The following is a 144,179-nucleotide window of genomic DNA, read 5'->3' on the forward strand; positions in this document are numbered from 1 at the left end:
ACTGCTATCTGTATAAACATGGAAATATCTACACCGCCACCTGTACGAACATGGAAATATCTACAATGCCATCCGTACGAACATGGAAATATCTACACCGCCATCTGTATGAACATGTAAATATCTACACCGCCCTCTGTATGAACATGGAAATATCTACACCGCTAACTGTATGAACATGGAAATATCTACACCGCTATCTGTATGAACATGGAAATATCTACACCGCCCTCTGTATGAACGTGGAAATATCTACACTGCTATCTGTATGAACATGCAAATATCTACACAGCTATCTGTATATCAATGGAAATATCTACACTGCTATCTCTATAAACATGGAAATATCTACACCGCCATCCCTATGAACATGGCAATATCTACAACGCCATCTATATGAGCATGGATATATTTACACCGGCATCTGGATGAACATGGAAATATCTACAGAGCTATCAGCATGAACATGGAAATATCTACACAGCTATCTGCATATACCTGGAAATATCTACACAGATTTCTCTATAAATATGGAAATAACTACAGCGCTATCTCTATAAACTTCGAAATATCTACACTGCCATCTGTATGAACATGGAAATATCTACACCGCCATCTGTACGAACATGGACATATCTACACCGCCATCTGTATTAAGATGGAAATATCTACACCGCTATCTGTGTAAACATGGAAATACCTGCCCAACTATCTGTATAAACATGGAAATATCCGCACCGCTATCTGTATAAACATGGAAATATCTACACCGCTATCTGCATAAACATGGAAATATCCACACCGCTATCTGTGTAAACATGGAAATGTCTACACCGCTATCTGTGTAAACATGGAAATACCTACACCGCCATCTGTGTAAACATGGAAATATCTACACCTCCATCTCTGTAAACATGGAAATATCTACACCGCCATCTCTATGAACATGGAAATATCTACACCGCCATCTCTATGAACATGGAAATATCTACACCGCCATCTCTAAACATGGAAATATCTACACCGCCATCTCTATGAACATGGAAATATCTACACCGACATCTGTATGAACATGGATATATCTACACCGGCATCTGGATGAACATGGAACTAGCTACACCGCTATCTGCATGAACATGGAAATATCTACACAGCTGTCTGCATATGCATGGAAATATCTACACAGATTTCTCTATAAATATGGAAATAACTACAGCGCTGTCTCTATAAACATCGAAACATCTACACCGCCATCTGTATGAACATGTAAATATCTACACTGCCATCTGTATGAACATGGAAATATCTACACCGCAACCTGTAAGAACATGGAAATATCTACACCGCTATCTGTATGAACATGGAAATATCTACACCGCTATCTGTATGAACATGGAAATATCTACACCGCTATCTGTATGAACATGGAAATATCTACACCGCCCTCTGTATGAACGTGGAAATATCTACACTGCTATCTGTATGAACATGCAAATATCTACACAGCTATCTGTATATCAATGGAAATATCTACACTGCTATCTCTATAAACATGGAAATATCTACACTGCTATCTGTGTAAACATGGAAATATCTACACCGCCATCCCTATGAACATGGCAATATCTACAACGCCATCTATATGAGCATGGATATATCTACACCGGCATCTGGATGAACATGGAAATATCTACAGAGCTATCAGCATGAACATGGAAATATCTACACAGCTATCTGCATATACCTGGAAATATCTACACAGATTTCTCTATAAATATGGAAATAACTACAGCGCTATCTCTATAAACTTCGAAATATCTACACCGCCATCTGTATGAACATGGAAATATCTACACCGCCATCTGTACGAACATGGACATATCTACACCGCCATCTGTATTAAGATGGAAATATCTACTCCGCTATCTGTGTAAACATGGAAATACCTGCCCAACTATCTGTATAAACATGGAAATATCCGCACCACTATCTGTATAAACATGGAAATATCTACACCGCTATCTGCATAAACATGGAAATATCCACACCGCTATCTGTGTAAACATGGAAATGTCTACACCGCTATCTGTGTAAACATGGAAATACCTACACCGCCATCAGTGTAAACATGGAAATATCTACTCCTCCATCTCTATAAACATGGAAATATCTACAGCGCCGTCTGTATGAACATGGAAATATCTACACCACCATCTCTATAAACGTGGAAATATCTACACCGCTATCTGTATGAACTTGGAAATATCTACACTGCTATCTGTATAAAATTGAAATTATCTACACCACTATCACTATAAACATGGAAATATCTACACTGTTATCAGTATAAACATGAAAATGTCTACACCGCTATCTGTATAAACATGGAAATATCTTCACCGCCATCTGCATGAACATGGAAATATCTACAACGCTGTCTCTATAAACTTGGAAATAACTACACCACTATCTCTATCAACATGGAAATATCTAGACCGCCATCTCTATAAACATGGAAATATCTACACCACCATCTCTATAAACATGGAAATATCTATACCGCTATCTGCATATACATGGAAATATCTACACCGCCATCTCTATGAACATGGAAATATCTACACCGCCATCTGTACGAACATGGAAATATCTACACCGCCATCTGCATGAACATGTAAATATGTACACCGCCATCTGTAAGAACATGGAAATATCTACAACGCTAACTGTATGAACATGGAAATATCTACACCGCTATATGTATGAATATGGAAATATCTACACCGTTATCTGTATGAACATGGAAATATCTACACCGCTATCTGTATGAACATGCAAATATCTACACCGCTATCTGTACGAACATGGAAATATCTACACCGCTATCTGTATGAACATGCAAATATCTACACAGCTATCTATATATCAATGGAAATATCAACACTGCTATCTCTACAAACATGGAAATAACTACACTGCTATCTGTATAAACATGGAAATATCTACACTGCCACCTGTACGAACATGGAAATAACTACACTGCCATCCGTACGAACATGGAAATATCTACACCGCCATCTGTATGAACATGTAAATATCTACACCGCCATCTGTATGGACATGGAAATATCTACAACGCTAACTGTATGGACTTGGAAATATCTACACCGCTATTGGTATGAACATGGAAATATCTACACCGCTATCTGCATGAACATGGAAATCTCTACACCGCTATCTGTATGAACATGGAAATATCTACATCGCTATCTGTATGAACATGGAAATATCTACACCGCTATCTGTATGAACATGCAAATATCTACACAGCTATCTGTATAAAATTAAAATTATCTACACCACTATCTCCATAAACATGGAAATAACTACACTGCTATCTGTATAAACATGGAAATATCTACACCGCCACCTGTATGAACATGGAAATATCTACCCTGCAATCCCTAGGAACAAGGAAATATCAACAACGCCATCTGAATGAACATGTAAATATCTACACCGCCATCTGTATGAACATGGAAATATCTACACCACTATCTCTATGAACATGGAAATATCTACACCGCTATCTGTATGAAAAAGGAAATATCTACACCGCTATCTGTATGAACATGGAAATATCTACACCGCTATCTGTATGAACATGGAAAAATCTACACAGCTATCTGTATGAACATGGAAATATCTACACCGCTATCTGTATGAACATGCAAATATCTACAAAGCTATCTGTATATCAATGGAAATATCTACACCGCCATCTCTATGAACATGGAAATATCTACACCGCCATTTGTATGAACATGGAAATATCTACACCGCCATCTGTATGAACATGGAAATATCTTCACCGCCATCTGTATGAACATGGATATATGTACACCGGCATCTGGATGAACATGGAAATAACTACACCGCTATCTGCATGAACATGGAAATATCTACACAGCTATCTGAATATACATGGAAAGATCTACACAGATTTCTCTATAAATATGGAAATAACTACAGCGCTATCTCTATAAACTTCGAAATATCTACACAGCCATCTGTATGAACATGGACATATCTACACCGCCATCTGTATTAAGATGGAAATATCTACACCGCTATATGTATAAACATGGAAATATCTTCCCATCTATCTGTATAAACATGGAAATATCCGCACCGCTATCTGTATAAGCATGGAAATATCTACACTGCTATCTGCATAAACATGGAAAAATACACACTGCTATCTGTGTAAACATGGATATGTCTACACCGCTATCTGTGTAAACATGGAAATATCTACACCGCCATCTGTGTAAACATGGAAATATCTACACCGCCATCTCTATAAACATGGAAATATCTACACCGCCGTCTGTATGAACATGGAAATATCTATACCGCCATCTCTATAAACGTGGAAATATCTACACCGCTATCTGTATGAACTTGGAAATATCTACACCTCTATCTGTATAAAATTGAAATTATCTACACCACTATCTGTATAAACATGGAAATATCTACACTGTTATCTGTATAAACATGAAAATATCTACACCGCTATCTGCATAAACATGGAAATAACTTCACCGCTATCTGTATAAACATGGAAATATCTTCAACGCTGTCTCTATAAACTTGGAAATAACTACACCACTATCTCAATAAACATGGAAATATCTAGACCGCCATCTCTATAAACATCGAAATATCTACACAACCATCTATATAAACATGTAAATATCTATACCGCTATCTGCATAAACATGGAAATATGTACACCGCCATCTCTATGAACATGGAAATATCTACACGGCCATCTGTACGAACATGGAAATATCTACACGGCCATCTGTATGAACATGTAAATATCTACACCGCCATCTGTATGAACATGGAAATATCTACACCGCTAACTGTATGAACACGGAAATATCTACACCGCTATCTGTATGAACATGGAAATATCTACACAGCTATCTGTATATCAATGGAAATATCTACACTGCTATCTCTATAAACATGGAAATAACTACACTGCTATCTGTATAAACATGGAAATATCTACACCGCCATCTCTATGAACATGGAAATATCTACACCGCCATCTCTATGAACATGGAAATATCTACACCGCCATCTCTATGAACATGGAAATATCTACACCGCCATCTCTTTGAACATAGAAATATCCACACTGCCATTTGTATGAACAGGGAAATATCTACACCGCCATCTGTATGAAGATGGAAATATCTTCACCGCCATCTGTATGAGCATTGATATATCTACACCGGCATCTGGATGAACATGGAAATATCTTCACCGCTATCTGCATGAACATGGAAATATCTACACAGCTATCTGCATATACATGGAAATATCTACACAGATTTCTCTATAAATATGGAAATAACTACAGCGCTATCACTATAAACTTCGAAATATCTACACCGCCATCTGTATGAACAGGGAAATATCTACACCGCCATCTGTACGAACATGGACATATCTACACCGCCATCTGTACAAACATGGACTTATCTACAAAGCCATCTGTATTAAGATGGAAATATCTACACCGCTATCTGTATAAACATGGAAATACCTGCCCAACTATCTGTATAAACATGGAAATATCCGCACCGCTATCTGTGTAAACATGGAAATGTCTACACCGCTATCTGTGTAAACATGGAAATATCTACACCGCCATCTGTGTAAACATGGAAATATCTACACCGCCATCTCTATAAAAATGGAAATATCTACACCGCCATATGTATGAACATGGAAATATCTACACCGCCATTTGTATGAACATGGAAATATCTACACCGCCATCTGTATGAACATGGAAATATCTTCACCGCCATCTGTATGAACATGGATATATGTACACCGGCATCTGGATGAACATGGAAATAACTACACCGCTATCTGCATGAACATGGAAATATCTACACAGCTATCTGAATATACATGGAAAGATCTACACAGATTTCTCTATAAATATGGAAATAACTACAGCGCTATCTCTATAAACTTCGAAATATCTACACAGCCATCTGTATGAACATGGACATATCTACACCGCCATCTGTATTAAGATGGAAATATCTACACCGCTATATGTATAAACATGGAAATATCTTCCCATCTATCTGTATAAACATGGAAATATCCGCACCGCTATCTGTATAAGCATGGAAATATCTACACTGCTATCTGCATAAACATGGAAAAATACACACTGCTATCTGTGTAAACATGGATATGTCTACACCGCTATCTGTGTAAACATGGAAATATCTACACCGCCATCTGTGTAAACATGGAAATATCTACACCGCCATCTCTATAAACATGGAAATATCTACACCGCCGTCTGTATGAACATGGAAATATCTATACCGCCATCTCTATAAACGTGGAAATATCTACACCGCTATCTGTATGAACTTGGAAATATCTACACCTCTATCTGTATAAAATTGAAATTATCTACACCACTATCTGTATAAACATGGAAATATCTACACTGTTATCTGTATAAACATGAAAATATCTACACCGCTATCTGCATAAACATGGAAATAACTTCACCGCTATCTGTATAAACATGGAAATATCTTCAACGCTGTCTCTATAAACTTGGAAATAACTACACCACTATCTCAATAAACATGGAAATATCTAGACCGCCATCTCTATAAACATCGAAATATCTACACAACCATCTATATAAACATGTAAATATCTATACCGCTATCTGCATAAACATGGAAATATGTACACCGCCATCTCTATGAACATGGAAATATCTACACGGCCATCTGTACGAACATGGAAATATCTACACGGCCATCTGTATGAACATGTAAATATCTACACCGCCATCTGTATGAACATGGAAATATCTACACCGCTAACTGTATGAACACGGAAATATCTACACCGCTATCTGTATGAACATGGAAATATCTACACAGCTATCTGTATATCAATGGAAATATCTACACTGCTATCTCTATAAACATGGAAATAACTACACTGCTATCTGTATAAACATGGAAATATCTACACCGCCATCTCTATGAACATGGAAATATCTACACCGCCATCTCTATGAACATGGAAATATCTACACCGCCATCTCTATGAACATGGAAATATCTACACCGCCATCTCTTTGAACATAGAAATATCCACACTGCCATTTGTATGAACAGGGAAATATCTACACCGCCATCTGTATGAAGATGGAAATATCTTCACCGCCATCTGTATGAGCATTGATATATCTACACCGGCATCTGGATGAACATGGAAATATCTTCACCGCTATCTGCATGAACATGGAAATATCTACACAGCTATCTGCATATACATGGAAATATCTACACAGATTTCTCTATAAATATGGAAATAACTACAGCGCTATCACTATAAACTTCGAAATATCTACACCGCCATCTGTATGAACAGGGAAATATCTACACCGCCATCTGTACGAACATGGACATATCTACACCGCCATCTGTACAAACATGGACTTATCTACAAAGCCATCTGTATTAAGATGGAAATATCTACACCGCTATCTGTATAAACATGGAAATATCTGCCCAACTATCTGTATAAACATGGAAATATCCGCACCGCTATCTGTGTAAACATGGAAATGTCTACACCGCTATCTGTGTAAACATGGAAATATCTACACCGCCATCTGTGTAAACATGGAAATATCTACACCGCCATCTCTATAAAAATGGAAATATCTACACCGCCATATGTATGAACATGGAAATATCTACTCTGCCATCTCTATAAACGTGGAAATATCTACACAGCTATCTGTATGAACTTGGAAATATCTACACCGCTATCTGTATAAAATTGAAATTATTTACACCACTATCTCTATTAACATGGAAATATCTACACTGTTATCTGTATAAACATGGAAATATCTACACTGCTATCTGTATAAACATGGAAATACCTTCACCGCTATCTGTATAAACATGGAAATATCTACAACGCTGTCTCTATAAACTTGGAAATAAGTACACCAATATCTCTATAAACATGGAAATATCTAGACCGCCATCTCTATAAACATGGAAATATCTACACCACCATCTGTATAAACATGGAAATATCTATACCGCTATCTGCATAAACATGGAAATATCTACACCGCCATCTCTATGAACATGGAAATATCTACACCGCCATCTGTACGAACATGGAAATATCTACACCGCCATCTGTATGAACATGTAAATATCTACACCACCATCTGTATGAACATGGAAATATCTACACTGCTAACTGTAAGAACATGGAAATATCTACAACGCTATCTGTATGAACACGGAAATATCTACACCGCTATCTGCACGAACATGGAAATATCTACACCGTTATCTGTATGCACATGCAAATATCTACACAGCTATCTGTATATCAATGGAAATATCTACACTATCTCTATAAAAATGGAAATAACTACACTGCTATCTGTATAAACATGGAAATATCTACACTGCCACCTGCATGAACATGGAAATATCTACACTGCCATTCGTATGAACATGGAAATATCTACACTGCAATCTGTATGAACATGTAAATATCTACACTGCCATCTGTATGAACATGGAAATATCTACACCGCTAACTGTATGAACATGGAAATATCTACACAGCTATCTGTATGAACATGGAAATATCTACACCGCTATCTGTTTGAACATGGAAATAACTACACCGCTATCTGTATGAACATGGAAATATCTACACCGCTATCTGTATGAACATGGAAATACCTACACCGCTATCTGTCTGAAGATGCAAATATCTACAGAGCTATCTGTATATCAATGGAAATACCTACACCGCTATCTCTATAACCATGGAAAAACTACATTGCTATCTGTATAAACATGGAAATATCTACACCCCCATCTCTACGAACATGGAAATATCTACACCGCCATTTGTATGAACACGGAAATAACGACACCGCCATCTCTATGAAGAGGGAAATACCTACACCACCATTCGTATGAACATGGAAATATCTACACCGCCATCTGTATGAACATGGAAATATCTACACCGCTATCTGTACGAACATGGAAATATCTACACCGCTATCTGTATGAACATGCAAATATCTACACAGCTATCTGTATATCAATGGAAATATCTACACAGCTATCTCTATAAACATGGAAATAACTACACTGCTATCTGTATAAACATGGAAATATCTACACCGCCACCTGTACGAACATGGAAATATCTACAATGCCATCCGTACGAACATGGAAATATCTACACAGCCATCTGTATGAACATGTAAATATCTACACCGCCCTCTGTATGAACATGGAAATATCTACACCGCTAACTGTACGAACATGGAAATATCCACACCGCTATTGGTATGAACTTGGAAATAACTACACCGTTATCTGTAAGAACATGGAAATATCTACACCGCTATCTGTATGAACATGGAAATATCTACACCGCTATCTGTATGAAGATGGAAATATCTACACAGCTATGTGTATGAACATGCAAATATCTACCCAGCTATCTGTATATAATTGAAATTATCTACACCGCTATCTCTATAAACGTGGAAATATCTACACCGCCACCTGTATGAACATGGAAATATCTACACTGCCATCCGTACGAACATGGAAATATCTATACCGCCATCTGTATGAACATGTAAATATCTACACCGCCATCTTTATGGACATGGAAATATCTACAACACTAACTGTATGGACATGGAAATATCTACACCGCTATTGGTATGAACATGGAAATATCTACACCGCTAACTGTATGAACATGGAAATATCTACACCGCTAACTGTATGAACATGGAAATATCTACACCGCTATCTGTATGAACATGGAAATACCTACACCGTTATCTGTATGAACATGGAAATATCTACACCGCTATCTGTATGAACATGGAAACACCTAAACCGCTATCTGTATGAACACGCAAATATCTACACCGCTATCTGTATAAACATGGAAATATCTGCCCAACTATCTGTATAAACATGGAAATATCCGCACTGCTATCTGTATAAACATGGAAATATCTACACCGCTATCTGCATAAACATGGAAATATCCACACCGCTATCTGTGTAAAGTTGGAAATGTCTACAACGCTATCTGTGTAAACATGGAAATATCTACAACGCCATCTGTGTAAACATGAAAATATCTACAATGCCATCTCTACAAACATGGAAATATCTACACCACCATCAGTATGAACCTGGAAATATCTACACCGCCATCTCTATAAACGTGGAAATATCTACACCGCTATCTGTATGAACTTGGAAATATCTACACTGCTCTCGGTATAAAATTGAAATTATCTACACCACTATCTCTATAAACATGGAAATATCTACACTGCTATCTGTATAAACATTGAAATATCTACACCGCTATGTGTATAAACATGGAAATATCTTCACCGCTATCTGTATAAACATGGAAATATCTTCACCGCTATCTGTATAAACATGGAAATATCTACAACGCTGTCTCTATAAACTTGGAAATACCTACACCACTATCTCTATAAACATGGAAATATCTACACCACTAACTGTATGAACATGGAAATATCTACACCGCTATCTGTATGAAGATGGAAATATCTACACCGCTATCTGTATGAACATGGAAATATCTACACCGCTATATGTATGAACATGGAAATATCTACACCGCTATCTGTATCAACATGCAAATATCTACACAGCTATCTGTATTTCAATGGAAATATCTACAATGCTATCTCTATAAACATGGAAATAACTACACTGCTATCTGTATAAACATGGAAATATCTACACCGCCATCTCTATAAACATGGAAATATCTACACCGCCATCAGTATGAACATGGAAATATCTACACCGCCATCTCTATAAACGTGGAAATATCTACACCGCCATCTGTATGAACTAGGAAATATCTACACTGCTATCTGTATAAAATTGAAATTATCTACACCACTATCTCTATAAACATGGAAATATCTACACTGTTATCTGTATAAACATGGAAATATCTACACCGCTATCTGTATTAACATGGAAATATCTTCACCGCTATGTGAATAAACATGGAAATATCTACAACGCTGTCTCTATAAACTTGAAAATAACTACACCACTATCTCTATAAACATGGAAATATCTAGACCGCCATCTCTATAAACATGGAAATATCTACACCACCGTCTGTATAAACATGGAAATATCTATACCGCTATCTGCATAAACATGGAAATATCTACACCGCCATCTCTATGAACATAGAAATATCTACACCGCCATCTGTACGAACATGGAATTATCTACACCGCCATCTGTATGAACATGTAAATATCTACACCGCCATCTGTATGAACATGGAAATATCTACACCGCTAACTGTATGAACATGGAAATATCTACACCGCTATCTGTATGAACATGGAAATATCTACACCGCTATCTGTACGAACATGGAAACACCTAAACCGCTATCTGTATGAACATGCAAATATCTACACAGCTATCAGTATATCAATGGAAATATCTACACTGCTATCTCTATAAACATGGAAATAACTACACTGCTATTTGTATAAGCATGGAAATAACTACACCGCCACCTGTATGAACATTGAAATTTCTACACTGCCATTCGTACGAACATGGAAATATCTACACGGCCATCTGTATGAACATGTACATATCTACACCGCCACCTGTATGAACATGGAAATATCTACACCGCTAACTGTATGAACATGGAAATATCTACACCGCTATCTGTATGAACATGGAAATATCTACACCGCCATCTCTATAAACGTGAAAATATCTACACCGCTATCGGTATGAACTTGGAAATATCTACAATGCTATCTGTATAAAATTGAAATTATCTACACCACTATCTCTATAAACATGGAAATATCTACACTGTTATCTGTATAAACATGGAAATATCTACACCGCTATCTGTATAAACATGGAAATATCTTCACCGCTATCAGTATAAACATGGAAAGATCTACAACGCTGTCTCTATAAACTTGGAAATAACTACACCACTATCTCTATGAACATGGAAATATCTACACCGCTCACTGTATGAACATGGAAATATCTACACCGCTATCTGTATGAACATGGAAATATCTACACCGTTATCTGTATGAACATGGAAATATCTACACCGCTATCTGTATGAACATGGAAATATCTACACCGCTATCTGTATGAACATGGAAGTATCTACACCGCTATCTGTATGAACATGGAAATATCTACACCGCTATCTGTATGAACATGGAAATATCTACACCGCCATCTCTATAAACGTGAAAATATCTACACCGCTATTGGTATGAACTTGGAAATATCTACACTGCTATCTGTATAAAATTGAAATTATCTACACCACTATCTTTATAAACCTGGAAATATCTACACTGTTATCTGTATAAACATGGAAATATCTACCCCGCTATCTGTATAAACATGGAAATATTTTCACCGCTATCTGTATAAACATGGAAATATCTACAACGCTGTCTCTATAAACTTGGAAATAACTACACCACTATCTCTATAAACATGGAAATATCTACACCGCTATCTGTATGAACATGGAAATATCTACACCGCTATCTGTATGAAGATGCAAATATCTACAGAGCTATCTGTATATCAACGGAAATATCTACACCGCTATCTCTATAAACATGGAAATAACTACACTGCTATCTGTATAAACATGGAAATATCTACACCCCCATCTCTATGAACATGGAAATATCTACACCGCCATCTGTATGAACTTGGAAATATCTACCACGAAATCTGTATGAACATGGAAATATCTACACCACCATCTGTATGATCATGGAAATATGTACACATACATCTGTATGAACATGCAAATATCTTCACCGCCATCTGTATGAACATGGAAATACCTACACCGCCGTCTGTAGGAACATGGAAATATCTACACCGCCATCTCTATAAACATGGAAATATCTACACTGCCATCTGTATAAACATGGAAATATCTACACCGCTATCTGTATATACATGGAAATACCTGCACCGCTATCTGTTTAAACATGGAAATATCTATACCGCTATCTCTATAAACATGGAAATATCTACACCACTATCTGTATAAACATGGAAATGTCCACACCGCTATCTGTATAGACATGGAAATATCTACACCGCTAACTGTATAAACATTGAAATAGCTACACCGCTATCGGTATTAACATCTGTATTTGCTCTTAATTTATACCCAAGGCTGGGATGTTTCATATGAAAAAAGACCAAGTACATAATTAGTCTATATTTGGTCTGGCAATTGATCTCTGCAATAATGAAACCTCAAAGACAATCAAGTCTGGAATCTAAGCTACATATTAAATAGCTTGGTTTTTAGGTAGCACGTTGCTGTGTATGCTGGCTTCATAGAACATGCAAGTAGCAATGGCCATTTTTTAATATTCATTAGCCATGAAGTTCTCCTAATTTTGAATCACATAGAAATAGAAATCTAATCTCACTAGATTTTTTTTTTTTTGAAACAGTGTCTGGCTTCGTTGCCCAGGCTGAAGAGCAGGGCATGATCTTGGCTCACACCTCTGCCTCTCGGACTCAAGCCATCCACCCACCTCAGACTTGGGGTAGCTGGGACCACAGGCATGTGCCACCATATCCAGCTAATATTTTTATTTTTGTACAAATGTGGTTTGTCATCTTTCCCAGGCAGGCCTCAAACTCCAAGACTCAAGAAATCCACCTGCCTTGAATTCCCAAAGTACTGGGTTTGCAGGTGACAGCCATTACGCCCAGCAACTAAACTTCTAAAAATCAATTTTACATAAAATTATCTAAGCGTGCAAGGAAAGATAAGAAGCCTAAGGAACCAGTGAGTTGAAGAATAAATGCAGTTTAAATCATACATGTAAACAACATGATGTGATGTGGTAGGAATCATCTAAAATGCTTTAAAGCATGAGTAAAAAGTCTTTTCTTAGAAAACTGGATCTTAGTTTAGGATATCTTTAGATAAGAGTATGAAAAGTCATATCACATTGATAAGTGAAGTGCTTCCTTTGGCTAATTTTAGGGATAGGACATTTACTTTCATATAATTCATAGGAATCTTAGACTTAAAAATAAAATTTCCCTTCTCAAATCCTTACTTTCATACATTTTTTGCATTTCTTTCACTTTTGTGTTAATGGCCTATGTCTCAACATATTCTATTAAGCCTTCTGGAAACACATACTTTGTTTCCAGCCTCTTCAGAGAACCATCACTCCACTTCCTAGGCTTCTGAAGAAGCAGACCCAAGCTTATAGTTATTACATATTTCTAAATCTAGGTGACCAAGAAAAATTGATACTTTTCCCATCATACCTTTAAGTTAATAATCAGGTGTATGCTGAGAGGTAAAGACCCAAGAGTGTTGGTTGTCTAATTGTGCAGCTGTATAAACAAATCTTAATGCTTGAAAATATTCAAATGTTATTCTCACGTTGATTGTTCGTAATTATGTGTAACAACATGAAAAGAAAAAAAATCAAAGAATTACGTCTGAGGATAATACACAATCTCTAAGGGTAAGAAGAGCAACAAAAATTCTGCTTCAATTACCACTGAAATAATATATTTATCCTGTAAAATCTATGGTGGCTGGTTGTAAAAATTAGGCATTAGCAAACTGATAAAGACTTTTTAATGAAAACATTATGAAACATAGTTTTTAAAAAGTTAAATACACCCACACCAGTTTTTCACATTCTTTGGCCTGCTTTAATGCTGGCATTAAATAATTGATTTAGTTGTGACATAGATCCTATGTTCCATTGAGTCTACCATTCATAAAGGTGCAATGTAAGGTAACAAAAGTATAAATTGTGTGTGTGAGGGGGAGAAGTCAAGAGTATTTTTATGTGACAGATGTTAAGTTGTTATCAGTGTAAAATAGTCTGTTACAAATACAGGACTCTGTATGTTAGTTTCACTTACCAGACAGAAATAAATTACAGCAGATACACACACACACACCAAAAAAGGGAAAAGAAACAAAGCTTAGCACCACAGAAAACCACCAAACTAGAGAGATGAACAATAAGAAAGGAAGAAGTGAACAAGTAATCTAAAAAACAACTAATGAAATGGTAGAAGGAAGTCCTAATTTATCAATAATAAACTTCAATAGAAGTGGATTAAACTCTACTTAAAAGATATAAAGTGGATGAATGGATTCAGATAGCAAAACCCACCTATGTGCTGCCTACATGATACTTACCTCACTATTAAAGACAAATAGACTGAAAGTGAAGAGATGGAAAAATATATTTTATGCAAACAAATGAAAAGCAAGCAGGAGTAGCCACAGTCATGTCATATTTTAAAAGGCTTTAAATAAAAAAACTATATAAAAAAAGAATGTCACTGTATAATGAAATGATAAAAGGTCCAATTCAATAAGAGGACGTAACATATATGTTACTTAGGTGTAACTATATATGTACCCAACACCAGAACAACCAGATAGGTAAAGCAAATATTAGATTTAAAGGTAGAGATAGACTGCAATACAATATTAGTAGGAAATTTCAACACTCCACTTTAAAAATGGACAGATTATATGAAGAGAAAATCAACCAAAAAATGACAGACTCAAACTATACCATAGACCAAATGGACCTAGCAGGTAAAGAAGATCTCACCTGATATGGTTTGGCTGTATATCCCCACCGAAATCTCATCTTGATTATAGCTCCCATAATTCATACATGTTGTGGGAGGGAACCAGTGGGAGATAATTGAATCATGGGGGCGGTTTCCCCCATACTGTTCTTGTGGTAGTGAATACGTCTAACAAGATCTGATGGTTTTATAAGGGGGAACCCTTTCACTTGGTTCTCAATTCTATTTTGTTTGCTACCATGTAAGATGTGCCTTTCGCCTTCCATCATGATTGGGAGACCTCCCCAGCCACGTGGAACTATGAGTCCACTAAACCTCTTTTTCTCTGTAAATTACCCAGTCTCGGGTATGTCTTTATCAGCAGTATGAAAACAGACTAATACATCATCCAGCAGCTGCAGAATACAAATTATTCTCAACTGTACACCAAACATTCTCTAGGACCAATCATACATTATGACACATAATAAGTCTTAACAAACTTAAGAAGACAGATATCATATGAAGTATCTTTTCTGATTACAGTGATATAAAGCCAGAAATCAACAACAGGAAAGCCCTTGGAAATTTTATAAAAACATGGAAATTAAATAGCATGCACCCAAGAAATCAATAGGTCTCATTAAGACATTAATAGGAAAATTTCAAAAGTCGCTGAGACAAGTAAGAATGAAAATCCAACATACCCAAACCTATGGAACGTAGCAAAAGCAGTTCTAAGAGGGAAATTTATAGCAATAAAAGCCTACACCAAAAATGAAGAAAGATTTTCAAATCACAAAGCAAAATTATACACTTCAAGTAACTAGAACATCAAAAACAAACTAAACCCAAAATTGGTAGAAGGAAGGAAATAATAAAGCTCACAGCAGATATAAAGGAAACAGACACTAAAAAATATTTCAAAAGATAAATAAGACAAAGTGTAAAGGTAAAACTGACAAACCTTTAGCTAAACTAAGACAAAAGGAGAGAAAATTCAAATAAATAAAAGATGAAAAAGGAGACATTACAACTGATACACCACAGAAATATAAGGGATTGTAAGACATTACTCATAACTATATGCCAACAAATTTGATAATGTAGAATAAAATGAATAAATTTCTGCACACATACAACTACCAAGATTAAATTGTGAGGAAATATAACATCTGAACACATCAATAATGAGTTTGGAAATTGAATCAATAATAAAACATCTTCCATCAAAACAACAACAACAACAACCAACACCCAGGACCTGATGTCTTCACTGCTGAATTCTACCAAACAGTTAAAGAATGACTACCAATTCTCCACAAACTTTTCCACAAAAGTAATGAGGAAGGAATACTTCCATACTCATCTTATGAGGCTCGCAATATCCTGATTCTAAAACCAGACAAAGACACGCACAAAATGAAAATAACAGGCCAATATTCCTGAAGAACATAGATACAAAAATTCTCAACAAGATACAAGTGAACTGACTTCGACAGCACACTAAAAAGACTATTCACTATAATCAAGTGGGATTCATCCCAGGGATGAAAGGATGGCTTAACATGCACAAATCAGTAAATATGATACACCACCACAATAGAAAGAAAAACAAAAACCATGTGATCATTTCAACAGATGCAAAAAGAACACTTGACAAAAGTCAACATTCCTTTATGATAAAAACTGTCAAGAAAGTAGGTATAGGAGTGTACCTCAACGCAGTAAAGGCCATATGTGACAAACCCACAGCTAACATCTTATTTATGGTGAATAGTTAAATGCTTTTCCTCTATGATATGGAGGAAGACAAGGATGTCAACTTCTACCACTTCTATTTAGCATAGTACTGGAGGTCAGAGCCAGAGCAATTAGACAAAAGAAATAAATAAGAGGGATCCAAACTGGAAAGAAGGAAGTCAGATTGTTTCTGTTTGTAGAAAATGTGATCTCACATACATATGTATACATCTATATATATGATCATATAGATATATATGATCTCTCTCTCTTTAGGGTTCTTTCTATATATACTTATATAGAGTGAGAACCCTAAAGACTTGACCAAAAACTACTAGAAATCATAAATAAATTCAGTAAAGTTGTAGTATACAAAATCAACACAGAAAATTCAGTGGTGTTTCTATACACTAATAGTGAACTATCTGAAAAAGTCATCAAGAAAGGAATTCCATTTACAATAGCTACCAAGAAATCTGCAGATAAATTTAATCAAGGTCGTGAAAGATCTCTTCAATGAAAACTATAACACACTGATGGAAAAATTTACGATACACAAAAAATGGACACTATATACTCATGGAATGGAAGAATTGATACTATTGAAATGACCATACTAACAAAATGTCCTACAGATTCAATGCAATCCCTATCAAAATAACAATGAAATTCTTCACAGAAATAGAAAAAAATACCCTAAAATTTGTATGAAAAAAGAAAAGACCCCAAATAACCAAAGCAATCCTGTGCAAAAATAACAAAGCTGGAGGCACCACACTACCTGACTTCAAAATATACTACAAAGCCATAGTAAGCAAAACAGCATGGCACTGCCATAAAGCAAACACATAGACCAATGGAAGAGAATATACAGCTCAGAAATAAATTCTCATACCTAAAGTCAACTGATTTTCAAAAAAGGAGTCAAGAGCACACACAGGGGTAAAGACAGTGTCTTCATTAAATGGTACTGAGAAGATTGGATATCTATATGTGGGATAATGAAATCAGACCCCTATCTTTTACCTTATACAAAAATCAACTCAAATGCGATTAAAGACCTAAAGGTAAGATTGAAAACTATGAAAAACTACTAGAAGATAACATGTGGGAAATTCTCTATAACTTTGGGTTGTACAAGGATTTTTTAAATGAGACGTCAAAAGCACAGGCAACAAAAGCAAAAATAGATAAATGGGGTTTCATCAAACTAAAATGCTTTTGCACAGCAAAGGAAACTTAACAGAGTGAAAAAACAACTTACAGAATGGGATACAATATTTGCAAACTATACATCTGCTAAGGAGTTAATGCCCAGATTATATAAGAAACTTAAACAACTCAACAGCAAAAACATAAATAACTTATTTAAAAATGGGCAAAACTGGGAGGCTGAGGCAGGTGGATTGCCTGAGGTCAGGAGTTTGAGACCAGCCTGACCAATATGGTGAAATCATTTCTCTACTAAAAATACAAAAATTTAGCCAAACATGATGGCGTGTGCCTGTAACCCCGGCTACTCAGCAGGCTGAGGCAGGGGAATTGCTTGAACCAGGGAGATGGAGGTTGCCGTGAGCCCCGATTGCACCACTGTACTCCAGCTTGGGCAACAGAGCAAGACTCCTTATCAAAAAAAAAAAAAAAAGGACAAAATAAACTAAAAGACATGCCACAAGAGAAAATATAGAAATGGTCAAGACGAATATATAATAAAATCATGTTCAACATCACTAACCATCAGGGAAATGCAAATCAAAACCACAATGAGATACCAGTTCACCCATTAGAATGGCTATTACCAAAAAGGTAAAAGATAACAAGAGTTGGCAAGGAAGTGGAGAAAAGGGAACACTTACACACTGTTGATGGGGTTGTAAACTAGTACAACCATTAAGCAAAACTTTATGGAAATTCGCTAAAAAATAAAAAAAAACAAAAAAACAATCATTCGATCACATAACACAGCAATCCCACTACTGGGTATACATCCATAGGAAATGAAATCATTGTGTTTGAAAAATATCTGCACTCTTATGTTTACTGTAGCACTATTTCTAATAATAAGATATGGAATCAATCCATGTGTCTAAAAACAAACAAGTGAATTATATATATACAATATATATTATGTATATTATATACAATATATATTATGTATATTATATACAATATATATTATGTATATTATATATAATATATATTATGTATATTATATATAGAATATATATTATGTATATTATATATAGAATATATATGTACATAATATATATTATATATATTATATACATAATATATATTCTATATATAATATATACTATGTATATTATATATAATATATATTATGTATATTATATAATATATATGATGTATATTATATATAATATATATTATGTATATTATATATAATATATATTATGTATATTATATATAATATATATTATGTATATTATATATAATATATATTATGTATACTATACATAATATGTTATGTATATTATATACATAATATATATTATGTATATAATATACATTATATATTACGTATATTATATATAATATATAACGTATAATATATATACATACATATATAATACATATATACATATATATTATACATAACGTATATTATGTATAATATACATAACGTATATTATGTATATTATATATATTACGTATAATATATATTATTATATGTATAATTACATATAATTATAATTATAATTTTATGTGTAATTATAATTATACATAAAATTAATTATATATATATATGTATATCGACACACACACAATGAACTACTATTCAGCCATAAAAAAAGAATGAAATTCTGCCAGTTGCAACAACATGGATGACCCTGCAGGATACAATGTTAACTGAAATAAGCCAGACACAGAAAGCAAATACCGCATGATCTCTCTCATATGTGAAATCTTAAAAAAAAAAGTTAATAGAGAAGTAGAGTAGAATAGTGGTTACCAAACAGCGAGGAAGAAGTGGGGAGGGCAAAATGGAGATAGATTGGTTAACAGTTATGAAATCACAATTATATAGGAAGAATACGTTGAAGTGTTCTTTGCAAAGCAGGGTGACTATAGTTAAAAGTAAAATATTGTATATTACAAAGTATCTAGAAGAAAGGATTTTGAAATTTCTTATTAAAAAGAAATGATGAATGCATGAGGTAATTAATACACTAAGTATCCTTATTGGATCATTAGACAACATACATATTCATTGAAACATCAAATTGTATCCTATAAATCTATATAATTACAATGTGAAAATTTTTTAAAAATAAATTAATGAATTAAATAACAATTTTAAAATGTTCTCAATCACCCACGCAAAGTTTAGGAGCTTTGTTCTTGACTCAGCCTTAAGACTGAAAACTAATGTGTTAGAAATATTTGTAGATCCTCTCAATTTTGAAAGAATCCTAGCTAAACTACTGAAATATAAAATATATTCTATGTAATATGCTCTTAGGTATATTCTTAGGTGAACTCTGCTTTTAGATGAAGCTTATAAAAAGGAAAAACGTTTCTGAAATAAAATTTTAAAGTATTTGGAAAATTACAGCTTAATCTATTAAAGACAAATTTTCTATACAGTAAGCTTTTTATGTGCTTTTGAAATGGGATATACAATTATTTTCCCTGATGTGAAACAAAATATAGAAAGTTGGCATTTTATCTAAGAAGTTAACTTAGGAAGAAAGAGTGAGAGGCAGAGGAATGAGGGAAGAAAGGAAGGCTGATGATGGGATACCTTATCAAGTTGCCTAATGCTGTATTGGAACCTAATAGGCCTTCTAAGGAGTTTTATTACATAATGCAAGACTCCTCAATCTGGGAGGAGGAAAGGGCTTTATTTTTGAGTGGTCACAGGTTGCCCCATGGGCATAAACTCTACCAAGCTTCTAGGTTACACCTACATGAGCATCCCACCTGCTTAAGTGAGAGCAGCCACAAACTGTGGGCCATTCCAGGTAAGTGTCATATCACACCTGCACCAACTAGTCAAAGCCTGGGTCAAAGCCTGTGCAGAACTGATTGCTACAGCAGAGGCTAAAATAAGAAATGGGGCTAAGAGAATGAAAAGCAGTGCCCATATGTATCCAAAAACAGGTTGAAGATATCTTTAGGAAGGAACAGATAATTTTTTTTATTCATACAATAACAGATGCATATGAACTCCTCGAGTAGTCACCCATTCCTGTCAGCCCTTGGGCTTCATAACTAAATCACTCTTCCTTTGTAATCCAGTCCCACATTTTCAGCTATCTCTCTATGTTTGTTATCTTAAATATTTCTTTGCTCTATACTCTTCCCCTAGTCTTCAACCAATTTCTTTCTTTATTGTCCCAACCCACAGACTGTTATTTCCACTTCGATGTCCCATAGAAGCTTCAAGGGTTTGAAATACCTAAAAAACAACTCATCTTTCTCCCTAAAACTGCCTCTCCTTCTCCCACTTCAAAATTTCAACTAATGGCTCCCCCTGTTATCCCTACCAGAATCCTGAATGATCCCTGTTTCTCCTCATTCACTCCATACATGTAAATCTCATTAACGTTACTTTCTAGATATTTCATGAATCCTTTCCATTCATTCTGTACTAGAAAGTGTTCCCAGTTTAGACCCTGGTGGTTGGTGGCCTCTTACCTAGGCGCTCTCTCTCTCTCTCTCTCTCTGTGGGTGTGGGTGTGGGTGTGTGTGTCCTGAGAATTTATTTACTTCTGGATTTTGTTTGTTTTTTAGTATCCAGAATCTACAGGGAACTTAAATCAATTAGAAAAAAAATAACCCAATTAAAAAATGGGCAAAGGACATGAACAAACTCATCTCAAAAGAGCACATACAAATGGCCAACAAATACAAAAAAAAAATGATTAGAATCACTAATCATCAGAAAATTGCAAATCAAAACACAATGAGATACCATTTCATACCGGTTGGAATGGCTATTATTAAAAAGTCAAAATACAACAGATGCCAGCAGGGCTGTAGAAAAGAGGAAGTGTCTGTATATTTTTAGCTATAGCCCTACTTCAAACGTGTCCCCCTTACAGCCAAAAGAGCGGCCTATCTAAAGGACTGTTCTGATCAGCTCACTTACCTGACTGAAACCTTCAGTGACTCCCATGGCCTGCAGGTCAATGCACTAATTCATGACTATAACATCTGAGATATCCTTGATCTGGCTACTGGTCTAGCCCTCTCTGACTCACGCCTTATAAACCATGCATTCTGGAACTTTTTAGTTGTTTCCCACATCAGCATGCTACTTCCCATCCATGTAGATTTGCAGAGACCTCCTCATCTTTTTAATTCCCAGTTCCCACTCTCAACATGGGCCATCTCCTACCCACACTTCAAAACCTAAGCAAAACAACACCTTCCGTGACACCTCCATGCTGAGTCAGATGCCATCCCCTTTGTATTGTAGTTCTTTGCTTGTGTGCCTTTGTCTCACTTTGTTCTCTTTAAAATAAACTCCATGAGGACAATGATCACCTGCTATTTGTGTTAATATCTGCACCAAGTGGCATAGTGTCTGGAGTATAGTAGGATCTATTTTCAAGGAACAAAAGATTATATCTATACCAATAGACATGAATTAGCGCTTTTTTTTTTAAAGATAAGCTCCCTTTGAACTAAGTCAATGTTTACAAGAAGAGTTATACTAAAAGGTTCACTTTTGCTGCTTACGTTTCATTTATTTCAGGCAATTAATTCATTGTTATTGGTAAATCGATACTTTTTATTGATACTGAAAAGAGAGAAATAAACTAATGACTATCTCTGTTAGAGTAGATTTGTTCATATCTATCAGTAAAATGTTAATTATCTGAAAGTCAATAATAAAACATAAACTGTGATCTTAAATATTTTTTAGGGGCTCAAAAATAATTAGAATTCATGTCAGCATATACAAAAAGATCAGAGTATTTTTAAGATAGGGTAAAATTTTATTTTAGTTTCTTAATAGGGATTTTTGTGACCTTACAGAGTTCAACTAATTACAATTTTAAAAATAGGATTGATAGAGTTTTAGAATTAGAAACAATTTATAGATTATTTTATTTTTCTTTTGAGGAATCAGGTCATCAGAAGATCAAGGAACACCTATAATGTCACTAGATCCTAATTTAATTTAAATTTTAGAATCCAGGTATTCTATCTCTTGTCTTGATACTATTTCTACTTTATTATGTTGCTTCCCAGGGCTTTAAAAAATAAAAGCTGGGAAATTACATTTGCTTTGCACATACAGCACCAATTATCAAATTCAGCATAAAAGCATAACATGTATACATCAAAAAGAAAACATAAAAACTTCATATTAAAAGCATCTCAAAACAATTGAATATAATAGGGAAACCTTATACAAATGCAACACTCCCCCATTAATAAAAAGAAACCAATTGGAGAAAAAAGAAATTCAATATAAACATGTTGGAATATAACCTAATTCATTTTAATCCAATGCTTCAAATTGAAAAAAATTAGCACTAGTGTTATTTTCCTTTATCATTACAATCTTGCTTTTCATTACATTATGCTATGTTTTGTATTAAACATAAAATCAATTTTTCACCTTAACACATGCTAGAAATACAGAGTCACCATGCTGGAAATCAGTAGAAAGTGTCTTTGTTTCTACTTTTTTTTTTCTTTGAAAAAGCTTTGGGAAAAAAAATCATTTACAATGTTTAATTTTAATAACTTAAAGAATGTAATTGATTTTTGTTTGTTTTTGACATGGAGTTTCACTCTTGTCACTCAGGCTGGAGTACAATGGCATGATCTCGGCTCACTGTAACCTCCACCTCCCAGGTTCAAATGATTCTCCTGTCTCAGCCTCCCGAGTAGCTGGGATGACAGGCACTCGCCACCACACCTGGCTAATTTTTGTATTTTTGTATGTTGGCCATGTTGACCAGGCTGGTCTCAAACTCCTGACCTCAGGCAATCCGCCCACCTCGGCCTCCCAAAGAGCTGGGACTACAGGCGTGAGCCACCGCGCCCAGCCAATTGAATAGTTTTTAACTCAGAGGATAAATGCTTGAGGGGATGGAAAGCCCATTCCTCATGATGTGATTATTTCACACTGCATGCCTGTATTAAAACATCTCATGTACCCCACAAATATATAAACCTCCTTTGTACCCACAAACATTTTATAAAATAATGAAAATATTTTAAAACTAAAAAAATTGTTTTTTAATTAAGCAACCTTATTTAAATAAAATCATTCTTCCTCATCCTCAGTCCTGGGATCTACCAGAAAGAATTAGCAACATCTTAAAGATGACAAAGTGTTAAAGATAAGCTGCTATTAAGTAAAAGTGTGAAGTGTGGAGGGGACAAGCTGGATGCCTGAACCATTTTGTTCTATCTTTAGGACAGTGAAAGAGCAAGATGCAGGATTGGGGTGGGGGACACTTATTCTGTTGAGCATTGTCACCACTATATTCACTGAAATTCATCTGCATGCTTGTATGTATACTGTTGATTCACCTGATACACTGAAAATTATATGAAATTGTTCTCTATTGTTTAGATAATTATAATCTAAGTGCTAATATGAAGCTTAGAATTTATATGAAATAATTATGCCCACAACAAGACATTTCAGCTAATTCCTAGATAATAATCTCACTTCACCCTGCACAAAACAGGCACATGATCATGTCACTCTGACCTGGTTTGAGTCCAAGGAGACTTTTGTTTTTAAAATAATTTAGGTTAGTAGTTAAAATATGAACTTTGGGCCAGGAGTGGGGGCTCATGCCTATAATCCCAGCACTTCGGGAGGCTGAGGCGGGCGGATGACTTGAAGTCAGGAGTTGGAGACTGGCCTGGCCAACATGCTGAAACCCCATCTCTACTAAAAAAAAAAATACAAAAATTAGCCGGGTGTGGTGGCAGGCACCTATAATCCCAGCTACTTGGGAGACTGAGGCAGGAGAATTGCTTGAGCCTGGGAAGTGGAGGTTGCAGTGAGCAGAGATCTTACCACTACACTCCAAAACAAACAACAAACAAAAAAATTCTAGAGTCACACTGAAAATCTTAACAACCTGCTTCTACTTCTCATTTTTTTTTATTTTGACCTGATTTTAGACTGATGGTAAAATGCACAAATAACACAAAGTGCCCCCTATGTCCCTCACCCTGCTTCCCCTACTACTAACATTTTCAGAGCCATCCTTATTTTCTCTATAAAAAAGCAGAATTCTCCTTTTAGAGATTTGGAAAGATTATTAAAAGATAAGTTACAAAATACAGTACCTGACACGTATAAAATATTAAATAAATATTAGCCATGCTTAATTATTTTGTTTTGAGTCTTTATGAGTCAAGTTTTAGTAGAAATATGGGCTAGAAAAAAAAAAAGAAACAGAAAGCGGGACTCTGTGATCCGACTTGGGCTTATAGAACAGACTGTACTAGTTTGTTCTCATGCTGCTAATAAAGTCCTACCCAAGACCGGGTAATTTATAAAGGAAAGAGGTTTAATGAACTCACAATTCCACATGGCTGGGGAGGCCTCACAGTCACGGCAGAAGGCAAAAAAGAAGCAAAGGCACATCTTAAATGGTAGCAGAGAAGAAAGCTTGTGTAGGGAAACTCCCATTTGAAAACCATCAGATCTCGTGAGACTTATTCGCTACCAGGAGAACAGTAGGGGGAACCCGCCCCTATGATTCAATTATCTCCACCTGACTCCATCCTTGACATGCCGGGATAATTACAATCAAGGTGAGATTCGGGCAGAGACACAGCCGAATCATATCAATGACTAATGAGATTTATGTCCAGAACCTAATGAAAACCTGTCTGAGGCCACATTCCCTGTAAAGCAGATTTGAGATAGAGATTTGTGTAGAGAACATTTAACTGGGTAAAATCCTAGGAACCAACAACTGTGGCGAAAAAGCTGAATTGGATAAAGGGTTTTGAGATGTGAGGCAGTCACAACAAATACCTCAGCTAATCTCAAGGGGGAGCTGAGAAGCTGGGGTGACCCTTCAGAGTTGCCCTAAATTGAGGCAGGAGTATGGAGTTTTAATACCTTTCACTGGCCATTCTTCAGATACGAGTTGTCCCCAAGGATGGACATCAGCTTGACAAGTTATTAATTAGATCTCCTGAGAATAAATTCTAGAGAGAATCAGCTGAGAGGCATGAATTGCCAACACTCCCAATAGCTGGGCAAACTTCAGTTTTGAGGGAGGATTTGGGTCACACACAAAAGTCTCCACAAATAATTATTCATGGGAAATTCTATGTAGGCAGAGCTATTTCATGGCCAGTTAATCAAAACTACATAATCTATTTGGTTAAGCAAAAGAAATTAAAAAGATAAAATAAAATCTATACATTAACACTCAAAAGTTTTTAATGCATTTGCCTTGCATTTCGTATGTTTTGCCTTGCATTTCATATGTTTTGCCTTGCATTTGTTTATTTGCTTTTAAGAACATTTAGAGAACAATAATTACTAATATAATATGCAGTAGCACAGCATAAACGAGGGAAGCTAACTCTCTCCCTTTTCCCAGGACCTGGAACAGCTAAAGATCCTAAGCATTGTCAGCTTTGGTATCTGACATAGTTTGGATGTTTGTCCCCTTCAAATCTCACGTTAAAATGTGATCCCCAATGTTGGAGACAGATGCCTCCTGAATGGCTTGGTGCTGTCCTCTTGGTAATGAATGAGTTCTTACCCTGTGAGTTCATGCAATATCTGGTTGTTTAAAAGAGACTGACACCTCCTCCCTGTCTCTCTCGCTTCCTCTCTCACCATGTGATATGCTGGTTTCCCTTCACCTTCCACCATGCTTGGAAGGTTCCTGAGGCCCTCCCTGGAAGCTGGTGCCAGTACTATGCTACACGTACAGCCTTCAGAACAAGGAGCCAAATAAACCTCATTTCTTTATAAACCACCCAGCCTCAGGTATTTCTTTATAACAGTGCAAATGGGATAACAGAGAATCATTCATGGAAAGTGAGTGTATAGGTCAATTTTCATGCTGCTGATAAAGACATACCCAAGACTGGGTAATTTATAAAGAAGAAGAGGTTTAATGAATTCACATATCTGCACCGCTACCTGTATAAATATGGAAATGTCTTCACCGCTACCTGTACAAACATGGAAATATCTACACCGCCATCTCTATAAAAATGGAAATATCTACACCGCCATCTGTATAAACATGGAAATATCTATACCGCCATCTCTATAAACATGGAAATATCTAAACCGCCATCTGAAGGAACATGGGAATATCTACACCGCTATCTCTATAAAGGTTGAAATATCAACACCGCCATCTGTATAAACATGGAAATATCTACACAGCTATCTGTATAAAGATGGAAATATCTACACCACCATCTCTATAAACGTGGAAATATCTACACCGCCATCCGTATGAACATGGAAATATCTACACCGCCATCTGTATGAACATGGAAATATCTACACCGCCATATCTAGGAACATGGAAATATCTACACCGCCATCTGTATGAACATGGAAATATCTACACTACTATCTGTATGAACATGGAAATATCTACACCGCTATCTGTATAAACATGGAAATATCTACACCGCTATCACTATAAACATGGAAATATCTACACCGCTATCTGTATCAACACGGAAATATCTACACCGCCATCTCTATAAACATGGAAATATCAACATTGCAATCTGCATAAACATGGAAGTATCTACACCGCTATCTGTATATACATGGAAATATCTACACCGCCATCCATATAAACATGGAAATATCTACACCGTTATCTGTATAAATGTGGAAATAACTACACCGCTCTGTCTACAAACACGGAAATATCTACACCGCTATCTGCATAAACATGGAAATATCTACACCGCCATCTCTATGAACATGGAAATACCTACACAGCCATCTGTACGAACATGGGAATATCTACACCGCAATCTGTATGAACATGAAAATATCTACACCGCCATCTGTATGAACATGGAAATATCTACCCCGCTATCTGTATGAACATGGAAATATCTACACCGCTATCTGTATAAACATGGAAATATCTTCACCGCAATCTATATAAACATGGAAATATCTACAATGCTGTCTCTATAAACTTGGAAATAACTACACCACTATCTCTATAAACATGGAAATATCTAGACCGCCATCTCTATAAACATGGAAATATCTACACCACCATCTGTATAAACATGGAAATATCTATACCGCTATCTGCATAAACATGGAAATATCTACACCGCCATCTGTATGAACATGGAAATATCTACACCGCCATCTCTACGAACATGGAAATATCTACACCGCCATCTCTATGAACATGGAAATATCAACACCGCCATTTGTATGAACATGGAAATATCTACACCACCATCTGTATGAACATGGAAATACCTTCACCGCCATCAGTATGAACATGGATATATGTACACCGGCATCTGGATGAACATGGAAATATCTGCACCGCTATCTGCATGAACATGGAAATATCTACACAGCTATCTGAATATACACGGAAATATCTACACAGATTTCTCTATAAATATGGAAATAACTACAGCGCGATCTCTATAAACTTCGAAATATCTACACCGCCATCTGTATGAACATGGAAATATCTACACCGCCATCTGTACAAACATGGACATATCTACACCACCATCTGTATTAAGATGGAAATATCTACACCGCTATCTGTATAAACATGGAAATATCGGCCCAACTATCTGTATAAACATGGAAATATCCGCACCGCTATCTGTATAAACATGGAAATATCTACACTGCTATCTGCATAAACATGGAAATATCCACACCGCTATCTGTGTAAACATGGAAATGTCTACACCGCTATCTGTGTAAACATGGAAATATCTACACCGCCATCTGTGTAAACATGAAAATATCTACACCGCCATCCCTATAAACATGGAAATATTTACACCGCCATCTGTATGAACATGGAAATATCTACACCGCCATCTCCATAAACATGGAAATATCTACACCACCATCTGTATAAACATGGAAATATCTATACCGCTATCTGCATAAACATGGAAATATCTACACTACCATCTCTATGAACATGGAAATATCTACAACGCCATCTGTACGAACATGGAAATATCTATACCGCCATCTGTATGAACATGAAATTATCTACACTGCCATCTGTATGAACATGGAAATATCTACACCGCTAACTGTATGAACATGGAAACATCTACACCGCTATCTGTATGAACATGGAAATATCTACACAGTTATCTGTATGAACATGGAAATATCTACAATGCTATCTGTATGAACATGGAAATATCTACACCGCTATCTGTACGAACATGGAAATATCTACACCGCTATCTGTATGACCATGCAAATATCTACACAGCTATCTGTATATCAATGGAAATATCTACACTGCTATCTCTATAAACATGGAAATAACTACACTGCTATCTGTATAAATATGGAAATATCTACACCGCCATCTCTATGAACATGGAAATATCTACACCGCCATCTGTATGAACATGGAAATATCTACACCGCTAACTGTATAAACATGGAAATATCTACACCGATATCTGTATGAACATGGAAATTTCTTCGCCATCTGTATGAACATGGAAATATCTACACCGCTAAATACATGAACATGGAAATGTCTACACCGCTATTGGTATGAACATGGAAGTATCTACACCGCTATCTGTATGAACATGGAAATATCTACACCGCTATCTGTATGAACATGGAAATATCTACACCGCTATCTGTATGAACATGGAAATAACTACACCGCCATCTGTATGAACATGTAAATATCTACACCGCCATCTGTATGAACATGGAAATATCTAAACCGCTAACTGTATGAACATGGAAATATCTACACCGCTATCTGTATGACCATGCAAATATCTACACAGCTATCTGTATATCAATGGAAATATCTACACTGCTATGTCTATAAACATGGAAATAACTACACTGCTATCTGTATAAATATTGAAATATCTACACCGCCATCTCTATGAACATGGAAATATCTACACCGCCATCTGTATGAACATGGAAATATCTACACCGCTAACTGTATGAACATGGAAATATCTACACCGCTATGTGTATGAACATGGAAATATCTTCGCCATCTGTATGAACATTGAAATATCTACACCGCTAAATACATGAACATGGAAATGTCTACACCGCTATTGGTATGAACATGGAAATATCTACCCCGCTATCTATATGAACATGGAAATATCTACACCACTATCTGTATGAACATGGAAATATCTACAACACTGTCTCTATAAACTTGGAAATAACTACACCACTATCTCTGTAAACATGGAAATATCTAGACCACCATCTCTATAAACATGGAAATATCTATACCACCATCTGTATAAACATGGAAATATCTATACCGCTATGTGCATAAACATGGAAATATCTACACCGCCATCTCTATGAACATGCAAATATCTACACCGCCATCTGTGCGAACATGCAAATATCTATACTGCCATCTGTATCAACATGTAAATATCTACACCGCCATCTGTATGAACATGGAAATATCTACACCGCCATCTGTACAAACATGGACATATCTACACCGCCATCTGTATTAAGATGGAAATATCTACACCGCTATCTGTATAAACATGGAAATATCGGCCCAACTATCTGTATAAACATGGAAATATCCGCACCGCTATCTGTATAAACATGGAAATATCTACACTGCTATCTGCATAAACATGGAAATATCCACACCGCTATCTGTGTAAACATGGAAATGTCTACACCGCTATCTGTGTAAACATGGAAATATCTACACCGCCATCTGTGTAAACATGAAAATATCTACACCGCCATCCCTATAAACATGGAAATATTTACACCGCCATCTGTATGAACATGGAAATATCTACACCGCCATCTCCATAAACATGGAAATATCTACACCACCATCTGTATAAACATGGAAATATCTATACCGCTATCTGCATAAACATGGAAATATCTACACTACCATCTCTATGAACATGGAAATATCTACAACGCCATCTGTACGAACATGGAAATATCTATACCGCCATCTGTATGAACATGAAATTATCTACACTGCCATCTGTATGAACATGGAAATATCTACACCGCTAACTGTATGAACATGGAAACATCTACACCGCTATCTGTATGAACATGGAAATATCTACACAGTTATCTGTATGAACATGGAAATATCTGCACCGCCATCTGTATGAACATATAAATATCTACACCGCCATTTGTATGAACATGGAAATATCTACACTGCCATCTCTATGAACATGGAAATATCTACACCGCCATTTGTATGAACATGGAAATATCTACACCACCATCTGTATGAACATGGAAATACCTTCACCGCCATCTGTATGAACATGGATATATGTACACCGGCATCTGGATGAACATGGAAATATCTACACCGCTATCTGCATGAACATGGAAATATCTACACAGCTATCTGAATATACACGGAAATATCTACACAGATTTCTCTATAAATATGGAAATAACTACAGCGCGATCTCTATAAACTTCGAAATATCTACACCGCCATCTGTATGAACATGGAAATATCTACACCGCCATCTGTACAAACATGGACATATCTACACCGCCATCTGTATTAAGATGGAAATTTCTACACCGCTATCTGTATAAACATGGAAATATCTGCCCAACTATCTGTATAAACATGGAAATATCCGCACCGCTATCTGTATAAACATGGAAATATCTACACTGCTATCTGCATAAACATGGAAATATCCACACCGCTATCTGTGTAAACATGGAAATGTCTACACCGCTATCTGTGTAAACATGGAAATATCTACACCGCCATCTGTGTAAACATGAAAATATCTACACAGCCATCCCTATAAACATGGAAATATTTACACCGCCATCTGTATGAATATGGAAATATCTACACCGCCATCTCCATAAACATGGAAATATCTACACCACAATCTGCATAAACATCGAAATATCTATACCGCTATCTGCTTAAACATGGAAATATCTACACTACCATCTCTATGAACATGGAAATATCTACAACGCCATCTGTACGAACATGGAAATATCTATACCGCCATCTGTATGAACATGAAATTATCTACACCGCCATCTGTATGAACATGGAAATATCTACACCGCTAACTGTATGAACATGGAAACATCTACACCGCTATCTGTATGAACATGGAAATATCTACACCGTTATCTGTATGAACATAGAAATATCTACAACGCTATCTGTATGAACATGGAAATACCTACACCGCTATCTGTACGAACATGGAAGTATCTACACCGTTTTCTGTATGACCATGCAAATATCTACACAGCTATCTGTATATCAACGGAAATATCTACACTGCTATCTCTATAAACATGGAAATAACTACACTGCTATCTGTATAAATATGGAAATATCTACACCGCCATCTCTATGAACATGGAAATATCTAAACCGCCATCTGTATGAACATGGAAATATCTACACCGCTAACTGTATGAACATGGAAATATCTACACCGCTATCTGTATGAACATGGAAATTTCTTCGCCATCTGTATGAACATGGAAATATCTACACCGCTAAATACATGAACATGGAAATGTCTACACCGCTATTGGTATGAACATGGAAATATCTACACCGCTATCTGTATGAACATGGAAATATCTACACCGCCATCTGTATGAACATGGAAATATCTACACCGCTATCTGTATGAACATGGAAATAACTACACCGCCATCTGTATGAACATGTAAATATCTACACCGCCATCTGTATGAACATGGAAATATCTACACCGCTAACTGTATGAACATGGAAATATCTACACCGCTATCTGTATGAACATGGAAATCTCTACACCGCTATCTGTATGAACATGGAAATATCTACACCGCTATCTGTATGAACATGGAAATATCTACACCGCTATCTGTATGAACATGGAAATATCTACACTGATATCTCTATGAACATGCAAATATCTACACAGCTATCTGTATATCAATGGAAATATCTACACTACTATCTCCATAAACCTGGAAATAACTACACTGCTATCTCTATAAATATGGAAACATCAACACCACCATCTCTATGAACATGGAAATATATTCACCGCCATTTTTATGAACATGGAAATATCTACACCGCCAACTCTATGAACATGGAAATATCTACACCGCCATTTGTATGAACATGGAAATATCTACATGACCATCTGTATGAACATGGAAATATCTTCACCGCCATCTGTATGAACATGGATATATGTACACCGGCTTCTGGATGAACATGGAAATATCTACACCGCTATCTGCATGAACCTGGATCTATCTACACAGCTATCTGAATATACATGGAAATATCTCCACAGATTTCTCCATAAATATGGAAATAACTACAGCGCTATCTCTATAAACTTCGAAATATCTACACCGCCATCTGTATGAACATGGAAATATCTACACCGCCATCTGTACAAACATGGACATATCTACACCGACATCTGTATTAAGATGGAAATATCTACACCGCTATCTGTATAAACATGGAAATATCTGCCCAACTATCTGTGTAAACATGGAAATATCCGCACCACTATCCGAATAAACATGGAAATATCTGCACCGCTATCTGTATAAACATGGAAATATCTACACTGCTATCTGCATAAACATGGAAATATCCACACCGCTATCTGTGTAAACATGGAAATGTCTACACCGCTATCTGTGTAAACAAGGAAATATCTACACCGCCATCTGTGTAAACATGAAAATATCTACACCGCCATCCCAATAAACATGGAAATATCTACACCGTCCTCTGTATGAACATGGAAATATCTGCACCGCCATCTCTATAAACGTGGAAATATCTACACCGCTATCTGTATGAACGTGGAAATATCTACACTGCTCTCTGTATAAAATTGAAATTATCTACACCACTATATCTATAAACATGGAAATATCTACACTGCTATCTGTATAAACATGGAAATATCTACACCGCTATCTGTATAAACATGGAAATATCTTCACCGCTATCTCTATAAACATGGAAACATCTTCAACGCTGTCTCTATAAACTTGGAAATAACTACGCCACTATCTCTGTAAACATGGAAATATCTAGACCATCATCTCTACAAACATGGAAATATCTACACCACCATCTGTATGAACATGTAAATATCTACACCGCCATCTGTATGAACATGGAAATATCTACACCGCTAACTGTATGAACTTGGAAATATCTACACTGCTATCTGTATGAACATGGAAATATCTACACCGTTATCTGTATGAACATGGAAATATCTACACCGCTATCTGTATCAACATGGAAATATCTACACCGCTATCTGTACGAACATGGAAATATCTACACCGCTATCTGTATGACCATGCAAATACCTACACAGCTATCTGTATATCAATGGAAATATCTACACTGCTATCTGTATAAACATGGAAATATCTACACCGCCATCTGTACGAACATGGAAATATCTATACCGCCATCTGTATGAACATGGAAATATCTACACCGTCATCTGTATTAACATGGAAATATCTACACCGCTAACTGTATGAACATGGATATATGTACACCGGCATCTGGATGAACATCGAAATATCTACACCGCTATCTGTATGAACATGGATATATGTACACCGGCATCTGGATGAACATCAAAATATCTACCCCGCTATCTGCATGAACATGGAAATATCTACACAGCTATCAGCATATACATGGAAATATCTACACAGATTTCTCTATAAATATGGAAATAACTACAGCGCTATCTCTATAAACTTCGAAGTATCTACACCGCCATCTGTATGAACATGGAAACATCTACACCGCCATCTGTATGAACATGGACATATCTACACCTCCATCTGTTTTAAGAAGGAAATATCTACACCGATATCTGTATAAACATGGAAATATCTGCACGACTATCTGTATAAACATGGAAATAACCGCACCGCTATCTGTATAAACATGGAAATATCTACACCGCTATCTGCATAAACATGGAAATATCCACACCGCTATCTGTGTAAACATGGAAATGTCTACACCGCTATCTGTGTAAACATGGAAATATCTACACCGCCATCTGTGTAAACATGAAAATATCTACACAGCCATCCCTATAAACATGGAAATATTTACACCGCCATCTGTATGAATATGGAAATATCTACACCGCCATCTCCATAAACATGGAAATACCTACACCACAATCTGTATAAACATGGAAATATCTATACCGCTATCTGCTTAAACATGGAAATATCTACACTACCATCTCTATGAACATGGAAATATCTACAACGCCATCTGTACGAACATGGAAATATCTATACCGCCATCTGTATGAACATGAAATTATCTACACCGCCATCTGTATGAACATGGAAATATCTACACCGCTAACTGTATGAACATGGAAACATCTACACCGCTATCTGTATGAACATGGAAATATCTACACCGTTATCTGTATGAACATAGAAATATCTACAACGCTATCTGTATGAACATGGAAATACCTACACCGCTATCTGTACGAACATGGAAGTATCTACACCGCTTTCTGTTTGACCATGCAAATATCTACACAGCTATCTGTATATCAACGAAAATATCTACACTGCTATCTCTATAAACATGGAAATAACTACACTGCTATCTGTATAAATATGGAAATATCTACACCGCCATCTCTATGAACATGGAAATATCTAAACCGCCATCTGTATGAACATGGAAATATCTACACCGCTAACTGTATGAACATGGAAATATCTACACCGCTATCTGTATGAACATGGAAATTTCTTCGCCATCTGTATGAACATGGAAATATCTACACCGCTAAATACATGAACATGGAAATGTCTACACCGCTATTGGTATGAACATGGAAATATCTACACCGCTATCTGTATGAACATGGAAATATCTACACCGCTATCTGTATGAACATGGAAATATCTACACCGCTATCTGTATGAACATGGAAATAACTACACCGCCATCTGTATGAACATGTAAATATCTACACCGCCATCTGTATGAACATGGAAATATCTACACCGCTAACTGTATGAACATGGAAATATCTACACCGCTATCTGTATGAACATGGAAATATCTACACCGCTATCTGTATGAACATGGAAATATCTACACCGCTATCTGTATGAACATGGAAATATCTACACCGCTATCTGTATGAACATGGAAATATCTACACTGATATCTCTATGAACATGCAAATATCTACACAGCTATCTGTATATCAATGGAAATATCTACACTACTATCTCCATAAACCTGGAAATAACTACACTGCTATCTCTATAAATATGGAAACATCAACACCGCCATCTCTATGAACATGGAAATATCTTCACCGCCATTTTTATGAACATGGAAATATCTACACTGCCAACTCTATGAACATGGAAATATCTACACCGCCATTTGTATGAACATGGAAATGTCTACACGACCATCTTTATGAACATGGAAATATCTTCACCGCCATCTGTATGAACATGGATATATGTACACCGGCTTCTGGATGAACATGGAAATATCTACACCGCTATCTGCATGAACCTGGATCTATCTACACAGCTATCTGAATATACATGGAAATATCTCCACAGATTTCTCCATAAATATGGAAATAACTACAGCGCTATCTCTATAAACTTCGAAATATCTACACCGCCATCTGTATGAACATGGAAATATCTACACCGCCATCTGTACAAACATGGACATATCTACACCGACATCTGTATTAAGATGGAAATATCTACACCGCTATCTGTATAAACATGGAAATATCTGCCCAACTATCTGTATAAACATGGAAATATCCGCACCGCTATCCGAATAAACATGGAAATATCTGCACCGCTATCTGTATAAACATGGAAATATCTACACTGCTATCTGCATAAACATGGAAATATCCACACCGCTATCTGTGTAAACATGGAAATGTCTACACCGCTATCTGTGTAAACAAGGAAATATCTACACCGCCATCTGTGTAAACATGAAAATATCTACACCGCCATCCCAATAAACATGGAAATATCTACACCGTCCTCTGTATGAACATGGAAATATCTGCACCGCCATCTCTATAAACGTGGAAATATCTACACCGCTATCTGTATGAACGTGGAAATATCTACACTGCTCTCTGTATAAAATTGAAATTATCTACACCACTATATCTATAAACATGGAAATATCTACACTGCTATCTGTATAAACATGGAAATATCTACACCGCTATCTGTATATACATGGAAATATCTTCACCGCTATCTCTATAAACATGGAAACATCTTCAACGCTGTCTCTATAAACTTGGAAATAACTACGCCACTATCTCTGTAAACATGGAAATATCTAGACCGTCATCTCTACAAACATGGAAATATCTACACCACCATCTGTATGAACATGTAAATATCTACACCGCCATCTGTATGAACATGGAAATATCTACACCGCTAACTGTATGAACATGGAAATATCTACTCTGCTATCTGTATGAACATGGAAATATCTACACCGTTATCTGTATGAACATGGAAATATCTACACCGCTATCTGTATCAACATGGAAATATCTACACCGCTATCTGTACGAACATGGAAATATCTACACCGCTATCTGTATGACCATGCAAATACCTACACAGCTATCTGTATATCAATGGAAATATCTACACTGCTATCTCTATAAACATGGAAATATCTACACTGCTATCTGTATAAACATGGAAATATCTACACCGCCATCTTTACGAACATGGAAATATCTATACCGCCATCTGTATGAACATGGAAATATCTACACCGTCATCTGTATTAACATGGAAATATCTACACCGCTAACTGTATGAACACGGATATATGTACACCGGCATCTGGATGAACATCGAAATATCTACACCGCTATCTGTATGAACATGGATATATGTACACCGGCATCTGGATGAACATCAAAATATCTACCCCGCTATCTGCATGAACATGGAAATATCTACACAGCTATCAGCATATACATGGAAATATCTACACAGATTTCTCTATAAATATGGAAATAACTACAGCGCTATCTCTATAAACTTCGAAATATCTACACCGCCATCTGTATGAACATGGAAACATCTACACCGCCATCTGTATGAACATGGACATATCTACACCTCCATCTGTTTTAAGAAGGAAATATCTACACCGATATCTGTATAAACATGGAAATATCTGCACGACTATCTGTATAAACATGGAAATAACCGCACCGCTATCTGTATAAACATGGAAATATCTACACCGCTATCTGCATAAACATGGAAATATCCACACCGCTATCTGTGTAAACATAGAAATGCCTACACCGCTATCTGTGTAAACATGGAAATATCTACAATGCCGTCTGTGTAAGCATGAAAATATCTACACCACCATCTCTATAAACATGGAAATATCTACACCGCCATCTGTATGAACATGGAAATATCTACACCGCCATCTCTATAAACATGGAAATATCTACACCCCTAACTGAATGAACATGGAAATATCTACACCGCTATCTGTATGAACATGAAAATATCTACACCGTTATCTGTATGAACATGGAAATATATACACCGCTATCTGTATGAACATGGAAATATCTACACAGCTATCTGTATAAATATGGAAATATATACACCGCCACCTGTATGAACATGGAAATATCTACACTGCCATCCGTACGAACATGGAAATATTTACACCGCCATCTTTATGAACATGGAAATATCTACACCGCCATCTCTATAAACATGGAAATATCTACACCACCGTCTGTATAAACATGGAAATATCTATACCGCTATCTGCATAAACATGGAAATATCTACACCGCCATCTCTATGAACATGGAAATATCTACACTGCCATCCGTTCAAACATGGAAATATCTACACCGCCATCTGTATGAACATGTAAATATCTTCACCGCCATCTGTATGAACTTGGAAATATCTACACGGCTAAATGTATGAGCATGGAAATATCTACACCGCTATCTGTATGAACTTGCAAATATCTACACAGCTATCTGTATATCAATGGAAATATCCACACTGGTATCTCTATAAACCTGGAAATAACTACACTGCTATCTGTATAAACATGGAAATATCTACACCGCCATCTCTATGAACATGGAAATATCTACACCACCATTTGTATGAACCTGGAAATATCAACACCGCCATCTCTATGAACATGGAAATATATACAACGCCATTTGTATGAACATGGAAATACCTACACTGCCATCTCTATGAACATGGAAATATCTTCACCGCCATCTGTATGAACATGGATATATGTACACCGGCATCTGGATGAACATGGAAATATCTACACCGCTATCTGCATGAACATGGAAATATCTACACAGCTATCTGAATATACATGGAAATATCTACAGAGATTTCTCTATAAATATGGAAATAACTACAGCGCTATCTCTATAAACTTTGAAATATCTAAACCGCCATCTGTATGAACATGAAAATATCTACACCGCCATCTGTACGAACAAGAACATATCTACACCGCCATCTGTATTAAGATGGAAATATCTACACCGCTATCTGTATAAACATGGAAATATCTGCCCAACTATCTGTATAAACATGGAAATACCTACACTGCTATCTGCATAAACATGGAAATATCCACACCGCTATCTGTGTAAACATGGAAATGTCTCCACCGCTATCTGTGTAAACATGGAACTATCTACACCGCCATCTGTGTAAACATGAAAATATCTACAACTCCATCCCTATAAACATGGAAATATCTACACCGTCCTCTGTATGAACATGGAAATATCTACACCGCCATCTCTATAAACGTGGAAATATCTACACCACTATCTGTATGAACTTGGAAATATCTACACTGCTCTCTGTACAAAATTGAAATTATCTACACCACTATCTCTATAAACATGGAAATATCTACACTGCTATCTGTATAAACATGGAAATATCTACACCGCTTTCTGTATAAACATGGAAATATCTTCACCGCTATCTGTATAAACATGGAAATATCTACAACGCTGTCTCTATAAACTTGGAAATAACTACAACACTATCTCTGTAAACATGGAAATATCTAGACCACCATCTCTATAAACATGGAAATATCTACACCACCATCTGTATAAACATGCAAATATCTATACCGCTATCTGCATAAACATGGAAATAACTACACCGCCATATCTATGAACATGGAAATATCTACACCGCCATCTGTACGAACATGGAAATATCTATGCCGCCATCTCTATGAACATGTAAATATCTACACCGCCATCTGTATGAACATGGAAATATCTACACCGCTAACTCTATGAACATGGAAATATCTACACCGCTATTTGTATGACCATGCAAATATCTACACAGCTATGTGTATATCAATGGAAATATCTACACTGCTATCTCTATAAACATGGAAATAACTACACTGCTATCTGTATAATATGGAAATATCTACACCGCCGTCTGTATGAACATGGAAATAGCTACACCGCTAACTGTATGAACATGGAAATATCTACACCGCTATGTGTATGAACATGGAAATATCTTCGCCATCTGTATGAACATGGAAGTATCTATACCGCTAAATACATGAACATGGAAATGTCTACACCGCTATTGGTATGCACATGGAAATATCTACACCGCTATCTGTATGAACATGGAAATATCTACTCCGCCATCTGTATGAACATGGAAATATCTACACCGCTTTCTGTATGAACATAGAAATATCTACACCGCCATCTGTATGAACATGTAAATATCTACACCGCCATCTGTATGAACATGGAAATATCTACACCGCTAACTGTATGAACATGGAAATATCTACACAACTATCGGTAAGAACATTCAAATATCTACACCGCTATCTGTATGAAGATGGAAATATCTACACCGCTTTCTGTATGAACATGGAAATATCTACACCGCCATCTGTATGAACATGGATATATCTACACCGCCATCTGTATGAACATGTAAATATCTACACCGCCATCTGTATGAACATGGAAATAACTACACCACTAACTGTATGAACATGGAAATATCTACACCGCTATCTGTATGAACATGGAAATATCTACACCGCTATCTGTATGAACATGGAAATATCTACACCGCTATCAGTATGAACATGGAAATATCTACACCGCTATCTGTATGAACATGGAAATATCTACACCGCTATCTGTATGAACATGCAAATATCTACACAGCTATCTGTATATCAATGGAAATATCTACACAACTATCTCTATTAACATGGAAATAACTACACTGCTATCTGTATAAACATGGAAATATCTACACCGCCACCTGTATGAACATGGAAATATCTACACTGCCATCCGTACGAACATGGAAATATCTACACCGCCATCTGTATGAACATATGAATATCTTCACCGCCATCTGTATGAACATGGAAATATCTACACCGATAAATGTATGAACATGGAAATGTCTACACCGCTATTGGTATGGACATGGAAATATCTATGGCGCTATCTGAACATGGAAATATCTACACCGCTATCTGTATGACCATGGAAATATCTACACCGCTATCTGTATGAACATGGAAATATCTACACCGCCATCTATATGAACATGAAAATATCTACACCGCCATCTGTATGAACATGGAAATATCTATACCGCTAACTGTATGAACAAGGAAATATCTACACCGCTATCTGTATGAACATGCAAATATCTACACTGCTATCTGTATGAACATGGAAATATCTTCACCGCTACCTTTATGAACATGGAAATATCTACACCGCTATCTCTATGAACATGCAAATATCTACACAGCTATCTGTATATCAATGGAAATATCTACACTGCTGTCTCTATAAACATGGAAATATCTACACTGCTATCTCTGTAAATATGGAAATATCTATCCCGCCATCTCTATTAACATGGAAATATCTACAACGCCATTTGTATGAACATGGAAATATCTACACCGCCATCTGTATGAACATGGAACTATCTACACCGCCATTTGTATGAACATGGAAAGATCTACACCACCATCTGTATGAACATGGAAATATATACACCACCATCTGTATGAACATGGAAATATCTTCACCGCCATCTGTATGAACATGGATATATGTACACTAGCATCTGGAGGAACATGGAAATATCTACACTGCTATCTGCATGAACATAGAAATATCTACACAGCTATCTGAATATACATGGAAATACCTACACAGATTTCTCCATAAATATGGAAATAACTACAGCGCTATCTCTATAAACTTCGAAATATCTACACCGCCATCTGTATGAACATGGAAATATCTACACCACCATCTGTATGAACATGGACATATCTACACCGCCATCTGTATTAAGATGGAAATATCTACACCGCTATCTGCATAAACATGGAAATATCTGCCCAACTATCTGTATAAACATGGAAATATCCGCACCGCTATTTGAATAAACATGGAAATATCCGCACCGCTATCTGTATAAACATGGAAATATCTACACTGCTATCTGCATAAACATGGAAATATCCACACCGCTATCTGTGTAAACATGGAAATGTCTACACCGCTATCTGCGTAAACATGGAAATATCTACGCCACCATCAGTGTAAACATGAAAATATCTACACCGCCATCCCTATAAACATGGAAATATCTACACCGTGCTCTGTATGAACATGGAAATATCTACACAGCCATCTCTATAAACGGGGAAATATCTACACCGCTATCTGTATGAACTTGGAAATATCTACACTGCTCTCTGTATGAAATTGAAATTATCTACACCACTATCTCTATAAACATGGAAATATCTACACTGCTATCTGTATAAACTTGGAAATATCTACACCGCTATCTGTATAAACATGGAAATATCTTTACCGCTATCTGTATAAACATGGAAATATCTACAACGCTGTCTCTATAAACTTGGAAATAACTACACCACTATCTCTGTAAACATGGAAATATCTAGACCGCCATCTCTATAAACATGGAAATATCTACACCACCATCTGTATAAACATGGAAATATCTATACCGTTATCGGCATAAACATGGAAGTATCTACACCGCCATCTCTATGAACATGGAAATATCTACACCGCCATCTGTACGAACGTGGAAATATCTATACCGCCATCTGTATGAACATGTAAATATCCACACCGCCATCTGTATGAACATGGAAATATCTACACCGCTAACTGTATGAACATGGAAATATCTACACCGCTATCTGTATGAACATGGAAATATCTACACCGTTATCTGTATGAACATGGAAATATCTACACCGCTATCTGTATGAACATGGAAATATCTACACCGCTATCAGTACGAACATGGAAATATCTACACCGCTAACTGTATGAACTTGGAAATATCTACACCGCTAACTGTATGAACACGCAAATATCTACACAGCTATCTGTATATCAATGGAAATATCTACACAGCTGTCTTTATAAACATGGAAATAACTACACTGCTATCTGTATAAAAATGGAAATAGCTACACCGCCACCTGTATGAACATGGAAATATCTACAGCGCTATCTGTATGAACATGGAAATATCTACACTGCTATCTGTAAAAAGATGGAAATATCTACACCGTTACCTGTATGAACATAGAAATATCTACACCGCTATCTGTATGAACATGCAAATATCTACACAGCTATCTGTATATCAATGGAAATATCTACACTGCTATCTTTATAAACATGGAAATATCTACACTGCTATCTGTATAAATACGGAAATATCTACACCGCCATCTCTATGAAGAAGGAAATATCTGCACCGCGATTTGTATGAACATGGAAATATCTGCCCCGCCATCTCTATGAACATGGAAATATCTACACCGCCATTTGTATGAACATGGAAATATCTACACCACAATCTGTATGAACATGGAAATATCTTCACCACCATCTGTATGAACATGGATATATGTACACCGGCATCTAGATGAACATGGAAATATCTACACCGCTATCTGCATGAACATGGAAATATCTACACAGCTATCTGAATATACGTGGAAACATCTACATAGATTTCTCTAGAAATATGGAAATAACTACAGCGCTATCTCTATAAACTTCGAAATATCTACACCGCCATCTGTATGAACATGGAAATATCTACACCGCCATCTGTACAAATATGGACATATCTACTCCGACATCTGTATTAAGATGGAAATATCTACACCACTATCTGTATAAAAATGGAAATATCTGCCCAACTATCTGTATAAACATGGAAATATCCGCACCGCTATCTGTATAAACATGGAAATATCTACACTGCTATCTGCATAAACATGGAAATATCCACACCGCTATCTGTGTAAACATGGAAATGTCTACACTGCTATATGTGTAAACATGGAAATATCTACACCGCCATCTGTGTAAACATGAAAATATCTACACCGCCATCCCTATAAACATGGAAATATTTACACCGCCATCTATATGAACATGGAAATATTTACACTGACATCTCTATAAACATGGAAATATCTACACCACCATCTGTATAAACATAGAAATATCTATACCGCTATCTGCATAAACATGGAAATATCTACACCACCATCTCTATGAACATGGAAATATCTACAACGCCATCTGTACGAACATGGAAATATCTATACCGCCACCTGTATGAACATGAAAATATCCACACCGCCATCTGTATGAACATGGAAATATCTACACCGCTAACTGTATGATCATGGAAATATCTACACCGCTATTTGTATGACCATGCAAATATCTACACAGCTATGTGTATATCAATGGAAATATCTACACTGCTATCTCTATAAACATGGAAATAACTACACCGCTATCTGTATAATATGGAAATATCTACACTGCCATCTGTATGAACATGGAAATAGCTACACCGCTAACTGTATGAACATGGAAATATCTACACTGCTATGTGTATGAACATGGAAATATCTTCGCCATCTGTATGAACATGGAAATATCTACACCGCTAAATACATGAACATGGAAATGTCTACACCGCTATTGGTATGAACATGGAAATATCTACACCGCTATCTGTATGAACATGGAAATATCTACACCGCTATCTGTATGAACACGGAAATATCTACAACGCTGTCTCTATAAACTTGGAAATAACTACACCACTATCTCTGTAAACATGGAAATATCTAGACCACCATCTCTATAAACATGGAAATATCTACACCACCATCTGTATAAACATGGAAATATCTATACCGCTATGTGCATAAACATGGAAATACCTACACCGCCATCTCTATGAACATGCAAATATCTACACCGCCATCTCTGCGAACATGCAAATATCTATACTGCCATCTGTATGAATATGTAAATATCTACACCGCCATCTGTATGAACATGGAAATATCTACACCGCTAACTGTATGAACATGGAAATATCTTCACTGCTATCTGTATGAACATGGAAATATCTACACCGTTATCTGTATGAACATGGAAATATCTACACCGCTATCTGTATGAACATGGAAATATCTACACCGCTATCTGTATGAACATGGAAATATCTACACCGCTATCTGTATGAACATGGAAATATCTACACAGCTATCTGTATATCAATGGAAATATCTACACAGCTCTCTCTATAAACATGGAAATAACTACACTGCTATTTGTATAAACATGGAAATATCTACACCGCCACCTGTATGAACATGGAAATATCTACACCGCCATCTGTATAAACATGGAAATATCTATACCGCTATGTGTATAAACATGGAAATATCTACACCGCCATCTCTATGAACATGCAAATATCTACACCGCCATCTCTGCGAACATGAAAATATCGATACTGCCATCTGTATGAACAGGTAAATATCTACACTGCCATCTGTATGAACATGGATATATGTACACCGGCATCTGGATGAACATGGAAATATCTACACCGCTATCTGCATGAACATGGAAATATCTACACAGCTATCTGAATATACACGGAAATATCTACACAGATTTCTCTATAAATATGGAAATAACTACAGCGCTATCTCTATAAACTTCGAAATATCTACACCGCCATCTGTATGAACCTGGAAATATCTACACCGCCATCTGTACAAACATGGACATATCTACACCGCCATCTGTATTAAGATGGAAATATCTACACCGCTATCTGTATAAACATGGAAATATCTGCCCAACTATCTGTATAAACATGGAAATATCCGCACCGCTATCTGTATAAACATGGAAATATCTACACCGCTATCTGCATAAACATGGAAATATCCACACCGCTATCTGTGTAAACATGGAAATGTCTACACCGCTATCTGTGTAAACATGGAAATATCTACACCACCATCTGTGTAAACATGAAAATATCTACTCCGCCATCCCTATAAACATGGAAATATTTACACCGCCATCTCCATGAACATGGAAATATCTACACCGCCATCTCCATAAACATGGAAATATCTACACCACCATCTGTATAAACATGGAAATATCTATACCGTTATCTGCATAAACATGGAAATATTTATACCACCATCTCTATGAACATGGAAATATCTACAACGCCATCTGTACGAACATGGAAATATCTATACCGCCATCTGTATGAACATGAAAATATCTACACCGCCATCTGTATGAACACGGAAATATCTACACCGCTAACTGTATGAACATGGAAACATCTACACCGCTATCTGTATGAACATGGAAATATCTACACCGTTATCTGTATGAACATGGAAATATCTACAATGCTATCTGTATGAACATGGAAATATCTACACCGCTATCTGTACGAACTTGGAAATATCTACAGCGCTATCTGTATGACCATGCAAATATCTACACAGCTATCTCTATATCAATGGAAATATCTACACTGCTATCTCTATAAACATGGAAATAACTACACTGCTATCTGTATAAACATGGAAATATCTACACCGCCATCTCTATGAACATGGAAATATCTACACTGCCATCCGTACGAACATGGAAATATCTACACCGCTATCTGTATGAACATGGAAATATCTACACCGCCATCTGTATGAACATGTAAATATCTACACCGCCTTCTGTATGAACATATAAATATCTACACCGCTAACTGAATGAACATGGAAATATCTACACCGCTATCTGTATGAACATGGAAATATCTATACCGCTATCTGTATGAACATGGAAATATCTACACCGCTATCTGTATGAACATGGAAATATCTACACTGCTACCTGTATGAACATGGATATATGTACACCGGCATCTCGATGAATATCGAAATATCTACACCGCTATCTGCATGAACATGGAAATATCTACACAGCTATCTGCATATACATGGAAATATCTACACAGAATTCTCTATAAATATGGAAATAACTACAGCGCTATCTCTATAAACTTCGAAATATCTACACCGCCATCTGTATGAACATGGAAATATCTACACCGCCATCTGTACGAACATGGACATATCTACACCTCCATCTGATTTAAGAAGGAAATATCTACACCGATATCTGTATAAACATGGAAATATCTGCACGACTATCTGTATAAACATGGAAATAACCGCACCGCTATCTGTATAAACATGGAAATATCTACACCGCTATCTGCATAAACATGGAAATATCCACACCGCTATCTGTGTAAACATAGAAATGCCTTCACCGCTATCTGTGTAAACATGGAAATATCTACAATGCCATCTGTGTAAGCATGAAAATATCTACACCGCCATCTATATAAACATGGAAATATCTACACCGCCATCTGTATGAACATGGAAATATCTACACCGCCATCTCTAAAAACGTGGAAATATCTACACTGCTATCAGTATGAACTTGGAAATATCTACACTGCTATCTGTATAAAATTGGAATTATCTACCCCAGTATGTCTATAAACATGGAAATATCTACCCCGCTATCTGTATAAACATGGAAATATCTACACCGCTATCTGTATAAACATGGAAATAACTTCACCGCTATCTGTGTAAACATGGAAATATCTACAATGCTATCTCTATAAGCTCTGAAATAACTACACCACTATCTCTATAAACATGGAAATATCCAGACCGCCATCTGTAGAAACATGGAAATATCTACACCACCATCTGTATAAACATGGAAATATCTATACCGCTATCTGCATAAACATGGAAATATCTACGCCGCCATCTCTATGAACATGGAAATTTCTACAACGCCTTCTGTACGAACATGGAAATATCTACACCGACATCTGAATGAACATGTAAATATCTACACTGCCATCTGTATGCACATGGAAATATCTACACCGCTTACTGTATGAACATGGAAATATCTGTACCGCTATCTGTATTTCAATGGAAATATCTACACCACTATCTCTATAAACATGGAAATATCTACACTGCTATCTGTATAAACATGGAAATATCTAAACCGCTATCTGTATAAACATGGAAATATCTTCATCGCTATCTGTATAAACATGGAAATATCTACAACGCTGTCTCTATAAACTTGGAAATAACTACGCCACTATCTCTGTAAACATGGAAATATCTAGACCGTCATCTCTATAAACATGGAAATATCTACACCACCATCTGTATGAACATGTAAATATCAACACCGCCATCTGTATGAACATGGAAATATCTACACCGCTAACTGTATGAACATGGAAATATCTACACCATTATCTGTATGAACATGGAAATATCTACACCGCTATCTGTATCAACATGGAAATATCTACACCGCTATCTGTACGAACATGGAAATATCTACACCGCTATCTGTATGACCATGCAAATATCTACAGAGCTATCTGTATATCAATGGAAATATCTACACTGCTATCTCTATAAACATGGAAACAACTACACTGCTATCTGTATAAACATGGAAATATCTACACCGCCATCTGTACGAACATGGAAATATCTATACCGCCATCTGTATGAACATGTAAATATCTACACCACCATCTGTATAAACATGGAAATATCTACACCGTCATCTGTATGAACATGGAAATATCAACGCCGCTAACTGTATGAACATGGAAATGTCTACACCGCTATTGGAATGAACCTGGAAATATCTAGACCGCTATCTGTATGAACATGGAAATATCTACATCGCTATCTGTATGAACATGGAAATCTCTACACCGCCATCTGTATGAACATGGAAATATCTACACCGCCATCTGTATGAACATGTGAATATCTACACCGCCCTCTGTATGAACATGGAAATATCTACACCGCTAACTGTACGAACATGGAAATATCTATACCGCTATCTGTATGAACATTGAAATACCTACACCGCTCTGTATGAACATGGAAATATCTACACCGCTTTCTGTATGAACATGGAAATATCAACACCGCTATCTGTGTGAACATGGAAATATCTACAACGCCATCTGTACGAATATGGAAATATCTACACTGCCATCTGTATGAACATGGAAATATCTGTACCGCTCTCTGTACGAACATGGAAATATCTACACCGCTATCTGTATGAACATTGAAATATCTACACCGCTATGTGTAGGAACATGGAAATATCTACACCGCCATCTGTATGAACATGGAAATACCTACACCGCCATCTGTATGAACATGTAAATATCTACACCGCCATCTGTATGAACATGGAAATATCTAAACCGCTAACTGTATGAACATGGAAATATGTACACCGCTATCTGTATGAACATGGAAATATCTACACCGCTATCTGTATGAACTTGGAAATATCTACACCGCTATCTGTATGAACATGGAAATATCTACACCGCTATCTGTATGAACATGGAATTATCTACACCACTATCTCTATGAACATGCAAATATCTACACAGCTATTTGTAAATAAATGGAAATATCTACACTACCATCTCTATAAACATGGATATAACTACACTGCTATCTCTATAAATATGGAAATATCAACACCGCCATCTCTATGAACTTGGAAATATCTACACAGCCATTTGTATGAACATGGTAATATCTACAGCGCCATCTCTATGAACATGGAAATATCTACACCGCCATTAGTATGAACATGGAAATATCTACACCACCATCAGTTTGAACATGGAAATATCTTCACCGCCATCTATATGAACATCGATATATGTACACCGGCATCTGGATGAACATGGAAATATCTACACCGCTATCTGCATGAACATGGATCTATCTACACAGCTATCTGAATATACATGGAAATATCTACACAGATTTCTCTATAAATATGGAAATAACTACAGCGCTATCTCTATAAACTTCGAAATATCTACACCGCCATCTGTATGAAGATGGAAATATCTACACCGCCATCTGTACAAACATGGACATATCTTCACCGCCATCTGTATTAAGATGGAAATATCTACACCGCTATCTGTGTAAACATGGAAATATCTACACCGCCATGTGTGTAAACATGAAAATATCTACACCGCCATCCCAATAAACATGGAAATATCTACACCGTCCTCTGTATGAACATGGAAATATCTGCACCGCCATCTCTATAAACGTGGAAATATCTACACCGCTATCTGTATGAACTTGGAAATACCTACACTGCTCTCTGTAGTAAATTGAAATTATCTACACCACTATCTCTATAAACATGTAAATATCTACACTGCTATCTGTATAAGCATGGAAATATCTACACCGCAATCTGTATAAACATGGAAATATCTACACCGCTATCTGTATAAACATTTAAATATCTACAACACTGTCTCTATAAACTTGGAAACAACTTCGAAACTATCTCTGTAAACATGGAAATATCTAGACCGTCATCTCTACAAACATGGAAATATCTACACCACCATCAGTATAAACATGGAAATATCTATACCGCTATCTGCATAAACATGGAAATATCTACACCGCCATCTCTATGAACATGGAAATATCTACACCGCCATCTGTATGAACATGGAAATATCTATACCGCCATCTGTATGAACATGTAAATATCTACACCGCCATCTGTATGAACATGTAAATATCTACACCGCTAACTGTATGAACATGGAAATATCTACACCGCTATCTGTATGAACACGGAAATATCTACACCGTTATCTGTATGAACATGGAAATATCTTCACCGCTATCAGTATCAACATGGAAATATCAACACCGCTATCTGTACGAACATGGAAATATCTACACCGCTATCTGTATGACCATGCAAATATCTACACAGCTATCTGTATATCAATGGAAATATCTACACTGCTATCTCTATAAACATGGAAATAACTACACTGCTATCTGTATAAACATGGAAATATCTACACCGCCATCTGCACGAACATGGAAATATGTATACCGCCATCTGTATGAACATGTAAATATCTACACCGCTAACTGTATGAACATGGAAATATCTACACCGCTATCTGTATGAACACGGAAATATCTACACCGTTATCTGTATGAACATGGAAATATCTTCACCGCTATCAGTATCAACATGGAAATATCAACACCGCTATCTGTACGAACATGGAAATATCTACACCGCTATCTGTATGACCATGCAAATATCTACACAGCTATCTGTATATCAATGGAAATATCTACACTGCTATCTCTATAAACATGGAAATAACTACACTGCTATCTGTATAAACATGGAAATATCTACACCGCCATCTGCACGAACATGGAAATATGTATACCGCCATCTGTATGAACATGTAAATATCTACACCGCCATCTGTATGAACATGGAAATATCTACACCGCTAACTGTATGAACATGGAAATGTCTACACCGCTATTGGTATGAACCTGGAAATAACTAGACCGCTATCTGTATCAACATGGAAATATCTACACTGCTATATGTATGAACATGGAAATCTCTACACCGCTATCTGTATGAACATGTAAATATCTACACCGCCATCTCTGTGGACATGGAAATATCAACACCGCTAACTGTGTGAACATGGAAATATCTACACCGCTATCTGTATGAACATGGAAATATCTACACCGCTATCTGTATGAACATGGAAATATCTAGACCGCTATCTGTATGAACATGGAAATATCTACACCGCTATCTGTATGAACATTTAAATATCTAAACCGCTATCTGTATGAACATGTAAATATCTACACAGCTATCTGTATATCCATGGAAATATCCACACTGGTATCTCTATAAACATGGAAGTAACTACACTGCTATCTGTATAAACATGGAAATATCTACACGGCCATCTCTGTGAACATGGAAATATCTACACCGCCATTTGTATGAATCTGGAAATATCTACACCGCCATCTCTATGAACATGGAAATATCTACACCGCCATTTGTATGAACATGGAAATAGCTACACCACCATCTGTATGAACATGGAAATATCTACACCACCATCTGTAAGAACTTGGAAATATTTACACCGCCATCTGTATGAACATGTAAATATCTAAACCGCCACCTGTATGAACATGGAAATATGTACACCGCTAACTGTATGAACATGGAAATACCTACACTGCTATCTGTATGAACATGGAAATATCTACACCGCTGTCTGTATGAACATGGAAATATCTACACCGTTCTCTGTATGAACATGGAAATATCTGCACCGCTATCTGTATGAACATGGAAATATCTACACTGCTATCTGTATGAACATGCAAATATCTACACAGCTATCTGTATATCAATGGAAATATCTATACTGCTATCTCTGTAAACATGGAAATAACTAAACTGCTATCTGTATAAACATGGAAATATCTACACCGCCACCTGTATGAACATGGAAATATCTACACTGCCATCCGTACGAACATGGAAATATCTACCCCGCCATCTGTATGAACATGTAAATATCTACACCGCCATCTGTATGAACATGGAAATATCTACACCGCTAACTGTATGAACATGGAAATATCTACACCGCTATCTGTATGAAAATGGAAATATCTACACAGCTATCTGAATGAACATGGAAATATCTACACAGCTATCTGTATGAACATGGAAATATCTACACCGCTCTCTGTATGAACATGGAAGTATCTACACCGCTATCTGAATGAACATGGAAATATCTACACCGCTATCTGTATATCAATGGAAATATCTACACTGCTATCTCTATAAACATGGAAATAACTACACTGCTATCTGTATCAACATGGAAATATCTACACCGCCATAACAATGAACATGGAAATATCTAAACAGCTATCTGTATGAACATGGAAATATCTTCACCGCCATCTCTATGAACATGGATGTATCTAAACCGGCATCTGGATGAACATGGAAATAACTACACCGCAATCTGCATGAACATGGAAATATCTACACAGCTATCTGCATATACATGAAAATATCTACTCAGATTTCTATAAAAATATAGAAATAACTACAGCGCTATCTCTATAAACTTCGAAATATCTACACCGCCATCTGTATGAACATGGAAATATCTACACCACCATCTGTATAAACATGGTAATATCTATACCGCCATCTGCATAAACATGGAAATATCTACACCACCATCTGTATAAACATGGAAATACCTATACCGCTAACTGTATGAACATGGAAATATCTACACCGCTATTGGTATGAACATGGAAATATCTACACCGCTATCTGTATGAACATGGAAATATCAACACCGCTATCTGCATAAACATGAAAATATCCACACCGCTATCTGTGTAAACATGGAAATGTCTACACCGCTATCTGTGTAAACATGGAAATATCTACACTGCCATCTGTTTAAACCTGAAAATATCTACACCGTCATCTCTATAAACATGGAAATATCTACACCGCCATCTGTATGAACATGGAAATATCTACACAGCCATCTCTATAAACGTGGAAATATCTACACTGCTATCTGTATGAACTTGGAAACATCTACTCTGCTATCTGTATAAAATTGAAATTATCTACAGCACTATCTCTATAAACATGGAAATACCTACACCGCTATCTGTATAAACATGGAAATAACTTCACCGCTATCTGTATAAACATGGAAATAACTACAATGCTGTCTCTATAAACTTGGAAATAACTACACCACTATCTCTATAAACATGGAACTATCTAGACCGCCATCTCTATAAACATGGAAATATCTACACCACAATCTGTATAAACATGGAAATATCTATACCGCTATCTGCATTATCATGGAAATATCTACAACGCCATCTCCATGAACATGGAAATATCAACACCGCTATCTATATGAACATCGATATATGTACACCGGCATCTGGAGGAACATGGAAATATCTACACCGCTATCTGCATGAACATGGATCTATCTACACAGCTATCTGAATATACATGGAAATATCTACACAGATTTCTCTATAAATATGGAAATAACTACAGCGCTATCTCTATAAACTTCGAAATATCTACACCGCCATCTGTATGAACATGGAAATATCTACACCGCCATCTGTACAAACATGGACATATCTTCACCGTCATCTGTATTAATATGGAAATATCTACACCGCTATCTGTATAAACATGGAAATATCTGCCCAAATATCTGTATAAACATGGAAATATCCGCACCGCTATCTGAATAAACAATGAAATATTCGCACCGCTATCTGTATAAACATGGAAATATCTACACTGATATCTTCATAAACATGGAAATATCCACACCGCTATCTGTGTAAACATGGAAATGTCTACCCCGCTATCTGTGTAAACATGGAAATATCTACACCGCTATCTGTTTAAACATGGAAATATCTACACCGCCATCTGTGTAAACATGAAAATATCTACACCGCCATCCCAATAAACATGGAAATATCTACACCGTCCTCTGTATGAACATGGAAATATCTGCACCGCCATCTCTATAAACGTGGAAATATCTACACCGCTATCTGTATGAACTTGGAAATACCTACACTGCTCTCTGTATTAAATTGAAATTATCTACACCACTATCTCTATAAACATGGAAATATCTACACTGCTATCTGTATAAACATGGAAATATCTAGACCGCAATCTGTATAAACATGGAAATATCTTCACCGCTATCTGTATAAACATGGAAATATCTACAACGCTGTCTCTATAAACTTGGAAATAACTACGCCACTATCTCTGTAAACATGGAAATATCTAGACCGTCATCTATATAAACATGGAAATATCTACACCACCATCTGTATAAACATGGAAATATCTATACCGCTATCTGCATAAACATGGAAATATCTACACCGCCATCTCTAAAACATGGAAATATCTACACCGCCATCTGTACGAACATGGAAATATCTATACCGCCATCTGTATGAACATGTAAATATCTACACCGCCACCTGTATGAACATGTAAATATCTACACCGCTAACTGTATGAACATGGAAATGTCTACACCGCTATCTTTATGAACACGGAAATATCTACACCGTTATCTGTATGAACATGGAAATATCTACACCGCTATCTGTATCAACATGGAAATATCTACACCGCTATGTGTACGAACATGGAAATATCTACACCGCTACCTGTATGAGCATGCAAATATCTACACAGCTATCTGTATATCAATGGAAATATCTACACTGCTATCTCTATAAACATGGAAATATCTACACTGCTATCTGTATAAACATGGAAATATCTACACCGCCATTTGTATGAACATGGAAATATCTAGACCCCTAACTGTATGAACATGGAAATATCTACACCGCTATCTGTATGAACATGGAAATATCTACACCGTTATCTGTATGAACATGGAAATATCTACACCGCTATCTGTATGAACATGGAAATATCTACACAGCTATCTGTATAAACATGGAAATATAAACACCACCACCTGTATGAACATGGAAATATCTACACTGCCATCCGTACGAACATGGAAATATTTACACCGCCATCTTTATGAACATGGAAATATCTACGCCGCCATCTCTATAAACATGGAAATATCTACACCACCGTCTGTATAAACATGGAAATATCCATACCGCTATCTGCATAAACATGGAAATATCTACACCGCCATCTCTATGAACATGGAAATATCTACACCGCTAACTGTATGAACATGGAAATATCTACACCGCTATCTGTATGAACATGGAAATATCTACACCGTTATCTGTATGAACATGGAAATATCTACACCGCTATCTGTATGACCATGCAAATATCTACACAGCTATCTGTATATCAATGGCAATGTCTACACTGCTATCTCTATTAACATGGAAATAACTACACTGCTATCTGTATAAATATGGAAATATCTACACCGCCATCTCTATGAACATGGAATTATCTACACCGCCATCTGTATGAACAGGGAAATATCTACACCGCTAAATATATGAACATGGAAATGTCTACACCGTTATTGGTATGAACATGGAAATATCTACACCGCTATCTGTATGAACATGGAAATATCTACACCGCCATCTGTATGAACATGGAAATATCTACACCGCTATCTGTATGAACATGGAAATACATACACCGCCATCTGTATGAACATGTAAATATCTACACCGTCATCTTTATGAACATGGAAATATCTAAACCGCTAACTGTATGAACATGGAAATATGTACACCGGTATCTGTATGAACATGGAAATAACTACACCGCCATCTGTATGAACATGTAAATATCTACACCGCCATCTTTATGAACATGCTAATATCTAAACCGCTAACTGTATGAACATGGAAATATGTACACCGCTATCTGTATGAACATGGAAATATCTACACCACTATCAGTATGAACATGGAAATATCTACACCGCTATCTGTATGAACATGGAAATATCTACACCGCTATCTGTATGAACATGGAAATATCTACACCGGTATCTCTATGAACATGCAAATATCTACACAGCTATCTGTAAATATCTACACTACTATCTCTATAAACATGGAAATAACTACACTGCTATCTCTATAAATATGGAAATATCAACACCGCCATCTCTATGAACTTGGAAATATCTACACCGCCATTTGTATTAACATGGTAATATCTACAGCGCCATCTCTATGAACATGGAAATATCTACACCGCCATTAGTTTGAACATGGAAATATCTACACCACCATCTGTATGAACATGGAAATATCTTCACCGCCATCTATATGAACATGGATATATGTACACCGGCATCTGGATGAACATGGAAATATCTACACCGCTATCTGCATGAACATGGATCTATCTACACAGCTATCTGAATATACATGGAAATATCTACACAGATTTCTCTATAAATATGGAAATAACTACAGCGCTATCTCTATAAACTTCGAAATATCTACACAGCCATCTGTATGAACATGGAAATATCTACACCGCCATCTGTACAAACATGGACATATCTTCACCGCCATCTATATTAAGATGGAAATATCTACACTGCTATCTGTATAAACATGGAAATATCTGCCCAAATATCTGTATAAACATGGAAATATCCGCACCGCTATCTGTATAAACATGGAAATATCTACACTGCTATCTGCATAAACATGGAAATATCTGCACCGTCATCTCTATAAACATGGAAATATCTACACCGCCATCTGTATGAACATGGAAATATCTACACAGCCATCTCTATAAACGTGGAAATATCTACACGGCTATCTGTATAAACATGGAAATAACTTCACCGCTATCTGTATAAACATGGAAATATCTACAATGCTGTCTCTATAAACTTGGAAATAACTACACCACTATCTCTATAAACATGGAAATATCTAGACCGCCATCTCTATAAACATGGAAATATCTACACCACCATCTGTATAAACATGGAATTATCTATACCGCTGTCTGCATTATCATGGAAATATCTACAACGCCATCTCCATGAAAATGGAAATATCTACACCGCCATCTGTAAGAACTTGGAAATATTTACACCGCCATCTGTATGAACATGTAAATATCTAGACCGCCATCTGTATGAACATGGAAATATCTACACCACTAACTGTATGAACATGGAAATACCTACACCGCTATCTGTAGGAAAATGGAAATACCTACTCCGCTATCTGTATGAACATGGAAATATCTACACCACTCTCTGTATGAACATGGAAATCTCTACACCGCTATCTGTATGAACATGGAAATGTCTACACCGCTATCTGTATGAACATGCAAATATCTACACAGCTATCTGTATAGCAATGGAAATATCTTCACTGCTATCTCTGTAAACATTTAAATAACTACACTGCTATCTGTATAAACATGGAAATATCTACACCGCCACTTGTATGAACATGGAAATATCTACACTGCCATCCGTACGAACATGGAAATATCTACACCGCCATCTGTATGAACATGTAAATATCTACACCGACATCTGTATGAACATGGGAATATCTACACCGCTAACTGTGTGAACATGGAAATAACTACACCGCTATCTGTACGAAAATGGAAATATCTACACTGCTATCTGTATGAACATGGAAATATCTACACCGCTATCTGTATGAACATGGAAATATCTACACCGCTATCTGTATATCAATGGAAATATCTACACTGCTATCTTTATAAACATGGAAATAACTACACTGCTATCTGTATCAACATGGAAATATCTACACCGCCATCTCTATGAACATGGAAATATCTACACAGCCATCTGTATGAACATGGAAATATCTTCACCGCCATCTGTATGAACATGGATGAATCTACACCGGCATCTGGATGAACATGGAAATAACTACATCGCTATCTGCATGAACATGGAAATATCTACACCGCTATCTGTGGGAACATGGAAATATCTACACCCCTATCTGTATCAACATGGAAATATCTACACCGCTATCTGTACGAACATGGAAATATCTACAACGCTATCTGTATGAACATGGATGAATCTACACCGCCATCTGTATTAAGATGGAAATATCTACACCGCTATCTGTATAAACATGGAAATATCTGCACCACTATCTGTATTAACATGGAAATATCCGCACCGCTTTCTGTATAAACAAGGAAATAACTACACCGCTATCTGCATAAACATGGAAATAGCCACACCGCTATCTGTGTAAACATGGGAATGTCTTCACCGCCATCCCAATAAACATGGAAATATCTACACCGTCCTCTGTATGAACATGGACATATCTGCACCGCCATCTCTATAAACGTGGAAATATCTACACCGCTATCTGTATAAACATGGAAATATCTTTACCACTATCTGTATAAACATGGAAATATCTACAACGCTGTCTCTATAAACTTGGAAATAACTACGCCACTATCTCTGTAAACTTGGAAATATCTAGACCGTCATCTCTATAAACATGGAAATATCTACACCACCATCTGTATAAACATGGAAATATCTATACCGCTATCTGCATAAACATGGAAATATCTACACCGCCATCTCTATGAACATGGAAATATCTACACCGCCATCAGTACGAACATGGAAATATCTTTCCCGCATCTGTATGAACATGTTAATATCTACACCGCTAACTGTATGAACATGGAAATATCTACACCGCTATCTATATGAACATGGAAATATCTACACCGTTATCTGTAGGAACATGGAAATATCTACACCGCTATCTGTATCAACGTGGAAATATCTACACCGCTATCTGTACGAACATGGAAATATCTACACCGCTATCTGTATGACCATGCAAATATCTACGCAGCTATCTGTATATCAATGGAAATATCTACACTGCTATCTCTATAAACAGGGAAATAACTACACTGCTATCTGTATAAACATGGAAATATCTACACCGCCATCTCTATGAACATGGAAATATCTACACTGCCATCCGTACGAACATGGAAATATCTACACCGCTATATGTATGAACATGGAAATATCTACACCGCCATCTGTATGAACATGTAAATATCTACACCGCCCTCTGTATGAACATGGAAATATCTACACCGCCATCTCTATAAACGCGGAAATATCTACATCGCTATCTGTATGAACTTGGAAATATCCACACTGCTCTCGCTATAAAATTGAAATTATCTACACCACTATATCTATAAACATGGAAATATCTACACTGCTATCTATATAAACATGAAAATATATACACCTCTATCTATATAAACATGGAAATATCTTCACCGCTATCTGTATAAACATGGAAATATCTAGACCGCCATCTCTATAAACATAGAAATATCTACACCACCATCTGTATAAACATGGAAATATCTACACGGCCATCTGTATGAACATATAAATATCTACACCGCCATCTCTATGAACATGGAAATATCTACACCGCCATCTGTATGAACATGGAAATATCTACACGGCCATCTGTATGAACATGTAAATATCTACACCGCCATCTGTATGAACATGGAAATATCTACACCGCTAACTGTATGAACATGGAAATATCTACACCGCTATCTGTATGAACATGGAAATATCTACACCGTTATCTGTATGAACATGGAAATATCTACAAAGCAATCTGTATGAACATGGAAATATCTACACCGCTATCTGTACGAACATGGAAATATCTACACCGCTATCTGTATGAACATGCAAATATCTACACAGCTATCTGTATATCAATGGAAATATCTACACTGCTATCTGTATAAACATGGAAATAACTACACTGCTATCTGTATAAACATGGAAATATCTACGCCGCCACCAGTATGAAAATGGAAATAACTACACTGCCATCCGTACGAACATGGAAATATATACACCGCCATCTGTATGAACATGTAAGTATCTACACCGCCATCTGTATGAACATGGAAATATCTACAACGCTAACTGTATGGACTCGGAAATATCTACACCGCTATTGGTATGAACATGGAAATATCTACACCGCATTCTGCATGAACATGGAAATATCTACACTGCTCTCTGTATGAATACGGAAATACCTACAACGCTATCTGAATGAACATGGAAATATCTACACCGCTATCTGTATGAACATGCAAATATCTAAACAGCTATCTGTATAAAATTGAAATTATCTACACCACTATCTCTATAAACATGAAAATAACTACACTGCTATCTGTATAAACATGGAAATATCTAAACCGCCATCTCTATGAACATGGAAATAACTACACCGCCATTTGTATTAACATGGAAATAACTACACCGCCGTCTCTATGAACATGGAAATATCTACACCGCCATTTGTATGAACCTGGAAATATCTACACCGCCATCTGTATGAACATTGAAATATCTTCACCGCCATCTGTATGAACTTGGATATATCTACACTGGCATTTGGATCAACATGGAAATATCTACACCACTATCTGTATGAACATGGAAATATCTACACCACTCTCTGTATGAACATGGAAATCTCTACACCGCTATCTGTATGAACATGGAAATGTCTACACCGCTATCTGTATGAACATGCAAATATCTACACAGCTATCTGTATATCAATGGAAATATCTTCACTGCTATCTCTGTAAACATGGAAATAACTACACTGCTATCTGTATAAACATGGAATTATTTACACCGCCACTTGTATGAACATAGAAATATCTACACTGCCATCCGTATGAACATGGAAATATCTACACCGCCATCTGTATGAACATGTAAATATCTACACCGACATCTGTATGAACATGGGAATATCTACACCGCTAACTGTGTGAACATGGAAATAACTACACCGCTATCTGTACGAAAATGGAAATATCTACACTGCTATCTGTATGAACATGGAAATATCTACACCTCTATCAGTATGAACATGGAAATATCTACACCGCTATCTGTATATCAATGGAAATATCTACACTGCTATCTTTATAAACATGGAAATAACTACACTGCTATCTGTATCAACATGGAAATATCTACACCGCCATCTCTATGAACATGGAAATATCTACACAGCCATCTGTATGAACATGGAAATATCTTCACCGCCATCTGTATGAACATGGAAATATCTACACCGCCATCTCTATGAACATGTAAATATCTACACCGCCATTTCTATGAACATGGAAATATCTACACCGCCATCTGTATGAACATGGAAATATCTACACGGCCATCTGTATGAACATGTAAATATCTACACCGCCATCTGTATGAACATGGAAATATCTACACCGCTAACTGTATGAACATGGAAATATCTACACCGCTATCTGTATGAACATGGAAATATCTACACCGTTATCTGTATGAACATGGAAATATCTACAAAGCAATCTGTATGAACATGGAAATATCTACACCGCTATCTGTACGAACATGGAAATATCTACACCGCAATCTGTATGAACATGCAAATATCTACACAGCTATCTGTATATCAATGGAAATATCTACACTGCTATCTCTATAAACATGGAAATAACTACACTGCTATCTGTATAAACATGGAAATATCTACGCCGCCACCAGTATGAAAATGGAAATAACTACACTGCCATCCGTACGAACATGTAAATATATACACCGCCATCTGTATGAACATGTAAGTATCTACACCGCCATCTGTATGAACATGGAAATATCTACAACGCTAACTGTATGGACTCGGAAATATCTACACCGCTATTGGTATGAACATGGAAATATCTACACCGCATTCTGCATGAACATGGAAATATCTACACCAACATCTGTATGAACATGGAAATATCTTCACCACCATCTGTATGAACATGGATATATGTACACAGGCATCTGGATGAACATGGAAATATCTACACCGCTATCTGCATGAACATGGAAATGTTTACACAGCTATCTGAATATACATGGAAATATCTACACAGATTTCTCTATAAATATGGAAATAACTAAAGCGCTATCTCTATAAACTTCGAAATATCTACACTGCCATCCGTACAAACATGGAAATATCTACACCGCCATCTGTATGAACATGTAAATATCTTCACCGCCATCTGTATGAACATGGAAATACCAACACCGCTAAATGTATGAACATGGAAATGTCTACACCGCTATTGGTATGAACATGGAAATATCTACACCGCTATCTGTATGAACATGGAAATATCTACACCGCTATCTGTATGAACATGCAAATATCTACACAGCTATCTGTATGAACATGGAAATATCCAGACTGGTATCTCCATAAACATGGAAATATCTACACTGCTATCTGTATAAACATGGAAATACCTACACGGCCATCTCTATGAACATGGAAATATCTACACCGCCATTTGTATGAACCTGGAAATATCTACACTGCCATCTCTATGAACATGGAAATATCTACACCGCCATTGGTACGAGCATGTAAATATCTACACCACCATCTGTATGAACATGGAAATATCTACACCGCTATCTGTATGAACATGGAAATATCTACACCGCTATCTATATGAACATGGAAATATCTACACCGCTATCTGTATGAACATGGAAATATCTACACCACCATCTGTATGAACATGGAAATATCTACACCGCAAACTGTATGAACATGGAAATATCTACACCGCTATCTGTATGAACATGGAAATATCTACACCGCTATCTGTAGGAACATGGAAATATCTACACCGCTACCTGTATGAACATGCAAATATCTACACAGCTATCTGTATATCAATGGAAATATCTACCCAGCTATCTCCATTAAAATGGAAATAACTACACTGCTATCTGTATAAACATGGAAATACATACACCGCCACCTGTATGAACATGGAAATATCTACACTGCCATCCGTACAAACATGGAAATTTCTACACCGCCATCTGTATGAACATATAAATATCTTCACCGCCATCTGTATGAACATGGAAATATCTACACCACTAAATGTATGAACATGGAAATGTCTACACCGCTATTGGTATGAACATGTTAATATCTACACCGCTATCTGTATGAACATGGAAATATCTACACCGCTATCTGTATGAACATGGAAATATCTACACCGCTATCTCTATGAACATGCAAATATCTACACCGCTATCTCTATGAACATGCAAATATCTACACAGCTATCTGTATGTCAATGGAAATATCTACACTGCTATCTCTGTAAATATGGAAATATCTACACCACCATCTCTATGAACATGGAAATATCTACACCGCCATTTGTATAAACATGGAAATATCTACACCTCCATCTCTATGAACATGGAAATATCTACACCGCCATTTGTATGAACATGGAAATATCTACACCAACATCTGTATGAACATGAAAATATCTTCACCACCATCTGTATGAACATGGATATATGTACACAGGCATCTGGATGAACATGGAAATATCTACACCGCTATCTGCAAGAACATGGAAATGTCTACACAGCTATCTGAATATACATAGAAATATCTACACAGATTTCTCTATAAATATGGAAATAACTAAAGCGCTATCTCTATAAACTTCGAAATATCTAAACTGCCATCCGTACAAACATGGAAATATCTACACCGCCATCTGTATGAACATGTAAGTATCTTCACCGCCATCTGTATGAACATGGAAATAACAACACCGCTAAATGTATGAACATGGAAATGTCTACACCGCTATTGGTATGAACATGCAAATACCTACACCGCTATCTGTATGAACATGGAAATATCTACACCGCTATCTGTATGAACATGCAAATATCTACACAGCTATCTGTATATCAATGGAAATATCCAGGCTGGTATCTCCATAAACATGGAAATATCTACACTGCTAACTGTATAAACATGGAAATATCTACACGGCTTTCTCTATGAACATGGAAATATCTACACCGCCATTTGTATGAACCTGGAAATATCTACACTGCCATCTCTATGAACATGGAAATATCTACACCGCCATTTGTAAGAACATGGAAATATCTACACCGTTATCTCTATGAACATGGAAATGTCTACACCGCTATTGGTTTGAACATGGAAATATCTACACCGCTATCTGTATGAACATGGAAATATCTACACCGCTATCTGTATGAACATGCAAATATCTACACCGCTATCTGTACGAACATGGAAATATCTACACCGCCATCTGTATGAACATGTAAATATCTACAACGTTATCTGTATGAACATGGAAATGTCTACACCGCTATTGGTTTGAACATGGAAATATCTACACCGCTATCTGTATGAACATGGAAATATCTACACCGCTATCTGTATGAACATGCAAATACCTACACCGCTAACTGTACGAACATGGAAATATCTACACCGCCATCTGTATGTACATGTAAATATCTACACCGCCATCAGTATGAACATGGGAATATCTACACCGCTAACTGTATGAACATGGAAATATCTACACCGCTATCTGTATGAACATGGAAATATCTACACCGCTATCTGTATGAACATGGAAATATCTACACCGCTATCTGTATGAACATGGAAATATCTACTCCGCTATCTCTATGAACATGCAAATATCTGCACCGCTATCTCTATGAACATGCAAATATCTACACAGCTATCTGTATGTCAATGGAAATATCTACACTGCTATCTCTATAAACATGGAAATAACTACACTGCTATCTCTATAAATATTGAAATATCTATACCGCCATCTCTATGAACATTGAAATATCTACACGGCCATTTGTATGAACATGGAAATATCTACACCGCCATCTCTATGAACATGGAAATATCTACACCGCTATTTGTATGAACATGGAAATATCTACACCGCCATCTGTATGAACATGGAAATACCTTCACCGCCATCTGTATGAACAAGGATATATGTACACAGGCATCTGGATGAACATGGAAATATCTACACCACTATCTGCATGAACATGGAAATATCTACACAGCTATCTGCATATACATGGAAATATCTACAGAGATTTCTCTATAATATGGAAATAACTACAGCGCTATCTCTATAAACTTGGAAATATCTACACCGCCATCTGTATGAACATGGAAATATCTACACCGCCATCTCTATAAACGTGGAAATATCTACACCGCTATCTGCATGAACTTGAAAATATCTACACTGCTCTCGGTATAAAATTGAAATTATCTACATCACTATCTCTATAAACATGGAAATATCTACACTGCTATCTGTATAAACATGAAAATATCTACACCGCTATGTGTATAAACATGGAAATATCTTCACCGCTATCTGTATAAACATGGAAATATCTACAACGCTGTCTCTATAAACTTGGAAATAACTACACCACTATCTCTATAAACATGGAAATATCTACACCGTTAACTGTATGAACATGGAAATATCTACACCGCTATCTGTATGAGCATGGATATATCTACACCGCTATCTGTATGAACATGGAAATATCTACACCGCTATCTGTATGAACATGGAAATATCTACACCGCTATCTGTATGAACATGGAAATATCTACACCGCTATCTGTATGAACATGCAAATATCTTCACAGCTCTCTCTATATCAATGGAAATATCTACACTGCTATCTCTATAAACATGGAAATAACTTCACTGCTATCTGTATAAACAAGGAAATATCTACACCGACATCTATATGAACATGGAAATATCTACACCGCCATTGGTATGAACGTGGAAATATCTACAACGCCATCTCTATGAACATGGAAATATTTACACCGCCATTTCTATGAACATGGAAATATTTACACCGCCATCTGTATGAACATGGAAATATCTTAACCGCCATCTGTATGAACATGGAAATATCTACACCGCCATCTGGATGAACATGGAAATATCTACACCGCAATCTCTATATACCTGGAAATATCTACACCACTAACTATATGAACTTGGAAATATCTACACTGCTATCTGTATAAAATTGAAATTATCTACACCACTATCTCTATAAACAAGGAAATATCTACACGGTTATCTGTATAAATATGGAAATATCTACACCGCTATGAGTATAAACATGGAAATACCTACACCGCCATCTGTACGAACATGGAAATATCTACACTGCCATCTGTATGAACATGTAAATATCTACAGCGCCATCTGTACGAGCATGGAAATATCTACACCGTTAACTGTATGAACATGGAAATATCTACACCGCTATCTGTATGAACATACAAATATCTACACCGTTATCTGTATGAAGATGGAAATATCTAAACCGCTATTTCTACGAACATGGAAATATCTACACCGCTATCTGTATGAACATGCAAATATCTACACAGCTATCTGTATATCAATGGAAATACCTACACTGCTATCTCTATAAAGATGGAAATAACTACACTGCTATCTGTATAAACAGGGAAATATCTACACCGCCACCTGTATGAACATGGAAATATCTACACTGCCATCCGTACGAACATGGAAATATCTACACCGCCATCTGTATGGACATGTAAATATCTACACCGCCATCTGAATGAACATGGAAATATCTACACCGCTAACTGTATGAACATGGAAATATCTACACCGCTATTGGTATGAACATGGAAATATCTATACCGCTATCTGCTTAAACATGGAAATATCTACACCGCTATCTCTATGAACATGGAAATATCTACACCGCCATCTGTAAGAACATGGAAAATCTATACCGCCATCTGTATGAACATGTAAATATCTACAACGCCATCTGTATGAACATGGAAATCTCTACACCGCTAACTGTATGAACATGGAAATATCTACACCGCTGTCTGTATGAACATGGAAATATCTACACCGTTATTTGTATGAACATAGAAATATCTACACCGCTATCTGTATGAACATGGAAATAGCTACACCGCTATCTGTATGAACATGGAAATATCTACACCGCTATCTGTATGAACATACAAATATCTACACAGCTATCTGTATATCAGTGGAAATATCTACAACGACTCTCTATTAACATGGAAATAACTACACTGCTATCTGTATAAACATGAAAATATCTACACCGCCACCTGTATGAACATGGAAATATCTACACTGCCTTCCGTACAAACATGGAAATATCTACACCGCCATCTGTATCAACATGTAAATATCTTCACCGCCATCTGTATGAACATGGAAATATCTACACCGCTAAATGTATGAACATGGAAATGTCTACACCGCTATTGGTATGAACATGGAAATATCTACACCGCTATCTGTATGAACATATAAATATCTACACCGCTATCTGTATGAACATGGAAATATCTACACCGCTATCTGTATGAACATGGAAATATCTACACCGCCATCTGTATCAACATGTAAATATCCACACCGCCATCTGTATGAACATGGAAATATCTACACCGCTAACTGTATGAACATGCAAATATCTACACAGCTATCTGTATATCAATGGAAATATCCAGAATGGTATCTCTACAAACATGGAAATAACTACACTGCTATCTGTATAAACATGGAATTATCTACACCGCCATCTCTATGAACATCGAAATACCTACACCGCCATTTGTATGAACCTGGAAATATCTACACCGCCATCTCTACGAACATGGAAATATCTACACCGCCATTTGTATGAACATGGAAATACCTACACCGCCATCTGTATGAGCATGGAAATATCTTCACCGCCATTTGTATGAACATGGATATATGTACACCGGCATCTGGATGAACATGGAAATATCTACACCGTAATCTGCATGAACATGGAAATATCTACACAGCTATCTGAATATACATGGAAATATCTACACAGATTTCTCTATAAATATGGAAATAACTACAGCGCTATCTCTATAAACTTCGAAATATCTACACCGCCATCTGTGTGAACATGGAAATATCTACACCGCCATCTGTACCATCATGGAAATATCTACACCGCCATCTGTATTAAGATGGAAATATATACACCGCTATCTGTATAAACATGGAAAAACTGCCCAACTATCTGTATAAACATGTAAATATCCGCACCGCTATCTGAATAAACATGGAAATATCCACACCGCTATCTGTATAAACATGGAAATATCTACACTGCTATCTGCATAAACCTGGAAATATCCACACCGCTATCTGTGTAAACATGGAAATGTCTACACCGCTATCTGTGTAAACATGGAAATATCTCCACCGCCATCTGTGTAAACGTGAAAATATCTACACCGCCATCCCTATAAACATGGAAATATCTACACCGTCCTCTGTATGAACATGGAAATATCTACACTGCTCTCTGTATGAAATTGAAATTATCTACAACACTATCTCTATAAACATGGAAATATCTACACTGCTATCTGTATAAACATAGAAATATCTACACCGCTATCTGTATAAACATGGAAATATCTACAACGCTCTCTCTATAAACTTGGAAATAACTACACCACTATCTCTGTAAACATGGAAATGTCTAGACCGCCATCTCTTTAAACATGGAAATATCTACACCACCATCTGTATAAACATGGAAATATCTATACCGCTATCTGCATAAACATGGAAATATCTACAACGCCATCTCTATGAACATGGAAATATCTACACCGCCAACTGTACGAACATGGAAATATCTATACCGCCATCTGTATGAACATGGAAATATCTACACCGCCATCTGTATGAACATGGAAATATCTACACCACTAACTGTATGAACATGGAAATATCTGCACCGATATCTGTATGAACATGGAAATATCTACACCGTTATCTGTATGAACATGGAAATATCTACACCGCTATCTGTATGAACATGGAAATATCTACACCGCTATCTGTACGAACATGGAAATATCTACACCGCTATCTGTATGAACATGCAAATATCTACACAGCTATCTGTATATCAATGGAAATATCTACACAGCTGTCTCTATAAACATGGAAATAACTACACTGCTATCTGTATAAACATGGAAATATCTACACCGCCACCTGTATGAACATGGAAATATCTACAATGACATCCGTACAAACATGGAAATATATACACCGCCATCTGTATGAACATGTTAATATCTACACCGCCATCTGTATGAACATGGAAATATCTACACCGCTAACTGTACGAACATGGAAATGTCTACACCGCTATTGGTATGAACCTGGAAATATCTAGACCGCTATCTGTATGAACATGGAAATATCTACACCGATATCTGTATGAACATGCAAATATCTACACAGCTATCTGTATATCAATGGAAATATCTACACCGCTATCTCTATTAACATGGAAATAACTACACTGCTAGCTGTATAAACATGGAAATATTTACACCGCCACCTGTATGAACATGGAAATATCTACACTGCCATCCGTACAAACATGGAAATATCTACACCGCCATCTGTATGGACATATAAATATCTTCACCGCCATCTGTATGAACATGGAAATATCTACACCGCTAAATGTATGAACATGGAAATGTCTACACCGCTATCGGTATGAACTTGGATATATCTACACCGCCATCTGTTTGAACATGGAAATATCTACACCGCTATCTGTATGAACATGGAAATATCTAAACCGCTATCTGCGTGAACATGGAAATAGGTACACCGCTATCTGTATGAACATGGAAATATCTACACCGCCATCTGTATGAACATGGAAATATCTACACCGCCATCTGTATGTACATGTAAATATCTACACCACCATCTGTATGAACATGGAAATATCTACACCGCTAACTGTATGAACATGGAAATATCTACACCGCTATCTGTATGAACATGGAAATATCTACACCGCTATCTGTATGAACATGGAAATATCTACACCGCTATCTGTATGAACATGGAAATATCTACACCGCTATCTGTATGACCATGCAAATATATACACAGCTATCTGTATATCAGTGGAAATATCTACACTGCTATCTCTATAAACATGGAATTAACTACACTGCTATCTGTATAAATATGGAAATATCTACACTGTCATCTCTATGAACATGGAAATATCTACACTGCCATCTGTACGAACATGGAAATATCTACACCGCCATCTGTATGAACATGTAAATATCTACACCGCCATCTGTATGAACATGGAAATATCTACACCGCTCTCCGTATTAACATGGAAATATCTACACCGCTATCTGTATGAACATGGAAATATCTACACCGCTATGTGTATGAACACGGAAATATCTACACCGCTATCTGTATGAACATGCAAATATCTACACAGCTATCTGTATAACAATGGAAATATCCAGAATGGAATCAATATAAACATGGAAATAACTACACTGCTATCTGTATAAACATGGAAATGTCTACACCGCCATCTCTATGAACATGGAAATATCTACACGGCCATCTGTATGAACATGGAAATATCTACACCACCATCTCTATGAACATGGAAATATCTACACCGCTATCTGTATGAACATGGAAATATCTAGACCGCTATCTGTATGAACATGCAAATATCTACACAGCTATCTGTATATCAATGAAAATATCTACACTGCTATCCCTATAGACATGGAAATAACTACACTGCTGTCTGTATAAATATGGAAATATCTACACCGCCATCTCTATGAAAATGGAAATATCTACACCGCCATTTGTATGAACATGGAAATATCTACACCGCCATCTCAATGAACATGGAAATATCTACACCGCCATTTGTATGAACATGGAAATATCTACACCACCATCTGTATGAACATGGAAATATCTTCACCGCCATCTGTATGAACATGGATATATGTACACCGGCATCTGGATGAATATGGAAATATCTACACCGCTATCTGCATGAACATGGAAATATCTACACAGCTATCTGAATATATACGGAAATATCTACACAGATTTCTCTATAAATATGGAAATAATTACAGCGCTATCTCTATAAACTTCGAAATATCTACACCGCCATCTGTATGAACATGGAAATACCTACACCGCCATCTGTACAAACATGGACATATCTACACCGCCATCTGTATTAAGATGGAAATATCTACACTACTATCTGTATAAACATGGAAATATCTGCCCAACTATCTGTATAAACATGGAAATATCCGCACCGCTATCTGTATAAACATGGAAATATCTACACTGCTATCTGCATAAACATGGAAATATCTGCACCGCCATCTGTATGAACATGGAAATATCTACACCGCCATCTCTATAAACGTGGAAATATCTACACCGCTATCTGTATGAACTTGGAAATATCTACACTGCTCTCTGTATAAAATTGAAATTATCTACACCATTATCTCTATAAACATGGAAATATCTACACTGCTATCTGTATAAACATGGAAATATCTACACCGCTACATGTATAAACATGGAAATATCTTCACCGCTATCTGTATAAACATGGAAATATCTACAACGCTGTCTCTATAAACTTGGAAATAACTACACCACTATCTCTGTAAACATGGAAATATCTAGACCGCCATCTCTATAAACATGGAAATATCTACACCACCATCTGTATAAACATTTAAATATCTATACCGCTATCTGCATAAACATGGAAATATCTACACCGCCATCTCTATGACCATGGAAATATCTACACCGCCATCTGTAAGAACATGGAAATATCTATACCGCCATCTGTATGAACATGTAAATATCTACAGCGCTGTCTGTATGAACATGAAAATATCTACACCGTTATCTGTATGAACATAGAAATATCTACACCGCTATCTGTATGAACATGGAAATAGCTACACCGCTATCTGTACGAACATGGAAATATCTACACCGCTATCTGTATGAACATGCAATTATCTACACAGTTATCTGTATATCAATGGAAATATCTACACCGCTATGTCTATTAACATAGAAATAACTACACTGCTATCTGTATAAACATGGAAATATATACACCACCACCTGTATGAACATGGAAATATCTACACTGCCATCCGTACAAACATGGAAATATCTACACCGCCATCTGTATGAACATGTAAATATCTTCACCGCCATCTGTATGAACATGGAAATATCTACACCGCTAAATGTATGAACATGGAAATGTCTACACCGCTATTGGTATGAACATGGAAATATCTACACCGCTATCTGTATGAACATGGAAATATCTACACCGCTATCTGTATGAACATGGAAATATCTACAGCGCTATCTGTATGAACATGGAAATATCTACACCGCCATCTGTATCAACAAGTAAATATCTACACCACCATCTGTATGAACATGCAAATATCTACACCGCTAACTGTAAGAACATTTAAATATCTACACCGCTGTATGTATGAATATGGAAATATCTACACCGCTATCTCTACGAACATGGAAATATCTACACCGCTATCTGTATGACCATGCAAATATCTACACAGCTGTCTGTATATCAATGGAAATATCTACACTGCTATCTCTATAAACATGGAAATAACTACACTGCTATCTGTATAAATATGGAGATATCTACACCGCCATCTCTATGAACATGGAAATATCTACACCGCCATCTGTATGAACATGGAAATATCTACACCGCTAACTGTATGAACATGGAAATATCTACACCGCTATCTGTATGAACATGGAAATATCTTCGCCATCTGTATGAACATGGAAATATCTACACCGCTAAATATATGAACATGGAAATGTCTACACCGCTATTGGTATGAACATGGAAATATCTACACCGCTATCTGTATGAACATGGAAATATCTACACCGCTATCTGTATGAACATGGAAATATCTACACCGCTATCTGTATGAACATGGAAATAACCACACCGCCATCTGTATGAACATGTAAATATCTACACCGCCATCTGTATGAACATGGAAATATCTAAACCGCTAACTGTATGAACATGGAAATATCTACACCGCTATCTGTATGAACATGGAAATATCTACACCGCTATCTGTATGAACATGGAAATATCTACACCGCTATCTCTATGAACATGCAAATATCTACAGAGCTAGCTGTATATCAATGGAAATATCTACACTACTATCTCTATAAACATGGAAATAACTACACTGCTATCTCTATAAATATGGAAATATCAACACAGCCATCTCTATGAACATGGAAATATCTACACCGCCATTTGTATGAACCTGGAAATATCTACACCGCCATCTCTATGAACATGGAAATACCTACACCACCATCTGTAACAACATGGAAATATCTTCACCGCCATCTGTATGAACATGGATATATGTACACCGGCATATGGATGAACATGGAAATATCTACACCGCTATCTGCATGAACATGGAAATATCTACACAGCTATCTGAATATACATGGAAATATCTACACAGATTTCTCTATAAATATGGAAATATCTACAGCACTATCTCTATAAACTTTGAAATATCTACACCGCCATCTGTATGAACATGGAAATATCTACACCGCCATCTGTACAAACATGGTCATATCTACACCGCCATCTGTATTAAGATGGAAATTTCTACACCGCTATCTGTATAAACATGGAAATATCTGCCCAACTATCTGTATAAACATGGAAATATCCGCACCGCTATCTGTATAAACATGGAAATATCTACACCGCTATCTGCATAAACATGGAAATATCCACACCGCTATCTGTGTAAACATGGAAATGTCTACACCGCTATCTGTGTAAACAGGGAAATATCTACACAGCCATCTGTGTAAACATGAAAGTATCTACAACGCCATCCCTATAAAGATGGAAATATCTGCACCGCCATCTGTATGAACATGGAAATATCTACACCGCCATCTCTAAAAACATGGAAACATCTACACCGCTATCTGTATGAACTTGGAAATATCTACACTGCTCTCGGTATAAAATTGAAATTATCTACAACAATATCTCTATAAACATGGAAATATCTACACTGCTATCTGTATAAACATGGAAATATCTACACCGCTATCTGTATAAACATGGATATATCTTCACCGCTATCTGTATAAACATGGAAATATCTACAACGCTGTCTCTATAAACTTGGAAATAACTACACCACTATCTCTGTAAACATGGAAATATCTAGACCGCCATCTCTATAAACATGGAAATATCTACACCACCATCTGTATAAACATGGAAATATCTATACCGCTATCTGCATGAACATGGAAATATCTACACCACCATCTCTATGAACATGGAAATATCTACACCGCCATCTGTAAGAACATGGAAATATCTATACCGCCATCTGTATGAACATGTAAATATCTACACCGCCATGTGGATGAACGTGGAAATATCTACACCGCTATCTGTATGAACATGCAAATATCTACACAGCTATCTGTATATCAATTGAAATATCTACACCGCTATCTCTATTAACATGGAAATAACTACACTGCCATCCGTACAAACATGGAAATATCTACACCGCCATCTGTATGAACATGTAAATATCTTCACCGCCATCTGTATGAACATGGAAATACCTACACCGCTAAATGTACGAACATGGAAATGTCTACACCGCTACTGGTATGAACATGGAAATATCTACACCGCTATCTTTATGAACATGGAAATATCTACACCGCTATCTGTATGAACATGGAAATATCTACACCGCTATCTGTATGAACATGGAAATAACTACATCGCCATCTGTATCAACATGTAAATATCTACACCGCCATCTGTATGAACATGGAAATATCTACACCGCTAACTGTATGAACATTTAAATATCTACACCGCTATCTGTATGAACATGGAAATATCTACACCGCTATCTGTATTAACATGGAAATATCTACACCGCTATCTATATGAACATGGAAATATCTACACCACTATCTGTATGAACATGGAAATATCTACACCGCTATCTGTATGAACATGCAAATATCTACACAGCTATCTGTATATCAATGGAAATATCCAGAATGGTATCTCTATAAACATGAAAATAACTACACTGCTATCTGTATAAACATGGAAATATCTACACCGCCATCTCTATGAACATGGAAATACCTACACCGCCATTTGTATGAACCTGGAAATATCTACACCGCCATCTCTATGAACATGGAAATATCTACACCGCCATTTGGATGAACATGGAAATACTTACACCGCCATCTGTAAGAGCATGGAAATATCTTCACCGCCATTTGTATGAACATGGATATATGTACACCGGCATCTGGATGAACATGGAAATATCTACACCGTAGTCTGCATGAACATGGAAATATCTACACAGCTATCTGAATATACATGGAAATATCTACACAGATTTCTCTATAAATATGGAAATTACTACATCGCTATCTCCATAAACTTCGAAATATCTACACCGCCATCTGTATGAACTTGGAAATATCTACACCGCCATCTGTACAAATATGGACATATCTACACCGCCATCCGTATTAAGATGGAAATATCTACACCGCTATCTGTATAAACATGGAAATATCTGCCCAACTATCTGTATAAACATGGAATTATCCCCACCGCTATCTGTATAAACATGGAAATATCTACACTGCTATCTGCATAAACATGGAAATATCCACACCGCCATCTCTATGAACATGGAATTATCTACACCGCCATTTGTATGAACATGGAAATATCTACACCGCCATCTCTATGAACATGGAAATATCTACACCGCCATTTGTATGAACATGGAAATATCTACACCGCTATCTGTATGAACATGGAAATAACTACACCACCATCTGTATGAACATGTAAATATTTACACCGCCATCTGTATGAACATGGAAATATCTACACCGCCATCTCTATAAACGTGGAAATATCTTCACCGCTATCTGTATAAACATGGAAATATCTACAACGCTGTCTCTATAAACTTGGAAATAACTACACCACTATCTCTGTATACATGGAAATATCTAGAGCGCCATCTCTGTAAACATGGAAATATCTACACCACCATCTGTATAAACATGGAAATATCTATACCGCTAACTGCATAAACATGGACATATCTACACTGCCATCTCTATGAACCTGGAAATATCTACACCGCCATCTGTACGAACATGGAAATATCTACACCGCCATCTGTATGAACATGAAAATCTCTACACCGCCATCTGTATGAACATGGAAATATCTACACCGCTAACTGTATGAACATGGAAATATTTACACCGCTATCTGTGCGAACATGGAAATATCTACACCGCTATCTGTATGAACATGCAAATACCTACACAGCTATCGGTATATCAATGGAAATATCCACACTGCTATCACCATAAACATGGAAATAACTACACTGCTATCTGTACAAACATGGAAATATCTACACCGCCACCTATATGAACATGGAAATATCTACACTGCCATCCGTACGAACATGGAAATATCTACACCGCCATCTGTATGAACATGTAAATATCTACACAGCCATCTGTATGAAGATGGAAATATCTACACCGCTAACTGTATGAACATGGAAATATCTACACCGCTATTGGTATGAACATGGAAATAACTACACCGCTATCTGTATGAACATGGAAATATCTACAACGCCATCTGTATGAACATGGAAATATCTACACCGCCATCTGTATGAACATGTAAATATCAACACCGCCATCTGTATGAACATGGAAATATCTACACCGCTAACTGTATGAACATGGAAATATCTACACCGCTATCTGTATGAAAATGGAAATATCTAAACCGCTATCTGCATGAACATGGAAATATGTATACCGCTATCTGTATGAACATGCAAATATCTACACAGCTATCTGTATATCAATGGAAATATCTACACTGCTATCTCTATAAACATGGAAATAACTACACTGCTATCTGTATAATCATGGAAATATCTACACCGCCATCTATATGAACATGGAAATATCTACACCGGCATTTGTATGAACATGGAAATATCTACACCGCCATCTCTATGAACATGGAAATATCTACACCGCCATTTGTATGAACATTGAAATATCCACACCGCTATCTGTGTAAACATGGAAATTTCTACACCGCTATCAGTGTAAACATGGAAATATCTACACCGCCATCTGTGTAAAGATGAAAATATCTACACCGCCATCCCTATGAACGTGGAAATATCTACACTGCCATCTGTATGAACATGGAAATATCTACACCGCCATCTCTATAAACGTGGAAATATCTACACTGCTATCTGTATGAACTTGGAAATATCTACACTCCTCTCTGTATAAAATTGAAATTATCTACACTACTATCTCTATAAACATGGAAATATCTACACTGCTATCTGTATAAACATGGAAATATCTACACCGCTATCTGTATAAACATGGAAATATCTTCACCGCTATCTGTATAAACATGGAAATATCTGCAACGCTGTCTCTATAAACTTGGAAATAACTACACCACTATCTCTGTAAACATGGAAATATCTAGACCGCCATCTCTATAAACATGGAAAAATATACACCACCATCTGTATAAACATGGAAATATCTATACCGCTATCTGCATAAACATGGAAATATCTACACCGCCATCTCTATGAACATGGAAATATCTACACCGCCATCTGTACGAACATGGAAATATCTATACCGCCATGTTTATGAACATGTAAATATCTACACCGCCATCTGTATGAACATGGAAATATATTCACCGCTAACTTTATGAACATGGAAATATCTACACCGCTATCTGTATGAACATGCAAATATCTACACAGCTATCTGTATATCAATGGAAATATCTACAATGCTATCTATATAAACATGGAAATAACTACACTGCTATCTGTATAAACATGGAAATATCTACACCGCCACCTGTATGAACATGGAAAATCTACACTGCCATCCGAAGGAACATGGAAATATCTACACCGCCATCTGAATGAACACGTAAATATCTGCACAGCCATCTGTATGAACATGGAAATATCTACACCGCTAACTGTATGAACATGGAAACATCTACACCGCTATCTGTATGAACATGGAAATACCTACACCGCTATCTGTATGAACATGGAAATATCCACACCGCCATCTGTATGAACATGGAAATATCTACACCGTTAACTGTATGAACATGTAAATATCTACACTGCCATCAGTAAGAACATGGAAATATCTACACCGCTAACTGTATGAACATGGAAATATCTACACCGCTATCTGTATGAACATGGAAATATCTACACCGCTATCTGTATGAACATGGAAATATCTACACCGCCATCTCTATGAACATGGAAATACCTACACCGCCATTTGAATGAACATGGAAATATCTACACCGCCATCTGCATGAGCATGGAAATATCTACACCGCCATCTCTATAAACGTGGAAATATCTACACCGCTATCTGTATGAACTTGGAAATATCTACACTGCTCTCGGTATAAATTGAAATTGTCTACACCACTATCTCTATAAACACGGACATATCTACACTGCTATCTGTATAAACATGGAAATATCTTCACCGCTATCTGTATAAACATGGAAATATCTACAACGCTGTCTCTATAAACTTGGAAATAACTACAACACTATCTCTATAAACATGGAAATATCTACACCGTTATCAGTATGAACAAGGAAATATCTACACCGCTATCTGTATGAACATGGAAATATCTACACCGCTATGTGTATCAACATGCAAATATCTACACAGCTATCTGTATATCAATGGAAATATCTACACTGCTATCTCTATAAACATGGAAGTATCTACACTGCTATCTGTATAAACATGGAAATATCTACACCGCCCTCTGCATGAACATGGAAATATCTACACCGCCATCTCTATAAACGTTTAAATATCTACACCGCTATCTGTATGAACTTGGAAATATCTACACTGCTCTCGGTATAAGTTGAAATTATCTACACCACTCTCTCTATAAACATGGAAATATCGACACTGCTCTCTGTATAAACATGGAAATATCTACACCGCTATCTGTAAAAATATGGAAATATCTTCACCGCTCTCTGTATAAACATGGAAATATCTACAACGCTGTCTCTATAAACTTGGAAATAACTACACCACTATCTCTGTAAACATGGAAATATCTAGACCGCTGTCTCTATAAACATGGAAATATCCACATCACCATCTGTATAAACATGGAAATATCTATACCGCTATCTGCATAAACATGGAAATATCTACACCGCCATCTCTATGAAGATGGAAATATCTACACCGCCATCTGTACGAACATGGAAATATCTACACCGCCATCTGTATGAACATGTAAATATCTACACCGCCATCTGTAAGAACATGGAAATATCTACACCGCTAACTGTATGAACATGGAAATATCTACACCGCTATCTCCATGAACATGGAAATATCTACACCGTTATCTCTATGAACATGGAAATATCTACACCGCTAACTGTATGAACATGGAAATATCTACACCGCTATCTGTATGAACATGGATATATCTACACCGTTATCTGTATGAACATGGAAATATCTACACCGCTATCTGTATGAACATGGAAATATCTACACAGCTATCTGTACGAACATGGAAATATCTACACCACTATCTGTATGAACATGCAAATACCTACACAGCTATCTGTATATCAGTGGAAATATCCACACTGCCATCTCTATAAACATGGAAATAACTACACTGCTATCTGTATAAACATGGAAATATCTACACCGCCACCTATATGAACATGGAAATATCTACACTGCCATCCGTACGAACATGGAAATATCCACACCGCCATCTGTATGAACATGTAAATATCTACACCGCCATCTGTATGAACATGGAAATATCTACACCGCCATCTGTATGAACATGTAAATATCTACACTGCCATCTGTAAGAACATGGAAATATCTACACCGCTAACTGTATGAACATGGAAATAACTACAACACTATCTGTATGAACATGGAAATATCTACACTGCTATCTGTACAAACATGGAAATATCTACTCCGCTATCTGTATGAACATGCAAATATCTACACAGCTATCTGTATATCAATGGAAATATCTACACTGCTATCTCTATAAACATGGAAATAACTACACTGCTATCTGTATAAACATGGAAATATCTACACCGCCATCTCTATGAACATGGAAATATCTACACCGCCATTTGTATGAACATGGAAATATCTACACCGCCATCTCTATGAACATGGAAATACCTACACCGCCATTTGTATGAACATGGGAATATCTACACCGCCCTCTGCATGAACATGGAAATATCTACACCGCCATCTCTATAAACGTTTAAATATCTACACCGCTATCTGTATGAACTTGGAAATATCTACACTGCTCTCGGTATAAGTTGAAATTATCTACACCACTCTCTCTATAAACATGGAAATATCGACACTGCTCTCTGTATAAACATGGAAATATCTACACCGCTATCTGTAAAAATATGGAAATATCTTCACCGCTCTCTGTATAAACATGGAAATATCTACAACGCTGTCTCTATAAACTTGGAAATAACTACACCACTATCTCTGTAAACATGGAAATATCTAGACCGCCATCTCTATAAACATGGAAATATCTACACCACCATCTGTATATACATGGAAATATCTATACCGCTATCTGCATAAACATGGAAATATCTACACCGCCATCTCTATGTACATGGAAATATCTACACCGCCATCTGTACGAACATGGAAATATCTATACCGCCATCTGTATGAACATGTAAATATCTACACCGCCATCTGTATGAACATGGAAATAACTTCACCGCTAACTGTATGAACATGGAAATATCTACACCGCTATCTGTATGAACATGGAAATATCTACACCGCTTTCTGTATGAACATGCAAATATTTACACAGCTATCTGTATTTCAATGGAAATATCTACAATGCTATCTCTATAAACATGGAAATAACTACACTGCTATCTGTATATACATGGAAATATCTACACCACCTTCTGTATGAACATGGAAATATCTACACTGCCATCCGTACGAACATGGAAATATCTACACCGCCATCTGTATGAACACGTAAATATCTGCACCGCCATCTGTATGAACATGGAAATATCTACACCGCTAACTGTTTGTACATGGAAATATCTACACCGCTATCTGTATGAACATGGAAATATCTACACCACCATCTGTATGAACATGGAAATATCTACACCGCGATCTTTATGAACATGGAAATATCTACACCGCTATCTGTATGAACATGGAAATATCCACACCGCCATCTGTATGAACATGGAAATATCTACACCGTTAACTGTATGAACATGTAAATATCTACACTGCCATCAGTAAGAACATGGAAATATCTACACCGCTAACTGTATGCACATGGAAATATCTACACCGCTATCTGTATGAACATGGAAATATCTACACTGCTATCTGTATGAGCATGGAAATATCTACACCGCCATCTCTATGAACATGGAAATACCTACACCGCCATTTGTATGAACATGGAAATATCTACACCGCCATCTGCATGAGCATGGAAATATCTACACCGCCATCTCTATAAACGTGGAAATATCTTCACCGCTATCTGTATGAACTTGGAAATATCTACACTGCTCTCGGTATAAATTGAAATTGTCTACACCACTATCTCTATAAACATGGAAATATCTACACTGCTATCTGTATAAACATGGAAATATCTACACCGCTATCTGTATAAACATGGAAATATCTTCACCGCTATCTGTATAAACATGGAAATATCTACAACGCTGTCTCTATAAACTTGGAAATAACTACAACACTATCTCTATAAACATGGAAATATCTACACCGTTATCAGTATGAACATGGAAATATCTACACCGCTATCTGTATGAACATGGAAATATCTACACCGCTATGTGTATGAACATGCAAATATCTACACAGCTATCTGTACATCAATGGAAATATCTACACTGCTATCTCTATAAACATGGAAATATCTACACTGCTATCTGTATAAACATGGAAATATCTACACCGCCATTTGTATGAACATGGAAATATCTACACCGCTAACTGTATGAATATGGAAATATCTCCACCGCTATCTGAATAAACATGGAAATACCTACACCGCTATCTGTATGAACATGCAAATATCTACACAGCTATCTGTATATCAATGGAAATATCTACACTGCTATCTCTATAAACATGGTAATAACTACACTGCTGTCTGTATAAACATGGAAATATCTACACCGTCATCTCTATGAACATGGAAATACCTTCACCGACATTTGTATGAACATGGAAATATCCACACAGTTATCTGTGTAAACATGGAAATGTCTACACCGCTATCTGTGTAAACATGGAAATATCTACACCGCCATCTGTGTAAACATGAAAATATCTACAGCACCATCCCTATAAACGTGGAAATATCTACACTGCCATCTGTATGAACATGGAAATATCTACACCGCCATCTCTATAAACGTGGAAATATCTACACCGCTATCTGTATGAACTTGGAAATATCTACACTGCTCTCTGTATAAAATTGAAATTATCTACACCACTGTCTCTATAACCATGGAAATATCTACACTGCTATCTGTATAAACATGGAAATATCTACACCGCTCTCTGCATAAACATGGAAATATCTTCACCACTATCTGTATAAACATGGAAATATCTACAACGCTGTCTCTATAAACTTGGAAATAACTACACCACTACCTCTGTAAACATGGAAATATCTAGACCGCCATCTCTATAAACATGGAAATATCTACACCACCATCTGTATAAACATGGAAATATCTATACCGCTATCTGCATAAACATGGAAATATCTACACCGCCATCTCTATGAACATGGAAATATCTACACCGCCATCTGTACGAACATGGAAATATCTATACCGCCATCTGTATGAACATGTAAATATCTACACCGCCATCTGTAAGAACATGGAAATATCTTCACCGCTAACAGTATGAACATGGAAATATCTACACCGCTATCTGTACGAACATGGAAATATCTACATCGCTATCTGTATGAACATGCAAATATCTACACAGCTATCTGTATTTCAATGGAAATATCTACAATGCTATCTCTATAAACATGGAAATAACTACACTGCTATCTGTATAAAAATGGAAATATCTACACCGCCACCTGTATGAACATGGAAATATCTACACCGCCATCTGTATGAACACGTAAATATCTGCACCGCCATCTGTATGAACATGGAAATATCTACACCGCTAACTGCATGAACATGGAAATATCTACACCGCTATCTGTATGAACATGGAAATATCTACACCGCCATCTGTAGGAACATGGAAATATCTACACCGCCATCTGTATGAACATGGAAATATCTACACCGCCATCTGTATGAACATGTAAATATCTACACTGCCATCAGTAAGAACATGGAAATATCTACACCTCTAACTGTATGAACATGGAAATATCTACACCGCTATCTGTATGAACATGGAAATATCTACACCGCTATCCGTATAAACATGGAAATATCTACTCCGCTATCTGTATGAACATGCAAATATCTACACAGCTATCTGTATATCAATGGAAATATCTACACTGCTATCTCTATAAACATGGAAATAACTACACTGCTATCTGTATAAACAAGGAAATATCTACATCGCCATCTCTATGAACATGGAAATATCTACACCGCAATTTATATGAATATGGAAATATCTACACCGCCATCTCTATGAACATGGATATATTTACACCGCCATTTGTATGAACATGGAAATATCTACACCGCCATCTGCATGAACATGGAAATATCTACACCGCCATCTCTATAAACGTGGAAATATCTACAACGCTGTCTCTATAAACTTGGAAATAACTACACCACTATCTCTGTAAACATAGAAATATCTAGACCGCCATCTCTATAAACATGGAAATATCTACACCTCCATCTGTACGAACATGGAAATATCTACACCGCCATCTGTATGAACATGTAAATATCTACACCGCCATCTGTATGAACATGGAAATATCTTCACCGCTATCTGTATAAACATGGAAATATCTACAACGCTGTCTCTATAAACTTGGAAATAACTACACCACTATCTCTGTAAACATAGAAATATCTAGACCGCCATCTCTATAAACATGGAAATATCTACACCTCCATCTGTACGAACATGGAAATATCTACACCGCCATCTGTATGAACATGTAAATATCTACACCGCCATCTGTATGAACATGGAAATATCTACACCGCTAACTGTATGAACGTGGAAATATCTACACCGCTATCTGTATGAACATGGAAATATCTACACCGTTATCTCTATGAACATGGAAATATCTACACCGCTAACTGTATGAACATGGAAATATCTACACCGCTATCTGTATGAACATGGATATATCTACACCGTTATCTGTATGAACATGGAAATATCTACACCGCTATCTGTATGAACATGGAAATATCTACACAGCTATCTGTACGAACATGGAAATATCTACACCACTATCTGTATGAACATGCAAATACCTACACAGCTATCTGTATATCAATGGAAATATCCAGACTGCCATCTCTATAAACATGGAAATAACTACACTGCTATCTGTATAAACATGGAAATATCTACACCGCCACCTATATGAACATGGAAATATCTACACTGCCATCCGTACGAATATGGAAATATCCACACCGCCATCTGTATGAACATGTAAATATCTACACTGCCATCTGTATGAACATGGAAATATCTACACCGCCATCTGTATGAACATGTAAATATCTACACTGCCATCTGTAAGAACATGGAAATATCTACACCGCTAACTGTATGAACATGGAAATAACTACACCGCTATCTGTATGAACATGGAAATATCTACACCGCTATCTGTACAAACATGGAAATATCTACTCCGCTATCTGTATGAACATGCAAATATCTACACTGCTATCTGTATATCAATGGAAATATCTACACTGCTATCTCTATAAACATGGAAATAACTACACTGCTATCTGTATAAACATGGAAATATCTACACCGCCATCTCTATGAACATGGAAATATCTACACCGCCATTTGTATGAACATGGAAATATCTACACCGCCATCTCTATGAACATGGAAATACCTACACCGCCATTTGTATGAACATGGGAATATCTACACCGCCCTCTGCATGAACATGGAAATATCTACACCGCCATCTCTATAAACGTTTAAATATCTACACCGCTGTCTGTATGAACTTGGAAATATCTACACTGCTCTCGGTATAAGTTGAAATTATCTACACCACTCTCTCTATAAACATGGAAATATCGACACTGCTCTCTGTATAAACATGGAAATATCTACACCGCTATCTGTAAAAATATGGAAATATCTTCACCGCTCTCTGTATAAACATGGAAATATCTACAACGCTGTCTCTATGAACTTGGAAATAACTACACCACTATATCTGTAAACATGGAAATATCTAGACCGCCGTCTCTATAAACATGGAAATATCCACATCACCATCTGTATAAACATGGAAATATCTATACCGCTATCTGCATAAACATGGAAATATCTACACCGCCATCTCTATGAAGATGGAAATATCTACACCGCCATCTGTACGAACATGGAAATATCTACACCGCCATCTGTATGAACATGTAAATATCTACACCGCCATCTGTAAGAACATGGAAATATCTACACCGCTAACTGTATGAACATGGAAATATCTACACCGCTATCTCCATGAACATGGAAATATCTACACCGTTATCTCTATGAACATGGAAATATCTACACCGCTAACTGTATGAACATGGAAATATCTACACCGCTATCTGTATGAACATGGATATATCTACACCGTTATCTGTATGAACATGGAAATATCTACACCGCTATCTGTATGAACATGGAAATATCTACACAGCTATCTGTACGAACATGGAAATATCTACACCACTATCTGTATGAACATGCAAATACCTACACAGCTATCTGTATTTCAATGGAAATATCTACAATGCTATCTCTATAAACATGGAAATAACTACACTGCTATCTGTATAAAAATGGAAATATCTACACCGCCACCTGTATGAACATGGAAATATCTACACCGCCATCTGTATGAACACGTAAATATCTGCACCGCCATCTGTATGAACATGGAAATATCTACACCGCTAACTGCATGAACATGGAAATATCTACACCGCTATCTGTATGAACATGGAAATATCTACACCGCCATCTGTAGGAACATGGAAATATCTACACCGCCATCTGTATGAACATGGAAATATCTACACCGCCATCTGTATGAACATGTAAATATCTACACTGCCATCAGTAAGAACATGGAAATATCTACACCGCTAACTGTATGAACATGGAAATATCTACACCGCCATCTGTATGAACATGGAAATATCTACACCGCTATCCGTATAAACATGGAAATATCTACTCCGCTATCTGTATGAACATGCAAATATCTACACAGCTATCTGTATATCAATGGAAATATCTACACTGCTATCTCTATAAACATGGAAATAACTACACTGCTATCTGTATAAACAAGGAAATATCTACATCGCCATCTCTATGAACATGGAAATATCTACACCGCCATTTATATGAACATGGAAATATCTACACCGCCATCTCTATGAACATGGATATACTTACACCGCCATTTGTATGAACATGGAAATATCTACACCGCCATCTGCATGAACATGGAAATATCTACGCCGCCATCTCTATAAACGTGGAAATATCTACACCGCTATCTGTATGAACTTGGAAATATCTACACTGCTCTCGGTATAAATTGAAATTATCTACACCACTATCTCTATAAACATGGAAATATCTACACTGCTATCTGTATAAACATGGAAATATCTACACCGCTATCTGCATAAACATGGAAATATCTTCACCGCTATCTGTATAAACATGGAAATATCTACAACGCTGTCTCTATAAACTTGGAAATAACTACACCACTATCTCTGTAAACATAGAAATATCTAGACCGCCATCTCTATAAACATGGAAATATCTACACCTCCATCTGTACGAACATGGAAATATCTACACCGCCATCTGTATGAACATGTAAATATCTACACCGCCATCTGTATGAACATGGAAATATCTACACCGCTAACTGTATGAACGTGGAAATATCTACACCGCTATCTGTATGAACATGGAAATATCTACACCGTTATCTCTATGAACATGGAAATATCTACACCGCTAACTGTATGAACATGGAAATATCTACACCGCTATCTGTATGAACATGGATATATCTACACCGTTATCTGTATGAACATGGAAATATCTACACCGCTATCTGTATGAACATGGAAATATCTACACAGCTATCTGTACGAACATGGAAATATCTACACCACTATCTGTATGAAAATGCAAATACCTACACAGCTATCTGTATATCAATGGAAATATCCACACTGCCATCTCTATAAACATGGAAATAACTACACTGCTATCTGTATAAACATGGAAATATCTACACCGCCACCTATATGAACATGGAAATATCTACACTGCCATCCGTACGAACATGGAAATATCCACACCGCCATCTGTATGAACATGTAAATATCTACACCGCCATCTGTATGAACATGGAAATATCTACACCGCCATCTGTATGAACATGTAAATATCTACACTGCCATCTGTAAGAACATGGAAATATCTACACCGCTAACTGTATGAACATGGAAATAACTACACCGCTATCTGTATGAACATGGAAATATCTACACCGCTATCTGTACAAACATGGAAATATCTACTCCGCTATCTGTATGAACATGCAAATATCTACACAGCTATCTGTATATCAATGGAAATATCTACACTGCTATCTCTATAAACATGGAAATAACTACACTGCTATCTGTATAAACATGGAAATATCTACACCGCCATCTCTATGAACATGGAAATATCTACACCGCCATTTGTATGAACATGGAAATATCTACACCGCCATCTCTATGAACATGGAAATACCTACACCGCCATTTGTATGAACATGGGAATATCTACACCGCCCTCTGCATGAACATGGAAATATCTACACCGCCATCTCTATAAACGTTTAAATATCTACACCGCTATCTGTATGAACTTGGAAATATCTACACTGCTCTCGGTATAAGTTGAAATTATCTACACCACTCTCTCTATAAACATGGAAATATCGACACTGCTCTCTGTATAAACATGGAAATATCTACACCGCTATCTGTAAAAATATGGAAATATCTTCACCGCTCTCTGTATAAACATGGAAATATCTACAACGCTGTCTCTATAAACTTGGAAATAACTACACCACTATCTCTGTAAACATGGAAATATCTAGACCGCCGTCTCTATAAACATGGAAATATCCACATCACCATCTGTATAAACATGGAAATATCTATACCGCTATCTGCATAAACATGGAAATATCTACACCGCCATCTCTATGAAGATGGAAATATCTACACCGCCATCTGTACGAACATGTAAATATCTACACCGCCATCTGTAAGAACATGGAAATATCTACACCGCTAACTGTATGAACATGGAATTATCTACACCGCTATCTCCATGAACATGGAAATATCTACACCGTTATCTCTATGAACATGGAAATATCTACACCGCTAACTGTATGAACATGGAAATATCTACACCGCTATCTGTATGAACATGGATATATCTACACCGTTATCTGTATGAACATGGAAATATCTACACCGCTATCTGTATGAACATGGAAATATCTACACAGCTATCTGTACGAACATGGAAATATCTACACCGCTATCTGTATGAACATGCAAATACCTACACAGCTATCTGTATATCAATGGAAATATCCACACTTCTATCTCTATAAACATGGAAATAAGTACACTGCTATCTGTATAAACATGGAAATGTCTACACCGCCACCTATATGAACATGGAAATATCTACACTGCCATCCGTACGAACATGGAAATCTCTACATCGCCATCTGTATGAACATGTAAATATCTACACCGCCATCTGTATGAACATGGAAATATCTACACCGCTAACTGTATGAACATGGAAACATCTACACCGCTATTGGTATGAACATGGAAATAACTACAACGCTATCTGTATGAACATGGAAATATCTACACCGCCATCGGTATGAGCATGGAAATATCTACACCGCCATCTGTATGAACATGTAAGTATCTACACCGCTATCTGTAAGAACATGGAAATATCTACACCGCTAACTGTATGAACATGGAAATATCTACACCGCTATCTGTATGAACATGGAAATATCTACACCGCTATCCGTATAAACATGGAAATATCTACTCCGCTATCTGTATGAACATGCAAATATCTACACAGCTATCTGTATATCAATGGAAATATCTACACTGCTATCTCTATAAACATGGAAATAACTACACTGCTATCTGTATAAACAAGGAAATATCTACATCGCCATCTCTATGAACATGGAAATATCTACACCGCCATTTATATGAACATGGAAATATCTACACTGCCATCTCTATGAACATGGATATACTTACACCGCCATTTGTATGAACATGGAAATATCTACACCGCCATCTGCATGAACATGGAAATATCTACACCGCCATCTCTATAAACGTGGAAATATCTACACCGCTATCTGTATGAACTTGGAAATATCTACACTGCTCTCGGTATAAATTGAAATTATCTACACCACTATCTCTATAAACATGTAAATATCTACACTGCTATCTGTATAAACATGGAAATATCTACACCGCTATCTGCATAAACATGGAAATATCTTCACCGCTATCTGTATAAACATGGAAATATCTACAACGCTGTCTCTATAAACTTGGAAATAACTACACCACTATCTCTGTAAACATAGAAATATCTAGACCGCCATCTCTATAAACATGGAAATATCTACACCTCCATCTGTACGAACATGGAAATATCTACAACGCCATCTTTATGAACATGTAAATATCTACACCGCCATCTGTATGAACATGGAAATATCTACACCGCTAACTGTATGAACGTGGAAATATCTACACCGCTATCTGTATGAACATGGAAATATCTACACCGTTATCTCTATGAACATGGAAATATCTACACCGCTAACTGTATGAACATGGAAATATCTACACCGCTATCTGTATGAACATGGATATATCTACACCGTTATCTGTATGAACATGGAAATATCTACACTGCTATCTGTATGAACATGGAAATATCTACACAGCTATCTGTACGAACATGGAAATATCTACACCACTATCTGTATGAACATGCAAATACCTACACAGCTATCTGTATATCAATGGAAATATCCACACTGCCATCTCTATAAACATGGAAATAACTACACTGCTATCTGTATAAACATGGAAATATCTACACCGCCACCTATATGAACATGGAAATATCTACACTGCCATCCGTACGAACATGGAAATATCCACACCGCCATCTGTATGAACATGTAAATATCTACACCGCCATCTGTATGAACATGGAAATATCTACACCGCCATCTGTATGAACATGTAAATATCTACACTGCCATCTGTAAGAACATGGAAATATCTACACCGCTAACTGTATGAACATGGAAATAACTACACCGCTATCTGTATGAACATGGAAATATCTACACCGCTATCTGTACAAACATGGAAATATCTACTCCGCTATCTGTATGAACATGCAAATATCTACACAGCTATCTGTATATCAATGGAAATATCTACACTGCTATCTCTATAAACATGGAAATAACTACACTGCTATCTGTATAAACATGGAAATATCTACACCGCCATCTCTATGAACATGGAAATATCTACACCGCCATTTGTATGAACATGGAAATATCTACACCGCCATCTCTATGAACATGGAAATACCTACACCGCCATTTGTATGAACATGGGAATATCTACACCGCCCTCTGCATGAACATGGAAATATCTACACCGCCATCTCTATAAACGTTTAAATATCTACACCGCTATCTGTATGAACTTGGAAATATCTACACTGCTCTCGGTATAAGTTGAAATTATCTACACCACTCTCTCTATAAACATGGAAATATCGACACTGCTCTCTGTATAAACATGGAAATATCTACACCGCTATCTGTAAAAATATGGAAATATCTTCACCGCTCTCTGTATAAACATGGAAATATCTACAACGCTGTCTCTATAAACTTGGAAATAACTACACCACTATCTCTGTAAACATGGAAATATCTAGACCGCCGTCTCTATAAACATGGAAATATCCACATCACCATCTGTATAAACATGGAAATATCTATACCGCTATCTGCATAAACATGGAAATATCTACACCGCCATCTCTATGAAGATGGAAATATCTACACCGCCATCTGTACGAACATGGAAATATCTACACCGCCATCTGTATGAACATGTAAATATCTACACCGCCATCTGTAAGAACATGGAAATATCTACACCGCTAACTGTATGAACATGGAAATATCTACACCGCTATCTCCATGAACATGGAAATATCTACACCGTTATCTCTATGAACATGGAAATATCTACACCGCTAACTGTATGAACATGGAAATATCTACACCGCTATCTGTATGAACATGGATATATCTACACCGTTATCTGTATGAACATGGAAATATCTACACCGCTATCTGTATGAACATGGAAATATCTACACAGCTATCTGTACGAACATGGAAATATCTACACCGCTATCTGTATGAACATGCAAATACCTACACAGCTATCTGTATATCAATGGAAATGTCCACACTTCTATCTCTATAAACATGGAAATAAGTACACTGCTATCTGTATAAACATGGAAATGTCTACACCGCCACCTATATGAACATGGAAATATCTACACTGCCATCCGTACGAACATGGAAATCTCTACATCGCCATCTGTATGAACATGTAAATATCTACACCGCCATCTGTATGAACATGGAAATATCTACACCGCTAACTGTATGAACATGGAAACATCTACACCGCTATTGGTATGAACATGGAAATAACTACAACGCTATCTGTATGAACATGGAAATATCTACACCGCCATCGGTATGAACATGGAAATATCTACACCGCCATCTGTATGAACATGTAAGTATCTACACCGCTATCTGTATGAACATGGAAATATCTACACCGCTAACTGTATGAACCTGGAAATATCTACACCGCTATCTGTATGAACATGGGAATATCTACACCGCTATCTGTATATCAATGGAAATATCTACACTGCTATCTCTATAAACATGGAAATAACTACACTGCTATCTGTATAAACATGGAAAGATCTACACCGCCATCTCTATGAACATGGAAACATCTACACCGCCATTTGTATGAACATGGAAATATCTACACCGCCATCTCTTTGAACATGGAAATACCTACACTGCCATTTGTATGAACATGGAAATATCTACACCGCTAACTGTATGAACTTGGAAATATCTACACCGCCATCTGTATGAACATGGAAATATCTACACCGCTATCTGTATGAACATGGAAATATCTACACCGCTCTCTGTACGAACATGGAAATATCTACACCGCTATCTGTATGAACATGGAAGTATCTACACCGCTATGTGTATGACCATGCAAATATCTACACAGCTATCTGTATATCACTGGAAATATCTACACTGCTATCTCTATAAACATGGAAACATCTACACTGCTATGTGTATAAAGATGGAAATATCTACGCCGCCATTTGTATGAACATGGAAATATGTACACCGCTACCTGTATGAATATGGAAATATCTACACCGCTATCTGAATAAACATGGAAATATCTACACCGCTATCTCTATTAACATGAACATATCTACAAAGCTATCTGTATATCAATGGAAATATCTACACTGCTATGTCTATAAACATGGTAATAACTACACTGCTACCTGTATAAACATGGAAATACCTACACCGTCATCTCTATGAACATGGAAATATCTACAACGACATTTGTATGAACATGGAAATATCCACACCGCTATCTGTTTAAACATGGAAATGTCTACACCGCTATCTGTGTAAACATGGAAATATCTACACCGCCATCTGTGTAAACATGAAAATATCTACACCGCAATACCTATAAACGTGGAAATATCTACACTGCCATCTGTATGAACATGGAAATATCTACACCGCCATCTCTGTAAACGTGGAAATACCTACACTGCTATCTGTATTAACTTGGAAATATCTACACTGCTCTCTGTATAAAATTGAAATTATCTACACCACTATCTCTATAAACATGGAAATATCTACACTGCTATCTATATAAACATGGAAATATCTACAACGCTATCTGTATAAACATGGAAATATCTTCACCGCTATCTGTATAAACATGGAAATATCTACAACGCTGTCTCTATAAACTTGGAAATAACTTCACCACTATCTCTGTAAACATGGAAATATCTAGACCGCCATCTCTGTAAACATGGAAATATCTACACCACCATCTCTATAAACATGGAAATATCTATACCGCTATCTGCATAAACATGGAAATATCTACACCGCCATCTCTATGAACATGGAAATATCTACACTGCCATCTGTATGAACATGGAAATATCTACACCGCCATCTGTAAGAACATGTAAATATCTATACTGCCATCTGTAAGAACATGGAAATATCTACACCGCTAACTGTATGAACATGGAAATAACTACACCGCTATCTGTATGAACACGGAAATATCTACACCGCTATCTGTACAAACATGGAAATATCTACTCCGCTATCTGTATGAACATGCAAATATCTACACAGCTATCTGTATATCAGTGGAAATATCTACACTGCTATCTGTATAAACATGGAAATAACTACACTGCTATCTGTATAAACATGGAAATATCTACACCGCCATCTCTATGAACATGGAAATACCTACACCGCCATTTGTATGAACATGGAAATATCTACACCGCCCTCTGCATGAACATGGAAATATCTACACCGCCATCTCTATAAACGTGGAAATATCTACACCGCTATCTGTATGAACTTGGAAATATCTACACTGCTCTCGGTATAAGTTGAAATTATCTACACCACTCTCTCTATAAACATGGAAATATCTACACTGCTATCTGTATAAACATGGAAATATCTACACCGCAGTCTATATAAATATGGAAATATCTTCATCGCTATCTGTATAAACATGGAAATATCTACAACGCTGTCTCTATAAACTTGGAAATAACTACACCACTATCTCTGTAAACATGGAAATATCTAGACCGCCGTCTCTATAAACATGGAAATATCCACACCACCATCTGTATAAACATGGAAATATCTATACCGCTATCTGCATAAACATGGAAATATCTACACCGCCATCCCTATGAACATGGAAATATCTACACTGCCATCTGTACGAACATGGAAATATCTACACCGCCATCTGTATGAACATGTAAATATCTACACCGCCATCTGTATGTACATGGAAATATCTACACCGCTAACTGTATGAACATGGAAATATCTACACCGCTATCTGTATGAACATGGAAATATCTACACCGTTATCTCTATGAACATGTAAATATCTACACCGCTAACTGTATGAACATGGAAATATCTACACCGCTATCTGTATGAACATGGATATATCTACACCGTTATCTGTATGAACATGGAAATATCTACACCGCTATCTGTATGAACATGGAAATATCTACACAGCTATCTGTATGAACATGGAAATATCTACACAGCTATCTGTATGAACATGCAAATACCTACACAGCTATCTGTATATCAATGGAAATATCCACACTGCTATCTCTATAAACATGGAAATAACTACAGTGCTATCTGTATAAACATGGAAATGTCTACACCGCCACCTATATGAACATGGAAATATCTACACTGCCATCCGTACGAACATGGAAATATCTTCATCGCCATCTGTATGAACATGGAAATATCTACAGCGCCATCTGTATGAACATGGAAATACCTACACCGCTAACTGTATGAACATGGAAATATCTACACCGCTATTGGTATGAACATGGAAATAACTACACCGTTATCTGTATGAACATGGAAATATCTACACCGCCATCTGCATGAACATGGAAATATCTACACCGCCATCTGTATGAACATGTAAATATGTACAACGCTATCTGTATGAACATGGAAATATCTACACCGCTAACTGTATGAACATGGAAATGTCTACACCGCTATCTGTATGAACATGGAAATATCTACACCGCTAACTGTATGAACATTGAAATATCTACACCGCTATTGGTATGAACATAGAAATAACTACACCGCTATCTGTATGAACATGGAAATATCTACACCGCCATCTGTATGAACATGGAAATATCTACACCGCCATCTGTATGAACATGTAAATATCTACACCGCTATCTGTATAAACATGGAAAGATCTACACCGCCATCTCTATGAACATGGAAACATCTACACCGCCATTTGTATGAACATGGAAATATCTACACCGCCATCTCTATGAACATGGAAATATCTACACCGCCATTTGTATGAACATGGAAATATCTACACCGCTCTCTGTACGAACATGGAAATATCTACACCGCTATCTGTATGAACATGGAAGTATCTACACCGCTATGTGTATGAACATGCAAATATCTACACAGCTATCTGTATATCAATGGAAATATCTACACTGCTATCTCTATAAACATGGAAATAACTACACTGCTATCTGTATAAACATGGATATATCTACACCGCCATCTCTATGAACACGGAAATATCTACACCGCCAATTGTATGAACATGGAAATATCTACACCGCCATCTGTATGAACATGGAAATACCTACACCGCCATTTGTATGAACATGGAAATATCTACACTGCCATCTGCATGAACATGGAAATATCTACACCGCCATCTCTATAAACGTGGAAATATCTACACCGCTATCTGTATGAACTTGAAAATATCTACACTGCTCTAGGTATAAATTCAAATTATCTACAACACTATCACTATAAACATGGAAACATCTACACTGCTATCTGTATAAACATGGAAATATCTACAAAGCTATCTGTATAAACATGGAAATATCTTCACCGCTATCTGTATAAACATGGAAATATCTACAACGCTGTCTCTATAAACTTGGAAATAACTACACCACTATCTCTGTAAACATGGAAATATCTATACCGCCATCTCTATAAACATGGAAATATCTACACCACCATCTGTATAAACATGGAAATATCTATACCGCTATCTGCATAAACATGGAAATATCTACACCGCCATCTCTATGAACATGGAAATATCTACAACGCCATCTGTACGAACATGGAAATATCTACACCGCCATCTTTATGAACATGCAAATATCTACACCGCCATCTGTATGAACATGGAAATATCTACACCGCTAACTGTATGAACATGGAAATATCTGCACCGCTATCTGTATGAACATGCAAATACCTACACAGCTATCTGTATATCAATGGAAATATCCACACTGCTATCTCTATAAACATGGAAATAACTACACTGCTATCTGTATAAACATGGAAATGTCTACACCGCCACCTATATGAACATGGAAATATCTACACTGCCATCCATACAAACATGGAAATATCTACACCGCCATCTGTATGAACACGTAAATATCTTCACCGCCATCTGTACGAACATGGAAATATCTACACCGCTAACTGTATGAACATGGAAATTTCTACACCGCTATTGGTATGAACATGGAAATAACTACACGGCTATCTGTATGAACATGGAAATATCTACACCGCCATCTGTATGAACATGGAAATATCTACACCGCCATCTGTATGAACATGTAAATATCTACACCGCCATCTGTATGAACATGGAAATATCTACACCGCTAACTGTATGAACATGGAAATATCTACACCGCTATCTGTATGAACATGGAAATATCTACACCGCTATCTGTTTATCAATGGAAATATCTACACTGCTATCTCTATAAACATGGAAATAACTACACTGCTATCTGTATAAACATGGAAAGATCTACACCGCCATCTCTATGAACATGGAAATATCTACACCGCCATCTCTATGAACATGGAAATATCTACACCGCCATTTGTATGAACATGGAAATATCTACACCGCTAACTGTATGAACAAGGAAATATCTACACCGCCATCTGTATGAACATGGAAATATCTACACCGCTATCTGTGTGAACATGGAAATATCTACACCGCTCTCTGTACGAACATGGAAATATCTACACCGCTATCTGTATGAACATGGAAATATCTACACCGCTATGTGTATGAACATGCAAATATCTACACAGCTATCTGTATATCAATGGAAATATCTACACTGCTATCTCTATAAACATGGAAACATCTACACTGCTATCTGTATAAACATGGAAATATCTACACCGCCATTTGTATGAACATGGAAATATCCACACCGCTATCTGTTTAAACATGGAAATGTCTACACCGCCATCTGTGTAAACATGGAAATATCTACACCGCCATCTGTGTAAACATGAAAATATCTACACCGCCATCCCTATAAACGTGGAAATATCTACACCGCTTTCTGTATGAACTTGGAAATATCTACACTGCTCTCTGTATAAAACTGAAATTATCTACACCACTATCTCTATAAACATGGAAATATCTACACTGCTATCTGTATAAACATGGAAATATCTACACCGATATCTGTATTAACATGGAAATATCTACACCGCTATCTGTATGAACATGGAAATATCTACACCGCTATCTGTACAAACATGGAAATATCTACACAGCTATTTATATGAACATGCAAATATCTACACAGCTATCTGTATATCAATGGAAATATCTACAATGCTATCTCTATAAACATGGAAATAACAACACTGCTAACTGTATAAACATGTAAATATCTACACCGCCACCTGTGTGAACATGGAAATATCTACACTGCCATCCGTACGAACATGGAAATATCTACACCGCCATCTGTATGAACATGTAAATATCTGCACCGCCATCTGTATGAACATGGAAATATCTACACCGCTAACTTTATGAACATGGAAATATCTACACTGCTATCTGTATGAACATGGAAATATCTACACCGCTATCTGTATGAACATGGAAATATCTACACCGCTGTCTCTATAAACTTGGAAATAACTACAACACTATCTCTGTAAACATGGAAATATCTAGACCGCCGTCTCTATAAACATGGAAATATCTACACCACCATCTGTATAAACATGGAAATATCTATACCGCTATCTGCATAAACATGGAAATATCTACACCGCCATCTCTATGAACATGGAAATATCTACACCGCCATCTGTACGAACAGGGAAATATCTACACCGCCATCTGTACGAACATGTAAATATCTGCACCGCCATCTGTATGAACATGGAAATATCTACACCGCTAACTGTATGAACATGGAAATATCTACACCGTTATCTCTATGAACATGGAAATATCTACACCGCTATCTGTATGAACATGGAAATATCTAAACTGCTATCTGTACGAACATGGAAATATCTACACCGCTATCTGTATAGACATGCAAATACCTACACAGCTATCTGTATATCATTGGAAATATCCACACTGCTATCTCTATAAACTTGGAAATATCTACACTGCTATCTGTATAAACATGGAAATATCTACACCGCCAACTGTATGAACATGCAAATATCTACACAGCTATCTGTATATCAATGGAAATATCTACACTGCTATCTCTATAAACATGGAAATAACTACACTACTATCTGTATAAACATGGAAATATCTACACCACTATCTCCATGAACATGGAAATATCTAAACCGCCATTTGTATGAACATGGAAATATCTACACCGCCATCTCTATGTACATGGAAATATCTACACCGCCATTTGTATGAACATGGAAATATCTACACCGCCATCTGCATGAACATGGAAATATCTACACCTTCATCTCTATAAACGTGGAAATATCTACACCGCTATCTGTATGAACTTGGAAATATCTACACTGCTCTCGGTATAAATTGAAATTATCTACACCACTATCTCTGTAAACATGGAAATATGTACACTGCTATCTGTATAAACATGGAAATATCTACACCGCTATCTGTATAAACATGGAAATATCTTCACCGCTATCTGTATAAACATGGAAATATCTACAACGCTGTCTCTATAAACTTGGAAATAACTACACCACTATCTCTGTAAACATGGAAATATCTAGACCGCCGTCTCTATAAACATGGAAATATCTACACCACCATCTGTATAAACATGGAAATATCTATACCGCTATCTGCATAAACATGGAAATATCTACACTGCCATCTCTATGAACATGGAAATATCTACACCGCCATCTGTACGAACAGGGAAATATCTACACCGCCATCTGTACGAACATGTAAATATCTGCACCGCCATCTGTATGAACATGGAAATATCTACACCGCTAACTGTATGAACATGGAAATATCTACACCGTTATCTCTATGAACATGGAAATATCTACACCGCTATCTGTATGAACATGGAAATATCTAAACCGCTATCTGTACGAACTTGGAAATATCTACACCGCTATCTGTATAGACATGCAAATACCTACACAGCTATCTGTATATCATTGGAAATATCCACACTGCTATCTCTATAAACATGGAAATATCTACACTGCTATCTGTATAAACATGGAAATATCTACACCGCCAACTGTATGAACATGGAAATATCTACACTGTCATCCGTACGAACATGGAAATATCTACACCGCCATCTGTATGAACATCTAAATATCTACACCGCCATCTGTATGAACATGGAAATATCTACACCGCTAACTGTATGAACATGGAAATATCTGCACCGCTATTGGTATGAACATGGAAATAACTACACCGCTATCTGTATGAACATGGAAATATCTAAACCGCCGTCTCTAAGAACATGGAAATATCTACACCGCCATCCGTATGAACTTGTAAATATTCACACTGCCATCTGTATGAACATGGAAATATCTACACCGCTAACTGTATGAACGTGGAAATATCTACACCGCTATCTGTATATCAATGGAAATATCTACTCTGCTATCTCTATAAACATGGAAATAACTACACTGCTATCTATATAAACATGGAAAGATCTACACCGCCATCTCTATGAACATGGAAATATCTACACCGCCATTTGTATGAACATGGAAATATCTACACCGCTATCTCTATAAACATAGAATTATCTACAAAGCTATCTGTGTATACATGGAAATATCTACACTGCCATCTGTGTAAACATGGAAATATCTACACCGTCATCTGTATGAACATGGAAATATCTACACGGCCATCTGTATAAACATGGAAATATCTACACAGCCATCTCTATAAACATGGAAATATCTACACCGCCATCTGTATAAACATGGAAATATCTACACCGCCATCTGTATAAACATGGAAACATCAACACCGCCCTCTCTATAATCATGGAAATATCTACACCGCCATCTGTATGAACATTTAAATATCTACACTGCCACCTGTATAAAGATGCAAATATCTACACCGCTATCTGTATGAACATGGAAATACCTACACTGCTATCTGTATAAACATGGAAATATCTACACCGCAATCTCTATGAACATGGAAATATCTTCAACGCTATCTCTATAAACGAGAAAATATCTACACCACCATCTCTTTAAACATGGAAACACCTACACCGCTATCTGCATGAACATGAAAATATCTACAGCGCCATCTGTATAAACATGGAGGCATCAACAACGCTATCTCTATAAACATGGAAATAACTACTCCGCCATCTGAATGAACATGGAAGTATCTTCAACGCTATCTGTATGAACGTGGAAATATCTACACCGCTATCTGTATGAACATGGAAATATCTACAGCGCTATCTGAATGAACATGGAAATATCAACTCCGCTATCTCTCTAACCATGGAAATACCTACACCGCTATCCTCATAAACATGAAAATATCTAGACCGCCATCTCCATAAACATGGAAATACGTACACCGCCATCTGTAAAAACATGGAAATATCTACACCGCCATCTGTATAAACATGGAAATATCTACAAGGCTATCTGTAAAAACATGGAAACATCTACACCGCTATCTGTATAAACATGAAAATATCTAAACCGCTGTCTGTATGAACATGGAAATATCTACACCGCTATCTTTATAAGCGTGGAAATATCTTCACAGCTATCTGTATAAACATGGAAATAACTACAACGCTATCTCTATAAACATGGAAATACCTACAACGGTATCTGTGTAAACATGGAAATGTCTACACCGCTATCTGTGTAAACATGGACATTTCTACACCGCCATCTGTTTGAACATGGAAATATCCACAGCGCCGTCACTATAAAGATGGAAATACCTATACCGCTATCTGCATAAACATGGAAATATCTACACCGCTATCTGTATAAACATGGAAATATCCACAGCGCTAAGTGTATAAGCATGGAAATATCTACAACGCTATCTGTATAAACATGGAAATATCTACACGGCTATCTGTATAAACATGGAAATATGTACACCGCTATCTGTATAAACATGGAAATATCTACACCGCTATCTGTATAAACATGGAAATATCTACACCGCTATCTGTATAAACTTGGAAATATCAACACTGCTATCTGTAAAACAGCTAAGTGTCTACACCGCTATCTCTATAAACATGGAGATATCTACACTACTATCTGTATGAACATTGAAATATCTACACTGCTATCTGTAGAAACATGGAAATATCTAGAATGCTATCTCTATTAACATGGAAATGTCTACACCGCTGTCTCTATAAACATGGAAATATTTACACCGCTATGTTCATAAACATGGAAATATCTACACCGTTATCTCTATAAACAGGGAAATATCTGCACCGCCATCTGTATAAACATGAAAATATCTACACCACCATCTCTATAAACATGGAAATATCTACTCCGCCATGTGTATAAACTTGGAAATATCTACACCGCCATCTCTATAAACATGGAAATATCGAAACCGCTATCTGTATGAACATGGAAATATCTACACCGCTATCTCTATAAAGATGGAAATATCTTCACCGCAATCTGTATGAACATGGAAATATCTACACCGCTATCTGTATAAAATGGAAATATTTACACTGCCATCTGAATAAAAATGGGAATATCTACACGGCCATCTGTATAAACATGGAAATAACTTGACCGCAATCTCTATAAACATTGAAATATCTACACCGCCATCTGTATGAACATGGAAATATCTACACCGCCATCTGTATGAACTTGGAAATATCTACCGCGAAATCTGTATGAACATGGAAATATCTACACCACCATCTGTATTATCATGGAAATATGTACACATACATCTGTATGAACATGCAAATATCTTCACCGCCATCTGTATGAACATGGAAATACCTACACCGCCCTCTGTAGGAACATGGAAATATCTACTCCGCCATCTCTATAAACATGGAAATATCTACACTGCCATCTGTATAAACATGGAAATATCTACACCGCTATCTGTATATACATGGAAATATCTGCACCGCTATCTGTATAAAAATGGAAATATCTATACCGCTATCTCTTTAAACATGGAAATATCTACACCACTATCTGTATGAACATGGAAATATCTACACCGCTATCTGTATGAACATGGAAATATCTACACCGCCATCTGTATGAACATGGAAATATCTATACCGCCATCTGTATGAACATGTAAATATCTACAACGCCATCTGTAAGAACATGGAAATATCTACACCGCTAACTGTATGAACATGGAAATATCTACACCGCTATCTGTATGAACATGGAAATATCTACACCGCTATCTGTATAAACATGGAAATATCTACACCGCTATCTGAATGAACATGCAAATATCTACACAGCTATCTGTATATCAATGGAAATATCTACACTGCTATCTCTATAAACATGGAAATAACTACACTGCTATCTGTATAAACATGGAAATATCTACACCACTATCTCCATGAACATGGAAATATCTAAACCGCCATTTGTATGAACATGGAAATAACTACACCGCCATCTCTATGAACATGGAAGTATCTACACCGCCATTTGTATGAAAATGGAAATATCTACACCGCCATCTGCATGAACATGGAAATATCTACACCGCCATCTCTATAAACGTGGAAATATCTACACCGCTATCTGTATGAACTTGGAATTATCTACACTGCTCTCGGTATAAATTGAAATTATCTACACCACTATCTCTATAAACATGGAAATATCTACACTGCTATCTGTATAAACATGGAAATATCTACACCGCTATCTGTATAAACATGGAAATATCTTCACCGCTATCTGTATAAACATGGAAATATCTACAACGCTGTCTCTATAAACTTGGAAATAACTACACCACTATCTCTGTAAACATGGAAATATCTAGACCGCCGTCTCTATAAACATGGAAATATCTACACCACAATCTGTATAAACATGGAAATATCTATACCGCTATCTGCATAAACATGGAACTATCTACACCGCCATCTCTATGAACATGGAAATATCTACACCGCCATCTGTACGAACAGGGAAATATCTACACCGCCATCTGTACGAACATGTAAATATCTGCACCGCCATCTGTATGAACATGGAAATATCTACACCGCTAACTGTATGAACATGGAAATATCTACACCGTTATCTCTATGAACATGGAAATATCTACACCGCTATCTGTATGAACATGGAAATATCTAAACCGCTATCTGTATGAACATGGAAATATCTACACCGCTATCTGTATAGACATGCAAATACCTACACAGCTATCTGTATATCATTGGAAATATCCACACTGCTATCTCTATAAACATAGAAATATCTACACTGCTATCTGTATAAACATGGAAATATCTACACCGCCAACTGTATGAACATGGAAATATCTACACTGCCATCCGTACGAACATGGAAATATCTACAACGCCATCTGTATGAACATCTAAATATCTACACCGCCATCTGTATGAACATGGAAATATCTACACCGCTAACTGTATGAACATGGAAATATCTGCACCGCTATTGGTATTAACATGGAAATAACTACACCGCTATCTGTATGAACATGGAAATATCTACACCGCCATCTCTATGAACATGGAAATATCTACACCGCCGTCCATATGAACTTGTAAATATCTAGACTGCCATCTGTATGAACATGGAAATATCTACACCGCTAACTGTATGAACGTGGAAATATCTACACCGCTATCTGTATGAACATGGAAATATCTACACCGCTATCTGTATATCAATGGAAATATCTACTCTGCTATCTCTATAAACATGGAAATAACTACACTGCTATCTGTATAAACATGGAAAGATCTACACCGCCATCTCTATGAACATGGAAATATCTACACCGCCATTTGTATGAACATGGAAATATCTACACCGCCATCTCTATGAACATGGAAATATCTACACCGCCATTTGTATGAACATGGAAATATCTACACCGCTATCTGTATGAACATGGAAATAACTACACCACCATCTGTATGAACATGTAAATATCTACACCGCCATCTGTATGAACATGGAAATATCTATACCGCCATCTGTATGAACATGTAAATATCTACACTGCCATCTGTAAGAACATGGAAATATCTACACCGCTAACTGTATGAACATGGAAATATCTACACCGCTATCTGTATGAACATGGAAATATCTACACCGCTATCTGTATAAACATGGAAATATCTACACCGCTATCTGTATGAACATGCAAATATCTACACAGCTATCTGTATATCAATGGAAATATCTACACTGCTATCTCTATAAACATGGAAATAACTACACTGCTATCTGTATAAACATGGAAATATCTACACCACTATCTCCATGAACATGGAAATATCTAAACCGCCATTTGTATGAACATGGAAATATCTACACCGCCATCTCTATGAACATGGAAGTATCTACACCGCCATTTGTATGAACATGGAAATATCTACACCGCCATCTGCATGAACATGGAAATATCTACACCGCCATCTCTATAAACGTGGAAATATCTACACCGCTATCTGTATGAACTTGGAATTATCTACACTGCTCTCGGTATAAATTGAAATTATCTACACCACTATCTCTATAAACATGGAAATATCTACACTGCTATCTGTATAAACATGGAAATATCTACACCGCTATCTGTATAAACATGGAAATATCTTCACCGCTATCTGTATAAACATGGAAATATCTACAACGCTGTCTCTATAAACTTGGAAACAACTACACCACTATCTCTGTAAACATGGAAATATCTAGACCGCCGTCTCTATAAACATGGAAATATCTACACCACAATCTGTATAAACATGGAAATATCTATACCGCTATCTGCATAAACATGGAAATATCTACACCGCCATCTCTATGAACATGGAAATATCTACACCGCCATCTGTACGAACAGGGAAATATCTACACCGCCATCTGTACGAACATGTAAATATCTGCACCGCCATCTGTATGAACATGGAAATATCTACACCGCTAACTGTATGAACATGGAAATATCTACACCGTTATCTCTATGAACATGGAAATATCTACACCGCTATCTGTATGAACATGGAAATATCTAAACCGCTATCTGTACGAACATGGAAATATCTACACCGCTATCTGTATAGACATGCAAATACCTACACAGCTATCTGTATATCATTGGAAATATCCACACTGCTATCTCTATAAACATAGAAATATCTACACTGCTATCTGTATAAACATGGAAATATCTACACCGCCAACTGTATGAACATGGAAATATCTACACTGCCATCCGTACGAATATGGAAATATCTACAACGCCATCTGTATGAACATCTAAATATCTACACCGCCATCTGTATGAACATGGAAATATCTACACCGCTAACTGTATGAACATGGAAATATCTGCACCGCTATTGGTATGAACATGGAAATAACTACACCGCTATCTGTATGAACATGGAAATATCTACACCGCCATCTCTATGAACATGGAAATATCTACACCGCCGTCCGTATGAACTTGTAAATATCTAGACTGCCATCTGTATGAACATGGAAATATCTACACCGCTAACTGTATGAACGTGGAAATATCTACACCGCTATCTGTATGAACATGGAAATATCTACACCGCTATCTGTATATCAATGGAAATATCTACTCTGCTATCTCTATAAACATGGAAATAACTACACTGCTATCTGTATAAACATGGAAAGATCTACACCGCCATCTCTATGAACATGGAAATATCTACACCGCCATTTGTATGAACATGGAAATATCTACACCGCCATCTCTATGAACATGGAAATATCTACACCGCCATTTGTATGAACATGGAAATATCTACACCGCTATCTGTATGAACATGGAAATAACTACACCACCATCTGTATGAACATGTAAATATCTACACCGCCATCTGTATGAACATGGAAATATCTTCACCACTAACTGTATGAACATGGAAATATCTACACCGCTATCTGTATGAACATGGAAATATCTACACCGTTATCTGTATGAACATGGAAATATCTACACTGCTATCTGAATGAACATGGAAATATCTACACTGCTATCTGTATATCAATGGAAATATCTACACTGCTATCTCTATAAACATGGAAATAACTACACTGCTATTTGCATAAACATGGAAATATCCGCACCGCTAGCTGTGTAAACATGCAAATATCTTCACCGCTCTCAGTATAAACATGGAAATAACTACACTGCTATCTCTGTGAACATGTAAATATTTACAACGCTATCTGTGTAAAGATGGAAATGTCTACACCGCTTTCTGTGTAAACATGGAAATACCTACACCGCTATCTGTGTAAACATGGAAATACTTACACCGCCATCTGTATAAACATGGAAATATCTACACCGCCATTTGTATAAACGTGGAAATATCTACACTGCCAACCGTATGAAAATGGAAATATCTACACCGCCATATCTATAAAGGTGGAAATATCTACACCGCTGTCTGTATGAACTTGCAAATATTCACACTGCTATTATTATAAAAATGGAAATATCTACACTGCTATATCTATAAGAATGGAAATATCTACACCGCTATCTGTATGAACAACGAAATATCTAGACCGCCAATTCTACAAACATGTAAATATCTACACTGCTCTGTGAATAAACATGGAAATAACTACACCACTATCTGTATAAACATGGAAATATCTACACTGCTATCTCTATAAACTTGGAAATAACTACACCACTATCTCTATAAACGTGGAAATATCTACACCGCCATATCTATAAGCATGGAAATATCTACACCGCCATCTGTAGGAACATGAAAATATCTACACCGCCGTCTCTATAAACATGGAAATACCTATACCGCCATCTCTATAAAGATGGAAATATCTAAACCGCCATCTGTATGAACATGTAGATATCTACACCGCTATGTATATAAAGAAGGAAGCATCTACACCGCCACCTGTATAAACGTAGAAATATCTACACCGCCATCTCTATAAACATGGAAATATCTACACCGACATCTGTATAAACGTGGAAATATCTACACCGCTATCTGTATAAAGATGGAAATATCTACACCGCTATCTGAATAAACATGGAAATATCTACACCGCCATCGCTATAAACATGGAAATATCTACACCGCCATCTGTATGAACATGGGAATATCTGCACCGCCATCTGTATGAACAAGGAAATATCTACAACGCCATCTGTATTAGGATGGAAATATCTACACCGCTATCTGTATAAACATGGAAATATTTACACCGCTATCTCTATAAACTTGGAAATATCTACATCACTACCTGTATAAACATGGAAATATCTTCACCGCTGTCTGTATAAACATGGAAATATCTGTACCGCTATCAGTATAAACATGGAAATATCTACACCGCTATCTATATAAAGATGGAAATATCCACACCGCTATCTGTGTAAACATGGAAATATCTTCACCGCTATCTGTATAAACATGGAAATAACTACACCGCTATCTATATAAACTAGTAAATATCTACAATGCTATATGACTAAACATGGAAATGTCTACACCACCATCTGTATGAACATGGAAATATCTACACCGCCATCTGTATTAAGATGGAAATATCTACACCGCTATGTGTATAAACATGGAAATATCCACACTCCTATCTGTGTAAACATGGAAATATCTTCAGCGCTATTTGTATAAACATGGATATAATTACACCACTATCTCTATAAACATGTAAATATCTACAACGATATCTGTGTAAACATGGAAAGGCCTACACCACTGTCTGTGTAAACATGGAAATATCTACCCCGCTTTCTGTATAAACATGGAAATAACTACACCGACTTCTCTATAAACATAGAAATATATACAGCGCCCTCTGTGTAAACATGGAAATATCCAAACCGCTATCTCTATAAACATATTAATATCTACACCACAATCTGAATGAATGTAGAAATATCTAAACCGCCATCTCTATAAAGGTGGAATTATCTACACTGCTATCTGTATGAACATGGAAATATCTACACAGCTATCTGCATGTACATGGAAATATCTACACAGCTTTATCAATAAACATGGAAATAACTACACCGCTATCTCTATAAACTTGGAAATATCTACAGCGCCATCTGTATGAACATGGAAATATCTACACCGCCATCTGTAGGAACATGGAAATATCTACACCGAAATCTGTATTAAGATGGAATATCTACACCGCTATCTGTATAAACATGGAAATATCTACACCGCTATCTATATAAACATGGAGATATCCACACCGCTATCTGTGTAAACATGGAAATATCTACACCGCTGTCTGTATAAACATGGAAATATCTACACCGCCATCTCTATAAACATGGAAATATCTGCACCACCATCTGAATAAACATGGAAATATCTACACCTCCATCTCTACAAACATGGAAATGTCTACAACGCCCTCTGTATGAACACGGAAATATGTACACCGCCATATCTATAAACGTGGAAATATCTACAACGCTATCTGTATGGACATGGAAATATCTACACTTCTATCTGTATAAAATTGGAAACATCTACACCGCTATCTCTATAAAATTGGAAATATCTACACCGCTATCTCTGTAAACATGGAAATATCTGCAACGCTATCTGTATAAACAAGAAAATATCTAGACCGCCATCTCTATAAACATGTAAATATCTACACCGCTATCTGTATAAACATGGAAATATCTACACCGCTATCCGTATAAACATGGAAATATCTACACCGCTATCTCTAAAAACTTGGAAATAACTACAACACTATCTCTGTAAACATGGAAATATCTACACTGCTATCTGTATAAACATGGATATATCTACACCGCTATCTGTATAAACATGGAAATATCTACACCGCCATCTCTATGAACATGGAAATATCTACAAAGCCATTTGTATGAACATGGAAATATCTACACCGCCATCTCTAAGAACATGGAATTATCTACACCTCCATGTGTATGAACATGGGAATATCTACACTGCCATCTGTATGAACATGGAAATATCTTCACCGCCATCTGTATGAACATGGATATATCTACACGGCATCTGGATGAACATGGAAATATCTACACAGCTATCTGCATATACACGGAAATATCTACACATCTTTCTCTATAAACATGGAAAGAACTACACCGCTATCTCTATAAACTTCAAAATATTTACACCACCATCTGTATGAACATGGAAATATCTACACCACCGTCTGTAGGACCATGGAAATATCTACACCACCATCGGTATTAAGATGGAAATATCTACACCGCTATGTGTATAAACATGGAAATATCCACACTGCTATCTTTGTAAACATGGAAATACCTTCAGCGCTATCTGTATAAACGTGGAAATAACTACACCGCTATCTCTACAAACATGTAAATATCTATTACGATATCTGTGTAAACATGGAAAGGTCTACACCGCTGTCTGTGTAAACATGGAAATATCTACACTGCTTTCTGTATAAACATGGAAATATCTACACCGCCTAATCTATAAACATAGAAATATCTACACCGCCATCTGTATAAACATGGAAATATCCACACGGCCATCTCTATAAACATATTAATATCTACACCGCCATCTGAATGAACGTAGAAATATCAACACCGCCATCTCTATAAAGGTGGAATTATATACACTGCTATCTGTATGAACATGGAAATATCTACACAGCTATCTGCATGTACATGGAAATATCTACACAGCTTTATCTATAAACATGGAAATAACTACACCGCTATCTCTATAAACTTGGAAATATCTACAGCGCCATCTGTATGAACATGGAAATATCTACACCGCCATTTGTAGGAACATGGAAATATCTACACCGAAATCTGTATTAAGATGGAATATCTACACCGCTATCTGTATAAACATGGAAATATCTACACCGCTATCTGTATAAACATGGAGATATCCACACCGCTATCTGTGTAAACATGGAAATTTCTACACCGCTGTATGTATAAACATGGAAATATCTACACCGCCATCTCTATAAACATGGAAATATCTGCACCACCATCTGAATAAACATGGAAATATCTACACCTCCATCTCTATAAACATGGAAATGTCAACAACGCCCTCTGTATGAACACGGAAATATGTACACCGCCATATCTATAAACGTGGAAATATCTACAACGCTATCTGTATGGACATGGAAATATCTACACTTCTATCTGTATAAAATTGGAAACATCTACACCGCTATCTCTATAAAATTGGAAATATCTACACCGCTATCTCTGTAAACATGGAAATATCTGCAACGCTATCTGTATAAACAAGAAAATATCTAGACCGCCATCTCTATAAACATGTAAATATCTACACCGCTATCTGTATGAACATGGAAATATCTACACGGCTAACTGTATGAACATGGAAATATCTTCACCGCTATCTGTATGAACATGGAAATATCTACACCGTTATATCTATGAACATGGAAATATCTACACCGCTAACTGTATGAACATGGAAATATCTACACCGCAATCTGTATGAACATGGAAATATCTACACCGTTATCTGTATGAACATGGAAATATCTACACCGCTATCTGTATGAACATGGAAATATCTACACCGCTATTGGTATGAACATGGAAATAACTACACCGCTATCTGTATGAACATGGAAATATCTACACCGCCATCTGTATGAACATGGAAATATCTACACCGCCATCTGTATGAACATGTAAATATCTACACCACCATCTGTATGAACATGGAAATATCTACACCGCTAACTGTATGAACATGGAAATATCTACACCGCTATCTGTATGAACATGGAAATATCTACACCGCTATCTGTATATCAATGGAAATATCTACACTGCTATCTCTATAAACATGGAAATAACTACACTGCTATTTGCATAAACATGGAAATATCCGCACCGCTAGCTGTGTAAACATGGAAATATCTTCACCACTCTCTGTATAAACATGGAAATAACTACACCGCTATCTCTATGAACATGTAAATATTTACAACCCTATCTGTGTAAAGATGGAAATGTTTACACCGCTATCTGTGTAAACATGGAAATACCTACACCGCTATCTGTGTAAACATGGAAATACTTACACCGCCATCTGTATAAACATGGAGATATCTACACCGCCATCTGTATAAACGTGGAAATATCTACACTGCCAACCATATGAACATGGAAATATCTACACCGCCATATCTATAAAGGTGGAAATATCTACACCGCTGTCTGTTTGAACTTGGAAATATTCACACTGCTATTAGTATAAAAATGGAAATATCTACACTGCTATGTCTATAAGTATGGAAATATCTACACCGCTATCTGTATGAACAACGAAATATCTAGACCACCATTTCTACAAACATGTAAATATCTACACTGCTCTGTGAATAAACATGGAAATAACTACACCGCTATCTGTATAAACATGGAAATATCTACACTGCTATCTCTATAAACTTGGAAATAACTACACCACTATCTCTATAAACATGGAAATATCTACACCGCCATATCTATAAACATGGAAATATCTACACCGCCATCTGTAGGAACATGAAAATATCTACAGCACCATCTCTATAAACATGGAAATACCTATACCGCCATCTCTATAAAGATGGAAATATCTAAAACGCCATCTGTATGAACATGGAGATATCTACACGGCTATGTATATAAAGAAGGAAGCATCAACACTGCCACCTGTATAAACGTAGAAGTATCTACACCGCCATCTCTATAAACATGGAAATATCTACACCGACATCTGTATAAACGTCGAAATATCTACACCTCTATCTCTATAAAGATGGAAATATCTACACCGCTATCTGAATAAACATGGAAATATCTGCACCGCCATCGCTATAAGCATGGAAATATCTACACCGCCATCTGTACGAACATGGGAATATCTGCACCGCCATCTGTATGAACAAGGAAATATCTACAACGCCATCCGTATTAAGATGGAAATATCTACACCGCTATCTGTATAAACATGGATATATTTACACCGCTATCTCTATAAACTTGGAAATATCTACATCGCTACCTGTATAAACATGGAAATATCTTCACCGGTATCTGTATAAACATGGAAATATCTGCACCGCTATCTGTATGAACATGGAAATATCTACACCGCTATCTATATGAACATGGAAATATCTACACCGCTATCTGTATGAACATGGAAATATCTACACCGCTATCTGCATGAACATGGAAATATCTACACCGCCATCTCTAGGAATATGGAAATATCTACACCACCATCTGTATTAAGATGGAAATATCTACACCGCTATGTGTATAAACATGAAAATATCCACATTGCCATCTGTGTAAACATGGAAATATCTTCAGCGCTATCTGTATAAACATGGAAATAACTACACCGCTATCTGTATGAACATGGAAATATCTGCACCGCCATCTCTACGAACATGGAAATATCTACACCGCCATTTGTATGAACACGGAAATATCTACATCGCCATCTGTATAAACATGGAAATATCTTCACCACAATCTGTATGAACATGGATATATCTACACCGCCATGTGGATGAACGTGGAAATATCTACACCGCTCTCTGTATCAACTTGGAAATAGCTACCCAGCTATCTGCATATACATGGAAATATCTACACAGCTTTCTCTATAAACGTGGAAATAACTACACCACTATATATAAACTTGGAAATATCGACACTGCCATCTGTATGAACATGGAAATATCTACACCACCATTTTTAGGAACATGGAAATATCTACACCACCATCTGTATTAAGATTTAAATATCTGCACCGCTATCTGTATAAACATGGAATTATCTACACCGCTATCAGTATAAACATGGAGATATCCACACTGCTATCTGTGTAAACATGGAAATATCTACACCACCATCTGTATAAAGATGGAAATATCTGCAACGCCATCTGGATGAACATGGAAATATCTACACCGCCATCTCTATAAACGTGGAAATATCGACACCGCTATCTGTATGAACATGGAAATATCTAAACTGCTAACTGTATAAAATTGGGAATATCTACACCGCTATCTCTATCAACGTGGAAATATCTACACTGCCAACTGTATGAACATGGAAATATCTAAACTGCTATCTGTATAAAATTGGGAATATCTACACCGCTATCTCTAAGAACATGGAAATATCTACACCGCTACCTGTATAAACCAGAAAATATCTAGACCGCCATTTCTCTAAACATGTAAATATCTACAACGCTATCTGTATAAACATGGAAATATCTACACAGCTATGCGTATCAACATGGAAATATCTACACGGCTGTCTCTGTAAACATGGAAATATCTAAACCGCCCTCTGTATAAACATAGAAATATCTACACTGCCATCTCTATAAACATGGAAATATCTACAACGCCATCTGTATGAACATGGAAATATCTACACCGCCATCCATATGAACATGGAAATATCTACACCGCTCTCTGTATATACATGGAAATATCTACACCGCTATCTTTTTAAATATGGAAATAACTCCACCGCCATCCGTATGAACATGAAAATATCTACACCGCCATCTCTATAAACGTGGAAATATCTACACCGCTATCTGTATGAACATGGAAATATCTACACCGCTATCTGTATGAACATGGAAATATCTACACCGCTATCTGCATGAACATGGAAATATCTACACCGCAATCTGCATGAACATGGAAATATCTACACTGCTATCTGTATGAACATGGAAATATCTACACCGCCACCTGTATGAACATGGAAATGTCAACACTGCCATCCGTACGAACATGGAAATGTCTACACCGCCATTTGTATGAACATGGAAATATCTACACCGCCATCTGTATGAACATGGAAATATCTTCACGGCCATCTCTATGAACATGGATATATCTACAATGGCATCTGGATGAACAAGGAAATATCTACACCGCTTTCTGCATGAACATGGAAATATCTACACAGCTATCTGCATATACATGGAAATATCTACACAGATTTCTCTATAAATATGGAAATAACTACAGCGCTATCTCTATAAACTTCGAAATATCTACACCGCCATCAGTATGAACTTGGAAATATCTACACCACAATCTATACGAACACGGACATATCTACACCGCCATCTGTATTAAGATGGAAATATCTACACCGCTATCTGTATAAACATGGAAATATCTGCCAAACTATCTGTATAAACATGGAAATATCCGCACCGCTATCTGTATAAACATGGAAATATCTACACCGCTATCTGCATAAACATGGAAATATCCACACCGCTATCTGTGTAAACATGGAAATGTATACACCGCTATCTGTATGAACATGGAAATATCTACACCGCTATCTGTATGAACACGCAAATATCTACACAGCTATCTGTATATCAATGGAAATATCTACACTGCTATCTCTATAAACATGGAAATAACTACACTGCTATCTGTATAAACATGGAAATATCTACACCGCCACCTGTATGAACATGGAAATACCTACAATGCCATCCGTACGAACATGGAAATATCTACAACGCCATCTGTATGAACATGTAAATATCTACACCGCCATCTGTATGAACATGGAAATATCTACACCGCTAACTGTATGAACATGGAAATATCTACACCGCCATCTGTATAAACATGGAAATATCTACACCGCCATCTCTATAAACATCTAAATATCTACACCGCTATCTGTATGAACATGGAAATATCTACACCGCTAACTGTATGAACATGGAAATATCTACACCGCCATCTGTATGAACATGGAAATATCTACAACGCCATCTCTATAAACTTGGAAATAACTACACCACTATCTCTATAAACATTGAAATATCTAGACCGCCATCTCTATAAACATGGAAATATCTACACCACCACCTGTATAAACATGGAAATATCTATACCGCTATCTGCATAAACATGGAAATATCAACGCCACCATCTCTATGAACATGGAAATATCTACACCGCCATCTCTACGAACATGGAAATATATACACCGCCATCTGTATGAACATGTAAATATCTACAGCGCCATCTGTATTAACATGGAAACATCTACACCGCTAACTGTATGAACATGGAAATATCTACACCGCCACCTGTATGAACATGGAAATATCTACACTGCCATCCGTACGAACATGGACATATCTACACCGCCATCTGTATGAACATGTAAATATCGACACCGCCATCTGTATGAACATGGAAATATCTACACCGCTATCTGCATAAACATGGAAATATCCACGCCGCTATCTGTGTAAACATGGAAATGTCTACACCGCTATCTGTATAAACATGGAAATATCCACACCGCTATCAGTATGAACATTCAAATATCTACACAGCTATCTGTATATCAATGGAAATATCTACAATGCGATCTCTATAAACATGGAAATAACTACACTGCTATCTGTATAAACATGGAAATATCTACACAGCCACCTGTATGAACATGGAAATATCTACAATGCCATCCGTACGAACATGGAAATATCTATAACGCCATCTGTATGAACATGTAAATATCTACACCGCCATCTGTATGAACATGGAAATATCTACACCGCCATCTGTATGAACATGGATATATCTACAACGGCATCTGGATGAACAAGGAAATATCTACACCGCTATCTGTATGAACATGGAAATATCTACACCGGTATCTGTATGAACATGGAAATATCTACACCGCTATCTGTATGAACATGGAAATATCTACACCGCTATCTGAACATGAAAATATCTACACCGCTATCTGCATAAACATGGAAATATCCACGCCGCTATCTGTGTAAACTTGGAAATGTCTACACCGCTTTCTGTGTAAACATGGAAATATCTACACCGCCATCTGTGTAAACATGAAAATATCTACACCGCCATCTCTATAAATATGGAATTATCTACAGCGCCATCTGTAGGAACACGGAAATATCTACACCGCCATCAGTATAAACGTGGAAATATCTACACCGCTATCTGTATGAACTTGGAAATATCTACACTGCTATCTGTATAAAATTGGAATTATCTACATGACTATCTCCATAAAGATGGAAATATCTACACCGCTGTCTGTATAAACATTTAAATATCTACACCGCTATCTGTATAAAAATGGAAATATCTTCACCGCTATCTGTATAAACATGGAAATATCTACAACGCTGTCTCTATAAACTTGCAAATAACTACACCACTATCTATATAAACATGGAAATATCTAGACCGCCATCTCTATAAGCATGGAAATATCTAAAGCACCATCTGTATAAACATGGAACTATCTATACCGCTATCTGCATAAACATAGAAATATCTACACCGCCATCTCTATGAACACGGAAATATCAACACCGCCAACTGTACGAACATCGAAATATCTACACCGCCATCTGTATGAACATGTAAATGTCTACACCGCCATCTGTATGAACATGGAAATATCTACACCGCTATCTGTATGAACATGCAAATATCTACACAGCTATCTGTATATCAATGGAAATAACTACACTGCTATCTGTATAAACATAGAAATATCTACACCGCCATCTCTATGAACATGGAAATATCTACACCGCCATTTGTATGAACATGGAAATATCTACACCGCCATCTGTATGAACATGGAAATATCTTCACCGCCATCTGTATGAACATGGATATATCTACACCGGCATCTGGATGAACATGGAAATATGTACACTGCTATCTGCATGAACATGGAAATATCTACACAGCTATCTGCATATACATGGAAATATCTACACAGATTTCTCTATAAATATGGAAATAACTACAGTGCTATCTCTATAAACTTCGAAATATCTACACCGCCATCTGTATGAACATGGAAATATCTACACCGCAATCTATACGAACATGGACATATCTACACCGCCATCTGTATTAAGATGGAAATATCTACACTGCTATCTGTATAAACATGGAAATATCTGCCAAACTATCTGTATAAACATGGAAATATCCGCACCGCTATCTGTATAAACATGGAAATATCTAAACCGATATCTGCATAAACATGGAAATATCCACACCGCTATCTGTGTAAATATGGAAATGTCTACACCGCTATCTGTATGAACATGGAAATATCTACACCGCTATCAGTATGAACATGCAAATATCTACACAGCTATCTGTATATCAATGGAAATATCTACACTGCGATCTCTATAAACATGGAAATAACTACACTGCTATCTGTATAAACATGGAAATATCTACACCGCCACATGTATGAACATGGAAATATCTACAATGCCATCCGTACGAACATGGAAATATCTATAACACCATCTCTATGAACATGTAAATATCTACACCGCCATCTGTATGAACATGGAAATATCTACACCGCTAACTGTATGAACATGGAAATATCTACACCGCTATCTGTATGAACATGGAAATATCTGCACCGCTATCTTTATGAACATGGAAATATCTACACAGCTATCTGTATGAACATGCAAATATCTGCACAGCTATCTGTATATCACTGGAAATATCTACACTGCTATCTCTATAACCATGTAAATAACTACACTGCTATCTGCATAAACATGGAAATATCCACACCGCTATCTGTGTAAACATGGAAATATCTACGCCGCCATCTGTGTAAACATGAAAGTATCTACACCGCCATCCCTATAAACATGGAAATATCTACACTGCCATCTGTATGAACATGGAAATATCTACACCGCCATCTCTATAAACGTGGAAATATCTACACCGCTATATGTATGAACTTGGAAATATCTACACTGCTCTCTGTATAAAATTGAAATTATGTACACCACTATCTTTATAAACATGGAAATATCTACACTGCTATCTGTATAAACATGGAAATATATAAAACGCTGTCTCTATAAACTTGGAAATAACTACACCACTATCTCTGTAAACATGGAAATATATAGACCGCCATCTCTATAAACATGGAAAAAACTACACCACAATCTGTATAAACATGGAAATATCTGTACCGCTATCTGCATAAACATGGAAATATCTACACCGCCATCTCTATGAACATGGAAATATCTACACCGCCATCTGTACGAACATGGAAATATCTATACCACCATCTGTATGAACATGTAAATATCTACACCGCCATCTGTATGAACATGGAAATATCTACACCGCCATCTGTACGAACATGGAAATATCTACACCGCTATCTGCATGAACATGGAAATATCTACACCGTTATCTGTATGAACATGGAAATATCTACACCGCTATCTGTATGAACATGGAAATATCTACACCGCTATCTGTACGAACATGGAAATAACTACACCGCTATCTGTATGAACAAGCAAATATCTACACAGCTATCTGTATATCAATGGAAATATCTACACTGCTATCTCTATAAACATGGAAATACCAACACTGCTATCTGTATAAACATGGAAATATCTACACCGCCACCTGTATGAACATGGCAATATCTACACTGCCATCTGTACGAACATGGACATATCTACACGGCCATCTGTATGAACATGTAAATATCTACACCGCCATCTGCATGAACATGGAAATATCTACACCGCTATTGGTATGAACATGGAAATATCTACACCGCTTTCTGCATGAAGATGGAAATATCTACACAGCTATCTGCATACACATGGAAATATCTACACAGATTTCTCTATAAATATGGAAATAACTACAGCGCTATCTCGATAAACTTCGAAATGTCTAGACTGCCATCTGTATGAACATGGAAATATCTACACCGCCATCTGTATGAACATGGACATATCTACACCGCCATCTGTATGAAGATTCATATATCTACACCGCTATCTGTATAAACATGGAAATATCTGCACGGCTATCTGTATGAACATGGAAATAATTGCACCACTATCTGTATAAACATGGAAATATCTACACCGCTATCTGCATAAACATGGAAATATCCACACCGCTATATGTGTAAACATGGAAATGTCTACACCGCTATCTGTGTAAACATGGAAATATCTACACCTCCATCTGTGTAAACATGAAAATATTTACACCGCCATCTCTATAAACATGGAAATATCTACACCGCCATCTGTATGAACATGGAAATATCTGCACCGCCATCTCTATAAACATGGAAATATCTACACTGCTATCTGTATGAACTTGGAAATATCTACACTGCTATCTGCATAAACAAGGAAATATCTACACCGCCATCTCTAGGAATGTGGAAATATCTACACCGCCATCTGTAAGTACATGGAAATATCTACACTGCCATCCATACGAACATGGAAATATCTACACCGCCATCTGTATGAACATGTAAATATCTACACCGCCATCTGTATGAACATGGAAATAGCTACACCGCCAACTGTATGAACATGGATATATCTACACCGGAATCTGGATGAACATGGAAATATCTTCAACGCTATCTGCATGAACATGGAAATATCTACACAGATATCTGCATATACATATAAATATCTACACAGATTTCTCTATAAATATGGAAATAACTACAGCGCTATCTCTATAAACTTCGAAATATCTACACAGCCATCTGTATGAACATGGAAATATCTACACTACCATCTGTACAAACATGGAAATATCTACACCGCCATCTGTATGAACATGGAAATATCTACACCGCCATCTCTATAAATGTGGAAATATCTACACCGCTATCTGTATAAACTTAGAAATATCTACAATGCTATCTGTATAAAATTGGAATTATCTACACCACTATCTCTATAAACATGGAAATATCTTCACCGCTATCTCTATAAACATGGAAATATCCACACGGCTATCTGTATAAACATGGAAATATCTTCACCGCTATCTGTATAAACATGCAAATATCTACAACGCTGTCTCTATAAACTTGGAAATAACTACACCACTGTCTCTATAAACATGGAGATATCTAGACTGCCACGTCTATAAACATGGAAATATCTACAACACCATCTGTATAAACATGGAAATATCTGTACCGCTATCTGCATAAACATGGAAATACCTACACCGCCATCTCTATAAACGTGGAAATATCTACACTGCTATCTGTATGAACTTGGAAATATCTTCACTGCTATGTGTATAAAATTGGAATTATCTACACCACTATCTCTATAAACATGGAAATATCTACACAGCTATCTGTATAAACATGGAAATATCTGCACCGCTATCTGTATAAACATGGGAATATCTTCACCGCTATCTGTATAAACATGGAAATATCTACAATGTTGTCTGTATAAACTTTGAAATAACTACACCACTATCTCTATAAACATGGAAATATCTAGACCGGCATCTCTATAAACATGGAAATATCTACACCACCATCTGTATAAACATAGAAATATCTATACCGCTATATGCATAAACAAGGAAATATCTACACCGCCATCTCTATGCACGTGGAAATATCTACAACGCCATCTGTAAGAAGATGGAAATATCTACACCGCCATCTGTATGAACATGTAAATATCTAAACCGCCATCAGTATGAACAGGGAAATATCTACACCGCTAACTGTATGAACATGGAAATACCTACACCGCTATCTGTATGAACATGGAAATACCTACACCGTTATCTGTATGAACATAGAAATATCTACACTGCTATCTGTATGAACATGGAAATATCTACACCGCTATCTGTACGAACATGGAAATATCTACACCGCTATCTGTATGAACATGCAAATATCTACACAGGTATCTGTATATCAGTGGAAATATCTACACTGCTATCTCTACAAACATGGAAATAACTACACTGCTACCTGTATAAACATGGAAATATCTACACCACCACCTGTTCGAACATGGAAATATCTACAATGCCATCCGTACAAACATGGAAATATCTACACCGGTATCTTTATGAACATGTAAATATATACACCGCCATCTGTATGAACATGGAAATATCTACACCGCTAACTGTATGAACATGGAAATATCTACACCGCCATCTGTATGAACATGGAAATATCTACACCGCTAACTGTATGAACATGGAAATATCTACACCGCTATCTGTATGAACATGGAAATATCTACACCGCTATCTGTATGAACATGGAAATATCTAAACCGCCATCAGTATGAACATGGAAATATCTACACCGCTAACTGTATGAACATGGAAATACCTACACCGCTATCTGTATGAACATGGAAATACCTACACCGTTATCTGTATGAACATAGAAATATCTACACTGCTATCTGTATGAACATGGAAATATCTACACCGCTATCTGTACGAACATGGAAATATCTACACCGCTATCTGTATGAACATGCAAATATCTACACAGGTATCTGTATATCAATGGAAATATCCACACTGCTATCTCTACAAACATGGAAATAACTACACTGCTACCTGTATAAACATGGAAATATCTACACCACCACCTGTACGAACATGGAAATATCTACAATGCCATCCGTACAAACATGGAAATATCTACACCGGTATCTTTATGAACATGTAAATATATACACCGCCATCTGTATGAACATGGAAATATCTACACCGCTAACTGTATGAACATGGAAATATCTACACCGCCATCTGTATGAACATGGAAATATCTACACCGCTAACTGTATGAACATGGAAATATCTACACCGCTATCTGTATGAACATGGAAATATCTACACCGCTATCTGTATGAACATGGAAATATCTACACCGCTATCTGTATGAACATGGAAATATCTACACCGCTATCTGTATGAACATGGAAATATCTACACCGCTATCTGTATTAACATGCAAATATCTACACAGCTATCTGTATATCAATGGAAATATCTACACTGCTTTCGCTATAAACATGGAAATAACTACACTGCTATCTGTATAAACATGGAAATATCTACACCGCCATCTCTATGAACATGGAAATATCTACACAGCCATCTGTATGAACATGGAAATACCTACACCGCCATCTCTATGAACATGGAAATATCTACACCGCCATTTGTATGAACATTGAAATATCTACACCGCCATCAGTATGAACATGGAAATATCTCCACCGCCATCTCTATAAATGTGGAAATATCTACATCGCTATCTGTATGAAGTTGGAAATATCTACACTGCTCTCGGTATAAAATTGAAATTAACTACACTACTATCTCTATAAACATGGAAATAACTACACTGCTACCTGTATAAACATGGAAATATCTACACCGCTATCTGTATAAACATGGAAATATCTTCACCGCTATCTGTATAAACATGGAAATATCTAGACCGCCATCTCTATAAACATGGAAATATCTACACTACCATCTGTATGAACATGGAAATATCTACACCGCTAACTGTATGAACATGGAAATATCTACACCGCCATCTGTATGAACATGGAAATATCTACACCGCCATCTCTATAAACATCTAAATATCTACACCGCTATCTGTATGAACATGGAAATATCTACACCGCTAACTGTATGAACATGGAAATATCTACACCGCCATCTGTATGAACATGGAAATATCTACAACGCCATCTCTATAAACTTGGAAATAACTACACCACTATCTCTATAAACATTGAAATATCTAGACCGCCATCTCTATAAACATGGAAATATCTACACCACCACCTGTATAAACATGGAAATATCTATACCGCTATCTGCATAAACATGGAAATATCAACGCCACCATCTCTATGAACATGGAAATATCTACACCGCCATCTCTACGAACATGGAAATATATACACCGCCATCTGTATGAACATGTAAATATCTACAGCGCCATCTGTATTAACATGGAAACATCTACACCGCTAACTGTATGAACATGGAAATATCTACACCGCCACCTGTATGAACATGGAAATATCTACACTGCCATCCGTACGAACATGGACATATCTACACCGCCATCTGTATGAACATGTAAATATCGACACCGCCATCTGTATGAACATGGAAATATCTACACCGCTATCTGCATAAACATGGAAATATCCACGCCGCTATCTGTGTAAACATGGAAATGTCTACACCGCTATCTGTATAAACATGGAAATATCCACACCGCTATCAGTATGAACATTCAAATATCTACACAGCTATCTGTATATCAATGGAAATATCTACAATGCGATCTCTATAAACATGGAAATAACTACACTGCTATCTGTATAAACATGGAAATATCTACACAGCCACCTGTCTGAACATGGAAATATCTACAATGCCATCCGTACGAACATGGAAATATCTATAACGCCATCTGTATGAACATGTAAATATCTACACCGCCATCTGTATGAACATGGAAATATCTACACCGCCATCTGTATGAACATGGATATATCTACAACGGCATCTGGATGAACAAGGAAATATCTACACCGCTATCTGTATGAACATGGAAATATCTACACCGGTATCTGTATGAACATGGAAATATCTACACCGCTATCTGTATGAACATGGAAATATCTACACCGCTATCTGAACATGAAAATATCTACACCGCTATCTGCATAAACATGGAAATATCCACGCCGCTATCTGTGTAAACTTGGAAATGTCTACACCGCTTTCTGTGTAAACATGGAAATATCTACACCGCCATCTGTGTAAACATGAAAATATCTACACCGCCATCTCTATAAATATGGAATTATCTACAGCGCCATCTGTAGGAACACGGAAATATCTACACCGCCATCAGTATAAACGTGGAAATATCTACACCGCTATCTGTATGAACTTGGAAATATCTACACTGCTATCTGTATAAAATTGGAATTATCTACATGACTATCTCCATAAAGATGGAAATATCTACACCGCTGTCTGTATAAACATTTAAATATCTACACCGCTATCTGTATAAAAATGGAAATATCTTCACCGCTATCTGTATAAACATGGAAATATCTACAACGCTGTCTCTATAAACTTGGAAATAACTACACCACTATCTATATAAACATGGAAATATCTAGACCGCCATCTCTATAAGCATGGAAATATCTAAAGCACCATCTGTATAAACATGGAACTATCTATACCGCTATCTGCATAAACATAGAAATATCTACACCGCCATCTCTATGAACACGGAAATATCAACACCGCCAACTGTACGAACATCGAAATATCTACACCGCCATCTGTATGAACATGTAAATGTCTACACCGCCATCTGTATGAACATGGAAATATCTACACCGCTATCTGTATGAACATGCAAATATCTACACAGCTATCTGTATATCAATGGAAATAACTACACTGCTATCTGTATAAACATAGAAATATCTACACCGCCATCTCTATGAACATGGAAATATCTACACCGCCATTTGTATGAACATGGAAATATCTACACCGCCATCTGTATGAACATGGAAATATCTTCACCGCCATCTGTATGAACATGGATATATCTACACCGGCATCTGGATGAACATGGAAATATGTACACTGCTATCTGCATGAACATGGAAATATCTACACAGCTATCTGCATATACATGGAAATATCTACACAGATTTCTCTATAAATATGGAAATAACTACAGTGCTATCTCTATAAACTTCGAAATATCTACACCGCCATCTGTATGAACATGGAAATATCTACACCGCAATCTATACGAACATGGACATATCTACACCGCCATCTGTATTAAGATGGAAATATCTACACTGCTATCTGTATAAACATGGAAATATCTGCCAAACTATCTGTATAAACATGGAAATATCCGCACCGCTATCTGTATAAACATGGAAATATCTAAACCGATATCTGCATAAACATGGAAATATCCACACCGCTATCTGTGTAAATATGGAAATGTCTACACCGCTATCTGTATGAACATGGAAATATCTACACCGCTATCAGTATGAACATGCAAATATCTACACAGCTATCTGTATATCAATGGAAATATCTACACTGCGATCTCTATAAACATGGAAATAACTACACTGCTATCTGTATAAACATGGAAATATCTACACCGCTGTCTGTATAAACATTTAAATATCTACACCGCTATCTGTATAAAAATGGAAATATCTTCACCGCTATCTGTATAAACATGGAAATATCTACAACGCTGTCTCTATAAACTTGGAAATAACTACACCACTATCTATATAAACATGGAAATATCTAGACCGCCATCTCTATAAGCATGGAAATATCTAAAGCACCATCTGTATAAACATGGAACTATCTATACCGCTATCTGCATAAACATAGAAATATCTACACCGCCATCTCTATGAACACGGAAATATCAACACCGCCAACTGTACGAACATCGAAATATCTACACCGCCATCTGTATGAACATGTAAATGTCTACACCGCCATCTGTATGAACATGGAAATATCTACACCGCTATCTGTATGAACATGCAAATATCTACACAGCTATCTGTATATCAATGGAAATAACTACACTGCTATCTGTATAAACATAGAAATATCTACACCGCCATCTCTATGAACATGGAAATATCTACACCGCCATTTGTATGAACATGGAAATATCTACACCGCCATCTGTATGAACATGGAAATATCTTCACCGCCATCTGTATGAACATGGATATATCTACACCGGCATCTGGATGAACATGGAAATATGTACACTGCTATCTGCATGAACATGGAAATATCTACACAGCTATCTGCATATACATGGAAATATCTACACAGATTTCTCTATAAATATGGAAATAACTACAGTGCTATCTCTATAAACTTCGAAATATCTACACCGCCATCTGTATGAACATGGAAATATCTACACCGCAATCTATACGAACATGGACATATCTACACCGCCATCTGTATTAAGATGGAAATATCTACACTGCTATCTGTATAAACATGGAAATATCTGCCAAACTATCTGTATAAACATGGAAATATCCGCACCGCTATCTGTATAAACATGGAAATATCTAAACCGATATCTGCATAAACATGGAAATATCCACACCGCTATCTGTGTAAATATGGAAATGTCTACACCGCTATCTGTATGAACATGGAAATATCTACACCGCTATCAGTATGAACATGCAAATATCTACACAGCTATCTGTATATCAATGGAAATATCTACACTGCGATCTCTATAAACATGGAAATAACTACACTGCTATCTGTATAAACATGGAAATATCTACACCGCCACATGTATGAACATGGAAATATCTACAATGCCATCCGTACGAACATGGAAATATCTATAACACCATCTCTATGAACATGTAAATATCTACACCGCCATCTGTATGAACATGGAAATATCTACACCGCTAACTGTATGAACATGGAAATATCTACACCGCTATCTGTATGAACATGGAAATATCTGCACCGCTATCTTTATGAACATGGAAATATCTACACAGCTATCTGTATGAACATGCAAATATCTGCACAGCTATCTGTATATCACTGGAAATATCTACACTGCTATCTCTATAACCATGTAAATAACTACACTGCTATCTGCATAAACATGGAAATATCCACACCGCTATCTGTGTAAACATGGAAATATCTACGCCGCCATCTGTGTAAACATGAAAGTATCTACACCGCCATCCCTATAAACATGGAAATATCTACACTGCCATCTGTATGAACATGGAAATATCTACACCGCCATCTCTATAAACGTGGAAATATCTACACCGCTATATGTATGAACTTGGAAATATCTACACTGCTCTCTGTATAAAATTGAAATTATGTACACCACTATCTTTATAAACATGGAAATATCTACACTGCTATCTGTATAAACATGGAAATATATAAAACGCTGTCTCTATAAACTTGGAAATAACTACACCACTATCTCTGTAAACATGGAAATATATAGACCGCCATCTCTATAAACATGGAAAAAACTACACCACAATCTGTATAAACATGGAAATATCTGTACCGCTATCTGCATAAACATGGAAATATCTACACCGCCATCTCTATGAACATGGAAATATCTACACCGCCATCTGTACGAACATGGAAATATCTATACCACCATCTGTATGAACATGTAAATATCTACACCGCCATCTGTATGAACATGGAAATATCTACACCGCCATCTGTACGAACATGGAAATATCTACACCGCTATCTGCATGAACATGGAAATATCTACACCGTTATCTGTATGAACATGGAAATATCTACACCGCTATCTGTATGAACATGGAAATATCTACACCGCTATCTGTACGAACATGGAAATAACTACACCGCTATCTGTATGAACAAGCAAATATCTACACAGCTATCTGTATATCAATGGAAATATCTACACTGCTATCTCTATAAACATGGAAATACCAACACTGCTATCTGTATAAACATGGAAATATCTACACCGCCACCTGTATGAACATGGCAATATCTACACTGCCATCTGTACGAACATGGACATATCTACACGGCCATCTGTATGAACATGTAAATATCTACACCGCCATCTGCATGAACATGGAAATATCTACACCGCTATTGGTATGAACATGGAAATATCTACACCGCTTTCTGCATGAAGATGGAAATATCTACACAGCTATCTGCATACACATGGAAATATCTACACAGATTTCTCTATAAATATGGAAATAACTACAGCGCTATCTCGATAAACTTCGAAATGTCTAGACTGCCATCTGTATGAACATGGAAATATCTACACCGCCATCTGTATGAACATGGACATATCTACACCGCCATCTGTATGAAGATTCATATATCTACACCGCTATCTGTATAAACATGGAAATATCTGCACGGCTATCTGTATGAACATGGAAATAATTGCACCACTATCTGTATAAACATGGAAATATCTACACCGCTATCTGCATAAACATGGAAATATCCACACCGCTATATGTGTAAACATGGAAATGTCTACACCGCTATCTGTGTAAACATGGAAATATCTACACCTCCATCTGTGTAAACATGAAAATATTTACACCGCCATCTCTATAAACATGGAAATATCTACACCGCCATCTGTATGAACATGGAAATATCTGCACCGCCATCTCTATAAACATGGAAATATCTACACTGCTATCTGTATGAACTTGGAAATATCTACACTGCTATCTGCATAAACAAGGAAATATCTACACCGCCATCTCTAGGAATGTGGAAATATCTACACCGCCATCTGTAAGTACATGGAAATATCTACACTGCCATCCGTACGAACATGGAAATATCTACACCGCCATCTGTATGAACATGTAAATATCTACACCGCCATCTGTATGAACATGGAAATAGCTACACCGCCAACTGTATGAACATGGATATATCTACACCGGAATCTGGATGAACATGGAAATATCTTCAACGCTATCTGCATGAACATGGAAATATCTACACAGATATCTGCATATACATATAAATATCTACACAGATTTCTCTATAAATATGGAAATAACTACAGCGCTATCTCTATAAACTTCGAAATATCTACACAGCCATCTGTATGAACATGGAAATATCTACACTACCATCTGTACAAACATGGAAATATCTACACCGCCATCTGTATGAACATGGAAATATCTACACCGCCATCTCTATAAATGTGGAAATATCTACACCGCTATCTGTATAAACTTAGAAATATCTACAATGCTATCTGTATAAAATTGGAATTATCTACACCACTATCTCTATAAACATGGAAATATCTTCACCGCTATCTCTATAAACATGGAAATATCCACACGGCTATCTGTATAAACATGGAAATATCTTCACCGCTATCTGTATAAACATGCAAATATCTACAACGCTGTCTCTATAAACTTGGAAATAACTACACCACTGTCTCTATAAACATGGAGATATCTAGACTGCCACGTCTATAAACATGGAAATATCTACAACACCATCTGTATAAACATGGAAATATCTGTACCGCTATCTGCATAAACATGGAAATACCTACACCGCCATCTCTATAAACGTGGAAATATCTACACTGCTATCTGTATGAACTTGGAAATATCTTCACTGCTATGTGTATAAAATTGGAATTATCTACACCACTATCTCTATAAACATGGAAATATCTACACAGCTATCTGTATAAACATGGAAATATCTGCACCGCTATCTGTATAAACATGGGAATATCTTCACCGCTATCTGTATAAACATGGAAATATCTACAATGTTGTCTGTATAAACTTTGAAATAACTACACCACTATCTCTATAAACATGGAAATATCTAGACCGGCATCTCTATAAACATGGAAATATCTACACCACCATCTGTATAAACATAGAAATATCTATACCGCTATATGCATAAACAAGGAAATATCTACACCGCCATCTCTATGCACGTGGAAATATCTACAACGCCATCTGTAAGAAGATGGAAATATCTACACCGCCATCTGTATGAACATGTAAATATCTAAACCGCCATCAGTATGAACATGGAAATATCTACACCGCTAACTGTATGAACATGGAAATACCTACACCGCTATCTGTATGAACATGGAAATACCTACACCGTTATCTGTATGAACATAGAAATATCTACACTGCTATCTGTATGAACATGGAAATATCTACACCGCTATCTGTACGAACATGGAAATATCTACACCGCTATCTGTATGAACATGCAAATATCTACACAGGTATCTGTATATCAATGGAAATATCTACACTGCTATCTCTACAAACATGGAAATAACTACACTGCTACCTGTATAAACATGGAAATATCTACACCGCCAACTGTACGAACATGGAAATATCTACACCGCCATCTGTATGAACATGTAAATATCTACACTGCCATCTGTATGAACATTGAAATAACTACACCGCTAAGTGTACGAACATGGAAATATCTGCACCGCTATCTGTATTAACATGGAAATATCGACACCGTTATCTGTATGAACATGGAAATATCTACACCACTATCTGTATGAACAGGGAAATATCTACACCGCTATCTGCATGAACATGGAAATATCTACACTGCTGTCTGTATGAACATGCAAATATCTTCACAGCTATCTGTATATCAATGGAAATATCTACACTGCTTTCTCTATAAACATGGAAATAACTACACTGCTATCTGTATAAATATGGAAATATCTACACCGCCATCTCTATGAACTTGGAAATATCTACACCGCCATTTGTATGAACATGGAAATATCTATACAACCATCTATATAAACATGGAAATATCTATACCGCTCTCTGCATAAACATGGAAATATCTACACCGCCATCTCTATGAACATGGAAATATCTACAACGCCATCTGTACGAACATGGAAATATCTACACCGCCATCTGTATGAACATGTAAATATCTACACCGCCATCTGTATGAACATGGAAATATCTACACCGCTTACTGTATGAACATGGAAATATCTGCACCGCTATCTGTATGAAGATGTAAATATCTACACCGTTATCTCTATGAACATGGAAATATCTACACCACTATCTATATGAAGATGTAAATATCTACACCGCTATCTGTATGAACATGGAAATATCTACACCACTATCTGTATGAACATGCAAATATCTACACAGCTAACTGTATATCAATGGAAATATCTTCAGTGCTATCTCTATAAACATGGAAATAACTACACTGCTGTCTGTATAAACATGTAAATATCTACACCGCCACCTGTATGAACGTGAAAATATCTACACTGCCATCCATACGAACATGGAAATATCTACACCGCCATAAGTATGAACATGTAAATATCTACACCGCCATCTGTATGAACATGGAAATATCTACACCGCTAACTGTATGAACATGGATATATCTACACCAGCATCTGGATGAACATGGAAATATCTTCAACGCTATCTGCATGAACATGGAAATATCTACACCGCTCTCTGTACGAACATGGAAATATCTACACCGCTATCTGTATGAACATGGAAACATCTACACCGCTATCTGTATGAACATGCAAATATCTACACAGCTATCTGTATATCAGTGGAAATATCTACACTGCTATCTCTGTAAACATGGAAATAACTACACTGCTATCTGTATACACATGGAAATATCTACACCGCCACCTGTATGAACATGGAAATATCTACACTGCCATCCGTACGAACATGGAAATATCTACACCGCCCTCTGTATGAACATGTAAATATCTACACCGCCATCTGTATGAACATGGAAATATCTACACCGCTAACTGTATGAACATGGAAATATATACACCGCTATCTGTATGAAAATGGAAATATCTACACCGCTCTCTGTATGAACATGGAAATATCTACACCGCTCTCTGTATGAACATGGAAATATCTACACCGCCATCTGCATAAACATGGAAATATCTACACCACCCTCTGTATAAACATGGAAATATCCACACTGCCCTCTGTATGAACATGGAAATATCTTCACCACCATCTCTATAAACGTGGAAATATCTACACCGCTATCTGTATGAACTTGGAAATATCTACACTGCTATCTGTATACACATGTAAATATCTACACCGCCACCTGTATGAACGTGGAAATATCTACACTGCCATCCGTACGAACATGGAAATATCTACACCGCCATCTGTATGAACATGTAAATATGTACACCGCCATCTGTATGAACATGGAAATATCTACACCGCTAACTGTATGAACATGGATATATCTACACCGGAATCTGGATGAACATGGAAATATCTTCAACGCTATCTGCATGAACATGGAAATATCTACACAGATATCTGCATATACATATAAATATCTACACAGATTTCTCTATAAATATGGAAATAACTACAGCGCTATCTCTATAAACTTCGAAATATCTACACAGCCATCTGTATGAACATGGAAATATCTACACTACCATCTGTACAAACATGGAAATATCTACACCGCCATCTGTATGAACATGGAAATATCTACACCGCCATCTCTATAAATGTGGAAATATCTACACCGCTATCTGTATAAACTTAGAAATATCTACAATGCTATCTGTATAAAATTGGAATTATCTACACCACTATCTCTATAAACATGGAAATATCTACACCGCTATCTGTATAAACATGGAAATATCTACACGGCTATCTGTATAAACATGGAAATATCTACAACTCTGTCTCTATAAACTTGGAAATAACTACACCACTGTCTCTATAAACATGGAAATATCTAGACTGCCACGTCTATAAACATGGAAATATCTACAACACCATCTGTGTAAACATGGAAATATCTGTACCGCTATCTGCATAAACATGGAAATACCTACACCACCATCTCTATAAACGTGGAAATATCTACACTGCTATCTGTATGAACTTGGAAATATCTTCACTGCTATCTGTATAAAATTGGAATTATCTACACCACTATCTCTATAAACATGGAAATATCTACACCGCTATCTGTATAAACATGGAAATATCTGCACCGCTATCTGCATAAACATGGGAATATCTTCACCGCTATCCGTATAAACATGGAAATATCTACAATGTTGTCTGCATAAACTTTGAAATAACTACACCACTATCTCTATAAACATGGAAATATCTAGACCGGCATCTCTATAAACATGGAAATATCTACACCACCATCTGTATAAACATAGAAATATCTATACCGCTATCTGGGTAAACAAGGAAATATCTACACCGCCATCTCTATGCACGTGGAAATATCTACACCGCCATCTCTAAGAAGATGGAAATATCTACACCGCCATCTGTATGAACATGTAAATATCTAAACCGCCATCAGTATGAACATGGAAATATCTACACCGCTAACTGTATGAACATGGAAATACCTACACCGCTATCTGTATGAACATGGAAATACCTACACCGCTATCTGTATGAACATGGAAATATCTACACCGCTCTCTGTATGAACATGGAAATACCTACACCGCTATCTGTATGAACATGGAAATATCTACACCGCTATCTGTATGTACATGCAAATATCTACACAGCTATCTGTATATCAGTGGAAATATCTACACTGCTATCTCTGTAAACATGGAAATAATTACACTGCTATCAGTATACACATGGAAATATCTACACCGCCACCTGTATGAACATGGAAATATCTACACTGCCATCCGTACGAACATGGAAATATCTACACTGCCCTCTGTATGAACATGTAAATATCTACACCGCCATCTGTATGAACACGGAAATATCTACACCGCTAACTGTATGAACATGGAAATATCTACACCGTTATCTGTATGAAAATGGAAATATCTACACCGCTATCTGTATGAACATGGAAATATCTAACCGCTCTCTGTATGAACATGGAAATATCTACACCGCCATCTCCATAAACTTGGAAATAACTACACCACTATCTCTGTAAACATGGAAATATCTAGACCGCCATCTCTATAAACATGGAAATATCTTCACCACCGTCTGTATAAACATGGAAATATCTACACCGCTATCTGCATAAACATGGAAATATCCACACCGCTATCTGTGTAAACATGGAAATGTCTACACCGCTATCTGTGTAAACATGGAAATATCTACACCGCCATCTGTGTAAACATGAAAATATCTACACCGCCATCTCTAAAAACATGGAAATATCTACACCGCCATCTGTATGAACATGTAAATATCTACACCGCCATCCCTATGAACATGGAAATATCTACACCGCTATCTGTATGAACATGGAAATATCTACACCGCTATCTGTATGAACATGGAAATATCTACACCGCTATCTGTAAAACATGGAAATATCTACACCGCTATCTGTATGAACATGGAAATATCTCTACCGCTATCTGTATGAACATGGAAATATCTACACCGCTATCTGTATGAACATGCAAATATCTACACAGCTATCTGTATATCAATGGAAATATCTACACCGCTATCTCTATAAACATGGAAATATCTACATTGCTATCTGTATAAACATGGAAATATCTACACCGCCATCTCTATGAACATGGAAATATCTACACCGCCATTTGTATGAACACGGAAATACCTACACCGCCATCTGTATGAACATAGAAATATCTACACCGCCATTTGTATGAACATGGAAATATCTACACTGCCATCTGTATGAACATGGAAATATCTTCACCGCCATCTGTATGAACATGGATATATCTACACCGGCATCTGGATGAACATGGAAATATCTACACCGCTAACTGTATGAACATGGAAATATCTACACCGCAATCTGTGTGAACATGGAAATATCTACAACGCTATCTGTATGAACATGGAAATATCTACAACGTTATCTGTATGAACATGGAAATATCTACACCGCTATGTGTATGAACATGGAAATATCTACACCGCTATCTGTATGAACCTGGAAATATCTACACCGCTATGTGTATGAAGATGCAAATATCTACACAACTATCTGTATATCAATGGAAATATCCCCACTGATATCTCTATCAACATGGAAATAACTACACAGCTATCTGTAAAAACATGGGAATATCTACACCGCCACCTGTATGAACATGGAAATATCTACACTGCCATCTGTACGAACATGGAAATATCTACACCGCCATCTGTATGAACGTGTGAATGTCTACACCGCCATCTCTATGAACATGGAAATATCTACACCGCCATCTGTATGATTATGGAAATATCTTCACCGCCATCTCTATGAACATGGAAATATATACACCGCCATCGGTATGAACATGGAAATATCTAAACCGCCCTCTATATAAACATGGAAATATCTACACCACCATCTCTATAAACATGTAAATATCTACACCAGCATCTGTATGGACATGGAAATATCTACACCGCTAACTGTATGAACATGGAAATATCTACACCGCTATCTGTATGAACATGGAAATATCTACACCGTTATCTGTATGAACATGGAAATATCTACACCGCAATCTGTATGAACATGGAAATATCTACACCTCTATCTGTATGAACATGGAAATATCTACACCGCTATCTGTATGAACATGCAAATATCTACACAGCTATATGTATATCAATGGAAATATCTACATTGCTATCTCTATAAACATTGAAATAACTGCACTGCTATCTGTATAAACATGGAAATATCTACACCGCCACCTGTACGAACATGGAAATATCTACACTGCCATCCGTACGAACATGGAAATATCTACACCGCCATCTGTATGAACATGTAAATATCTACACAGCTATCTGTATATCAATGGAAATATCTACACTGCTATCTCTATAAACATGGAAATAACTACACTGTTATCTGTATGAACATGGAAATATCTACACCGCCACCTGTATGAACATGGAAATATCTACACTGCCATCCGTACGAACATGGAAATATCTACACCGCCATCTGTATGAACATGTAAATATCTACACCGCCATCTGTATGAACATGGAAATATCTACACCGCTAACTGTATGAACATGGAAATATCTACACCGCTATCTGTATGAACATGGAAATATCTACACCGCTATCTGTAAAACATGGAAATATCTACACCGCTATCTGTATGAACATGGAAATATCTACACCGCTATCTGTATGAACATGGAAATATCTACACCGTTATCTGTATGAACATGCAAATATCTACACAGCTATCTGCATATCAATGGAAATATCTGCACCGCTATCTCTATAAACATGGAAATATCTACATTGCTATCTGTATAAACATGGAAATAGCTACACCGCCATCTCTATGAACATGGAAATATCTACACCGCCATCTGTATGAACATAGAAATATCCACACCGCCATTTGTATGAACATGGAAATATCTACACCGCCATCTGTATGAACATGGAAATATCTACACCATTAACAGTATGAACATGGAAATATCTACACCGCTATCTGTATGAACATGCAAATATCTACACAGCTATCTGTATATCAATGTAAATATCTACACTGCTATCTCTATTAACATGGAAATAACTACACTGCTATCTGTATAAACATGGAAATATCTACATCGCCATCTCTATGAACATGGAAATATCTACACCGCCATTTGTATGAACATGGAAATATCTACATCGCCATCTCTATGAACATGGAAATATCTACACCGCCATCTGTACGAACATGGACATATCTACACCGCCATCTGTATTAAGATGGAAATATCTACACCGCTATCTGTATAAACATGGAAATATCTGCCCAACTATCTGTATAAACATGGAAATATCCTCACTGCTATCTGTATAAACATGGAAATATCTCCACCGCCATCTGGGTAAACATGAAAATATCTACACCGCCATCTCTAAAAACATGGAAATATCTACACCGCCATCTGTATGAACATGGAAATATCTACACCGCCATCTCTATAAACGTGGAAATATCTACAACGCTATCTGTATGAACTTGGAATTATCTACACTGCTATCTGTATAAAATTGAAATTATCTACACCACTATCTCTATAAACATGGAAATATCTTCACCGCTATCTGTATAAACATGGAAATATCTACAACGCCGTCTCTATAAACTTGGAAATAACTACACCACTATCTCTATAAACATGGAAATTTCTTGACCACCATCTCTATAAACATGGAAATATCTACACCACCATCTGTATAAACATGGAAATATCTATACCGCTATCTGCATAAACATGGAAATATCTACACCGTCATCTCTTTGAACATGGAAATATCTACACCGCCATCTGTACGAACATGGAAATATCTACAATGCCATCTGTATGAACACGTAAATATCTACACCGCCATCTGTATGAACATGGAAATATCGTCACCGCTAACTGTATGAACATGGAAATATCTACACCGCTATCTGTATGAACATGGAAAAATCTACACCGCAATCTGTATGAACATGGAAATATCTACACCTCTATCTGTATGAACATGGAAATATCTACACCGCTATCTGTATGAACATGCTAATATCTACACAGCTATATGTATATCAATGGAAATATCTACATTGCTATCTCTATAAACATTGAAATAACTGCACTGCTATCTGTATAAACATGGAAATATCTACACCGCCACCTGTACGAACATGGAAATATCTACACTGCCATCCGTACGAACATGGAAATATCTACACCGCCATCTGTATGAACATGTAAATATCTACACCGCCATCTGTATGAACATGGAAATATCTACACCGCTAACTGTATGAACATGGAAATATCTACACCGCTATCTGTATGAACATGGAAATATCTACACCGCTATCTGTAAAACATGGAAATATCTACACCGCTATCTGTATGAACATGGAAATATCTACACCGCTATCTGTATGAACATGGAAATATCTACACCGTTATCTGTATGAACATGCAAATATCTACACAGCTATCTGCATATCAATGGAAATATCTGCACCGCTATCTCTATAAACATGGAAATATCTACATTGCTATCTGTATAAACATGGAAATAGCTACACCGCCATCTCTATGAACATGGAAATATCTACACCGCCATCTGTATGAACATAGAAATATCCACACCTCCATTTGTATGAACATGGAAATATCTACACCGCCATCTGTATGAACATGGAAATATCTACACCATTAACAGTATGAACATGGAAATATCTACACCGCTATCTGTATGAACATGCAAATATCTACACAGCTATCTGTATATCAATGTAAGTATCTACACTGTTATCTCTATTAACATGGAAATAACTACACTGCTATCTGTATAAACATGGAAATATCTACATCGCCATCTCTATGAACATGGAAATATCTACACCGCCATTTGTATGAACATGGAAATATCTACATCGCCATCTCTATGAACATGGAAATATCTACACCGCCATCTGTACGAACATGGACATATCTACACCGCCATCTGTATTAAGATGGAAATATCTACACCGCTATCTGTATAAACATGGAAATATCTGCCCAACTATCTGTATAAACATGGAAATATCCTCACTGCTATCTATATAAACATGGAAATACCTCCACCGCCATCTGGGTAAACATGAAAATATCTACACCGCCATCTCTAAAAACATGGAAATATCTACACTGCCATCTGTATGAACATGGAAATATCTACACCGCCATCTCTATAAACGTGGAAATATCTACAACGCTATCTGTATGAACTTGGAATTATCTACACTGCTATCTGTATAAAATTGAAATTATCTACACCACTATCTCTATAAACATGGAAATATCTTCACCGCTATCTGTATAAACATGGAAATATCTACAACGCCGTCTCTATAAACTTGGAAATAACTACACCAGTATCTCTATAAACTTGGAAATTTCTAGACCACCATCTCTATAAACATGGAAATATCTACACCACCATCTGTATAAACATGGAAATATCTATACCGCTATCTGCATAAACATGGAAATATCTACACCGTCATCTCTTTGAACATGGAAATATCTACACCGCCATCTGTACGAACATGGAAATATCTACAATGCCATCTGTATGAACACGTAAATATCTACACCGCCATCTGTATGAACATGGAAATATCGTCACCGCTAACTGTATGAACATGGAAATATCTACACCGCTATCTGTATGAACATGGAAAAATCTACACCGTTATCTGTATGAACATGGAAATATCTACACCGCAATCTGTATGAACATGGAAATATCTACACCTCTATCTGTATGAACATGGAAATATCTACACCGCTATCTGTATGAACATGCTAATATCTACACAGCTATATGTATATCAATGGAAATATCTACACTGCTATCTCTATAAACATGGAAATAACTACACCGCCACCTGTATGAACATGGAAATATCTACACTGTCATCCGTACGAACATGGAAATATCTACACCGCCATCTGTATGAACATGTAAATATCTACACTGCCATCTGTATGAACATGGAAATATCTACACCGCTAACTGTATGAACATGGAAATATCTAAACTGCTATCTGTATGAACATTGAAATATCTACACCGCTATCTGTATGAACATGGAAATATCTACACCGCTATCTGTATGAACATGCAAATACCTACACAGCTATCTGTATATCAATGGAAATATCTACAGCGCTATCTCTATAAACATGGAAATATCTACATTGCTATCTGTATAAACATGGAAATATCAACACCGCCATCTCTATGAACATGGAAATAACTACACCGCCATTTGTATGAACACGGAAATATCTACACCGCCATCTGTATGAACATAGAAATATCTACACCGACATTTGTATGAACATGGAAATATCTACACCGCCATCTGTATGAACATGGAAATATCTTCACCGCCATCTGTATGAACATGGATATATCTACACCGGCATCTGGATGAACATGGAAATATCTACACCGCTATCTACATGAACTTGGAAATATCTACACCGCTAACTATATGAACATGGAAATATCTACACCGCTATCTGTGTGAACATGGAAATATCTACACCGCTATCTGTATGAACATGGAAATATCTACACCGTTATCTGTATGAACATGGAAATATCTACACCGCTATGTGTATGAACATGGAAATATCTACACCGCTATCGGTATTAACATGGAAATATCTACACCGCTATCTGCAGGAACATGCAAATATCTACACAGCTATCTGTATATCAATGGAAATATCTACACTGCTATCTCTATAAACATGGAAATAACTACACTGCTATCTGTATAAACATGGAAATATCTACACCGCCATCTCTATGAACATGGAAATATCTACACCGCCAATTGTATGAACATGGAAATATCTACACCGCCATCTCTATGAACATGGAAATATCTACACCGCCATGTGTATGAACATGGAAATATCTACACAGCCATCTTTATGAACATGGAAATATCTTCACCGCCATCTGTATGAACACGGATATATCTACACCGTCATCTGGATGAACGTGGAAATATCTACACCGCCATCTGCATGAACAAGGAAATATCTACACAGCTATCTGCATATACATGGAAATATCCACACAGATTTCTCTTTAAATATGGAAATAAGTACAGCGCTATCTGTATAAACTTCGAAATATCTACACCGCCATCTGTATGAACATGGAAATATCTACACCGCCATCTGTACGATCATAGACATATCTACACCGCCATCTGTATTAAGATGGAAATATCTACACCGCTATCTGTATAAACATGGAAATCTCTGCCTAACTATCTGTATAAACATGGAAATATCCGCACCGCTATCTGTATAAACATGGAAATATCTACACCGCTATCTGCATAAACATGGAAATATCCACACCGCTATCTGTGTAAACATGGAAATGTCTACACCGCCATCTGTGTAAACATGGAAATATCTACACCGCCATCTGTGTAAACATGAAAATATCTACACCGCCATCTCTAAAAACATGGAAATATCTACACCGCCATCTGTATGAACATGTAAATATCTACACCGCCATCCCTATGAACATGGAAATATCTACACCGCTATCTGTATGAACATGGAAATATCTACACCGCTATCTGTATGAACATGGAAATATCTACACCGCTATCTGTAAAACATGGAAATATCTACACCGCTATCTGTATGAACATGGAAATATCTATACCGCTATCT

The sequence above is a fragment of the Gorilla gorilla genome, chromosome 19 (assembly GCF_029281585.2).
Source record: "Gorilla gorilla gorilla isolate KB3781 chromosome 19, NHGRI_mGorGor1-v2.1_pri, whole genome shotgun sequence".
In the NCBI taxonomy this organism is placed as follows: domain Eukaryota; kingdom Metazoa; phylum Chordata; class Mammalia; order Primates; family Hominidae; genus Gorilla; species Gorilla gorilla.